This window comes from Dysidea avara, chromosome 6 (assembly GCF_963678975.1).
Source record: "Dysidea avara chromosome 6, odDysAvar1.4, whole genome shotgun sequence".
In the NCBI taxonomy this organism is placed as follows: domain Eukaryota; kingdom Metazoa; phylum Porifera; class Demospongiae; order Dictyoceratida; family Dysideidae; genus Dysidea; species Dysidea avara.
In genome coordinates this window covers 15,686,765-15,795,677 of record NC_089277.1, presented here as the reverse complement: position 1 = coordinate 15,795,677, position 108,913 = coordinate 15,686,765, and the positions used below count along the sequence as shown (strand labels likewise).

Below are 108,913 nucleotides of genomic sequence, written 5' to 3'. Positions count from 1 at the left end.
ATGTAAGGTGTCAGTAGTGTCAGCATATACCAGGATAAGCCTGTTTTATCATGTTAGTGTACACTGGAGTGGACAGCGTTAGACAATGAGCTACAATGGCTGACCTATAGAATACATGCAATATCCCATTTATATCCAGCTAGAGGGATATACTAACACACAGCTGCATACATGACCTGGGGGTTTACTACTTCTTGCAACACAAAAGTAAACTCTGTTACATGGCTTCCTTAATGACTGGAGGAGTTGTTTAGCTACTAGGATTGGTAACAGTAAATGATTATGTACAATTATTTATTTATTTTTATTTATTAAGGCTTTACAACACAAGTGCTGAAGGTCAAAGGAAAAAAAATCCATTTTAATAGTTACTAAGAGTGAACTATATATAGGCATTTTTTAACAAGTAAAAAATCATTTCCTCTGTCCAATGTAGAAATTTTAAATCCCTGACCACCAGGCCCCACACACTTGTTATTGGACAATGCTTGTAATTAATATTAAGATCAAGATACTCTAATAGAGCAGTTAAGATAGTCTAATAGAGCAGTCTACTAGAACGTAAGTCTTAGAGCTGCAACTTTCCTGGGGGAGGAGGGAGCATGCCATATTTCCACACTAGCTGTTCTTCAAACTCCTTTTTGTTGCACTATTTGGCTGCCCCCCACCCTGTCCTCCAGTGTCTAATCCCAAAAGTATAAAATGCAGAAGTTCTGTTAGTTATATTACAATTCTATAGAATTAATGGTTTATTTTTTGCTCAACCAGTATAGCTAGTCAATACAATCATAACATGATGTAACTGATTATTCACGTGTCTGTATGTGTAACACGTTTTGTTGACAGCTTACAGACTTAACATGCTCTGGACATTCCCAACAATACATTATGGCACTACATTGAGACACTTCAAGGCTCTCCATAAAGGTGCTTTTGTTATAGAGTTTGGCACGTGCACTTTACTTTTAGGGGGATCCCCAGAACTACCATACAGGTAGTGTAATGCCTCAACATAAATGGATAACAGACATGTTGCAACTGCATGTGTGGAAGATGCATGGAAGCTGATGTAATGTACTTACATAGGCCACCCATCGATACCATGGTGGCTAACTTTAATGGAAAATTATGACTGAAACGCATTGTTAGTGATGTTCACTTGAGAAATGTTGTAACGAATCTTATCTGCCTCATCCATATATTTTGCAGCATGTGATGTTTGTGTAGTGTTTCAGGCAATTTGGTTTCAGGACTATACACATATGCACTGTAGCTATAAGGTGTGCAACAGAGAAGCCATGTTTAATGTAACCTTATTAAGGTAGTCGGACACAGGCATCCTGCCCACAATCTTCTCAAACAGGTAACCACAAAATTTAAACAATCGAGATAGCTACTCTAATAGAGCAGTCAGTAATTATTATTATTATTATTATTATTAAAGCTTTACAGTGGCCAGCACTGAAGGTCTGACAGCAATATGTGCTGCAACCTAATTCTATTGACTCGGCATTGCCATTCAATCCGTTCTAGACCTTGCAGGAGATGACCATAGCTTTTTCTGCCCTATATTGTAAGAGGTTTTAACGACATTCCTCATAAGCGATTCCACACATTTCCACCTCTCCTGCTTCTTTGACAATCACGTGCATCTCTAACTCGATCTCTAATAATATTTTGGCAGCACATATCATTCGTTCGTAGGCCACTCGTCCTAGTTTAGCAACTCCCTTCAGAAACGTCTACCCTCAGAATTATAACTAGAAGTCATATCCTGTGTAGAGTTCTATTACCGTATGGGCGTGGCTTGCCGAGAAAGGAATTTTATAACAGAACTTAATGCGCACGTGATGCATCGCACGAGATCAGTAAACCGGCTCACACCCACGGACGTTTGTTTTCAAAATCTTTATGGGCGACGCTCCTTAACATGGATGACTCGGGCGGCTATGAATTCAAACAGATTGCCGAGTGGAACGAAGAGGATGTGGCTTGTTGGATGGCTGGTACGAACATACACGCACACTCTCACCTTGTAACACTTGTAGCGAGTCTACGTGATGTTTGCGTGGTTAACTACTCGTTATCAGCAAGTTTATTACTAGGGATATCATGAACTCGTGGTTTAATGTCGTGTTTTGCAAGGTTTAAAACCATAAAACATTACTGTCACTGCTGGTTCAGTAGGTTGATTAGTAAGAGATAGTTTGCTAATCTTTCCAAGACATTTGTGATAAGTTGTAGGCTAAGTGTGGAACCTGAGCCCAATGAATCATAATAGTGGCCCATTGAGTAAGACATCAATTTTTGTGTCGGCGTACACACATACATTTAGACACCTGCAATCAGGCCAATAGGTGGACCCGATGTGTTTAGAATACAGGAAATTTTGATGGTACGTATACAGGATTGTTTTCAGTTGTTTCGGTTTGTATACTCTCTCAACTCATTGTGAGTGATTATTACGTTATGTATACATTTGTCCTTGTACTATTTCAGCCTCATTTTCAGTCTCAACAATTTTAGTTACTCAATATTTATTTCAGTTCATGAATTACCTTCCTGTATTTAGTGTATTAGTTATTGTTATCACTAATGAACTGTATTAACGTATGATTTACTTGTTAGTGTATACAGCTGTGTACGTCAGTGTTCAGTATAAAAGTGTTCCTTAATCCCAGTCTATGGTCCCAGAGTTTAGCTGAATGTTTGAAATCAAAATGCTTCACTTTAACAAGATATATATTAGCCACATCAAAGATCTCACGGTCAGCTGGTGCTGTGCTAATTCAGCAAACACCATCTGGTGGACCAGAAGTGCTACCCATTCAAAATACTAGCTGACCAATCAGAATTGAGGAGTTGTATAATTGTGTGTGTTAGACTGCTTTTGCTAGGTCATGCCTCATTGGTGCCAGTGACATTTAGAGTAAAACAACTATACAATCCATTACCACTAATTTGCTGGTAGTGAGTGTTTTCCTACTTGTGTTACCATAGAGAAGGTAGACAAGCTTCTGTGGTGCAAGTTACAATTTGCTATATAGACATATACTGAAATTATGGAGAGGAATTGGGTTATGTAGTTGTTGTATTTAAACAGTAGTGTTCTGATTGGCCAGCCAGTATTTTGGCTGGTTTTTGCATTGCCTTGAAGTACAACTGGTCACATACCCAATGCACACTCCCATTTAGTTGCCAGCATGATAATAGAAATATACTTCAGGTCTCAAGAGAATGCTTGGCCTCAAATAGATGCATAACTTCTAACATTATGTACAGTACTATGCCAAATGTGAAATGAAATTAAAACATCCTCTTTTTTAATTTAATGTGTACAAAATATGCTAAGGATAGCACCAAGGGAGGTGCAGCACAGAAGTATGAGGTTGATACCAAGGGACTGGACAGGCTTAGTAATATGTCGGTGAAAGACTGGGTGGGGATTGCCTAAAGTTTCCCTCTGGTGGTCTATGTCCTATACAACAACCATTACAATCTGTATGTGTAACTGTTGTTAAATTGTTACTAGAAATGTAATCCATGTGTGGTCCAGCACACACTTATCTGTAGTTCCCTGCATGTCTCATGTGTTGCTGTTCATCAGGTCTTGGTGATGCTGTATCAGAACATGTCTCTCAGTTTCTTGCACACTGTATTTGTGGTGAAGATCTGTTAAAGTTGAACCGTCAGAAATTGGAATATTTAAAGGTACATAAATACGATGAATTGAACCACAAGTGTCTATAGAGTGAACCCTCATTGACAGGTAATTTTGGGACCAAAAATATTGAGGTGGTCTTGGGGTTGTGAAGTGCACCTTAGCTATGTTTGGGACCTCTTGATATGGTCACTATAATGAGGTGGTCTTATGAAAGAGGTGTCACTTTATCCCAGTTCACTAATGTACACACATTTACACATGTACAAATCCTTCAGGTAACACAGGTTGGTCACCAGGAATTGTTCCTTGAAGCTGTAGAGTTGTTATCAAGACTGGTAAGTGTCTTGTTACACAGTGTACCTCATGTACATGTTGCCTTATGTACAGCATACAATATATGTATCAAGTTACTAGTCATGTATTTACTTAGTACAACATTTGTCTCAGGCATGTGTACAGTATGTGTAGACTGTCTACTACTTTACTACATGACCTGATGATCAGGTTAATTAAAGACATATGGACAATGGTGTTTGTTGCCACATGTTCTATCATTACTATTAACTAGAAGAGCCTAACTGTCTTCTGTAAAGAGGCCATGCATCACTTGTCTAATACAGCCACCTTTCTAACAGTGTATGGCCAAAATGTAACCAAGACAAGTTACCTTATTAGGTCTTATATGGGACCAAAAATACAGTCTCTGTAATGTGTGTTTTGTGTTTAGAAGAAAAGGAAAACTACACTTATTGCACGTACTGTGTTACTCCTTACTATTGAACAATTAAACAGTAACTGGTGATGTATTAAGTTACATTTTACACAGTTTATAGAGTGACCAATTTGTAGTGGTAATAATTGTGTCCATTGAATGCCCTTAAGACTTCAGATCAACCTTATTGATTGTAGTGCATGACTCTGTGTGTGTGTGGTGTGTGTGTGTTTGTGTGTGTGTGTGTGTGTTGTTAATTTTGTAACTTGTAAACTTACAGTACGGCCTTATATTTTCCGGCTGTGGGTATATGCTCTCCTGGTTCCCAAACCATTTTGAGTGTCTGCATACATCATCAATGTCCAGACCCATATGTCTAAATGATTTCAATTAAATAAAAGAAAAATGAATAATATCACAGAAGTATAACCTAACTTGTATGACATATTTGTTGCTGTGCTACTTGAAGTGGGGTGTATCATATCTCTGAAAGTATTTTGTAGGACTTTACTGCATGCTATACAAATACTGGACTTGTATGCTGTGTACATAACAAGCATAGTCACAGAAATGTTCCATACTGATGTGTAGTTTGTGTAAGAAAACAATAGCAAGTCAGCTTATCATGAGAAAAGTGTTTGTGTGTTTACCTTCTAGTGGAGATTCCAGATTCACCAAATTACATAAATGATCACATAATATTAAATAAGGAAATTGATGATTAGTAAACAGATCAATTGTTAATTAAATTCCTAACAAGTTAGTTACCTGGTTGTTATAGAAGCACACAACGTCAGGTCATCTTTAAAATTACAATTTCTGCTGTAGAGATTTTATTTTGTTTGCTGGTAAACTACAGTATTGTGAATACACTCATGCACGCGTATGCGTACACACGCACACACACACAACGCACTGTAAATTTTAGAGTGTGACTTGCTGTTAGCAGGTTACCTACTGTATCAATTTTAAATCCCCAAGTATACAACTTACGTAGTAACCCACTGCCTAATAAAGACAAAAATTAGAAATGGTGACTGGCTAATGTGGTCAGACACCTGTCAGATGTGGTCACCAGTGTACGAAAAATTTGTGACTATAAATCATATAGTCGGCCACTTGTTGGCCTCATGAATGATGCCTGTACATGTGTTCATAGTGTACATGTATTATGTTATTTTCAATATTTATAGGATGCTAGTTTGAACAAACTGTCATTTGTTACGTTGGGTGCAGTTTTATCAAAGAAGTCATCTCAGTTGCTAAGACACCTGTCAGATGGTGACTGTACAGTGAATACTGTTCATTTGGAGACATCAGCAGCCATGATGTCAGCTGCTAAGGCTCTCATCTCTTCTCTTGATAGGTTAGTATTACACTGGAACCTGTTAATGTGGACAATTGAAAAATGGGACACCTGCGTAATTTTGGACCCTCTGTTAGCATGTTAACTGACTAGGATACAGGCTTTGGGGGGTCCCAAGGTCTACATAAGTAATACACAGGTTTCACTTATCGCAAAATATAAAAATATCAATAGTTGTTTATGATATAATTTAGTGTTGTTTAGTAAAGAAACCTGACTGGAGTATTGCTATATATTTTCAAATTCTACTATCAGTTTCCAGTTACTTATGAACATATTAGAATGAATGTTTTATTAGAATAGTTAGCCCAACTCTCTGTACAGGTCTTCAAGATGGATGAAAGTACCCTGTACATGCACTAAAAAAGAGACTTGATTTCTGTTTACTAAGTTGTAGTTTTAGAGAATCTCTCTAGAGGTCTCTTAGAAACCTCGTTGTCTCTAAAAGATCAAAGGATTTTATGAATACCATTTTCTAGTAAAATGTCGTTGTACATGTATTATTGTTTTGTCACACTGCTGGAACAACTGTTGATCAGATCACTGAGCTTTCCACTACCCTATTACCTTTACCAGCCAACTGCTATTTTTGGTGCAGCTCATGTATACAATTGTAACAGGCAGAAAAATAGCCTTAAAAGGCCATCTTGCAAAGCACATAGCTCTTGTGTGGCTTTGTGCTATTTAATACAAATGCTTTCCCATACGTATGAAAAGGCACTGACAGTCTTCAGTAATCTCCCGACTTTCATAAATGGTGAATTCTTAAACAGTATTTTGGCTGATACTGAAATAAAATACTTTGTTCTTTATATACACTTCCTGTGCTTGTGTTGCACAATCATATGACTGTGTATTTTTGCTTGCAGAAATCCTACTCCAATTATTGAAGATTATGATAGTTTCCGAAAAATGATTTTAATGAATTCGTTACAGATAACAGCAGCTCTTAGTGAGGTAGAGTTACTGGTAATATGGGACAGTACAGTTAACAATCATACATGTTTTAATAGGCAGCTGAGTATGATGCAAAGCAATTGACACAAATGGTATGTATAACTGCCATGGAACAAAGATGCACAAGTACATGCTATACTACACAACACACACACTACATTCCTCACAATACATTACACATGTATGCACACCTTGGAAGAGAGCCATCCAGTGGATGATGCTCTGGTTGAAGAATCCTCAGTTACACACAGGCACACACACACACACACACACACACACACACACACACACACACACACACACACACACACACACACACACACACACACACACACACACACACACACACACACACACACACACACACACACACACACACACACACACACACACACTAATGGTCACTCATATTATTCAGGTGATGACGATAGTCAAGGCTACCTCAGTATTGATATCACCAGATGTCCTTGGTGACTGTCAACCTCTGGAGCTCAATAAAATAGTTCTCATCCCTGATGATACTTATGGACTGGTAATTAAACTTGTCATCATGTGTGTCCTCTCATGTGTCTGAGTTCAGTGTGACATCTGACTAAATCATTTCTTATTCAGCTGTTTAAACAGCCTTCTACAGAAAGCTGACTCACATTCTTAGCTGTATGTCACTATGTTGGTGTTCAGTTATACCTGTGAAATGCTAATGATTTTTCCACTCATCTTTCACCATGATGTGTGTGTTGTTGAAATGGCATGTGTGTACGTACATACGTACATATGTGAGGTCTATGATGCAGTAGAGTATAATAAGGTCACCTGTCTAAATTAATTCCCTAATTTGTCGTTATAAAGTGATGTAGACATCACATCATGAAACTCTACTATAGGAGTAACTTTCACTATACTCTTGTGCAACTATTCACAAGTTTCCCTGTTATTGACTGTGTTACTGAAACGTTTTCACCTTTTGTGGAGCTCTACATATACAGTATGTGTAATTGTGAATATGACATAGTCAGCCATTAGTTGTCAATACACACTGTCAACAGCTGATGCATGCTATAATACTAGTGGCTGAATGGGTGTTTAGTCCATGATTTACCTGAAACAGATGCGTTGAGTTGTAGTCGTTACCATGTTATAACCATCATAGGGAATATCAATGGAGAAGACTGGACATGGTTTGTTGTTAATCACTAATATTCAACCAGGAGTGAGTTACTGTCTGTGATACATGTGTGCTGTAGTAATACATGGTGGTTAACGTTGTGTGATAAAACTGCCAGTCCCTGTGTATTTGAATTGTTCTTGAATTATAAAAGTTTTCCTCTCAAAAGTGGTTTACTATACATACCAATACATTAGCTGCAATTTCAAATGATAATCTATAAATTATCCTATTGGTTTTGTACAGGGTATGTGTATGTGTTTGCTGTCATAATTAACAGTGTGTGTGTTCCATAATTGTTTTAGAGTCCGGCTGATGTAAATGGTAAAATCCACATTGGAGATGAAGTGATACAAGTCAATGAACAGAATGTAGTATGTTACCTTTTGTATAGTAAAATATGTGTACATGTACAGTACACACTGTACATTGCTTAAAATGAACATGTACCCAGCTAGGTGTAACTGTCTTTAGGAAAGCTAGGGTCAGGGTCAGTGGCGCTGTCAGTTCACTAGAGCTCTTATCATTTTAAAATTCATTGTGTCGTTAACACCACCCGCCGTCATGTTTTGATTGACCGTTTCTATTGAAGTTAATATCAACCGTATGATTTGCTTGTTTTTCAGCTGGGTAGTTTTTGGCATAAACATGAGTCATAACATATTGTAGTAGTACATGTGTTTAGGCACCATTTTTATGCAGATTGGTTGGGAAATGTCTCATGTTATTGAGTGCCTGAAGTCTAGTGAGTTTCAAGTATGTCTCGTACTCAAGCCTGGAACTGATACAAACAATGTCTTAAAAGAAAATAACACAGAACCACCACCCAGATTATCCAATGGTAGTGTAACGACTTCCGAACATTCAACAACACAACCAGAAGACTACATTAACCCACTAACTATTCATGACCCCACTGAGAACCAAAACGGACAAAACAACAGAACAGTGAACTCACCATTATCTGACACCAGCAGTCTGAGTACAGATGGAGAAAGATCGACGCACACAAAGATTATGAAAGGACTACCAAAGAATTTCTTTATTCCACCACCACCAAAAGAATCATACGAGGAATTTATTCTTAATTCAGAGACTGATAGCGGTAAGGCTACACCTGATAGTGGAATGGTACAGTCAGCTACTGTGTCAACCGAAAACATGTCGGACTGGAGTGACAGTGCTGACAAGAGACAACAGCTAAGTGATGTGGATATGGAGCATGACTATGTTGAACCTCCTGAGATTGAACCTGTTGCTAAGGACCTGAGTGAAGAAAAGGTACAAAGTTGTGTGTATTAGTTGATGTATTGTATGAGCTTCACTTTTTGAAATGGCGGGAAGGCCTTGTGTTTCAGTTTGCAAATGTTTGTATACACATGTACCGTGTGAAAGTGTGCATGTATAGTTACCATTGATACCTATATATGTTTCTTTTGTAGAAACCTTCTCATAAACAGAAAATGCCCAGGTAAAAACTCATTGTGAATGTTGTATGTGTTTTACTAGAAGAACTTCCATTGTACTTAAGTACTTACATACAGTATGTGTGCACATAATATATTTATACATTTCCTCCGCCTTGTAGTATCAGTTACAAGACACAGATAGTTGGTGGAGTAGTTCATCGTATCCCTATCACTGCTGGTGCTAGTATTGACGTACGTGGTTGTGTGTACAGTCATGTAACAACATCTTTTTAAAGAGGACATCTCTAAATTAAAGATATCTCTGTAATAGGGGTTGCTTTTGGTCCCAACAGGGAAAACTACATGCATCTTTGTGTCTAGTAGTACAACTTTGCTCTTTATAAAGTCTTGATCTCAAAGTGTTATTAGAAAGATTTACAGTAGTATTAAAGTACTATATACATGTACTGTTCATCTACAGTATATTTGCCATGTGCACCACAGTTAGCAACATGCACACATGCTTGTGGTGTGCCTGGTTTCTTGAAATGCATACCATATAGTACCTGACCTTGCATACAGTAGTATTGTATTTATATTGACAGATTTATGATGACAGAGTACAAAGTAACCCACTTTGTAGAGTCATTTGTTTAATAAAGTCTGGAAATGTGACTATAGAGTAGACATACAGTGGTGTATCAGTACATCTTTTTATCTACTATAATTGCAGTAAAAATTCTTTAATTGAGCAGTCATTGCTGTTCATGTAGTTGGGTTTTCCCTATAAAGAAAATAGCCTTCCTCAATCAGTATTACAGACAACCTTTTCTTCACCACACAGCACATTAGTGTATCTTATTTTGATATGTACACTGTTAACCGTGTTGATATTTTGTGTAGGGTGAACCATCGTTAGGGCCAGGTACGTTGTGTGTGACAGTGTTGTGTGTGTGTTGTGTGTGTACGTACATCTGTGGGTATAGCTGTAAGTGTAAATCTCAACATACACACATGTACAGGGTGTACATATGTACACATACCTAATGTAATGACATGTGTTGATGGTGGAACCTCTTCTTATAGGACACCTCTGTAATAAGGACAAGATATTGTGGTCCCAGCTCATTTTTGCCTCTAAAAAAAGAAACCTCTATACATACTGTATATGGCAACCAAACATTGTAGTTCCATTGGGTCTGTTATATAAAGAGATAGGGAATCACAATGAGCATGTTTTATCTTGCCTACACACACACACACACACACACACACACACACACACACACACACACACACACACACACACACACACACACACACACACACACACACACACACACACACACACACACACACACACACACACACACAACACACACAACACACACATAATTTACTATACTGTATGATTGCAGAATCTGAGAAGATTTCACGTGGCAGCCTTAGAAACAAGGTAATTAAATATGTGTGTATAACATTCACATTGATTGTGGGAACTACAGTATTAGTTTAACATGTAAATACGATCAAGCTTGTCGTAGCTGGTCACACGATTACATCACCACTAAGAGGTCGTCACTAAGACAGGTCCTGCATACTGTCAAGGGACATAAATTATGTCGGTTTTATGGTGGGCCAGCTGAGGGTTTATTTTTGTCAGGTAAAAGTTGCTTGAAAGAAATAAACGCCCAGGCCGTAATTCGAGACAATACATTACTTAGAGTTGATCTGCAAATTTAATAGCACAAAATTTTCCACTCAAATTATGTAGTACATGCACATGCGGTTTCAAGGCTAAAGTATTTTTTAATGAGTACTTGAAACACAGGTACAGAACTACATAGTCTATGGTACTGTACCATGATCTATTTACATACTAACAGATTACTGTAGCTGCAGTAAATATTTCAAAGGGCAAAATCTGTTTTAATGCACGTAGTTTGTATATAATCAAGAGTTCATCCCTCTCTTTATTATGAACTCTTGATATAATTAATTAAGTATTGTGTTTATTTGTGTCTTCATGTAGAAAAAGCCGATGCAAAAATCGAAGCAATCAGGAGTGGGCTTGCTAGGAAGTATGTTTTGCTGTGTAGTAGTATATACACCATATAAGGCAAATATTTTGGAGGGGGGACCCCTTTTCACTTACTTTTGACTGCATTAATCCAGTTGATTCTGTTCAGTCCTCACTAGCAGAGCCACTTAACGGCATGGAATTTGTTCGACCTATATTTGTGGAAACTACTTTCCGCAATAAAAAAATATTTATGAACTACAAATCAATGGATAAGTTGCTAGCATTATAAGTATTCAATCCCCTCACTTGTGTGGTAGTAGTTGTACATAACTTTAAACAAAGCACAGTGGAGCATCTTGTTCATTAAGTTTAAGAGAAATTCTCAATGGCTTACTGAATCTCGCGGGATCATTTACTGTTAGAATTAGTTCACAAGTGTACGTTGCTTTGTTTTGTAAGTAGCTAGGTGGAAGCAGAGTTAAAGGCACACCGCTAGTTTTGTCTCTTGTTGTACTTGCTTGTTTATTTAGTCTCTTGTGGCAGACTTGTAAAGGTGTTGAGCAGTACATTGCCGACATGGTGTGATATTAAGCCAAGTAGGAAGTAGAATGTTGTTTGTCTGTTAGGTACCTTGGATACAGTAAATTGAATAAACAATAATGTAACTTCTTTCCACAATAAAATCACACTTTTATTCCACAATAAAATCACACTTTTATTAACGTGCTATATGAGGTGGTCTTATTAATGAGGTCATGAAGCTCTTTGTTTGGGACCTACTTGACATGGTCACTATGATGGGGTGGTCTTGTTAATGAAGTCATGAAGTACACCTTAGCTATGTTTGGGACCTACTTGACACGGTCACTATAATGAGGTCACTGAGTACATCTTAGAAACTTTTGTGTATGTTCTAATTGAGAGTATTTTCTTCCACTGTTCTTTTTGTTGAGTGTGCACAGATAGAGTTGTATCTGTTACTGGTCTGCAGTCTGCACATATTATTGAATGGCTCTGTTTGCATTTATGTATGTGTTTATCTGTGTGATTGGATTTTCCAAAATAGACCAAACGCAGTCCAAAATGTTACTGTGTTAGAAATATTTGTTTACACGGTACTGTTTGTAGCGGATGCATGGTATGTAGTCCTGTGATGAGGGTAATGTCCTGGTCCTCAGTAACCAATGAAAGTGACCTGTCTAAGGCAGTCACCTTCAAGCCAAAACTTCTTGACCTCAGTAGACAAGTAGATAAACTTCCCACTTGGAGAATTTAAAGCTCACCTTTTAGAGATATGGCCTTTCTAATAGGTGGGATTTCCATTACATTTCTAAACCATTTTCCTTTACGGATAAAGAATAAAATGTTCAAACAAGATATAAAACTGCAGTTACTGCAGTTTCACAGGGAAAAAACCCTGATTTTTTAGTGTTTTTCTCTCAGCAGAAGTGACCCATGCCCTTAGTAACAGTCATTCTATTCCAAGTGGTACTCCGTCACTACATGCACCAAAACTAGTTTTTGATCAGCTCACAATACAAAAAAAAAAACAGTGGCAAGAGTGACAAGACATTTTTTGCATTCAGCCATCCACATATACTCAAAAACTAGAAACTGGTGAAAACCTGCCTTAGTGCCTGTTACTGTATTTCTGTAGTATGGATTAAATGTTAATTTGATAATTTCTGGTGGTACTTTAGCATGAATACCATTGTGATATAACAACAATTGTTACTATAATATTCATAATAATAATTATAATAATATCACTTAGCTGACTTTAGGGCTCATGAATGTTCTTTCATTATACCAGTATGTCTAGTGTACAGGTCTTCTCTATATACTCTAAAATTGCTGGTCTAGTCTGTAAAAAATTGTGTGCTGAGCAAGAGATACATGTGTCTTGTTACAGCTTGTGAAATATTTGTCTTCTTGAGCCACAAGATTCTGCTTTAGTATGTAACTGACTTACATATTGTGTACATGGGTATGGTTATAACATGGCTGCTTGTGGGTTGTACAGCCTTAGGTCTATGGCCCTAAAACTACTGTGTTGTATAGAGTGGCGTATGTCAAATCAAAGATCATTTATTACATTAACTTTACAACGTAATTGACAATTGGGTTATCAAGTATGTTGTTTTTGGATAGTGGCATACCCTAACTAGGGCTGTAGCTGTGATAATCACTAAGCCCTGTTAAATAGCGCTCAATTTATCAGCCTAAGGGACAGGTTCTCAGTAACCAGTGAAAGTGTGAAAATCTAATGACACAGTTGAGTTATTATTGGTGTTTTAACTTAGTGTGGACATGCAGTACACTGACTGTAATTGTATACTACCCTTTTAAATACTCATATCTAAGTTTAGTGCGTAGTGTGTGGAAGGGGCTCGTTACTAACTTTTCTTGTCTGACTTTCCTGTAGCGAAATTCACAAAACGTCATGCAAAACAATAACCTTCGTGGACGACAGGCACTTGTCATGCGTCACAGTCTTTGCAGTGTTAGATCTATTGTGTGTATATATTGTATTTATCACATTCTATTAATGCATCTTGATCTTTGCTATATAAATTTTGAATTGACATATATATGAATTCTTTTTGTAATATCTACTGTTCAATCGTTATCATTCTATTGAATATACTTGCTATTCAGACGAACGGTTCGGCATAATTATTATTTCTAGGATATGTATTGTGGTTTATGACACTAGATAGATCTAACACTGCAGTACTGTGTGCGTATAATATTTTGAGGGGCTCTTTTTTTGTTGTTTTGTGTTCCATGCTGTACTATATATAAAAATTGTATGACCTACTAAATCACTGTGATTGTGTCCCTCAATGTATTATATGCATGCAGTACAGTTTACCATGCAGTGGTTGTAGTTTGGAAGTAGAAGCTAAGGCCAGTGCTATTTTAAGTTGGCACAAATTCACACTTGTGTTATTTCATGCTTTATACAGCCTTTTATGGTTGTGCCAGACAAACAATGGCTTGAAAAGCTGCCAAACTTATAATGGAAATGAACTACCTGCCTGTATGATATACCTGAGTCCAGAAAATAGTGGAATGCTGACACATGAGCTGACCTTACAAGATGGCTTTTTAGTGCAGTGAATTTATTTGGAGCGGCCTAACCATTGATTTTTGTGAGATTTTATATTTACCAATAGCCAATCATCCATAGTCTACACTTTATTGTTGTGAATTTGTTACGTGATCTGCATACAATAGCTACATGAAAATTTGATTAAACAAGTTGAGAAAGAATTAGGCAAATAGATTTTTTACAAACACTGAACAGGAGTAGCGCCCGCCCCCTTTGCATTGCAAATGACGGGCGCCACCAAACTAAGGGTAGAGCTCTGCCTCTGCTCAGAGCTTATGCGCGTATCAATGTTTTACCCCACTACTATGAGCACGGGGATAGGTGGGGATTTGAACACTTAAAAATTCTTATCCCCACTACCTGGGGCTACTTTTGTTGTCGAATCCCCCAGTAAAAGACCACGAAACACCCGGCTACGTGCCCTCGTAGCATCAAATACCCCACCACCTGGGGCACGGTTTGAGGTCAATTCCCCCACTAATCCCCACCTAGCCCCCACTTCTGCCCGTGCTCATAGAAGTGAGCAAAACATTGATAGGTGCATTACTGGTTGAAATCACGTGGTCAAGATACGATGTTTTCTTACACAACAGTCGAACGTTTAGTGTGCACGGCTCTTCTCACATAGTGCTGGCTACTTCTTAAGGTCACTGAAGACGCGCTGAACCAAAGTTTTAGAATATATATTACGTAAAGGGACGTGTCTGACTCAAGAAGATTCCTCGCAGGATTCAAACACCGTTGGGTAAGTTACCTCGTTGTATGTTTCGCAGCAAACAATGTAGTACAAAGTTACATAGCGTGTGGACCAGAAAACTACATTGTTACGGAAAACTTTCGGTGTCCACTATGACGCTGCAAAAATGAAGCCATACAAAGGTTATAATTGCCTTGATCGTCTATGGCACGCGTAGTAAATTACATTCAGATAGCCTTACAACTACACCGACTACATATGGCGTGTGGCCTTGTATGGTTATGTATTTGAAATTATTCCTAACTGATTGAGTTAATTATGCAGTAATGTAATTTATGTCTCTGTGTGTCCTGAAGATTAAAACTATAAAGGTTTCTCAATAAGTACAGCTGGTTTACAGCAGTACAAGCGTAGTATGTAAGTGTCTCCCGTGTGAACATAGTGCCAAGTTTTTAGATCACAACAGTTTTAAGAAGTACAACTAAACTATGTGTAAGTTTATGAAGCTATCATGTGTATAATAGGCACATGTGTATTTCTAAGTTTTTATGTGTGATAACAAATATCATGGGCTTGGCTATAATAGTCTACACCCAATATGCAAACACCACTAAATATGCAAGTATTCGGTGCATAAATAGGCTGTCCATTTGTTGTGGATATACAGTAGACGGTTTTGGCATTGAAGCACAAGATGTTTCGGAGAAGAATTCGTTCACTGACCTGTAAGGGATGCATGTGGTTTATGTATGCACTATGCTGTAATTTGTACTACATGTAGCAACTATGTGTTCATGTGTGCATGTACAGTTAGTAGTCTGGTACAGTACATCGCAGGCCCTATATCTGCAGGGGCTTATCGATTAGAAATTATAATCGCCCGCTGGAAAGGATTGTAAAGAGATTATAAGTGCCTGCCTCCTTTCCAGCGGGCACTTATTATCTCTGATCGATAAGCCCTAGTGGATAGGGTCTATGATTTATGAGACTATATAGCCAGGAAGTTAATCTCTGCATGCTGATGCAATACTTGTTGACAATAGGGTGGACATTTCTTTGACCTTTGTATCTCTTTAAATAAACTAAAGTTTTGTGTGGTCAGACGTATAAGCTATTGTAAGCAGATGAACAGTATAAATTTGATTCGCTGATTAGAAGTGAATTCTTTGTAGAACTGGACCATGTTGTTCATAATTTAACAAACTCCAGTATATAGCAAAAAGACATTGTATCTAGCTACTTATAGTGGCTGCATGACAGGACAAGTTTACCTATGCAAAAAAAAGCAATACTGCTTTCATGCAAGTGCTTACGTGTATGTTTAGTGCTATCAAGTATCTATAAGAAGGTGTGCCCTTGCACTGGACTATATCAGCCATATACATTAAGTTGCTGACAAGCTCTTTTTGAGGATTACTCTTATACGATAGAGTATTTAGTGCATGTTGCTGGAGGCTTGAGTTACCATTATCATTTTTTGTCAAGATTGTGCCAGTCTTACAGGTCCCTACAGTGAGGTACACTACAATAAAAAGTGTATTTGTGTGTATGTGATATGCTGTAGTACATTGAATGCACTCCTGTGGTGTAAGTGATGTGTAGGAGATGTAAGTTCACATTTGCCCCAATAGATAGCAAATGTGAGCTATCCTCTCCTACACATCACATACTCCACTGAAGTACATTTTATGCATATCACATTTAGAGCTCATCACATATGCACAAAAATATACATTTTATTGTAGTGATAGCAAATCCATGCCAGGTTGTATATACCTTTCATAAGCAGCCAAGTTACTGCATAATCCATATTTTGTGTGTCCTCTGGAAATTTATAGAGATGCAGTAATACTAATATGAAGGTGATTCTTGCATACCAGTACTTGAGTGCTTTTCAGCTTTTCCTCAAATTTTAATTGGATACCTTCAAAGATACTTTTAATTTCCTGAGTTAGGTGTCTGTTCTTTCTTCACAGATTTCATCCTGTTGCTCAAAGCCAGAATCTTGGCTTGGCTCTATAACTCACTGACTTGGAAGACTACAGTTATTTTTTAACCAGCTAGTGTCCTCTCTGTGTTTGTATTTGGTTACCTTGTACCCTCCCTTTTTTTGTATAAAATAGTATGAATTTTTAAAGGTATAATGCCATCTATTAATGTGTGATTGAGGTCATTAAGTTGGTAGATTATATATCATAGTATGCTATTTTTGCCTCCTTTTCTTTATTGGAAAATTGCACCCTGATCCTGTCTTCTCTTCAGTAGAGAATTCTTAGATCTAGACGTGCCTGGTCAGTCACCGTCAGGTGGATCACTCATTGTATTTTACAATAATATTGGAACTGTCCATTGTCACCTTTATTGGTGCAATATTTGTAGTATTAAGGAATATAATGAGTAATAATTGTATTCTATTATGGATTCAGAGATACATTAATTCATATTTCTATATACATACTAGCTACACCCTATACACAAACATATGTACCACGAGATGGAAATAACTCATAAAATAGACACGCATACTTGAGTTATTAACTATTGCTGATATGCATTGTCCATGTAAGGTGTGCCTTAGCAGTATGTAAAACAAAGCATGTCTTGTCATGATGTGACGTCTATGTAGCTGTCAAAACATGAAGCCTGTAGCGACAAGACATTTAGTGTGCGTCATCGCTTCTATTGTAGCACCTTACTGGTAGTAATTTTTGGTACCTTAAGTGGCCATCTTAACGGGCCTCATTGTACCAGTTTTGTGTAAACATAATCCTTGAAACACATGTCAAATATAGGATTATCTGAACTGAAAGTAAATGCAGTGCCAACAGTACTCTTACAATAGGAGGTATCAACACACCCTTACTAAATGTGTACTAATTAAATGTTCTGTGTTACATGTATTCTTTTTTTTTCTTTTTGTAGCGACAGATTTAGCAATGGTGAGTAAGTTTTGTTGTGTGTCATTGTACAAGTCTAGACAGAAGGATTCTGTAATTGAATTGAAGTCATTTGATATTTCTTTCTTTCATTTGAAAGGTATCGACGCACATGAAATATCAGCAGGTAGAATCTGCAGGACATATTGAAGAACGTAAGTATAGCTGTGTAAAGTGTGTGTGTATATACTACCTGTTTCTCACTGTCCATGCTGGGTATATAATGTGATTGTAAAAGCATATTTTTTTGTAATTTTATTGTAGCATCAAAGCAAGCAATGGTGGACCCTGGAGAGGTGTGTGTGTGTGTGTACACACGTGTGTGTGTGTGTGTGTACACACGTGTGTGAGTGTGTATGATGTGTACACATGTGCTTCCATGTCTGTGTACAATATAATATGGATCAATATTTTTACATCATAGCCAGTTCATGGTGCACCAAAGAAAGTACACAAAAAATCAGACCCAGGTATGTACATAGTGTACATGTGTATTATTCATTACATCACAAGTGGTTAGCATGGTCATACAATCAAACCCTAACCTATGTACTCTACCTCAGTCTAACATATGGTTGGTTCAAGCCAGTACCCCATATGGGATACTAGACAACCTATATACTAACACCACGTACTGTGCTTTTCATGCATCTCATCCTTATTGCCTGAGGTCACAGCTGTGTGGGAAGCAGTTCAAATTTGAAATTTCTGTAGCTACACTTCATACTGTACTGTATTAAATGTTTGTTGTTGTAATACAACATCATGTTAGTGTTTTAGAGCAAAACCATTTTTACATGTTATTTCAAAAACATTTTGTTCTATGAATGTACTCCGTAATGTTGTACTATTGTTACAGTACTGTTTGACGTAATAGTTTTGCTGTAAGTTGTGTAGTTTCTTTAACCACAAATATTTAGCTGTGAAGTTCCTATGATAACATAAGTATCATCCTACAACCACAAAAATTTTCAGCAAATTTTTTGACTGTCTGTAGTCAAGCCATGTTAATACACAAATTTTTCACATTCATTTAGCTCTGATGCAACCATGTTTTCAAATAAAAGATATTGACCATGAAGGATGGTTAACTAAGCAAGGTACAGTCAGGTTACCATAGCAACTGGCAGTGATGTTATTGTTACATAGGTGGTAGTGGGATTACTCCTAAGAACTGGAGAAAGAGATGGATGGTATTGAAGGAGAAGAAGCTATACTATTACAAGACTGCCTTTGTGAGTATCGAACAAAGCTAATGCGTATACACCAATTGTTGTACTATTATTATTCAGCCAGTGTTGTGTGCATATAGGGACGTATGTTGTCCTTAGTACTTTATAATGTCCATGCTGGCCTGTCATTAGGGGGGTTAGTTTGTTGCTGAAGAGTTTTGCTTGAATTTGTGACTTTTTCGTCAACACTTGTAGAGAAATAGCTCCCCCGTTGTTAAAAGTTTTTTATCATGTTTTCGTAACTGTACATACCTAGCTGTGTTTAGTAATAGTATTCATTCTTTATGGATGTATTTGCACAGGATGTATCTGCAATGGGAGTTATTGAGCTACCTGGATACACCATTGAAGACTGTTCAGCAGTTAGAAAGCCAAAGTGAGTGTACTTGTATAACCTGAGACCTCATTATGGTCTATAATGAGGTGGTCTTATTGTAAGGAGTGCCACTCCAAAAGCCACTGTACTGGTCAATGGGTACAGCAAATTTTAAATACCAAACAACATAGCCAAATTACTGTGATTAAGTGATTATAATTATAACATGATTATAACAAGATTATATTATAACATGATTATAGATAATATTAAGATTATATTATAACATGATTATAACAAGAATTGCCAAGGTAGAAGTTCAAAATGAAGTTTTGACTTATGTAGATCATAGTACAGGGGTTATTGGTGTAACACACACACAGAGATGGGCACTACACAATGACACACATACGTACAGTATATATAATTTTGATTGTAGGATAATATACCTTCTGTATGTGTATATGTGTTTTGTGCTAGCCATATGGACCTGCGTATTACACATACCTTTTAACACCTGCTATATCTTGTTATTTTACAGTGCATTTATGGCCACCAAGCCAGGCCAAAGAACTTACTATTTTTATGCCGACACATCTGAAGAAATGATCAGGTGAATATCACATGATGGATACCATATAGTAGAAAACTTAGGAGGTATAAAAGTGGTGAACTGTCCTTTTTTTCTGCCAAATTATATTTCCGGCTGTCATTATCTATACAAACAGTTTGCAAACAACCTGTATACTCTGAACTCCGTAATCTGACACAAAATTTAATGCCCTAGACTTGGAAATACATTGTATTCAACCTCTGTATGTAATCCGACTTAAACACATCTTTGAATGTAATGTTTAAGCTCAAATAATAGAAAATAGCTGCAATGCTTATTTATCTATGCACTCTTTCTTACTGTAATTTGTCAACATAATTCTAAATATAACATCAGATTAGAGAGGTGACTTGATAACCAACAACCTCACTAATCCAGCAAAATTTGTTGAGCATCGGATTAGAGAAGTTAGACTGTACCTAGTCTATTACTTAGTCACACATACTCTAATAGAACAACCATGCCAAACACCATATTTTTAGGTAAAACACTACTTTCAGTTTGTGCAGTCTTTCATTCATTTACAGTACTGTAAATATAGTTTCCATTTACTAATGCTGTATGCTATCTCATTGTGGTGTTTGTCAAAGGTGGATACAAGTGTTGAGAGAAGCTAGTGCAATGCCAAAAGGTGCAACGTTATCAGGTACATCACAGTAATGTGTGTGTGTGTGTGTGGTATAGTTACCTTAGTGTACTGTCCTCCCCAACAAATTTTAGATAGTTTATACACAAGTGTATATTTGACCTGTTAAGAGTTGGACATTTTGATAGGAAGCCTCAGATAGCCGACAAAAGTTGTACACATCCAACACATTTCACATAGTATTTTTTATCCATATTGAATCATTGTGTTACAAGTGCACCCTACGGTGCACTGTTAGCTAACATATTCAATACAATATACATTGTGTTCTTATTTTACTCTTGTTTATTGTTTTGATTTATTTTCCTTCATAGATCAAGATGCTGCATCGTCTTAATTGTTCATGATCACCGTCTTATCAAATGTTTATTGAAATGACATTTTTAACTTTTTGTTAAGAGATCTGTATAGTTTATAATGCACTGAACACTTTTGTAGTAAACTGTTGTTTTCTACTAACCTTACCTTATGCTTTTGAAAAGCTATAAATGTGTTTTGTAAAGAATTGAACTAAGCGGACACCTCTTTAGACCAAATTATAGTGACCATATCAAGTAGGTCCCAAACATAGTTAAAGTGTACTTCATGACCTCATTAATAAGACCACCTGATCATACTTGAGTAGGTCCCAAGGTATGAACCTCACAATTATGTTTTTTCTCGGTCTCACAGGTAACATGAGCATGGAAATGTATCACGTTCCAGAGACAAAATATAGTTGGACACACATTGTATGTATGACAGCATAGTTTCTAAATGTGTCCCAATGGGATCCATACAGGTCTGCACTTTAATAACAGCCAAAAGAAACATAGCTGATAACAGCTAGCTAGGTTACCGAGATTGTTTAAAGTTAATAGTGGAATGCCCTCTTGTACATATAAATACAAAAATGAAGAACATTATAAGCTTGCACATGCATTGTTAAATACTCCAATAGAACACACACACACACACAAACATACTATGCTGTTCTTTGCATAATATTAAGTCTCATAAATATAACAAACCTATAAGTTCCACACTAGAGTGGTTGTAGCTCATAAAAATGTACAGAATATGATAATTATGTACAAACAAACAATTCATGGAAAATGTACAAGTGGATGTCAAATTAGATTTGAAATTACATTGTCTCTTGATATATTTACACAATCACAGACGACTGCATCATTATATATTATATATCTGCTGACTCAGCATGTACTTCAGCATCGGTCAGTGTCAACACAACTTGCATTTCATCAGTGCTACTACTGGAAGGAACAGTGTCATTGTTAATAAAAACATCTTGATCATCAGTACTGGTCTCTGGATCTGGTGAGATGCAGACAGTGGTTGGGGGCTTATGGCCTTCCAATTTAAGACGTAATCTTCGAAGAGTATCAGGACTGCAAAGTGATATCCGCCTTTTCTGCCATACTTTGTCCCTGAAGTTTTGCAAAAGAATTTTAATAAACTATTATTGTGAATACAATGAACACTCATATTGGATTACCGATTACCTAACTTACTCTGATTGAATAAAAATGACTGAGACACAATTAGACTATCTATAAACATCCAAAAACCCAGCTAATAAACTACCAGCCCCTTTACGCAATGCCACTTTATTACAGTGACCATGTCAAGTAGGTAGTAATTATAATTAAGGATTTGAAGTGTGCTTCATGACCTTGTTAATAAGACCACATTATTTGCAGTGACTGTGTCAAGTAGGCCCCAAGCACAGCTAAGGTACGTATGAATCATTTAATAAAATTGCCTCATTGACCATCCCAAACAGAGTTATCAGGTGTACTTCATTACCTCACTAATAAGATCACTTCGTTATAGTGACCGTATCAAGTGTGTAGGAGTGGATTGAATAGGCTGTAGAACCCCTACTCCTTATCTAATTACTGAAACTTTGGCAGGGGAAACTTTGGTGAATTTGACGATTCACTACAAATTTGTCAAAGTTTAACCCATCAATTGCTCGTAGCGCCTGAGATTAGCATCTTCATAGCTACAGATTGCGCTTGAATTCGCCAAAGTTTATTTCACCAAATGCGATTTAGCTTGCTATTTGCCAAAGTTTAGCCCTGCCAAAGTTTCCCTCTATATGGTATTACACAAAAAAAATCCAAAGACAATACATATATTTGTATGCATGAGAACATCTCCTGCAAAACCTATACTTTGTAACTTCAATAATATTATTACACTGTTTCTGTGATTGGCTCCGTTAGTGTTGACTCGTGCATTACAAAACACAGCACACACTGCATATATTTGTATTCCCAAAACACGAATATTAACACAAACACAAGCGTATAAGAACTATACGATAACTTACGCTTTCATCTTGCTTAATCGTGAGCTGTGTAGTTTGATAAATTCATAGAGTACTGCTCCTAGTGCAACCAATGCAAAGAACACCGCACCAACAACTAAGAAGATCACTAGTGCTTCTCCTCTCTTAAGGTCCGACATAGTTCAGCAACTAGAGAAACAAAACTTGTAGTTTACAATGGCAAATCTTACGTTGATCAATAATACATTGATTGAGTTTTTGCACATTATAACAATATTTTAAGTTAACTATTTACATTACACATTGATGTGTAGATATGTGACTGGATACCGGTTAAAAAAACAAAACAGACATCCTGTGTTGTCAACACGGCAGTCACACGATTACTGAATATTGCTTGCAACACCATCACACACGTAGGAAAATAATGTTGTCATAGCTAGCGCTATATGACCATAAAATTCCAAACTATGATTCATTAAAAATATTAGTTTGTCAAAGGAGCAACATAACATATTAAATACTATGAATATTATACACCATAAAATTCATACCAGTAAGCATGATCTAAAGGTATAATGACTTCTTCAGCCACATATCAATATAATCATTCTTAAGTACAGTGAAACCCCAGTAATAAAGGTGACAAAAAAAAACACACCTCAATTATGAGGAAGTCTATTTTTTGAGGGGGGAATTAAAAAAGACAGTTAAGTGCAGTACATGATGCAAGCAGATAATTTACAAACAGAATATCACATGTAGCTATTATGTACAACTATGGCAGACATGAATTCCGTGATTTAACGGCTACAACATTATAGCTATATGGTTACATGCTAGAGAATACTGTGGCAGGAAACACCACAGCGACATGCAGTATGGGAATTAAGGAAACAACATGGAGGATGTACAATGGCAAAGCATTCGAGTATGTAATAAAATAATAAACAGTCATAGCTAACAATTCATAACGGGAACCATCTGCAGCTAGGTAAAACGGCTGCATGAAGCAGTTGTAAAATTACTTGATGCATGTAGTCAGTACAGTTATACAGAAGCTAAATAGTGTAGTGTGTGTTAGAGAGAGAACCATCGTTAGTAATATGATGATACATACAATACATATTAGTCCTCAGTCTCGTGCGACCACAGTCAGACCAAGCAAAATGAGATCTTGTGGGCACGGCAAGGAGTGTGTACATGTAAAAAAAAAAAAGGACTAACAACAACAGCAACAACAACAATTACAAGACAAAAAATTAAGTTAAGTGCTCAGTTGACCAATCAATACAATTCCTGGCCAAGAAAATCTTTTGCGAACATGTCATACATTAGCATTGTCGAGGATCATTCGGATGGAAGATTTGGTGGTTACACAAAGTTGTACAAAGTATTTCTGTGTAGCTAGAAGGAGTTATATATTTGAGCCTGTGCCAAACACGAAACTATTATTATATTGAATGGAAAAATGAATACAATTTCATAGTTTTCACTTTCAGTAGATGCTAGTAGTTTTATAAACCATTCTCTGACAACACAACATGTCATGCATTATTAATTAGCTACGTAGCAACATCATCTGAATAAAGGAGTTCCTCTTCAAGCTAGTAAGAGAGTAATACGTTTGCAGTATCAAGTAACAAAAAAGATGGCATGGCTGGCTTTATGAGACAGCGTATAAAAGTTATAATGATCTTGTGTTAGTGCCAACTATGCGTACACACTGTATTTCAATAGCGTACAGTAACTCAAGCAGTCAAACTCACCAATCCTGTATGATTACTCAAGAAACAGCAGCAGATTAGCGAACTGTTCGCGAGGATAAAGCGTCACTCCGCAATAAGCTCACGTGATGAAATTAATGATGTCATAAAGGTAAAAAACCCTCCGCATTAAAGTATGTACAGAATGCAGAAGCCAAAGGCACAAAGTTAAGTTTGGATATACCTTAACAACATTAGGGTAGCCAACTAGTTACACAATGACACGCAGCTCCTGACACATTAAAAATACAAAAGAGCTTTTATACTGGATAAAAACAAATTGAATGGATATAAAATTTCATTATACACTGCATTCAATAAGCAGTGCTCACAGGTACACACACAAAAATACTGACATGTAAAAAATTATTACAATTACGATAATAGTAAATAGTAGTGGTGACATCCGTGAATAATGACTGTAAAATTATTGAGAAATACTGGCTGGAGAATTCTGACCAGACTTATGAGGAACTGGTCTGCCATACACTGTATCCTTTGTCATCGGTAGAGCATGGCTCTTCTAGAGAAAAGGAAATAGTCAATAATTTATGCAGGCAATAGCAGATGCCATTGAAATTCATTGCTTATATGGCAAAGGCACAACAGAATTCATACTATAGTGGGAAGTCTTAGAGGTATAGAGTTTTCTGGCTGATCTGTTCATAGCTGAACTTTCTACTGGGTGATTTGTTTGCAGCTGAACTCTCTACATGGTGGTTTCTTTGTAGCTGAACTCTCTACAAGGTAACTTCTTCTAGCTGCATTGATCTCTCTACAGGATGCCTAATATGCCCTGATATTTTTACAGGGCATATTTGTTTGTAGCTGAGTTCTCTACAGGGTGATTTGTTTGCAGCTGAACTCTCTACATGGGAGTTTCATTGTAGCTGAACTCTCTACAATGTGACTTCTTCTAGCTGAACTCTCTACAGGGTGCATCAAATAAACAGTTGTATATATACCTGACACATAGTTAAGGTACCCAGAATATCTGACAAGCAGACAGGTCCCCAGGTATCTGTACCATACAAGTACAGTATACACTAATCAGACCACTGCGTAACAAGGTTACCTGTCTATACAATTCCCTAGTTCCTGTCATTTGTGTAGGAAGTGACCTCCATGCTTAATAAGGCAAGGCCCAGAGGTGACCGCATTAGACAGGTTTCACTATATTCTGCATGTTCCACTAGTTACGTAGAAAGATGTTACATTTATATATAACAAACATGCTGTGGTAATAATATAGAGGTTGTCCTCTTTCAGAGTTTAAAAGTATATGGAGCTAGAAGGCTAAAATATTTTGTCCTTATTAGCAAAAGTGAATATTACTCCTGTTATTAGTTTTGACTTAATGTGTATTAACTTGTTAACAAAATGCTTACAAAGTAGATTTCTTGTCGCTGGTCAAAGCTGTCTTAAAATACTGCAACAACAATGAAAGCCGGCCTTTGCATGGTATTATTACACACTAATGGAAGACTGAACAATACAACGAGTAACCGTCTAGTTACGTATATATTCACATATGCATTTGCACAAATTACCTTTTTTACTGTTGCTGCTGTAGAACTTCCATATTTGACACCACTTTGATTAGAAATACCTGACAAAAACAAGAAACTTCCTATAATGAAATTACCATGTTACCTTGCTATTAAAATACTATTATATATAGTATTTTGAAAAAATCCTGTTGAAAAGTTGGTACAATAGTCTGTTAATATTAACTAGAGTATCATTTGATAATGTAGACAAGTACTTTTGCTCTAGTCAAAACTGCACGAGTGGTCTTTGTGTTGGAATTTTGTAGAACATGTAAGCAAAACTACAGCTTACCACAGACCAATATGCACCAGGCGCTTACCGATTTCTCACCACTATTGTCGCTTAGTAACAGTGGCTCTTCATCACCAAAGCTCTTCAGAGCATGTGCTGTTTATACAAACTGTGTGCTGCACTACAGAACTAGTAATGGGTCGTAATGTCACCAAACCAATCACAGCCGGTGCTTATAATCAAAATGTCGATAAGCACCTGCCACGTATTAGTCTGGTAATGCAAGACTAGCTACACTCAAACATTTGATAGCTATTCAAGTATGCCAACTACAGATGCTACTACTTGCATGTATGTTTTTCTCACAAGGAGTGTAGGCAAGAGCTGATCTGAAGAATTCTGATTTGGTGCAGTAGTTGAACTTGGCATATAAGGGGGGATAGGTATTCAAAACAAGGAAGTATATATCACAAAGAAATGCACAATATAGATAGTACCAGATAGTATACATCAACCACAGGGAAAAGTTTGAGATTGCTTTACAAGATTAGAAGGCATACCACCAACTATACATACACAATAGCAGACATATGCCTGCATGGCATGCGGCTTGCAGTAAAGCAGTTTGCATTCACATGTTAAGTCCCAAAAGCGTATCCAGAAAACTTCAGTACATTTTGGATGCTCAACTGAGGGCATACAACTATAGCTATAGTCTGACTGCTCAATCCTATCTGACTGCTCTATTAGAGTATATTGATCTTGTGAAACAATCAATCACAAGCTTGATGTCTAAGGTGCCTTGTTCACCTCATACCTATATGTCAATCAAGTTTAGGTGTTTTAAAAGATAACTACTTGCCATATTCAATAGGTGAGGAGACAGTGGGTAATTGGAGGTACCGATATTTTAGGGAATCTATGGTAATAGCTTGTTGTACAGGCCATTGCTTCCTTTCTGAACTGTTTACAAGTAGGAGCAACTGAGTATGATACTTTTAATAATAAGTTAATTATTATTGGGCTGGAAGCATGTAACACATAGCAAATTATTAGAGAGAATGCATGCTATAATATTATGTAGTGTATGTGGTATTTATACACAGGTATAATTATATACATACCCTGTAACCTGTAATTCAGTTTATCTAGTGATTGCTGTATCCGTTGTTCATCTTTTGTTAAGAGCTTGCTTGAATCTGTAGACAAATGCAGTAAATATTAAAACAACAGATATAAGTGAGCGGATATCCGAAAAGTGGTCTTATAGTCTCTCCAATTGCATTCACTTGTCAATCCATAACTTGACTTGAGAGTATGGTAACAGCCTGAAATTTGGTCACTTTGTAGTCTTAACATAGCATTATTCCTGGATGTAATTTTAAGACAATAGGTTAAACACATGATGAGTTATGACTCGTCAAACTTGGAAATTTGGAAAGGCAATGTAAGACCCCTTTTCACAAGTCCGGTCACATATATTGTTACTACACTAACAAATGAAGTACTGTGTTAGGTAGGAACCTTTTAGTGGCCACTTTTTAAATACAACCTCATTGTACTTCATCGGACCACTTCATTGCTGAGGACAAAATGGTCCTGTAATTGGCCCTACTAATGAGGTCACAATGGTCCTCGAAATATTAAAGGCACACTAAATCCTGCATAAAGATGGGAGGGAGGGAGACATTACATGTGAGTAGTCACTTAAGGATTGTAACTGTATATACATCAAAGACATCTGTTTAGCTCTGTGGCTTACAAAAAAGCCCACGGTCACCTTTTAGCATTTTGGTTGTCAGAACTATAGCCACTCTTTTTTAGCCTCTAGACGATGATGCAACCAGTTCCATGGTGCACTTGCATGGCATTGGATAACATATAATTGTTCATTCCAACATAGTGCAATTGACTGTTAATATATGGCTGCTCTATTAGAGTAACTTGATCTAGAAGCTACATGTTGCACTGTTTCAGGAATATTTACTTACAAGGTGTATATATATATATATACTAAAATCTTAATAAGGTATACCCCACACAAGGATTAACTTTATGCACAAATATGCACAACCAAATAATTCAATACCTGAAGGTTTTGTTGTTTCTTTAGTACGTAATGATGAATTACTAAAAGTAATCTGTACAGGAGAAATACATCGTCTTGTTCCCTCAGGTTCATATCTCTGTATATGGTCTGCTCTTGTACTAGTCTGTTGTCTATATCTACTACCAGTGCCGCCCACTGACAAGTGTGTAACTGGACTATACCCTTTCTGTGCAACAAAACTACCATCTGTTCTGTTTCCTAAATGTCCACTGCTTTCTGAATAAGTCCTTTCTGTTGAATTCATTCCATTTCTTGTTTTCGCTACTGTACCAGCTCTAAAATAAGACTGGATTTCACTCCAGAGATCATTAATTTCTTCATCTGTTGGCATTTTACCGTGCAATCCAGAAGGTTCTACATCATCCCGATCACTGTCAAATGTTGAAAATGGGAGTGTGGTTGCACCCGTGTCGTATTTGAACACTGTGGAATCACCATAAGATGACGAATGTGCCTTATGGTACGGAGATCTGTAGGGTAAAGTTTTAGTCGGCTTTTGTAAAGTTGGGACTTGAGATAGATATGAAGGCTGCTTAGTAATATAAGTTTGAACTTCTGTTGTGGAAGGTTGATCTACAAAACGAACTCTTTTAACAGTTTCGTTTCTTTTATTGGTGTCGGCCAAGTTTTGGCAAACACCTCTCTGTGATCTGTGAGCACCCATTCTTGGCTTCTTCAGTATGCCAGGACGTTCAGCAACTTCTTGAATGGCATGTGCAGCAGAATCACAATTAGATATCAATGATAAAACACTGTTTTCAGTACCCAGCGTTACTTTCTGACCAACACGCTGAGCCACCTCGCTCCAAGCAACTTCAGCATTCTCTGTAACAGTCACTCTTTTCTCGAGGCTATCATCTAAATCAGTTCTTGATATATCTAGACTGTCAGATAAGTCTTTATCTCTGCCATATAGTTCATTATTTTCCAGTGTCTTCTGGAGTAGCGAACTATCACACTGCAACTCATTTAGTACCTCTTCGGCAACTGAGCCTTTCTTTAATTGTCTAAAATTTACATTGTCAAAACTGCCACTTCGACATACCCGCAGTGGACTACTAACTCTGAATGATCTAACAGGTGCTAGGGGTCTCTCACACTTGAACTTAGTATTAAGAATTTCAGTATCTGATAAACTACATCTCCTGTTTAACACAGTGCTTACAGAAGAAGTGTTTGATCCATCTCCCTTAAAAGCATTAGAATCATGACTACCATCTAATGATTTCTCCTCGGTATTGTTACTAGCTGAATCAGAAGACTTGCTTTCACTGGATGTACAAGGTTCTGATGCAGTTCTGAGTGACCTCAATAACTCATCCACGGTAGGTAATCCATTCTTGTTAAGATTTAATGTATTACTAACCTCTGCTTCATGTCCGTACACTACTCTTGGTGGAGGAGGAGTAGGATGTAGTGAAGTCACTATGGCTTGTATCTTTTGGTAAGCACTGGGGGTTGCTAAAAGCAAAGAAGAACATGTCAACCAAGCTTGAGGGCTATATCAATCAAGGTTGTGCATTTTTGTACCTTTAGTGGGATAAATTATTGGTTTTTTCTCTGGTGGTTTTGGTAAAGGTTTTCTGGCTACATTTCTAAACCGTAAAGTGGCTTCTTGTTGTCCCTTACGCCGCAATTCCAGTGCTTCCTTTCTCCTCTCAACTTCTGCTTTTGCAAATGCTTCTTTCTTATCTTCTAAAGCCCTATGTATACAAATAGTAACACACATGGATGCACACACTTCTCTAAATATCAATCTTCATCCCCACCCCATTGGAGGCCTAGCCAGGAGATGCTGAATAACCCATTTTTAAGCCTTTACTTAGGCAAGAGGGCCCAAGAAACTAGGGTGAATAGGCAAAGGGACCTGGTCTACAGAAGCAAGGCTTTCCTAAAGCATAATGTAAGTGCGAAAGATGTAACCCCTACTGTAGGCTTGAAAAGCCAAAGTAAGGGAATGCTGGTCCTGCCTGATCCCTACACACAATCAGGGATGGGAGTGTATGCTTCCAGGTGTGTTGCTGTATCCACTGTGAGGAGGTTGGTTACATGGGTACACACAAGTGCGCGCACAGGGGTATGCATGCATGCATGCACACGACACACGATAAGCAAGTACACACATCAAAATATTACAAAACAGATTCTGCATTTAAAGTACCTCCTTCGGCGCTCATTCTCTTTGGTTATGTGCCGAGTACGAACTTTATAATTCTCAGTTGTGCTCCTGTGTGACTCACTCAACACTCTTAGCTGTTCCCTTTGTATTTCCTGATACTGTCTAGTAATATTAGTCAAGGGGACACCTTACAATACATGACTGTACAATTAGGTATGTTCTTATAACTCCCAAGTATCCTACCAATATAACAAGATCAGTGTTTGTTTGATAACCAATTCAAAGTAAATAATGCTCTTTACTTCGTTCTAGTGGCTTACGTTTACGCTCCCACCCCTTACACGTACAACTCTAATTAATGATAATCATTATTGAAAGGATATGAATAAGCACCCTTAAGTACGGACATACTCCATCCGACCTTTCTTCAAACCTTTACTCAGAATTTGTAGGGGTAATTTGCAGCATCGAAATCGGTTTCTTTGTTTACATCTTTATCGCAGTATCCATAACAACGGGATCACGAGATACAATTTGTCACCTACGTAAAGTCGTCACTGTGATGTAGGCTGCTGTTGACTTGGTATGTGTTTGTATGTGGTTGTGTGTGTTGTATTACACTCTGTAAAAGTTTCAATTTCCTCTTACGCACACAACATCGTTTCGAAAATAAATTGTTTCAATTAATGCGCCCTAGATAGAAACTTCTCGTTGCAGTGAATAGCAAGGGGTTTTTATGAAAGCAGAATTACTTGCTGTGTGTTTAAGATTCCATTGGCAATCCTTATTTAGGGTGGAGCTTGGTTGTGTTGATATATTTGGTCAAGCACCATTGAGTATGCTACTGAGCTATGACCTGTGTATTGAAATTCCCAGTGTGCAAATAAACACACTATCTGTTGGTGATAATTGGGTCTTACAAGTTGTATTGTTAACTGACAGCTTTGTGAGTTATGGCTTGATTGATTGGTGTCTGGTAGTGTAGGTTTCCAGGGTACCAGTATTTTTACGTACAGCTGTGAAGGTCATATATTGTGTCCACTTTTTGTATTAGCTTGGAATGCTTAAGGTTTTATTAGTAGATACAATGTACACCTTTGTTGTTACTTTTGGTGTCAGAAATTATGGGGATTAGTACGAAGCAAGCTCTTTATTAGCTCTTGACTTTCCCTAGTGAAATAAAAGTAGAGCAAAAACATATTAATTTTTAAAGCTGGTATACCTACATTAAAGTAACAGTATAGTACAGTGCTGTACTGTACTGCTGTACTTAGGGAAGACTCTTGGGTTACTTCAAAACAAGTGTTTGTTATATGCTAGCGTTATGTGTCAGATTCAGGATAATGTGAAGAACGTAATAATTAGTAGTTTTCTTAAACAAATTTATTATTGTTGTAAACATAATAGTAATAATTCATTGGTGTGGTTGCATAAGATTTATAAATTTAAACTGGGACAAATAAGCAAATATGTTGCCTATGGAGATGAAATGGTAAATAATAAACACTGGTTAAAACCCAGAATGATCACCTATATATGAGGCATGTTAATTTGTTTAAACACATTGGCATGGGATGGTTTAGTTTATTTTTCCGTTGTTTATATACTTAGGGTCATGTGTTGATACATTAGGGACAGTTTTGTCAAAATTTTATCATCTGAGTAACTACTACGAGTATAACAAAAAAACGTAAATTTTATATTCAAGTAGGGATCATGGAAATAGAAGTATGATATAACTTTATACCTGTAGCTATACTAGTGGGCAATTAGTTTGTACTTTAGTCTTATGCAAGGAGGGAGTTGATAAAGGGATTCCAGGAATTTATGAGAAAACATACTAATATGCATACTCTTCATATCTGTATAATGCCCGAGTGTCCTGGTTATCATTGACAGGTATATACTGTTAAGGAATATCCTGACCGTAGCTATAACTTGTAGAGCAAATCATGACTTCCGACTGATTATTTTGCAATTTAACAATTTTAACATCAACTTTTCTTCAAGATTCCCCCAAACTTCAATTATTCTTCTGTAAAATTATTTTGCAGAAAATTTTAGACATTCAGTCTCTTCAAATGGGAAAATGTTTTTTGTGTATATGGGTTAGTACGTGGCTTCTGTGGAATCCCCTATAGTATAGCCATATAGGGGTTAAATATCCACTAGGGTGTAGATGACCTCCCTTGTTTCAGTGCTTTTTATTTCTAAAATCCCTACTTCCTTTTAAATTTAAATTTTAGATTTTTTGTTATATGTAGTTATTTGCTTACTTTTTGTATTAACGTTTATTACTGAACTGCTTAAATTGTGCACACCACAACAAAGGATAGAATGGTGCCAGACAGATTATAAAATTAATTGCGTGACTGAACGCGGCACCCCAACTATTGATTACTGAAGTACAACATGTTTCATTTTCAACAATGTCCACCTGTCATACAGTGTTACAAACAAAGAACAGTATGAGAGGGACCTCTGCACTCAATTCATTCAGTACAGAATTTACTGGTGATTCTCATGATACAGTAGAAACCATACCACACTACCTGTGAATTGAAACATACATGATAACAGAGAAAGAAACAGGACACAAAGGATGACAAATACATGAGTTTGTTAGGAGAAAATTTAGTTAGATAAAATATTTCATAGAGTTGGATAACTAATGCTGTCAAGAAGTAAAAATGAAGATGGTTTTGGGTTATATTGTTGTGTAGGAAAGTCCAAACTATGTCACACTGTCTGCTGAATCTCTACATAGTGTCACATGTCAGTGATGAATTTCCTTTCATTTTAGCCAATTTTGAGACCTGAATGGCCCTAAACTTGGCCTAATTCATCCCTACGCCTTCCTTTTCAATTTTGAATACCATCTTGCCAGCCTTCCAGGGCCCCCGCCTCCCACCCCTTTTGGAGGTCGCCTGATACAGTCAACCTCGGTTTAAAAACTATCTAAAATGGTGGTAAACTTAGTTGTTGGCTACTTGCACAGTGGATGCTGTGAGGTAAGGAATTGGTGTAGAACATGTGTAATTTGGTACACATAGCTTCAACCATTGGCAAGCTACAGCACACTAAATACCTAAAACTGGCGTTTCTCAATACTTTTAAATAGGCGATAAGACCAGTTTTCCCAGACTGGGTCACATATACATGCTAACATGCAGGCCTGTATCCCATACAAAGGGCCTACTTTATTCCACGGACTGGACTGGACTCGCGGACTGAGCTGTAAACAGCTTTTAAACAATAATCCAGGAATTATCCATCTCTTGCAACACTGGAGACACCACTATCGAACTACAACTGTGCTGCTGCTGGCTCTTCCTTACAAGTCATGACAGTAGCACATGCACTAATCAATTAGAATACACTTACGATACACGTGTATTCGCAGTGATAAAGTGTGACAGAGGCTATTGTTGTAACGTACATGTTTTCCTTTGTTGCTTCAGTACTTAACACTAGCGTTAGGGTTGTAGTGATGAGCCAGATTATTTGCATAGCCCATAACCTTGCCTGGTGGTGCCACCTAGCTACCTGCTAAGAGTAATTACTAGCTCATCACTACAGCTGTAACACTAGTGCTAAAGCAACAAAAGAAAACATCTACGCTACAAAAATAGCCTCTATCACACTGTATCACTGCTAGTACACATGTATCGCAAGTGTATTCTTATTAATTAGTGCATGCGCTAGTGTCATGACTTGTAAGGAAGAGCCAGCAACAGCACAGTTGTAGCTCGATAGTGGTGTCTCCAGTGTTGCAAGAGATGGATAATTCCTGAATAATTATTATTATTGTTTAAAAGCTGCTTCCAGCTCAGTCTGCGAGTCCAGTCCAGTCCGCGAGTCCAGTCCAGTCCGCGAGTCCAGTCCAGTCCACGAGTCCAGTCCACGAGTCCAGTCTGTGGAATAAAGTAGGCCCGTAAAAAGCTTGTTTCAACACAATATTCATGTAGCTTTGTGTCCTGGACAAAAAATTGAATTTGCTGACATGGGCGATAAGACCGGTTTTCCCAGACTGGGTCACATATAGTTCTAGTGGTATTGAAGAAAACCAAATGCAGCCACAAGCATACTTGCTGCTGAGTACAGATTTTTAATTGCCTGTTCAAATTCTTTGCACTTATAGATAATTATAGCTGCTTTTGTACTTTAGATATTATTTACGCTAGTTATTTTTGACGCAAATTAGTGAATGGTCCCCCTTCATTGCTTTCAGCTTTGTTCAAAAATGATAAGCTTCTGCAAGGTCTTGATTATGCTAACCACATCACTTTGTTTTGGGGTGCTGAATCTCTAATATGGTAGAAACAATATAGAATTGTGCTTTTTGCATACTTATATGTGAAGGGCTAAAGTACAAGTACGTTATAATGTTTAAACACTTGAAAGCACTTTAAATCAGGCTGTTGAAGTGTTTTAAAGACAAGTGCTCAAGTGCTTGTCCCCTTGCCTATCCATAGTTGAGTATAATTGATGGCTAGTATATCATTGTCCTTTAACAGCTATAATAGTAATATTACCTACGATGTTGGTTATATCATCTTCTTTATTTGTTGTTGTTGCCCTTGCTGTTTTGTAGTTGTATGAGTAATATTAGACAATATACCATTGTTGTATAGCTGATATTTTAGTGTATTCCTGTATGTCGGTTTTGAATAAAAGTTGGAGGAATAGTTGTACATATGAATATTATGCATTGTTTGAGTGCAATGTACGTATTAAAAGTGAAGTTTGGAGGCTCCTGATACATAGAGAGGTTGCATACAAAATGTGCATCACAAATGCTTAACAACTGTTACTTGCCAGCCATGCAGACGAAGGCTACAGTCATTCTGAATGGCTAAGTGCAGAACAGGGCATGTTCTCTAGGTTAGTCACTTGTATAAGCTAGGATAGTCACGGCCAAAAGTTGTAAAATTTTCCACTAATCTATCAAAAATTAGTAATGCGATTGTCTATATTAAACCTAGTTTTCAATATTTGTTTCCAACATTGCCCTATCATCTGACAGTGATACTCTTCAGTGACAAACCAATAGCATTCATCTCATTGAAACTTGCCCCCAAGTATGGCTGACTAGCAACAGTTGTTAAGCATTATTGATGTGATACAAGCTCTCTATTCTGACTATATAGTCATCTTATGTCTTTAAATAGTATGTCCCAAAATGTGCTTCATAAATTCATTATCATTAATAAGACCACCTCATTATAGTGACCGTGTCAAGTAGGTCCCAAACATAGCTTCATGACCTCATTAATAAGACCACCTCATTACAGTGACCATGTCCTATTCATAACAAAGGTGCACTTCATGTAATACCACTCATTTTTAAATCATATATTTTGGTCCTGTTGCCAAACTCCCCTGTTACTTACATGCCATTTTACCATCAAGTGGCCCAAATTTTTGTTAGCAAGTTGACCAGGGACATCATTGGAAGTTAATTGCTCTTTGATCACTTGCTAAATTTTATAGATTATCTTTTGTTAACTGTGCCACCAGTATATGGTAGCATGATGTAAATTATGAGACAACGGATCTGTATGCTGGTATGTATATATGCCATATAGTGGATTAGTATAGCTTATGAAATTTCACGAGAAATAAAATAATAGTGGCAGAATATTTAATGACATAAGGTGATCACTAAAATTAAAATATTTCTACTAATTTAAGATACACGCACAAAAGTGATGTGGCAACATTTGTAACAAGCTCCAACCATTTCTTTTCAACTAGCAGAGTGAAAATAAACCACACACATTTTACACGCAACTATTGCATCTTTTTTTTGTCTGCTGTCTTTTGTATCCGAGTCATATCCATTGTTTATCTAGCCTCCACGGGTTGGGAGAAAGCTTTATTAGAAAGCTGAACCGTTGCTAGCAAGCCTGCAGGTTAAATCGCAATAATTTTTGGGTCAAGTTGTGATATGATAGATCGGTTAGTTCTAGTTATGTATGTGTACCTTTTCTTATCCACGCTTTTTGCCTCAACTTCATTACAGAAAACAGCTTTGGTTGGGCAAACGTATCTTCCATAGTGCTTTGATATTGTTATTATGACGGTGCTGAAATTCATGCGAATTAAAGTGATTGGTCTCAAACGCTAAAATTTATGTCTCGTTATAAAAATCTGCTATATGGTTCAATGCCTGTGTTCTTTTATGGCAAGACTTTGCATTGCTAGAAATACCACTTGAAACTAGAGTTTAGTATTTGGCTGGGCAGTATCAATTTTAAGGGCTCCTTTTGTACTAAGTTTGGCAAAAGCTCTTCATCCTGTGTACGTGTTGTCATTGCATGGTCAATTCTGTGACCATCCTGCAATGTCTGTTTACATAACTTGAATATATACGTAATTCGTATTTCTTTTACGTATGTAGTACGATGCCATCTATCTCTCACACCTAGTGAAGTGTCCTGATTTCAGGGGTCTAAATCTAATTTCTAAAATGAAACCATGAACAACGATGAAAGTGTCCAGAATTCAGGGTGTCCTTTTTGATCTTGAGAATATTTGTTATTGACTTTAGGTGGGTTTTTTAGTTCCAGGTGTATATGTCATCCTGTGCTTGTTTAAATGTTTCTCCTAAGGTTTCAGATAATGCAATGACTTATGTGTGTTCAGTAAAGGTGGCTGCATGGGTGTACTGCTGTTTGTGTAACTGTACTATTCAAAGATTTCCTTCTTCGAGAGATGCACATGCATACTCCATTTTGTTGTAGACATTTCCATCATCTGGATTGGAGGTGTTAACTTCTGGATCTCTTCTTTAGTAACCACATTATAGTGACCATGTTAACTAGGTCCCAAACATAGCTAAGGTATACTTCATGACCTCATTAATAAGGCTGCCACCATGTCAAGTAGATCCCAAACATAGCTAATTTGTGCATGTACTGGATGATTAAGTTTTTTGGTAACCTTGTATTCTGCATGAAGCCTTTGTTAATGAGGTCTCAATGGCATACTGTTTAATGAGGTCTCAATAACATACTACACTACAGTGAGAGATCTTGTAGCATCTATGGAATGTCCATGCTGTACTAACAGCCACTAGTAAGATACAGTTTACCATCTGTATGGATGCATTGTTGCCTCAGAAACAATCCCACTGGCTTCACACAACCATTTGGGAATATTCAGGGTGCGGTGGTGTACTGCCCAATTGAGAGGCACTTGAACTGCACAAAGGAAGGAAAAGGAACAGTCATTGTAGGCATCTTTGAGAGTCATAAAATGTTTGAACATCATCTAATCATATCTCACTATATATGGTCAGCCCCACTTCTTGAAGTAAAATCTTCTATTGTCTTCACCATTAGTTTAATTCGGCACACAAAGGCAATGTTGGTATATTAAACCATGGGCTGTTTCTGATCTGAAATGGTAGCTGTTCTCCATTGAAGAAATATACAAAATGTACTTCATAAAGGCCGTGTTGTTTTCTTGCAGAATAGCAGACAATAGTATCCTCCTAGCGTGTACAACCAGATAAGGCTGGACATTTTATAGCCTAACTTATGCCAATGTTATTTTTTTTTCTAATTGAATAAAGAAACAATATAATGTATTAGTGGGATCATACCTACATGATTAGTCTAATGAAGTTATGTGCATAAAAACATGTACAGTCTATCTTCATCTGTATTGTACCAGTAGGTATAAACAGTGGACCTGGGGACCAGGGGACCCGTGAGGATCCAGCTTTTTTTGGAATTTTATACACTTCACAATATTCTACACTTGTACTAGGTACCTCTGCAAGTAGTCTTGCATGGCCAATCCGCTTTTTCTCGTCACAATGTCTCAAACGATGTTTATACGGGGTACCATATAACCTAATTATTTCGAGGAGGAAAATTTTTACTGATTTCACAGTTTTGGGTGTTATCATTGAAAATTTTACCCTTGGAATATTTAGACCTCCATAATTCTAGTCTAATACATTTTGGGAGTGTTTGCAAATGTTATTTTCAGCAACATTGCTCAACTTCGAAAAATTTGCCTCTCAAAATATTTAGGCTATTAGAATTATAAGCACTTTTGACAGTGTCTGAAGTTGACGGCATTAATTTTATAGTCCACTCACCTGCTGCACGATGAGCATACTAGTCTATTATATCGCCTAGCTAAAGTTTAGAAACATTGTGCAAACAATTATTCTAGCTAGCAAGTTTCTCGACAACCAGACCTAATACATCATGGTATAGTTGCACAATGTTTCTGTAGCTAGGCAACTTAATAGACTAGTATACTCATTGTGCAGCAGGCGAGTGGCCTACAAATGCAGTCAGCTTCAGACACTATTTCAGAGGCGCTTAATTGGTATAAACATCGTGTGGGACATCATAACGGTGGAAAAAGTTGACTGGCCATGCAAGACTACTTGCAGAGGTATCTAGTACAAATATACAATATTGTGAAGTGTATAAAATTCTGAAAAGAGCTGAATCCTCATGGGTCCCCTGGCCCCTGGTCCACTGTTAATACATACCTGTGTTGTACCTGTTGATGCTCAGGTCAGGAGAAATGTCAATCAAAAGTTGTGCAATTATGACAATATTTTGGATACATGGTGCTAAATTGTTGAAGTTTGATAAATAGTCTCCCCTGGGGCCTGCCATGGTCAGTTGGTCAACTGGGACTCTGTTGTCAACTGAGCGTACATGTAGTTCCATCTCCCTATGGTGCTGTGCTGTAATAAGAAATGCTTGCCTCCAGCGGTTTGATGGAAAGGTGAAGAATTCCCAGGTTTACCAATGGGTCGACAGGTTTCACTGAGATTACACGTGGAGTTTGTTTTCATAATCCTGTTGTGTTGTGTAAGCTAGCTATTGATCTGTAAGCTATGTAAGTGTTGGGAAGTTTTGTTGGCTTGAACCGTAAATTGAAATCAAATGTTTCTGGGAAAAGATATTTGGCAAGATTTAAGTAATTTTCTAAATGTGTCATATTTCCCTCCCCCAAATATTTCTAAATATGATATAGTACATGTAGTTCACACCTTGTAGACAATAATAAGTTGATGAATAGTGTTAGATTTTATTTCATACTATTTGTAACGAGTGTTATGTTTCTGCCAGAAAACATGTATCTCAAAATCTCATTTGAATGTGCAAACTGTGTACTGTATCTATCTGTCTTCCCAGAGCCTTACGTATAGACACCCCAATATGGTACATTACCTAAACAAGAAAAAATATACTGCGTTATCTGTATGTAGTTCTCGTGGCTGCAATACTGTGAGGAAAATAGTACCAATACTGGTTGCCATGTTTAGCGTACTAACACACATGGCAATGTGTCATATGGACATATCCAACTAGTCTAATTTTCACTATCTATAGACTTAATGTTTGCATACTTACTGCACGCTGAGTTTGTACAATTGAAATTTACTATATATAGAGCAATTGAATTAGCAATTGAAACCATTTTGCTCTTGTAGTGCTTGGCAATGCATTAATGGTAAAGGCATTATAGTTTTAAAGCTGGCTATTAACTTGTAAGATGACCATCAATTTCACTGGGATGATAAACAGACCCACTATATGTGACCAGTTGATCAGGTATATGATACTCACGAAGGTCATGTAACGACACACACTATTCACCCAATGAGCTTAGTGACTGAAATGGGATAATGAATACCCAATAGTGCCCTTCAAATATGTAACTCTATATGCCTTAGAAACATTCTTATTTGAAGAGATGACAAAGTTGCTTCCACACAGAGTTTATGAACAAACACCCATCCACTCCATGTACGTATTAGTTTCTTGTAAGTGGTACAATTGTGAAATTAGTGGGGTGTCCTGATTTCAAAGGTCTACATTCACCAATGTGTGTGTGCTTATGTGCGGAAAAGTGTCCTAATTATTATCAAGCAAGTTGTCCACAATTGTGGGTGTCCTTTTGCCAATGCAACTAACCTAAGATATTGGGTACTCCGATTGTATTTCAACTTTTGTTTAGAATTCTAGCAGGGAATTTGACAAACACATTCTTTCATTTCCTTTTGGCATACTCACCTTCTCAATACTGTATAGAGTTTGTAGAAAAGAAATTCACCAAGCTTGTTTATATTGTGATATCATCACTGCTAAAAAAGGTATTCTGCCTGCATGAATGTATGTCTTTGATGGAACACATTTCAGACAGACAGATTGTAATATACAATTTTATTGCTGTCTGCTAATCCACATGTTGTATCGATCTCCCCATGCAGTGGATGCCATATTAATTCACATGTACCAATCCAATTATTGTCTGTCTCCCAATTCACCTTCTTCAACATATAGCAATATTATACTACACCAAGAAACATCAGTGGGTTGGCGCTTGTTATATTACAGACATTTTGCAGGGTATCAATGGCTTCTTCACTGTGTCAACTAAAATGGATTTTGGTACTCGTGGCAACAATGTGAATTCATCCTCATCCAATTCCTGCCTAACCTTGTGAATTCACTGCTTGAAGTATACTTCTAGCCACTATCATTATGCTTTTCTTGACAACGTATCCTTTACTGTTAGTATAGCATGTGTATGTCAACTGATTGAGTGCCAAATGTTCCAATCACAGAGTGTAAAGTGTTTATTAATGAAACCTAACTAGTGTGACATCTTATGCCACACAGATTGCAGTCAGTGGTGTTAATAGAGATTAATTATGAGATCAGGCCTTTCATTGTTAGCTAATTCATTCAACTTAATTTGCAGCTGAGGGTGTAAATATTAGTGGAAGCCCTTAGGCTGGCGTTTGAGATCATCTCTAGGTGCTAATGAAATGATGTAGGGTATTATAATAAGTATCGTTGAGGGGCGTGTACAGGTTTTCAGATGGTAACCATATTTGCATGCATCATTATTTGCCGAGGTGTAATCCTAAGTGACGTGTAGACATGACCATTTGAAAGCAAATCTGTGTTTCCCCAAAACATGTGTAATTCTATGTAATATTGTACTATTCATTGTAGTGTAGTTCATGCACGTGTAGTTCATGCACATGTATTCCCTACTGGGCATTATAAATTCAATTGCATACTTCAGATGATGTCCCCATTTCCCCCAAGTTGGGCAACACCCTGTACAAACTGGAAGTCACACAATTTTAAGTTAACAAATTTTATTAATAGTTTTTTTTAAGTGGTATAGCCAATAATCTACATGCGCTGGTAGGCTTCTTCTCTCATGCCAACCATATGATGATGATGATGTGCATGGTGACTACACCTGGTTAGAAATTTTTAAGTCCCTTCTTGTATGAATTCTGTTACTGCTCAACTAAATTACGGTGTGGTTGAGTAGATAGTGTTGTATGAAGCCAGTGTTGTATGGTGGCTGCTCTGTATATGTGTACAGGTGTAACGTAAATATGTATCATTTTTCTTGTCAGGTGTTTTTGAGTAACAAGAGGAGACAAAGATGCCTCGTGGAAGACATGGCGGACGCCGTAGGGCTGGTGGCCATAGGCGGCACCACCACCACCATCATCACGGAATACGCCATCACCATCATCATGGAATACGCCATCACCATCACCATGGTATCCACCATCATCATCATGGTATTCACCATCGTCCTCATGTCTGGCATTTTCGGCCAAGGTTTGGAGCAAGGAGGCATCGGCACCGAGCTGGTGGGTGGCCGTTCAGGATTGTATTGTTCCAGAGAAGTAAGGCTCCAGTTGTCGCTCCTCCTCCCCCGACTGCTGTCATTACCAGTACTGGGGAGACCACACATGTCGGTCAACCTGCTGTAGCTACAGCAACACAGGGAACACCAATGATGGCAACTGTGCCTACAGCCCAACCGACCGTATATCCCGCTCAACCGACCGTATATCCCGCTCAACCTGGTTATCCTGCTCAGCCGGGCTACCCTGCTCAACCTGGTTATCCACCTCAGCAACCTGGTTACCCTCCTCAGCAACCTGGGTATCCACCTGTGAACCCAGAGACCCCATACCCTCCCATACCAACAGCTCCACCGCCTAACCAGTACCCGCCGATTCCTGACACAGCTGGGTCTTATCCTCCAACCCAACCTGTTCAACACGATGCGTCAGGTCAACCGATATCAACAGATCCTACTCAACAGGCTAATAACAATGAAGAGGACATGGAGGAGTGTTCATGTTACTGTTGTATTATATTGTAACCTATAGAGCTAACTGTTGACAAAATGTATATTTTTATATTGTATAATGTCTACTTTTAAAGATTATATGTTTTGTAATTATGTGGTATGATTATGTGTAGATATTTATGTAACTATGACAGCTTCAATCATACACAATGACAACAAATACATGCGATCACGCAGCACAACATAACGTGTTGTCCCATACAATACTGTAATCATCGATTGCAACATATCAGGAAGTAGAAGCCGTACAAATACGCCCAGTACAGACCACTCCATATATTTAAATAGGGCTGGCTTCATTAGAATTTATAATACTGTTTGTTAGCAACTGTGTAAAAGCGGTTGGGGTAAATAAGAGTGTATAGTTAGTTGGTTACTTGTTTTTAAGTTGCAAGGCGGTTGTACCATGTACGCGGAATTGGAGAAAAGTGCGCCCAAATTGTTGGACAGCTTTGTAAACTCGCTATCCTGGAAAGGAGAAGAAGGACGAGGATGGCTCGCGGTAGGAAACTCTCGCGGGGTAGTAGGAGTAACGTACACTGAATTGGCGGATTCTGAAAATGATTCGCTAAGCGATTCTGACTCGCAAGAACTGGAGAAACAGTGCATGCGAAGGAACTTCAACTTTACAGAGCATTCACAAGAGGTACGAAATTTATGGATTGTCTTTAACTATTTGGTGTTGGTTATTATTCCTTACCGCCTAGTTCTAATCTATAATTTGTATTTCAATTAATGACCACTTAATAGAACAGATTTTCCTACTGTGGGAAGATCTTATTACATTGTTTACATAACAATCTAACCTCATTGTAGATAACCTTGGTGAGGTGGAACAGAAGTTTAGACAAGATAGCCACTTGTGATGCAGCTGGCTCTGTCATAGTATGGAAAAACCATAATGGTAGATCAATTATGGAACTGGTTAATAATCGTGGTGTATCGATTGCTGACTTCCAGTGGAGCAGTGATGGTACTAGAGTTCTAATTTCTTACGTCGATGGTTACGTTCTCTTGGGGACAGCTTTTGGTCGCAGGTTGTGGGCAAGACAATTAAGTATCGGATCTTTTGTCACAAATCCAGCAAGCCAGTCGCACCAATCAAGACTGCTCAGTTCCACATGGTCCCCGGATGATACTAAAGTTGTTGTTGGGAGCAGTATTGGAGAACTGATTGAGTTAGATGTTGAAAATGGTGGCTCTCTTGTTTCCACCACTGAAGTTCTTCCAGGCATTGGCATCATAGGTCTTCAGTGGGTGAAGAGCCCTGTAGAAGACAAGTCAACAACTTCTTCATCCAACACCAGAGATCGGCTTTCACTGTACCTTCGCAATGGCAAAGTTGTTTTGATGTCTTCGTGTGGCGATCAGCAAGCAACAATAATCAGAACTGGGTTACTGGATGGACAGATGCATTGGAACGAAACTGGTTCCATTTTAGCAGTAGCTGGTTACAGAAAATCACAGGGAATTTCCACAGTTCGTTTCTTCAAGCCAACTGGACAGTTGTTATTCACCCTACCATTGAACACTAAGGTATTGTGGCAACGACCACATCATATTCCCAACCTTAACCATTTTGTTTATGTTGTCATGTTTAGGATCCCATTGGTGCCATGAGCTGGGCACATTCAGGAAAACATCTATTTGTGACTGCCAGGAATCAGCTGTACACGATAAACATACATCACAACATACCCACACTGCAATATCTCTGTCAGTCTATCATAGCTGTTAACCTCAAGGAGAAAGATGCAGCATTCGACCTTCAGCTGCCAACCAAAATGAAGTCCTGTATTGTTGATTCATACAGTCAGATTATCCAGGTATGTATGCATACAATCGTAATGCACTTATGGCCACTATGAATTACCTGCCAGTCACACTGTTGTGCTTTATGTTTCCTACTTAGTCTGGCACATATTGGGCTATCTATACACATTGAAGCCTTAGGCTTATCAACCATCATGTACCCAGATATGATTTCTGTTTTTCCTGTCTTGTTACCACATCACCATACTATCTAAGATACAGGTGTGCTTTCAGGTAGTATTACATGTTTTACTGGTATACAAATCAGTAAGGTATTAATGTACATCTTTTTGAGAGCACATACTGTTGTTAGGGTGTTTTTAGGTTGGTGGTAATTTTCTTTGTTTGGCCTAGGTTAACAGCTGTACTATAGGTTTATGCGCTAATAGTTCTGTTTTGAAGAGTTTTGTGGTTGTAAATATATTTTCTGTCTGCTGTTGACTTGGAATAGGAGAATAATGACACTTAGTTTTCTTGTTCAGTTAAATGATAAATTGTTAATATCTTGTACCTACCCTATATTTTCACTCTCATTGGTGCGAAGTCATGTTCACAATTACTCAATTAGATTCCTGTTTCATGTTGAAATACAGCCAATAAGATTCTGGGCAACTGCTTGTTAGTTTCTGTAAAGTTTTTAATGTTTTGGCTTGTATCTGGTTTCATCTGTGTTTTAACCTATTTAGGGACATGTTCCGGATTACCATGACTTGTTGAACTATGTGTCTCGTCCACCCCCGGCTGGACACCGAGTGTTTTGTACCGTGGCACCAAATCATGCCCCGTCTTCACCTGCAACACGGAACAGACATATCAACTCATATACACTCTACGTGGAACATTTAGGGTCGCTGTACCCCATTTTGACTGCTCACAAGAGTGGAAAAATTCGACAATGTTTTACACTTAGTTTACCTGGCGACGACTCTTTGAGTAATCCAAGTAATTCCTATGTTGTTATCAGCAATGGAGCAGACGGCTTGTCCGCTTCAGTAGAAGGAATTAACTCATCTCTGGAACTCGGAACAAGCCAGAGTTACGAAGACTCAACTACGATACCCATTGCTTTGGACTTATCTACATCTCTGCCAACAGACGGTTCCTTCAACCGGAACAGTTGCAAAGTAACTGAGACACTTTTTAGCACAACTGGAGATGATGGACAAATCTTGGCAGCAGTCACTTCTAATGTAATGGCCTCCAAATTTAAAATCCAAGGACTTTCTCAACACCTTCATTCAGATTTGGGGAGCATAGCAATCAAGACAAGTTTCCTACACATACAGCCACGCAAAGTAACTGTACTCTTACCCAGATCAGAACTGAATGATTCCGGGATTGATTCTGATTCAGGCAGCGACGATGAGTATGACAGTGTCTTCTCAGAAGTGCTTGATTACCCTATTGAACATCCTTTACAATCAGTTCAGTCAGAGTTTGACATCAGTAAGCATGCCATCACATCGGCAGCATCAAAGAGGATATCCTCCTCAGTAGAATCGCCAATTATTATCATGAGCAAAACACCAACATGGAACGAGCAGCATATGATCTATCAGCTTGATTTTGGTGGCCGTGTTACTGCCAAATCAGCAAAGAATTTTCAACTTGAAGTAGACAATAAACAGGTACGATAATAATATTGAAATGTTCACATACAATAGTACCACATGTGTATATATCATCGGCTTTCAGTTTGGTGTTACCAGATTGATTTACAGTTAAGTGTGGTTAGTGTAGCTTTAACTAGTTTCATTGGGATAAAATGACATCTATACTTAATCCAATATTCTTTCTTGGTACACAATTAATACAATAACAATAATATTGCTGTATTGTTTGACAACTATGCACCAAGTTATCGTTGAATTTACTTTGCCAAGCTTAGTTCAACCCAACTTACAAGATGGCATGTATTGTGAAGCCTTCTTTCTGGCTGTTGAATCCCAGTTGTTTCAGGGCATGAATATCTTTTGTGTATGTGTGTGTGGTTTGATTTGGTCAGCCATGAAGTATTGTAACATTAGAACCCAAATTGACCACAATGTAACCATATGCCACATTGCTTTATACTAAGGATTCCCTTGGTGTGCTTTATTTGAGAGAAACACGTTTTATAAATCTTTTATTTTTGACAGGTGCTTCAATTTGGAAGAATTGATAATGGAGCATTCATCCTTGATTTTCAAGCACCATTCTCACCCATCCAAGCTTTTGCAACTGCTCTGGCAAACTTGGTATAGCAGTGTATGAGTAAATAGTTGTATAAATAATTCCTTATTTCATATACGAAAAATCTTTTTTTTGAAATCATGTACACTTTCAGAAAATCACAGGTGGTCTTTTTTAAATTTGAACGTACGTACATAATTCGCACATTTAATGCATTTCATTTCACTATAATTTTTATACCATTTCATGCCATTGTTTTATTTTATAATCATTATATAGTTATTCACCCAACCAGACCACATGCGTAACTCTTGTAATCCATGTATGATTTTTGCTATTAAATTATGAACTTTCAAAGATGATGTGTACTTATACTATCGGATCAAACCTGTTTAGGTAGAAAAATTAACCAATACCCAATGAATTGTGACTTGTACAACTGTTTCTGTTTCAAGGTATATTATATTCTTTTAACAGGTTTGTATACAATGTAGCCTCTTTGAACAGGCATGCACTTGGGATGAAGAATTTTAGATTTGAAATCTTGCCCTTAATTTGGATAACCCTTTAAGGAGGAGTACCACTATACATACTGTCAGAAATCGCCCCTAACAATGCAGAGTACAAAAGGGTCCTTTAAGGAAACACCATTTACGACATGCATACCCACAATTGTTCCTATTGTTCACTAAAGAACATTAAGATTTCCCAGTAGCATTCCCTGTGATACACACAAAAAAATTGTTTAAAAAATACTATTATAATAATACTCGGAAACTGCAGCAGATTTTAAAAATCCAGATATATAAGTTTCTATAATGAGGGGAGAGTTGTTTGCTGTCATCCGAGTTGTCTCAGGGCCCATCGGTTGGATAACAATCTGAACACAATGTAATAGTTGAATGCCATGAGGACGATAATTGCGAGACACTGGTGCCAGTAGTGTGACCGGATCAGTACAATAACTTGAAACAAGATCACAGACGCTTCCAGAGACAGGAGCCATGTGTAAACATAGTTGGGAGAACTGAACAGTAGCTACAAAAAGAATGAAACATTTTATGGCAACAGACATTCTTTGAGTACATAAAATTGTAGACAGTCACAACTTAAATATACACACCAAAATACATTGACTTTTAAGTAGTGACTTATTAGATACAATAAGCATTCAATTAACTTGAGTTGTTGCCACTGCCTTGTGAAGGTTTTAGACCTTAAAGTAATAACGTTTCCTTGTAGATTAGCCATCAAACATGCTCATTTGTATGTCACAGATGCCTTACACCAACTAGAAACTCTTCATGGGTGGAAGCCTTTTGCTACAACATAACCATTGTCAGTTGTAATAATGAAAACTTGTTATTGCTATTTGTTGCTTATTGAGACTTCATCAATGCACACACCTATGGACTTTTTATTGCTTCTGTTCTGGGTATTAATGGTCCACAGGTAAACTCAAGTAGTTAGGTCACAAAGGAAGCTTTCTACACTCAGCTGTTCACCCTTGCACCAAGGGGCTGGCTATAAGGTTGTTTGTTATGATGACTGGTGTCATGGTAACGCCATCAAAACACACCAGTTATGTGATAATTACCACATCACTAGCAAACAAGACCAAATAGTGTTAAAAATACTGAAGCCTGATTAAATCAACCAGAATATGGCCACACACCTGTGACCATTTCAAGAGCTGCTGGGTGACCATATACCAGCTGGCTTACTTGCAGTTAACAGGTTTATTCTTATTCAATAAGATATATTACATTATTTGAGGTGATCTAATAATAAATTGCATCTTAAAACAGTGTTGATGGGTGGTATACTGCTGACAAATGTTGGCAGTGATGTCAGTTGAGCAGCATACCTAGGTAGTCAGTTCTGTAACAATGAACTTAAGTAGTCATAGCTGTCTATTAAACAAACTAAGTCATATGTGTGTATACAGGTCTATCCATTGGCTCTGTGAAAAGCCTCCATATTAAGGACAAAATATTTTGGTCTAGCCTAATAACCTCAGAATGAGAGTTACAGTGATGTGAACAGTGTGTTAATGGTCCCAAAGTATCTCTTACCATGTAAATCAACCTGGACATCTTGATAACCATTGGTTGGTCCAAAGGTGTCCATTAAACAAAGGCTTCACTGTACTATATTACTGTGTACCCATGCCTGTACATATTTGTACTCACAAAAGGACAACTTGTATGCCCAATAAAGCAAGTTACTGCTTTTGGCTGTCAAGTGGGATACATCTATTAAAGGATGAGCTCCACTTGTAGTAACTGTACATCATTGTAGCTAACAAGGGGTGTGAATTGGTACCAATTAATCACATGATTCAACTAGCTATTGTTGTTATAGGCAGCATCAATTAGGGCTGCCATCTTTGACTGTAAGCCTTCAGTTGATTATTCGTCATCCAAAGATCACTTAACCACAGTCTAGATTTTCTTGTAAGAAGTCCTGAGAATTGACATTAAGCTCAAGCACTATCTCAGATGTCATTTCCTCAGGTGTTCTTACTTGTTTTTATTTTGTGAAGCAAAAGTTTTAAATCACTATCATTTACTCTTGTTGGAAGGAACGTATTAAGAAAAGCTAGGCTACAAAGTGCTATTTATTTCCACAACCAAAAAGTCCCTTCAAACGAGCGTAATACACTAGGACCAATTCGTTGTTACTAGACCATCATCAAGTGGTCAGGTGTTTTTTATAAAGTGTCTACATTAACAGGTGCCCATTGTACATAGCAATAAAATGTGATTGAAAAACAATGTCAGGTTATGCAATGACACACCAACAGACGTAGGGTTTTCCACATACATGCAAAAGTTTATCAAAAATGGCTACTTTCATCTCATGAGTTATCACTACCCAAAGTAGTCATGACTCACTGGATAAGTGAGCTACAAAAGTTAATAAAAGAAGTGCCATCATTATCTGGCTACCTATACATAGGGGGCAAAATTTGCAACAAGAGAGTCAGTAACCCTACTAAATAATTTAATCTAGTGTTGTAAAGGTTACATAACACTCAGGGGGATACAGTCCCTATGTACATATCCCAACAAGTCTGTCCCACACTACCACTTCTTCTCACCAGCAGCGTTTTTCCAGGGAATGTGGCCCACATGTGAAGACTTGTGTCGCTGCTGACTAGACACACACACCATAAACAACACCCATTCTGTGGTGGCCTCTAATAGGCTAGCAGTCACAGCTAGCCAGCAACTTCCTGTAGCAGCAGTAAGGCTAACAGGAAATTATGGCTGCATCACAACTGGATTTCCTGTTATAGTCATCAGTAAAGTTGTCCTATAATGACTACAAAAGCAGCCATGTTGGTTAGGAAGTTAGTCCTGAAATGTATATGCCTTGATAAAAATCAGGTCCCATTTGTGTTAGTGTATACTGTACATGATCAAAATCAGGACACCCATCTAAAAAAAGGAGCCTGGGGCTTCCAGTTTTAGTCATCACATGCATAGAAAGACACTTTCTGTATCCAATGATCAAACTTAGACATCATAAGGGGACAGTAGCAAGCTAGTCACAAATTGATACAACATAAATGATAAATGGTACAAAATGACGGGCTCAATTTGTCACTTTAAAAGTTCATGCAATATACATGTAGAGGTGGACAATTTGATAAAGAGGCCCAAGTTTTGTAGAACAGTAACCAGGAGCTGTTAAATCAACCAAATTACACACACCATGTAGCCACCAAGGGAGAGAACAAGAAACAGTGAGTAGGGTTGCATTATGTAACACACTGGCGGTACTCTCTCCATTAGAAATTATGTTCAAGTGACAAAAATTTGAACACAATACCGACAGCAATTTTGAAAGTCTCACAGATAAAAAGTGGTATTCGCATGTTCGATTCATTCGGTGTTTATGGTATTTTAATGTTTTCATGCAGTCAACACAACACTTAACTCTTTCATTCAATTTGCCATGTTTACAAACCTGCTAACATGATTTGTTTAGTGCTAAGTGCCAAGTAAAGAGAATGTCCATAGCTTATTTGTTCAGATTCAAAATATTTAGTTACCAAACACAAATCTAACCTTACTAGTATGCAGGCCTTACAAAGAAACCCTCCAGGAAATAATGTCACTAGCAACAACAGAAACATTAAGGGACCAGCAAACATTGTCTTGTTTTCCAAAATCAACTGACAGCAAATACGAACTGTTAGAAGGTTGGGAACACAAATTACATAATACCTAAAGCTGGGGACTTATTCAGTGATTAGCCTAGTAGCACAAACAAACTCCTAGTAGGTGGCCATGCAAAGCAATCCCTGTCTGAATCTCAGTTGCTAGCAACATACTCACATCAAGGGAGGGCCTTGTATACATCACTACCTCTTGCCCACATAATCCCACAGAACAGGACACCATAACACACAGAATGGGTACTCATGCAAGACGTTGCGTACAAACTTTGAACATTCTCACCAATCCAGTCACACGCACAATCCACAGACCATGAAGGGACTGTTAAACACACAAATAGTTGATACTTGTGTAATATGCTACCCAATAGAATGCAACAATTGTCTATTCAAGAAGTAACGATGTAAATAGAGACTCAAAAATCAATACTGACCAGTAGGTATGGATATGAAAAATACACAGTCCCTGAACTTGAAATCACAGAGTGATGCCACAGGGCGCAGTGTTGGCAAAAAAGGATGACCAGACAAGCTACACTATTGTCCTAGTAAGTTAAATCCTATTGATAAGCATTTGCTTTACCCCCTGGTGAAATCACTGTCCACGATTTTGTTGTGGCAGGGTAACACAAAGGTACTACAAAGCCATGAATCACCACACTGTAGGAAAGATTGGTGGAGTCTCTCTTTAGCGAACTGCTCTTCTGTTTCAATAAGATGGACAAATATTTCTCCATATTTATTTAAAAGCTGTGGCTACTATTTGAGGGTGGCAATAATATATGTAACTGCACTCAGAAAATGCGGTTATTATTTGAAGGTAGTGCCTACATGAGGAAACATGGTACATTGAGCACTGCACATGGTCTACAGCTTGCTAATAATATGTAGCTAAATTCAAAATAACTCAATTACTAATTCCAGGAGCAACCAAGAGCAGCTAATATCCAATCATGCTTTAGTCCATGACAAATGATTGTACTATGGTTTCCTTATTCCTTATTAGGTTATTACAAAACAAAATGTCACTGTGGTTATATCTGTATGGAAGTTGTACCAGTGATTATCCTTTTAAAAGTAAACTTATATTGGACACAGAACCTATGGTCCTTTAAAGGGGTTCACAACATATGGTACAAATGGCCACTACGTTTAGCCAAACTTGGGCTTCAAACAAAGGATAAAGCGCTCGAAACTGATGAGCAGCATCCTGCAAGGCACTGATATTGTGACACATACTGGTTGCCATATGCTTCTGATTGTGGGGTTTAATTTTTCTTAACTGTATAATGTTGACAGTAGCACCTGTGTTTATTTCACACAGACAACATCACATGGGCCAATGCTTTGCTAGACACCATTGGCTACTAATACTGTTAAGACAATATGTATGTTATTGTTTCAAATCTAATACTGTCACCCGATGTTTAGTCTGTCACACTATCAACAGCTTGTACATGCACACACACATTATTCAAAACACTACACTTGAGGTTTATCAAACAGAGGCTACCATAGGCTATACCAGTAAGGGAACACCAAATTGTTTGTAAGTATACATGTGCACAATGTTTCTATTTTATGTACCAAGTTTAAGGAAAGTAGCCCCAGTCGTTTCAAGATACGTAAATACCTACATACACTGAAGTCTGCTTAATTTAGTAAGCCATTGTAATTTAGTAACATTCTACATGTACAAGTGTAACACAAATATGGCCAGCCTGACAACCTTAAAATAGACACACGACGACGTGACAATTTAAGATTCTACTGACCAATCATATTATATCAATCAAATTATTAAGCACTATTTACATATTAATTAGTGACATCGTCGCTGATGTCATCACAATTGGTCACAACTGGACTATCTCGTGAGAGATGAGTTTTAGGTTCAAGACAACTCCAATAAAACACACACACAATACACAACTTGGAAGCCACAGTAAAACTGAAGCTGTAAAAGTGTCACAGCTTACATAACACAAGTGGCAGTCTTCCTAAAAGACCTCCTCATCCATGGCAACAATATTCATATAAAAGAATAACATTTAACTGTTTAGAGAAGCAACAATTAAGCCACTCCTGCATTACCGTAACCAGATATTTGACAACCTTTGATTCCATAAATATACACATCTTTACAGATACAAGTACATGCAAACTTACATAAAATCCTTCATGCGACGAGTTGCCAGGTAATGCAACATTTTGTATATCTCCTTCAGCTTTGAAAGTGTCTCCATCCCATTTCACTATGTCCCCTGGTGACCATTTGATGCCTGGTGACCAGCTAATGATGGAGAATTACACATGGTAACATGGACCCAAGGACAAGAAGAGAAGGGTGTAGAATTTAATATGTTAGAATTCTATAAATGAAAGTTCTGTAGAAAATTTTAAGAGCTTTGAAAGCTGTTAATAAAAGTGACTGTTATATTAGAGTATCTGCATGATAGTTAGAAAAGAACCGTGGACACCTTGATGACCAGGGCACCTGTCCATCTGTAAAAGGTATATGGGATAAGCAGGAAAAAAATTTCCTTCCATCTTCCAGTGACACAGTTTCCACAGGATAAACATATTATGATGTAAAATAAATTATGATATGTCTTCATGTCATAGGCTAGGCCCCTCAGACTCACCATAATTTCTTCCCCTAAACAAACAATTCCCTCCAGACACAGCCAGTAATATTTCAACAAACAGCAACACAGAACCTATTTTTATAGGACTCTCTGACCTTGATCTGTAATTTATACTGTATATATAAATTGGTCCCGATTTAACTCTATACATTCAGAAGAGAGAATATCCTGACTGGTCCCAAATTGTTCATTACAGTTCAACAAGTTTACTAACTTGCTAGCTGGTCCTGAGCTTGTATATCTACTCCAGTTTCCAAGGTGTTGGGCACACTGATACAAGATGCCACAATAATGTGGCGGTAGAAAATGTGTCGATAAGATGACAAATGAGTTAGCCCATATGAAGAAGGCGTGCTCCACACACCACCATTTGTCGTAGAAAACACTTCCCTAAAATAGAGTAATATGATTGATCCATTTTCAAACACACTTTACGTACTTATCTCTGCAAAATTAATGTTGCTAGTAATGGTATGCAAAGGAGATTTAAGTGCTTGTGAATACCTCTGGAAAGACTTTCAAGACTAGAGACAGCCGCACACTCACAGGTGCATAACCGAGCCAATAGTGCAAAGGTACAGGTATATTTATGACACAAAAAAAATATTGAACTCTTATTTTTAATCAAAATTCCTTCCATGCTATCATGTAGGTTACACAATGCACATAGAGACATACATGTACTTCAAACGAAACAAGGGAATTTTTTGTTGAATCCAGCCCTTTATATACTATGCAAAATATTTTAGCAGTGAAATATATACACCACATGTTTCGTATAGGTAAGTTTGCAAATCTGCTATGGACATAATTATTACAAATCTTTTTTAGATATTTCCTCATAAAATTTAGTAAATAAAGCACATAAACTGCATATACACACACACCACACTCACGCACACCACACACACACACACAAACACTATGCACGCATGCACACACAAAACACAATCAAACTTACATCCACAAACTGCATGGGGATAAATCCAGTATAGTATGCACATAACAAAGAGTTAAACAATAACTGTTTCAGTCTGACCACCAGATCAGAAACAAGAGTGTCCACTTCACTACGAACTTCATGAGCAGTCGCTGACAACAGAATATAACTTAATTTCAAGTTTCCATTCTGTAACTCCTTGCTGTAGTCTACAGTATTACTATTCTCATTGCCAATGCTGCCATTAGGGGCAGTCTTTCTTCGGATCAGTGATACAGTCGTGTGGGAGTGATTGAGGTGGATGCGTACTGGACTTGGGTGGGTTTTTGATGGGGTCATCCATTCGTGCGGTTGAAGTTTTGTGGTCATTTGTAGATGATGTAAAAAATCTGCTGTGCTCTGGTACCGGTATCTGTATATCCGTGGGTCCATTGTGAATCCAAATAGTGACAAGTAAAGTAGCAACCTAAACAGCGTACATGTACAAGAAACAAGCTGGGTGTTAACTGGTCAGATATACACAAAAAACACCTTGAAATGAGCACCAAGACCTTGATAATAAGGGCACCCTATCCACAGTCCACTAACACATATACAATACCTCTGAAATCAGTGCACCTTATAATGACACTTCAACATTCCCACAGTGTCCAGAGTATTGGGCATCACTGTGCTCATTTTACTGTGAAACCTGAGTTGAGCCACTCACAGGCCAAGTGGCTGCATTAAGAAGAACACTGTGCAGATGGCCCATAGAAATCCATAAGTAATTGCTAGGTGGCATTTCACACAAAGAACTCACTCTAGTGCAAAACTGCACAAGTATTAATACATTAAACTGATTAACAATGTTTTATACCCATTCTAGCTGTGCAACATAAGAAACATGTGCAACATCAACATTCAGATGGCCATAGCTGGATATTAGACACCTAGCTGCTAGTATACAACATGGTCTAGATCACTCTATGAATAAGCCTGTCACCCACATATCTCTAACTAGACAGTATTCTGTTTCCATAGGATATCATATAACCACTAGGTTAACTTATCTTAGAGTTTCAATTTTCTTTCAAGGTCAATTATGGGTAAATAGGACATTTTAGTCTGTGTTATATGGATAAAAGGATTGCATGAAATACAGCCTGAGGGCATCATTAATCCATATCTTTTTAAATAAATGAATATTATTAGAGGCTTGAGAACATTGAACACAATGCCATATCATACGACAGGAAATTTTGATGGAAGGAATGGTTGAGGAATCCACACTTCATCATAAATAATAATGTTGATGTCATACACTTGTACTGATTGTATCCTCTACAATATCAATTTGATAATTTTTCCCATTACAACTAAAACTATTGTGGATTTTCAGCATTCTAGAGTTAAGGATTGAGTATTAGTGACATGTTTTATACTGAACCTTAAGCAGTTTCAATGATACACACACTGTATTACAGTACTGCAATGTGTATCACATTACACCAATCAAACTCCACAGTTTTCATGGTGTCAATTTCATGGTGACAAATACATCATGTGAGCTGGGTCAAATGATCTTAACAAGTATTCAAGTATTGTTTGTTCCAGCTCTAACTGAGACACTACGGCCATATAATAGGCCAACATTCATACTACTGCATGCTGATATGTAGCAAGTTTCTATCAACAGTTTGCCTTGTACATGTAATGACAAGATTCATGCACAATTTAAGGTATAGTAAATTCCTTACAAAAAGGGGTGATGTTTTATTAAAAAGAAACCTGCACTTTTGCTGCCTATTTTTTCCAACACACAAACTATCCCCCCAGACGCCGTAGACAGCATTCTGATTTCCAAAGCAACCACAGGACTTGGAAGACTTTCAACTGCATCATGTATGGGTTACAATAGTGGTACAATTGTTTGTGTTAAATCACCATGACAACACCACACATAAAATATGCCTGAGGGAATACAACAGTCCACCTATGCTTGCCAGGAGGCCACCCTCATTATTGAGGCCACAATTAAAATTGTCAGTCCATAACAATTTTTGGGTAGAACACTTTTAAAATTCACACAGTTTAAAACACCCAGAAAATACATCCAATGTTTCTATTAATTTTTTGAACAACCATAAAACCTCTTTGATATTATACTGTTAAACATGCACATCTCGTTATTTACTACAAATCTTACAAAATTTAATAAACATTACAGAATTACAATATTCCTTACGGGTAGAATAGAAACATGCAGTTGAAGAGAGAAGATTTCTGTATCAGCTGCATCAGTAGCCAGAACATGGCGACCAGGAGACAGAGGAATATGAAATATTTCACAAGTTGTGAGCCTCGTTGTAAAGTGCCCTTCTTCACCTTATCACCCCCACCACCACCTCCTCCAGGGTCTTCACTGTGATTGTACTTCTGTAGTGTCTACAAGTGTGTACAGTGAATTGTAGAATTATGTAATGCGGTATGGCTTATGTTGATTTGGAAAAGAGGACAACTAAATAATAGAGCTACTTGCAGATAAGGTCTCAACATAGCAAAAATTGAAAAGAAAGTCAACTAAGACATTTTAGCAAATTTTTCAGGTTCCAAATTCCACTATATGTACAATATTACAGTGTAGATTGGAATCTCTACTTCATTAACAAGATATTTTTCATTTAGGACAGGTACAAACCTCTGCAATAAGAACAAATAGCTTTGTCTTGACAAGCATAAGGAAATTTATATATTGGTCTATTAGATTGATTACTGATGGGCAGACAAGTATACTGATACGTCCAGGATAGTAGCCAAGAGTTAAGTTATAAAGTGATTAATGATTGATATAAAGCAGCAAAATTGTTCAATGGTGGGAGACTCGATTGTCACAAGCATACGGGCAATGGCACATATGAGGGACAATGTTACACATTGTATGTCATATATGCACAAGAAATCCTACACAGTGCACCATTTCTAATACCAGAACAAATTGTCAGTAGTGTTTATCAATTGCAATACACAGAAGGAACACAACACTACTGTTACAATGATGACACTGTACCCACTTCTTGGAATATTCCCCACGAGAGTCGTCGTGTCAACAGTAGAAATGTAAACAATACCAAATCATAATCCACAGCTTGGTAATTCTGGGAGGGGAAAAGCTTGAATGGATCAACACACAAATAAAACATGAATGACGAATAACATACACACAAAACATCTATACATTAAATACATTAAATACAATGCCCATTTTGGATGGACAAATGCACAACACGATTCACGATTCCTGCAAATATGTACGGATACAAAAACATCCATTTATTCATATGTACAGTAAATAGCTTACTAATCTATATTTGCAGTACCACACGTACATTACCAAGAATTAAACTTTTCTGTTTGAAAAATAGTAATAAAGTTGGATGCAATAATAGTCTTTCAAATAACTTCCTATCATTCAGCTTGAAAGACTGTTTTTTACCACCAAATACCTTTTAGCAACTATTGTAGTGTAAGTTTGTCTTTGTATCATTTCTTATGGATAAAAAATTTATATTTATAACATTACCATATAGAGTATATTACAGCCATACTTAAAGTATTTCACATGATAGATTAAAACAAATTAGAAAGTCACTTTATGTATACACTTTCAGAAATACACATACAGATGAATACCTTTTATTATGCAGTTACGGTAACACAAGATTACATTGTGACACCAAGCATAATACTATTTCACAAGAAATACAGCAATAGGGAGCAATTTGCATGTTTGCATTAATTTTGCAAGACAAATATCTGGATATTCCAACTAGCGCCCACCACACACAAAAACTATATACAACTATATCGTTACACTTACCAGCTTATAGATGTTGAGTTTTTGGTTGATCATACCGCAGGCAAGGCAGAAAAACAAAAACAGTTCAAAAGCGTTCTGAGAAACAAATAAATGACTCGATGGCGCCTTCACAGATGGGGCAGGAATCTCGCTAGATTTCTTCTTAGCATTTTGCATATTAGGAGAACCCTTCGATGTCATCTTAGCACACAATATACAAAATACTAAGCGGGTAGAATACACGGGCTCAGAGAGCTGAGACCATTTGTGTTTATCATCCGAGTATTATCTCCTCGATCGCACGTGATCTCGGACTTTCCCTGTTTGTGTATGCAAACCAATAATTGTCGACACGATTGAGAGTATTCACGAACTTCTGCATTTGTTGTTGGAGAAAAATGATTTGAAGGACTAGCCGTCTGGACATGTGTACAATTTATCTACGTACTGGTATGTTAATTGTGGTGACTCCAACTGTTTGGAGCATATGAAATGTTACAGGGGCACACGATTAAATGGCATTGGATGAAGCCCGTATTTGGTCATGTAGTGGAAAAGGTAGGGTGTACTACTCCAGTGTGAGCAACCCCGACTGGCAGTGTGTCTCAACTGACAAGACATTTATTACTACTGGATACTGTGGTGTAGTGTGTGCCATTGATGAAAAGGACGTACTTCACGTTAGAGCTGGAGTTAGTGACAGTAATCCACTGGGACAGAGTTGGGTGTCTTTACTTTGTGAATGCAAACACGTGTGTGTTGGTAGTACTAAGATAGTGAGGATTACCAGTGATAGCCAGATGTATGCTGCCAATCTACCTGGTATTGTTGATAAGAATATTTATCTAACTTGGTCTGTGGTGAATTTACAAGATAGTTTATCAGATTCTAATCTAATATCTGTGGACGTTCACGATAACTTATATATTGCAGACAAGTCGGGATATGTATATAAGTATATTGAAGATCATTCAGCAATAGACCAGTCATTTTGGAAACTCATCGTTACTGCTCCCAAAATACCACAAGGCCTGCTGAGTAGACTTAGATCATTTGCTTCGTTGGGTTTACTGTCAGGTGAAAATGATAGTAATGTGGATGCTTGTGGTTTTTATGTCAGTGAAAAACATTTATGGCTCACTAGAAGAAATTCTAGAGAAGTTTATCAAATGGAATATGATTCTTCTGAAGAACCAGTAAGTTCCTGGTGTCGTTTCAGACTAACTTATTCATGGACAATAACTTGTATATGTGGGTGTCAAGACTCTACAATATGGGCCATTACTAGTGAGGGGAAATTAGTGACCATAACTTGCAGTGGTAAAAAAGTTTCAGTCAAAGAATGTACAACTCCGTCGCTTTCTACTGAAGACCATTCTACATTTTGGTGGACCAGTGCCTCTGTTGGTTTTATACGACAATTTCCTTTATCACGTAGAATCAGTGTGCCTTCACCTGTCAATGCTAGCATTTCACGTGTTCCACCATCTTCCTTGTCACTCTATCCAATCCTGCCTGTTGAGGAAGAAGAAAGAATTGAACTAACTTCTAGTGGTAGCTTAAGGCAGATAAGAGAATGTTGTGATGATGGATCATGTGGGTACTGCTCTGGCCAAGAACTACATGTACAGGGTGTAGCTAACAATGTACTGTCCCCTGTACTATTAACATTGCAGAAGAGGGGATATCAGGTATCAAGCTCAACAGGTTCATCTGGTTCATCTGCAGGGGTTAAAAGAAAACATGATTTTATCCAAAATGGAGAAATGAATATTTCCAATGAAAGAATGATACTAAAAGCTAAACGTAGGAAGACTAGATCTCAATTACCCCGGCAAAAAATACTTCAAGATATCAAGTTCTCATTGTCAAAGAAGTTAATTAAAATTGATCAGGCTATTATGGTACGAGTGTTCATGTTGTGTGATAATTTTGTGTACCACTTTTGATGTGTAGGGATATGATCCTAACTTATTACGAGCATCAGATATCCCAACACATTCTAACAAAAAGGTAACAATGTGATTTTGTCTCATGTAGTGTAATTTTTATGTGGTTTGTGTATTATTTGTGCACGTGGACATACATGCATGCGCATACACATGTGTGACGCATGCATACATTACATCTGTACGTGTATGCGTGCATACGTATGGCGCATGCATACGTATGTGTGATGCATGCATACGTTATGTTTGTATGTGTGTCACTGCATACATTGTGTTATGTTGTGTGTACTGCTATGGCATACATGGGTAAAAAGAGTGTAGCTTTTAAATAGAATAGTCACTGTAGTGTTAGGTGTGTGGACCTGAACTCAAAGGGTATTGGTCAAGAAATGTCTGCAGTGGTGTTATTTCTATTTGCTTACTGTCAAAAACCAAACGTGTAACAAGCATGGCTAAGATTTTTAAAACTATTTTTTGTTATTCCTATGAGGTAAATCACATGAGAAATCAATTTGTGTTAGTGGCTATGAATAGTGACTGTGTACTCTAATAAAACAGTCACTTGTAAAATAGTGTTCAGATTACTAATTGTGAAAATAGAGATATGTACAGCTAATACTAGTACCGATCTACTTACACCTCAGTTGTTCCTATAAGTCCATAGTAGGTGCCATCACCTTTGCATAGTAGCCAGGGTGTAACTAATCACTGGATTGGACTACTGGACTGGAACACTGGACTGGAACACTGGACTGGAACACTGTACTGGTATATATATTTTTGTTTTTACACATGGTAAGGTTGGATTTGTTGAGTGTCGCTAGATAAGGCCTTTAGGGGACCTATGGCCTGCTGAGCTGAGCAGTGGAATAAGCAAAAACTCTTCTAAGGATTTCACTACTTATTATGTTCTACAGCACTTATACGATACTGCCCAAGTGCAATGTCACACTCTTCCACACACGTATTTTTCTCATTAAAAATATCTAATTAAGAGGGTGTGGCGGCTGTTTCGCTCCGAGACTCGTGAACGAAACAGCTGCCAATGCCCCTTAATAGCAATTTTTTTTTTATCTTGAGCAAAATTGCGTGTGCGGGCAAGTGCGCATACACTCCTTACTATTGTGCAGCACAGAATGTGATAACAATGATTATCCAAAACTCAACTTACCAATGATATCCATGAATAAAATAGCTTGTAAAATAGAGTGATGCAGACTATCTGAGACACAAACCATCTGACCTATAGGATTATCTATATATTTTACCTAACTTCCTTCCAATTATTACACAACTGCAGATTTTTTTTCTGCCATCATGATACAGTAGTACTTACATGTGCAAGCTCAGCTGGCCTATGCGACTAGTATATGTGAGTGAATTTATTAGAGTTGCATCATACAAGTTTACTGCTACAGCTGTATCTCCAATACTTAATCATTGGGTAACTATTGCTATCACATTCCTTGTAGCATAACGGCAAGGAGTATTAAGACTTATAAGTGGGGCAGAGCATATAAATAGTTATGAAATTGATGGAAGTTAGTTTATGCTTATTGCATTGCTCTATATTCATCATTTAGTAGTGAGCTGAAGGCCCTTAGCTAGCAAGATGTAATCTTAGCATAAGTAAAACATCGGTCCAGTAGTCCAGTCCAGTGTTCCAATATGGTAATCCAGTCCAGTGATTAGTTTCACCCTAGTACATGCTTTTCATTGCTATAAGTTGTAGTAGCCACACCTACCACCTTAATATCAAACGTAACTTTCAGTGACTGTTCTATTAGAGTATATTCTCTCCATGATCCTACACTTGTTTACTGTGGTTGTTATTCTGATTTCTTTCAAATCACAAAAGATTTGCATTCCATTGGTTATTCTATGTATACATCGAATTCCTATAAGCAGTTGCAGTTTACCCTGTAGCTGTGACAGAATATCTTTTTTTACTGCCATAACACACTTGGATTAATATCTCACTTAGTGCATCAATTCACCTTCATACACTAGGTGTGTGTTGTACGTACATGCGTGTGTGCTTGTGTGTGTGGAGCTGCCTAATATAACTACATGTGTATGGGGCCATATGTCCAGTTAGTTACGGACAGTGTCCCAATCAGTTAAGTGTCCTCATTTCAAGGGGTCTTGTAAGGTTCTATTTTTTTTTTTGCAGAGCAGTTAATTCTTCAAGGGACCATCTATACCTTTCATTGCATATTGTAATGTTTCTGTATGTTATTCCCCCTAGATACTTTCTTTTGAACTGGAAGAAGGATACTTATCAAGCATTCAAGAAACTACAGTTGGAGTAGAATGTGCAGAAGACATGGAGACTGGTGAACACAGTGCTGCACATTTATCAAATGAAGTTTTTCTACCACCTTCATTGCCTAGTACAAGAGTGTCTCTAAATGAACATTCAATGGAAAATTTATCAACTCCAGTCCAATCTTCTTCACACGATGATGATTCTATGGAGTCAGTAACAATTACAGGAGTCTCTGTACTGCCTAGTACAGAAAGATATCATGAGGTTTCTATGCCTGTCCCATCACCTGTTATAAGACCATCTCATCCAGAAAACACAATTGAAAATTTATCAACGCCGCCAGTCCAATCTTCTTCACATGATGAATCTATGGAGTCATTCACATTGGCTGGGTTACCTGAACGTCCTGTGCTTCTGCATCGTAAACACCCTGAACTGATGCTGAACCAGCAACAACAACAACAACTACCCCCAGCACCTCCACCACCCCCTATCGCTTCTCTTTCTCCTCCTGCTCTCAAACGTAAACCATCACAAGTTACTTATTCTAGTGAACAAGTTGTACATCCAGTTGAGGAGTCCTCTACTGAGAACATGTCTATGGTAGCTCTACCAACTCATCGACAAATCATTCATCAAGCAACAGCTTCATCAGATGACAGCACATCAGAGTAGTACCACGTTGTGCTCTTTATTTGCATGCATCATCATAGTAAAGAATTTGAACACTTATGTGTCTGTGTGTACATATTGTATAGTTTACTTATCTATGACTGTGATGTGTTGTGAAATTGTATATGTATGTGTGTATTTAATATGATGAACTTTGAGAAATTCCTTTTGTTAAATTTACAAATGTATAATCCCATTATTTATATGTTGCCCTTGAAATCTACACATTGAAGCAAAAATATGATAAAATTTTTGTGCAAAAATGGCCATGAAGGCCACATCTGTACATGTGATTGTACTATATGTCAAAATATGCCCTCCAGTGATGAAACAGCTTGGTTCCAGTGATGAAACAGCTTGGTTCCAGTGATCCTGCATGTCTTGCACACTGACAAATCTTTAATGTTAAAACACTTTCTCTAAGCATAATCTGGCCATTTTTTGTACAGAAATTTTGGCATTTCTGTCTAACTCCATAAGGCATCAATTTCCTCAAGGTACGTAAAAATCATGTTAATAGGTAATTCCATTCTGAAGTTATGATCACTTATTAGCTGCAAAATCCACAGGTCTTCCCTTGGATTTCTGATGCCAGCTTTTAAGGATCTTGAAATTGGCAGCGATAATTTCGTGACGATTAATCTCTTACACTGAGACTCCTCCCAATGGCCTCTCAACAGTAACTGAAGCGCTGCGAAATCTCAAGATTCCTCTTTCTCAGGTGAAGCCGACTATGACATCCTTAGGGCGTGGCTCATACGGAAAGGTTTTCGAAGTGGAATATGATGGAAAGGTTTGTGCTGGTAAAGAGATCCATGGCTGGATGGTTTCTGATGAATTTACTAGCAAGCGTGAGCAACAAAAAGTGAAAGAAGATTTCCTACGTGAATGCCACCTCTGGAGTAGACTACTTTACGTCATCCAAACGTCGTCCTTCAGATGACGAGTCCGCCTGTTATGTTAATGGAGAAGATGCAGGAGAGTGTAACATCACTGGTAGAAAAGCATGATGATATTCCTTTATTGGTGAAGCTGTCAATACTATACATGATGTTAGTCTTGGGTTGAGGTACTTTCATGGCCGCAGCCCTCCAATTGTTCATCGAGACCTCTCTCCTAACAGCATCCTGGTTACCCCTCATCTTGAGGCAAAGATCACAGATCTTGGTGTGGCAAAGACGATAATGACAGGAACTAGCAAGACAATGACACAGACTCTAGGAACTTTGGTGTTCATGGCCCCTGAGGCATTGGAAGAGAAGCCAGTATATGGACCACCATTAGACGTGTTCTCTTTTGGTGGAGTAATCCTCCACATCACAACCTAGTCTGGCGCCGCCCGCCCCTTCGCATAAAGTAAGGGTCTGGTGAAATACAGATACTAAATCATTTCTAGTGCCCAGATTCGGCGCTAGCCAATTAGTGCATGCCAATGACATTCACACAGAAATCGCCTTGGCAACACAATGCTTTTGTTCGAATTGAAGTGCAATCGTCTGACGTAACAAGCATTACGTGAGCTGTCTAATTGAATTCCTTTTGAAATGATTAGGTATTTGTATTTCACCAGACCCTTACTTTTTGCGAAGGGGCGGGCGGCGCCAGACTAATCACAACCCAACAGTGGCCAGACCCAAAAGGTATTAAACAAATTGATCCAATAACAAGGAAAAGAATAATGTTGTCTGAGGTTGAGCGACGTCAGCATTACCTAGACATGATGGCTGGAGGTGACACAGAGTTGAAACGATTGGTTGAATCTTGCTTGGAAGATGATCCTTTGATGAGACCTGTAATGTCAGACATCTCTGAACAGATCAAGAAGGTAACGGAAGCGTGCATCAAGAAGACTGATTATGATGGGATGGATCCCTTTACTTGGTTGGCTTCCATTAAACTGTCATCACAGTTACAGGTTTGTAGAAACTATACAGTGTAATATGATGTGTAAGTGTGATCATTTCCACAGCAACTGACCCTGGAATCTACCAAGACTGGCATACCTGACTTCTTCAGTAAATCAGTGAACATCAAGTGGAAGGGGGGAGCCCCTTTGCCAATAATGTACACAGCAGTGTTGTATAATAATGCAGTTTGTGTCAAAGGAGGCCGTACTGAGTCAAAATATACTGATCCATTGCAAGTTTTCATTTACCACCCTGACACTAATAAGTGGGGCATTCCTATCGAAACCACCACAACATGTTTCGCATTGGCTGTGCTTATGAACAAGCTGCTTATTTTGGGTGGAGTCAGTACTGAGGAGTTCAAGATCATTGACTAACAAAGTGCTTGTCCTAGATGGATGCCAATGGAAAAACTACACAGATATTCCAACTATAAGAGCTAATATTGGTGTTGGTAGCTATAAGATGATGATGATTGTAATGGACGATAAACTGAGATAAACTTTTTTGTGACACAACTGAAGTATTTGATGACACTACAGGTCAATGGTTTAACTGTAATGGTCTTCCTCATCCATGTGATTCGCTACAACTGGTTATACTAGGAGACACCTTGTATGTGTTGAATGGAGCTACCCAAGATGGGCCCTCCAACGATGTGTATGCTGCACCTCTAGACAATTTGTCCAGTCATCATTGACTTAACTGGCAACATATTGCAGACATTCCATGGACTAATTCAGCTGCTACTGGTTTATAAACAACAAGTACCTGTTAGTAATAGGTGGGTATGCAACTAGTGATACAGTTTGTGTGTTGAAGACCACTAAAGGTGGTATGGTAACCTCCGTATCATGGGAGTCCATCGGTTGTTTGCCAGTTGCGTTGAGTCATTCCAATATACTAAGTTGTCTTGCATGTAAAGCAGTGAAGGTTTTGTTCGTTCTTTACAACAAATTGAAGTCACTGGTAGGGAAGACGCACTAGGTCTGGCTGCATTCTTCATGTTTCAGTTACATGTTTTTGACTCCCAGTATTTACAGGCTTTAAGCCTTCTCACAGGTCCCTAGTGGGATAGCATTACCTCTCAGTCCTATATATGATTGAGAGTGCTGGTGTATGTACTGTAATTTATAGCATTACGAGCTAAATTTCAGGGGGTGTTTACATATAACACAATCTTGCATGATTCGTGCACATTTCAGTCCATGTCGTATGTACTACTAGTTAACAAATGCGATTCTAAGTGTGTTAGAAAATTTGTTCTTATGTACGTATATACATACGTATCACACATGAGTAACCAGTAAGTATGACATTGGGCAATTGTTTAGGTAATTTGTATGTGTACATACTCATCAGTCTCAAAACTGGACCCCCGGCACCATTTTATCAGTACTCAGTTCACAATCATGTACAGCTACGATGGCATGCAATAATGACATGGATAGTTTATTAACCAACTGGACTTTGGAGTAGAAGTACAATTACAATACATGAATTTTGCATTTTGTAGCGACATACAGCAGCAATTGCAAAACTTAGGTATTTCACTTAAGTCCATATGCTCCTTTTCTTTGACAGCATGCAGAATCACAAATCTAATGCAGTAGCATTGGAACCTGCCCTACATACAGAACCATCTCACATTAAACATTTTAATGCAGGAAGAGGGACCAAGCATTAAACACCAGCACTGCTCATGTAGCTATGTAGTGTACATGGTGATGTCACTTTTTAAAGAGCATGAGGTTTCCTTATGCCATCCTGCTTAATTAATGATACAAAACACTAAAGTTTACTGTTTGTGGTTTTGACAGGAATGTAGTTCAACTATTCAGTGGTGACTTGATCCCCAGCAACATATAGTCTAGGCATGCAAGCTGGGATCTGAGATATTCTCTGCATTCAATCTGCACTTAAACATTAATTTCTTGCTAGCAAATGGGTTTTGTTCTGTTAATACTATCCCGCTAGGGACCTGTGAGAAGGGTATTGAAGTGTGATAACAGCTATAGTATTTCCCTTTATCACAATAATTATTTTCTCATGGTTGTCTATTCAACCACATGAAAAAAATTTGACAGTATTTTAATGAATGACTGCTACATTAGAGTGTAATAGGTACCTGATAAGCCTCATTATTCAGTAACATCAAGCAACAGCCAATATAATTGACCAGAAATGCAGTTAGCTGAAGCAGAACCACAATAGGCAATATTGGTGCTGTAAGCTATTAAACAATGATGAATAATGGATGTGGATGTATTGACCAAATAATTTTTTTTTAGGAGAATGATTTATCTCTAATAGTAATGATCTTCCTCATCCATGCATGCAATTAAGGGCAATTTGTTCACTACTGTCAACTTAAGTGGCAATACTCCATGGCAATATTCAGCTGCTGCTGGATAACAAGCATACCTGGGCTTGCAGCTAAGTGATACAATTTGTGTGCTGAGACCAGTAAAGGTTCATAGGAGGGGTTGGTGGTAAGGATTCTGAAGAGAGCAAAGGCTGTTGGAGCCTATCACTAATCTTAGTGTATTGTATAGCTACATAAACGTAATACACAGTTTCCATAATTGATTTTCAGTACATTGCATATTGGTTAGTAAGCTAACAGTTTAATTGTAATTACAGGGAATGGAAAATAGGGAATGGGATGCTTTCTGTGCAACCTTACATCGCACATAATCTTCAATTTTTTGAGGTTAAGCTATGATGTGCTGTGGTATACTCTATCATGTCATTACCAGCAGTATACCTTTAGTTTCCCAACTTGACTTTTTTTCACTTGGCGTTTTTGGAATAATGCTGTGTGCACCCTTGACAGAAGCCTTTCTGTTACTTTGCTATTATGCCTTAGCTATAAGCAATTTAGTAATTGTATTAGCAGATTTGATTATGGTAGTATCAATGCTGTTTAGGATTTCTTTCATAAGTATAAGTGTCTATATATGTATTTTATTGTGTAGTTATGAGATAAGAGAAATATTGTACTTATAAATGCATGTAACCTGGCAGAGACAGCAACACTACAGGCACTTGCAAAAATGTAGGGCACATCAGTGCTGCTGCAACATAATACCATTCATTGTAACATCTTGAAATATCAACATTTCCCCCTCCTTCTGTGTTGTCAGCCTGGCAGGGTCCAGGAACACAACATAGTAACTGCAATATATATGCATGCACTTAGTATCCAATATAACATGCACAACATTATCTGAAAAAATTTAACACTTGAAAATTTTAAAGCCTGCTCCCCTACATCCTGCATGTGCAGTATAAAGTGTGTGGATATAACCATAACTATTTCAGTCATTTGCAAGACAGAATGTAGCTGATTGTCGTGTCTAATGAGTCTTGAAAAAATTTTAGTTATAATAAAAACAGGTGTTGGATAAAGTCTTGTTATTCATTAACATCAGACAATAGCCATCTTCTAGGACCAGAAATGCAGCCAAATCATGCCACAATACAGTAATGTCCTGTTAAAATTTGTGTACCATTCCATTGCTATAATTATTGCACTGATCAAGATTTATTCCTATGAACATGACCTGGAGAATATACATGGCCATTATCGTGACGTGGTCTAATTAGTGCTGGGAGTTCATCATAACATGGAGCATGTAGGATTTTAGATCCATCAGTATACACAAATGATACCTTCTCAAAGTACTCATTGTGTTGAAATACTTCTGTTATACTAATCATCCACCAACCGGCCAACCTTAAGAGTAGAGAAATTTAAAGATGACAACACCATACACAAATACCTAATTCACCCACAAAGATACCAGTCAGGTCACATCATTCATTGTAATCGTAGTATCCCTTACCATCAATAATGAATACTGATCTATAGCTCTAGTGTAAACAAACACCGTTTTCATGTACAACTAGCGTATACATCAAAGTACATGTAACTGGTCTCCGTATATGGCCAAAATTTCCTGATCTTATTATTGATAAGCAGGTGGCCATATTAGTCAGCTCAATTTGTACACAAATGACACATTTGTAATTTCTACAAAGTGGCCAGTTTATAGACAGGTGACCTTATGATATGATTAGAGCAGGTGTCACAGGTCAATTGTTATCATCTGTGTTATGTTATAACTGTCAAAACTTAAACACTGTAAACTAGTATCTATAGTAATGTCAAATTTATTGTTGTCACAGACTATACTGGATCAGAGTATAACAGTAAGCATTCATGTTGTGCGGTATTGTTAATATATCAGCTAGTGTAGAGACATCAAGCTGCTGAAATCCTAACAAAAAGATAAAGACGTATAAATGCAGACACTCTAATAAAAGTTTGATCATGATGGGATGGATCCTCTTCTTGGTTATAATTAGCTCCATTGAAGTGTCATCACAGTTACATCATGTATGTATATATATTTCAAGCTTGGCTGTGGTGTTAGTGTAATATTTTCTTGCCGACTTGTTCAGTGGATTAGTAAGCATTGAGTGCATGGGAGAAGAGATCCATGGTGGTGGAACACCCACCCCCTCATCTTTTGTTAGTAATGTTTACAATGGATGATTGAGATACTCTAAGAGCATTTAACCACTTTAATAGAACAGTCACTTTCCTTACTAGTTACTAAGGATGCAACTATAGTTGTGTTTATATTGTAACTTAGTTACAGAAGTAACTATAGTTACCCCAACTCTTGCTGTTTGCTGCTAGTGATACAATCTGTGTATCGAAGGCCATTAAAGGTTCCATCTCACGATATCCTTCACATCATGGGAATCCATATCATTTGCCAGCCAGCTACTATGGTAACCATGTTGTTATAATTGGAGGGGCTGATGGGAAGGATTCTGCAGAGAGCAATGCTATTGGAGCACATCAGTATAGCTAGCATTAATCCACACTTTTCATAATATTGCTGCAAGCTATTCCTTTGGAGGTGTAAAAGAAGTTAGAATAATAACTATGGAAGCACAAAAGCCAAACTTAAGCTATATGATTGAGATAATATAGCAATACTGTAATGTAATAGTGTCATACCTATACATATTAATAATGTGTATTGTACAGTGGAGCCTCCTCCCATATATGTCCATACTGCTATGCTTATGCTTGATATTATAGACTGGTACTGCCCTAAAATAAGCTAGTTATAGCCATCAAGCTAGATCTAATTGTACATGTGTATGCTAATACAGAAAGGACCATAATTATGTAGGTGCCATGATAAAGGCATCTCATTTAAGCAAGATCTTGTTAATTAGTCTCCATATATGCATATGCTAAATTTCAGACCTATGCAGTTTATACTACCATATTGAGTTACTATAACTATTTTTTGAACTGCTGTATACCAAGAAGAAAGATAGAGACTGGTGAATATATAGTACTGCATGCACTTTATTTTGTCACACCCAAGTTATGTAGCTACCACCTCCATTGCCTAGTACAAGTGCATCTCTTATTGAACACTCAACTGACAATTAATCAACTCCAACCCATTCTAGTTGCAGGGCTGCATGTGCCTATATATAGTACAGAAAGTTACACCGTAAATTCAGAAGCGTGAAGTTCATACTGATTGGATGAACATCACACTTCTGAATTTACAGTGTAGATCTTAGTACGTATAGCTATATCATAACCTATATATTCTAATAAGTTACATTTCCAGTTGCACTCACTCTATATACAGGCATATATGATCTATAATGTTTCATATTCATGGTGGGCTTCATCAGGTGACAGCATCATGATGTCCGTCAGTCTTAGCTGACTATTCTATATGTAGTTGGTTCTGTTATGGAATTTTTCCAAATCTGCCTACACCTATACATACAATGAAGTGCATTGGTCTGTTTAAAGGGCTTCATTCATCTACTTGAATGTGTAGTTAATATGTATGGCAATACTTAATTCAGGTACACAATTACCATTTTAATTCAATCTTGTATTGTTCAAATTTCAAAATTTTCCACTTTCAACATTATTATTTTAACATGCACCTATTCTTGGTTGTCTGTACCTACCCAAACTTTTCTATTAGCAAAATGCTTCAGAGAGCCATACCTATAATCTAAAGGCAGTATATAAAATATCTACAGGCAGAAAATATTAGGGATTTTATGTGGAAATGTCTCTAAATTGCAGTATTTTAGCATCAATTTTTCAAAATTTTCCTGGGGGGGGGGGGGGGGGGGGGGCATGCCCCCAGACCACCTAGTTCCAGCATGCGAAGCATGCTGGGAAGTGTGCTTTGCACACCTCTACCCAAGAGATTAGTACCTTGACTTAGCCCCCCCTTTTATAAATCCTAGATCCGCCCCTGACATAACCAACAGCTAGACTGCTCAAGGCTGATCACTGATTGGAAACACAGATACATGAGCACATAACCAACAGCTAGACCGCTCAAGGCTGATTGCTGGTTGGGAAACACAGATACATGAACACATAACCAACAGCTAGACCACTCAAGGCTGATGATCGCTGGCTGGGAAACACATTCATACAATACAAACACGTCTTGTGTACAAGACCATACAAGCATGAACAATAATATCATCATACATCATGGTCCATTATGTAGTTTTGGGCTCTTCATTTTCTCATTCCATTTTTTCTTCTTGGATTAGGCCACGTCTTATAATTTACAGTTGTGATGACCTAGAAGGAAACAATTCTGGCCAATACTAGTTCACTCTACAGAGTCTACTATTTATTTATTTATTTATTTGTACTGAGCAGTCAGCCCTGCTGGTATGCTCAGGAAAAAAAACAACAACAAAAAACAGTTCTAACTTAACATACAGTAAACCAATTGTTCGACTAATTACAAGCTACACATCAGACAGAACGACTATTTAATAAATGCTCACCATGTAATAAAGCAGACTTCCCAGAGTCGCGTAAATCATCTAGTTCAGTGTAAATCGTACAATTAGGCCTGGATGACTTCCGTACTTACAACCAATTCTTCCTTCGTGCTAGTCTGGCGCGGCCGCCCCTTCGCAAACAGGAAGGGTCTGGGGACTCTAGCATTGTGTACTTGTGCGAACTTAACAAAAACTGGTGCGTCCAATCAAATCGCTTGCCTGCTCATTTAGTGACGTAGATATCCGTTTTGCCTAACTTGATAGGCGGCAAACTATGGCTTCTGTTTTTCTTGCGTCCATTTTTTCGGTTTGTTTTTGGATGTTTTGCAGCATAATGGTGATGTAGGGTGATCTAGTGAAGATTTTGAAGAGCGTGAGAGATGAAGTCAAATTTGGACGATTTTGCTGCCTCCCTTGATGCATAGCTTAGAGCGAGGCGTGGAAGCCGTGGATGAAATAATAATTGACAACCACTGCTACCAAATGTTCAGGGACATCTTTTTCCATAGTTTTAGTTTATAAATTTTTTTTTTAAAGAAAGAAGAACCGGCCCAAGTTGGCACTCCCATCCACCACACTCTACTCTACGCTAAGATGTTCTATAAAATGGGTTTAGCCTTTTCCTACACCTACAGAGCTACTGAAACAGAACCTACAGAACAGAGAATAGAAAAAAAAAAAAGGAAATGGGGCTTAAACGGCCGTAAGACGCCCCTCCCCCAGTGCAAGGTCAACTGATGCTGGAACATGACCCTTAAAGGGATGACCAGAGGAGGAGCGAGAACCCCTTATGCACATGATGGCAGAGTGCAATAAGGAGAAGCCAAGACGGCAGTGAAGCCAGCTCATCACCCTACAGTACGGTGATTTCCACTTACAGGATAGGAGGAAGGCCAGGCGTTTGTAAGCCACAGTGGTGGAGGCACCCATGCCTCCAGAAGTTGAAAAAACAAGAGGACTAAAATTACCATGTTCCACCTCTCGCACTCTCTCCTCATACTGACGGCGCTTCGTATAAATGATGATTGTTGTGGCTGCAGAAGTGCTGGAAATGGCTAGAAAGTGCACCACAATTCTTTGATGCTGCAGAATATTTTGACGCTCGTCACCCAGATGGTGAGAAGTCTCAGATCTTTTCCAAACTAACAGCATAAGCAGACTATGCACCCAACCGTATCGAAACACTATGAGGAAGAGTTGGCTTCTCTTTCCCTGGGTAGTAGGACAGTTTGAATTCGAAACTTCGTATCTCTTTGTCTGTTTTTTCAAAGAAAGCAGCCCTGTCCCTGGCACCCAGCAAATCATTTACTTATTTCTGTGCGTACTTTTCAACTGCTACAACTCTGGATACGATTTGGCTAAGTAGCAAGTTTCATCCGGTCCTTAGTGTGGAGCACGAACTTTTAAAAATAAATTTTGCAGTTGGTAGTAGGGGCACGAAATTTTAGCACGAAATTTTAAAAATAAAACCTTGCACTGATAGAAGGTCAGGTGCCTTTCCCTTAATCCAATAAATTTTTTAGTCTTTCTTTTGGCTAGCACTTCAACATCTAGTGCTAGGGGTAGTGGCAAGGGGTGCTGGATGCCCCGGGAAAAAAATTAAAAAAAAATTTTTTTGCATCTTGCGAGATACTGAAAACAATATTTCTGTATTTTATTTTTATTTTGTTTAATTAGCAGAGCCCGCCTGGGGCATAAGTGCTAATGTACATTAAATTAAAAGTGATTGTATAATAATTGTTTCAAGCTGTCAATAGTTTGTTGGTTGATGATGTCTTGTGGTAGTCCATTCCATTCTGGTATTGTTCTTGGAAAAAATGAGTACTTATAATTGTCTATTGATGTATGATAGTGTAGGAATTTTTGTTCATGATTAGATCTTGTAATAGTGATAGGTGATAATGTTGGTAAGTAGCTGTTAGGTATTTCAGTTAGGTTGTGGATAATCTTGTATAATAGAGTTAATCTTGCACATTTTCTCCTTAATTGGAGTGGTGGCCATTCTAATGATGTTAGCATATCAGTTATACTATCTCGCATATTCCTTCTCCATGGTCGATTCAGGACAAATCTAGCTGCTCTATGTTGTATCATTTCTATTTTATTTATGTCCTTTAGGTGGTATGGGTCCCAAATTGCAGCAGCATATTCCAGCACAGGTAAGATAAATTGTTTATAGCTTAGTTCTTTAAGTGCACGTGAACAGTTTCTTAAGTTACGTTGTAAAGAACCGATTAGTCTGGTTGCCTTGTTGTATACATGGTTAACTTGTGGTCCCCAAGAAAGATGGTGATCTATTATTATTCCAAGGTAAGAATGCTGTTCAACAACTTTGAGGGGTTTTTTTGACATGTGATAAAGAAATGTTGTTTTATGGTGGTGTTTGGATAACTGAAGAATGCAACACTTGTCAACATTAAATTTCATTTGCCATGTTTTAGCCCAAGTATTTAGTGTATTTAAGTCTTGTTGTAATAGCTGATGATCGTTAGGAGAATTTATTGGTCGATAGATAAGACAGTCATCAGCAAATAAACTAACAGTGCTCTGAGTATTTGATATTAGATCATAGTAATATATAGTAGAAATAGTGTTGGTCCTAAAACTGTACCCTGAGGTACTCCAGAAGTGACTTTACATGGGGATGAGTATGTGCCCTCAATGACTACTTGCTGTGATCTGTTGTGTAGAAAAGATGTAATCCACTGAAGTGTTTTCCCTCGTATTCCATAATAGTCTAATTTCTTCACAAGCCTGGCATGTGGAACTTTATCAAATGCCTTTGAGAAGTCCACAATTCCAATGTCAACTTGTAACCTGTTATTTAATGCACGAGCAAAATCATCAATTGCTAGCAGGAGTTGTGATTCGCAAGAGCGTCTAGCTTTAAATCCGTACTGGTTGTTACACAATATACTATTTGTTTCCAGGTGTTTCATAATCTGACTGACTAAAATATGTTCTAACGTTTTGCAGACAATTGATGTTAAGACACCGGACGATAGTTAGATGGATCATATCTTTTGCCTTTTTTAAATAATGGAGTTACAAATGCAGACTTCCACTCCTGTGGTATATCGCCAGTAGTCAAAGATTGTTGAAATAGGTGTGTAAGCATTGGTGTTAACTGATATGCAAGTTCCTTAAGTATTCGAGCTGGAATGTTATCTGGCCCCCCTGCTTTGTGTGGATCTGTCTGAGATAAGAGAGCAAAGACACCAGGTTCTGTGATGGTTATCTCTTCTATGGGTGGATGAACTGATTCAGGTAATGTAGGTAAGGAAGTTTGATCTTCTACTGTAAACACTGATTGAAATGTACTATTGAGAATTTCAGCTTTACTGCTTGGTATAGTAACTATTCCATCAGGGGTTTGTAGTACACTAATTCCAGTGTGGTCACGGTTCGGAGATTTAATGAAGTTCCAAAAGGGTCTGTTTCCTTTCAGTTTACTTGAAGAATTAAGAATGTTGGTAAGGTAGTTGTTATGTTGTAGTCGGATGGATCGGCGTGCTTGTTTTTGAATCTTCTTAAATTGCTCCCAATCAGTTGCTGTCCTGGTTCGCTTTGCTTTATTGTAAAATCTCTGCTTTTTCCTTATTAGTCTTTTAAGGCAAGGTGTCATCCATGGAAGTTTTTTCTGGCTAGAAATATATTTCATTGGTATGTAGGTGTCAACAGCTTGTAAGAGGTTTCCACATATATAATTCAAGTTTTCTTCAACAGATCTCGAGTTAGTTTCATTTAGTTGTAAATAATCTGCAGAAATGCTGCTTACTTTGTCACGGAGAGAGACCCAGTCTGCTCTTTTAAAACAGTACATTTTCTTTCTAGGTTTGCTATTGCAAGGAATACAGTTTAACAGATCAACAATTACTGCATTATGATCACTTAAGCCAGAAACAGTTCTAGATTGGCAAACATAGCTAGGATGTTATATAAAACATAGGTCTAAAATATTTTCTTCTCTAGTAGGATCGGTAACTATTTACTCTAATAAAAAGTCTTGGGATAGCAAAATTAATGATTCTCTAAATGCTGCTGGCAAATAAGATTCAGTTAAACAACCAGAAGACCAATCAATTCCTGGGGAGTTAAAATCACCCCCAAGAATGAGTACTGCATCAGGAAACATTTGTTGAACTTGTTGTATACATTCAGACAGTTCTTCCCAAATTGATATTGGAGAATGAGGAGGACAGTAGAAGGATCCTAAATAGTGTTGTTTTAGTACAGCAAATTCATTTTAGTTTAGTTCTAGTTCTTGTACCCATAGTCCACTACAGTTTTAGTTAGTTTTAGTTCTAGTACCCCAATTCCACCAAAGTTTTAGTTCGTATTAGTTCTGGTACCCCATATTTCTGTAATTTTAGTTTGTATTTAGTTTCATTTTAGTTAGTGTTAGTTTTAGTGTTAGTTTTAGTGTTAGATATCTTCACCTATACTAACCTTGGTAGCACCCCCTAGACTTCCAGAAACTTTAGATTTGGTGTTTTGATAGATTTTTCAATTTTATTTCCCATTTTATATCAATGAGGAAAACCGTACCAAGAATCCAATTCTTCAATTAATACACGGAATTTGCTGTTATCTACTAAATTCAGTGGTACATTGTTAGCACCTATAAAGATTGTAAGATGAAATGTATAATAGCCTTATGTTTATTGTTATTAGGATTGTACAATTTAGATCCTAAACTACGTATTGGCAAGGAGAACTGTTTCAGTTATTAGGGTTGTACAATTTAGATCCTAAACTACGTATTGGCAAGGAGGACTGTTTCAGTTATTAGGGTTGTACAATTTAGATCCTAAACTATGTATTGGCAAGGAGGACTGTTTCAAATGGCTAGAAGAACCTCTCCCTTTGTCTTTTCAATTTCAGCTGTTTCAAAATATTTATAAGTGTCAGTATGGCATGTCTTCAAATGCTTCTTCAAGTTTATAGAATATTGTCCTTTAAATTCTTTATATACCACAAATCAAACCATCAGTACTTTTCACAGTACACACACTTTTGTCTTTGATCTTATCATGCCTGAAGTGGTTCCACACTCCACTTGACTTAGGCCTTCCACCTGGTTCAGCACAACTTCCACTTGCCATTGTGCACAAATGAACAAAAGCTCTATATAGCAGAATTAATGCTGAATAACAATGTTTTATAGTAGCATTTGCAGGCATCACCATCTTCAAAGAAAAGTGTTAAGTGGTTTATATAGTGCACAATACCTTTTTATGTAGGATTGCTTGAGAAACCTTTCAGTTAGTTCTAGTTCTTGAGCTAAAAGTTTTAATGGTTTTGGTTTAGTTCTAGTTTTTGAATCAAAAATTGAAAGAATTTTAGTTTAGTTTTAGAACTAAAATAGATCACAATTTTAGTTTAGTTCTAGTGTACTAGAACTAGAATTAAATTGCTGTACTAAAACTAGATTTAGTTCTAGTTCCTTAGAACTAAAACAACACTACGGATGGTTCTGTATATGTACTTGTGCCCACACTACTTCACATGGAGGATCTGTGAAGACAACAATCATGCCTCTGGTTTCATGGTGGATCAAGCAATGGGATACTACAATGAACATCCCACATGCAATAGTAGGGGAATTGATTTGTAGAAGTTGATTTTTTGGATTGCGGACCCTAATTAGGCCAAGTACAGTGAATTACTTCCGTACTTGCAGCCAATACTTCCTTCGTGCAGTAGTCCTGTGCAAGCTGAAACTTATTCATGTGAAACTTGCTGACACTCCATTTGATGACACTTCTTTTTCTTTATACAATTCACACTGCTTTGCTTTTCTGTTCCTGCGTGACCCAGTGCACTTGTAAACAGTCCATCACAGGCTCTACTCAACACACTCTTTTTCTAGTACAGCTAGTCATACCTGTAGTTACATGCATGTGTACAAAATCATTTACCATATATCATGAAATGGGGTAGCCGTGCTCGTGTGTTGATTGATATATGGTATTGCCCCATGATTAGAATAATTAACAGTAGTGTTGTTTTAGTACAGCAAATTCATTTTAGTTTAGTTCTAGTTCTAGTACCCCAATTCCAGTGTTGGGCAAGTTACTTTTTAAAAGTAACTAGTTACATATTACATATTACTTGCAACTGAACTATTTAGTTACAGTTACATATTACCCATAAAATAAAGTAACTGTAATAATATTACATATTATATTACTTTGTGCCCACAGCCTTAAGCTGTCACGTGTGAAACTACCACCTTATCACGTGACATGATTTCGTTGTTGGGCTATGTGCAAATCTTGGTTATAAGTAAGAAGCTGGTGAATAAGCTTCATTCAGTAGGCTTCAATACTTCGTTGTGGCTAGGCGTTACTCAGTGGATTACTAACGAGATTAGTAACTTTGTTACTTGTAGTAATAATATTACGTAATATTAGACTCGTTACAGTAACTATATTACTTAGGTAACGCGTTACATTTGTAAGTAAAGTAACTTGAGTTATATTACCTATTTTTATAGCGCATTTCGTTATATTACTTAGGTACCACAAAAGTAATAATATTACGTAACGCGTTACATAAGTAACGCGTTACTCCCAACACTGCCCAATTCTGCCATAGTTTTAGTTCTAGTATCCCAATTCTACCATAGTTTTAGCTAGTTTTAGTTCTAGTACCCCAATTCCACCAAAGTTTTAGTTAGTATTAGTTCTGGTACCCCATATTTCTGTAATTTTAGTTAGTATTAGTTTCATTTTAGTTAGTGTTAGTTTTAGTGTTAGATATCTTCACCTATACTAACCTTGGTAGCACCCCCTAGACTTCCAGAAACTTTAGATTTGGTGTTTTGATGTTCAGCACTATTTCCACTTACCATTGTGCACAAATGAACAAAAGCTCTAATAGAACTGAGCTTAAATAACCTAAAATTAATGCTGAATAGCAATGTTTCAGAGGAGCCGGTTGGACACAATACAAGCACTTCTGAAATTTATTTCTGTTTATTGCATAATTCTAATATATGACGAGGAGTAAGTGATAGAAGAAATGCTTAGCAATATCCCCACTACATGTTACCTTGTGCTTCTTAAGATGAACAGCAAATTCTTATTGCAAGGTGGGTGTGCGAGTTTCTAATTCTCTTTTCGATTCTCTGTAAGGCCAAACTAGCAGCATCCGCTCTTCTTTTTCAATACTCTGAGAGGCTTTGTTAGCATGCACATTGCTTTCTTCGACAATCATTGTGTTTAAATACATGTACATAGGGCGTCCCTATAGTATTACACATGGATTCCACCCAGCGAATGCTTACACATGTGATCCTGTAGATTTCAAGAGCAATTTACATGCCTGGAGTAGTGGAGTTGAATGGGGTTGACCGGCAGAATAGACTAAACTTGAAGTGCACTCTCGAATGGTACTTGTGAAAACTTTTGTGAATGCTTGGTTAAACTTTCAATACAAAATGTATGCACTCACATGTGCACGTCCAACCTCCTCTGACAATGTTTATGGTAGCATTTGCAGGCATTTGCAGGCATCACCATCTTCAAAGAAAAGTGTGAAGTGGTTATAGTGTACAATACCCTTTTATGTAGGATTGCTTGACAAACCTTTTAGTTAGTTCTAGTTCTTGAACTAAAAGTTTTAAAGGTTTTGGTTTAGTTCTAGTTTTTGAACCAAAACTTGAAAGAATTTTAGTTTAGTTCTATAGTGTACTAGAATTAAATTGCTGTACTAAAACTAGATTTAGTTCTAGTTCCTTAGAACTAAAACAACACTAATTAACAGTAACCAGTTTACAATCATTTAAAAGCAATCAATCTCCTGTGTCCTGGACTGCAGAAGTTAAGTTACAAGTCACCCATAAAAAGTTTAACTTAGTTACAAATCACTATAGAAGTTTGGCTAAGTTACAATTCACCCTGTAGAAGTCAACCTAAGTACACTATATAACAATTTACCTTGTAGAAGTTCAAACTAATTATAAGTTCTGCCTGTCTGTGAATGCTATCCCACTAGGGACCTGTGATAAGGTAAGTTGTAAGTCAACTGTAAAAAGTTCAACTAAGTTACCAAAGAGAGTTCAACTTCACTATGGTATAACAATGTTAATGTAATTGCATTAATCTATATTATCTATATTATCTTCTCTATATTATAAGAGTGAAAAGCCGTCTGTCTGTCTGTCTGCATTCCATTTGATGTCACGCATTGTACTCTCGAACCGCTGCGCGTTTGGAAGCGTCTTTGGCGTCACGGAAGCGCTGATTATTGAGCTCAACAATGACGCTTTCGAAAAGTTCGTGCGAGCTATCGTTAGTCGTCTAGGGGCCGTTGAAGGCAGGTGTGTAGACTAAAATTCGCTTGAATTCTTTCTATAAACCGCATGCAAACCGCAAGTAAACACCTATCTCAGTCCATTTGTACAAGTCTTTATAAGACAAAAATATTGCTGTAACAATGTGGTGAAGTAGATAGGTTAATGGTTTAGTGCCTGTCTTACGTGCGCGAGGTTGTGGGTTCGAGTCCAGCTGGTGTTAACCTTTTTTTCGTTTTGGGCACCTTTTCAGTACACCTTTTTTCGCACTGTACTGCATGTGTTTTTGCCAACTGTACACACGTGATATTTCTAATTCAAATTCAATTGATGTGCTGTGTAAGCATGCCCAAGCATGCCGCCTAAGCGAAAACGATCGTCTACTTTTTGTGCGTTTCAAGCAAAGAGACGCAAGCAGAACCAAAGATTGGATCCAGAGAAGAGACGGGAAGAAGCAGAACGACAAATACTGCGCCGCCAGGAGGCTTCAACTGGAGCTACCACCTCATCCAGTGCCAGGTGTGAACTGGACTCACAACAGAGACGACGACAACGTGACGCAGAAGCCCATCGTGTGGCCCGCCAGGACGAAGAAAGAAGATCACAGGAACGGATCCACGATGCAGCTGCCCGTCGACTTGCGCGTGCGGACCAGGCCAGAGAAGAACAGCAGCGTGATACAGCTGCCCGTAGACTTGCGCGTGCGGATCAGGCCACCAGAGAAGAAGAACAGCAGCGTGAAACAGCTGCCCGTCGACTTGCGCGTGAAGACCCAGTAACAAGGAGGGAGGAGCAACAACAAGATACAGCTTCCCATCGACAAGCTCGAGCTGATCCACTCTACAGAGCTCTGGAGCAGCAGGCTAACACAGCACGCAGACAACAGGTACGTGCAAGCACACACCCAAGCTTTAGGGGGCCTAACTATCAGCCACACAACTTCTTCAACACTACAGATGTAGGCACACTTAGTGTAGTCTCGCGTGGCCAGACCGCTTTTTTCCGTATATTGGGTGGGGAAAAAAGGGTCTGGTGCAACTCCAATAGCTGTTTACTTCTGAGCCGTCCCCACATTCCGGGGACGCTAATTGAATAACATTGGTCACAAAGGAGGTGCCATGACGTCAGTAAACTACGAAATATTCCTACACTCCTGCTCTGGTTGTGAGTCTTGTTACACGATGAGGATTAACTTTCAAGACGATATAAAAGAGACATCGGAGCTAATTAAGATTCGTTTAAAGGATAAACAGATCTCTAGTTAACTTACTGACGTCATGGCACCTCCTTTGTGACCAATGTTATTCAATTAGCGTCCCCGGAATGTGGGGACGGCTCAGAAGTAAACAGCTATTGGAGTTGCACCAGACCCTTTTTTCCCCACCCAGTATACGGAAAAAAGCGGTCTGGCCACGCGAGACTACACTTAGTGTAGAATGCACACACTGCGGCGCATTAAAATTTCCCCAGGAGACTGAATCCCTTTGTTGCTTGAAGGGTAATGTCCAGTTAGAGGCATTTCCACAGTCCCAGTCATTCTTGAGACACCTGTATGAAGGTACAAACACAGCAGGTAAACATTTTCTAGCTAGCATACGTAAGTATAATAGTGCATTTCAAATGACAAGCTTTGGCTGTAACGAGATAACTATGGCTGGCTTCAATCCTTCTTTTAGAGTACAGGGTCAAGTCTATCATCGTACAAAGTCAAGTCTATCATCGTATAGGTAGTTTAGTTCCATCAACAGGTGAGTCTCCTAAATTTTCCCAAATTTATTTTATCGACAACCAGCAAACTGAAGTAGCTACAAGATGTGGGATAGTTGATGGGTTAAGGCTTGACATAGTTAGGGGTATTACTGAGCTTTTGCATGACGATAATCACTATGTTCAACTTATTAAGGTAGCTAAAGAAATATTTGAGCAGCATGATGAGCCAGCAAATATTAGGGTAGTGATTAATGAGAACAAACGGCCTGTAGGAGGTACAATAGCCCGATGTGTGACGAGGTAGGAGTGCTAATGCCTAATGATAATTTAAATAATAGGGACATAGTTTTGCACTATAGGGATGGGTCTTTGCAGCACATTTCTGAACTTCATAGGGGGTATGATCCTTTACAGTATCCTTTACTCTTTTCTTATGGCACCAATGGATGGCACATCAACCTGAAATTGGCTAATGGTAGGAAATTGACAGCCATGGTGTATTACCGCTACCACATCATGGTCAGGCAGCAAGTGCCTGTATTGCTTAAGGGTAAAAGGCTTTTCCAGCAATTCCTGGTCGACGCCTACTGTAAGATTGAAACTGAACGCTTACAGTTTCTCAGGCGTGAGCAAAAGGCACTACGTGCTGATTGCTACCAGGATTTGCGGGATGCAATGGTAGATGGGGATGGTGACCCCAGGAATGTTGGTCGTAGGGTGATCCTACCGTCATCATTTACTGGTGGACCACGCTACATGCATGAGCGTCAGCAGGATGCAATGACCTACGTTAGGAAGTATGGCCACTCCGACCTCTTTATCACCATGACCACCAATCCCAATTGGCCAGAGACTAGGAACAATCTACTACCACGTCAAGAGCCTCTGGACCGTCCAGACTTAGTGGCCCGTGTGTTTAGGCTTAAGGTGAAGAAATTGTTAGAGATGCTTACAAAGGAGATGATTTTTGGGAAACCACAGGCTTGGCTCTACTCAACAGAATGGCAAAAGCGCGGTTTGCCACATTGCCATTTGCTGCAATGGCTTATTCCAGAGCACAAGATCACTCCAGATAAGATTGATGACGTCATCTGTGCTGAGATCCCTGATCCAATGGTTGATCCTGAGCTGCATCAGATCGTGATTTCCAACATGGTACATGGGCCCTGTGGGAGCATCAACCCTGACTCACCCTGCATGGAAGATGGCCGCTGCAGTAAGAGCTACCCAAAGCAGTTCAAGGCTGATACCCAACTACGTGCAGACAGTTACCCACTGTACAGGAGGAGGAGCCCTGAGGATGGTGGACAAGTGGCTACCATTAATGTGAGGGTGATGGAGTCTCGCGTTACTCAAGAGATTGACAACAGGTGGATTGTGCCTTACAAGAAACTTCTGCTCGGTTCTTTAAACTGTCACAGTAATGTCGAGCTTTGCGTGTCCATCAAATCCATCAAGTATGTACTGAAATACGTACACAAGGGTTGTGATCAGGCAACCTTTGCTCTGAGGTCTGATCAGGTGGATGAGGTCTCAGACTTCCAGAATGCACGCTACATCAGCAGCAGCGAGGCTGCCTGGAGAATACTGGAGTTCCCCATACATGAAAGGTTCCCTCCTGTTGAACAGCTTGCTGTTCACTTGGAGAATGGCCAACGAGTGTATTTCACTGAGGAGACTGCAAGAGAACGGGCTTCTGGTGACCCTCCGAAGACTACGTTGACAGAGTTCTTTGTCCTCTGTCAATCTGATGATTTCGCCAGGACTCTGTTGTATGAAGAAGTGCCTCAGTACTACACGTGGAGCAGGAAGACTTGGAACAGGAGAAAACAGGGAAAGGATGTCGCTGACCATCCTGGAGTTAAGGAGGCTCAGGTTATAGGCAGAGTCTACACCATCAGTCCACGTCAGGGAGAATGCTTCTACCTTCGATTGCTGCTTCATCATGTTAGGGGACCCCAGTCTTTTGCTGACTTGAGAACTGTTGTAGGTGACCTCTGTAGTTCCTTTAGGGATGCATGTTTGAGGTTAGGTCTTCTTGAGGATGATAATCAGTACCACTTGGCTATGGAAGAGGCATCAGTCAGCAACTCACCTGCAAGTCTTTGCACCCTGTTTGCAGTGATCCTTAATTGGTGTGAACCATCCAACCCTCTGGAGATTTACGAGAACCACAAGGAAGCAATGGCAGAGGACTTCTTGCACCAGCAACGTACTCAACATCGGGATGATGACTTGGAGTTCAATGATGACATCTTCAATGTGGCTCTCAATGACTTGCAGGAAAAAGTTATTTCCATGGGAGGTAGGGAACTGTCTGAGTATGGGCTACCCCAGCCTCAGGCAGTGGATAGCAATAGGTTTACACGTGTGTACCGTAGGGAGATTGACTATAATCCTGAAGAGCAACAGGCATACGTAAATCGTAATGTTCCATTGCTTACTGCTGACCAGCAAGATGTCTATGACACCTTTTGCTCCATGATAGATAGAGACAAGGGAGGCATGTTATTCTTGGATGCCCCTGGTGGAACTGGCAAAACTTTCTTGATCAATCTTATTCTAGCTAAACTTAGGTCTGTAGGTGGGTGACACAGCATTAGCTACTGCTTCTAGCGGAATAGCTGCTACTCTCTTGACTGGAGGACGTACCTTGCATAGCACCTTTAAGATCCCTTTGGACTTGCATGCATCGGACATCCCCATGTGCAACATCAAGAAAGGAACTGCACTATGTAGGGTGATCATAGAGGCTAAAGCCATAGTAGTCAACGAAGCCCCCATGACCAACAGAGGTGCTTTTGAAGCTTTGGACACCCTGAGGGATCTGACAGGGAATGATAATCCAATGGGAGGCAAGTGCATGCTACTGTGTGGTGACTTCAGGCAGATTCTACCTGTCATTCAAGGTGGCACTAGAGGTAACATTGTTGATGCTTGCCTCAAGCGATCTCATCTGTGGGACAGTGTGGTGGTTAAACAACTACACACTAACATGAGAGTGCACCTGTGTGGGGATGTGGCAGCTGGACAATTCGCTGAAGAACTATTGGCCATTGGAGATGGGAAGTTTCCTATTGACACTCTACCTGATGTTGTCCAGCTACCTGACACCATGGGAACCTTTGTGGATAGCAAGGAGGAACTGGTTTCCAGGGTGTATCCAGATTTGCTCTCTAACTTTAGGGACTTGGCTTGGCTTTCTGAATACTGCATTCTTGCTCCTCTTAACAAGACCACTCATTCCATCAACATGACTCTGGTGGAGCAGTTACCTGGTGACTGCTGTGACTACAGGTCCTTGGACACCATACCTGATGAATCTCAGGCTGTTCACTTTCCAACAGAATTCTTGAACTCTTTAGAGGTATCTGGACTACCTCAGCATCTTCTCTTACTTAAAGTAGGCGCTCCTATTATTATTCTACGCTCTCTAGATCCTCCAAGGGTTACTAATGGCACTTGGTGTGTAGTTACTAAACTGTCGGCTAACACAGTAGAGGCCAAGATTTCTCATGGTAGATATGCAGGACACGATATTATAATACCACGCATTCCTCTCATTCCGAGTAACTCGGTTTTGCCTTTTGAATTTAGACGGCTTCAATTTCCAATTGCACTTTGCTTTGCCATGACCATTAACAAAAGCCAGGGCCAAACTTTTAAGGCTGTAGGATTAGATTTGACGGACGAAAGCTTCACACACGGCATGCTTTATGTGGCACTATCTAGGGTAGGTTCAGCAGATAGATTGACACTTTTAGTTAGAGGGGATTGCAAAACACGTAATGTAGTCTATAGTGAGGTTTTTAGATAGGCAAACACATGCACTTTAGTTAGGTTTGTCTGCTGCTACTGCTGCTTTGTGATATTGTGGATCAGCACCTGTGGATGGTGGTAAGGAAGGTATTATGGTAAAAAATGTATCAGATGATTGCTTTGTATATTTATGTATGTGTGAAACTATTTATCTTTTCTATTCTTTTGTCTTTATGCATATCCTGGATGGTTTGCTCGGAGGAGGGATGACTGCAGCTACACAGTGAAATGACACGGTCCCGTGGCAGACTGTTCTTCACAACGTGGGGCACGTTGTGAAAATGGGAGCTATTTATAGACTTTGCAGCAATGATTTGAACTCTTTCTACACATGCATACAAAGCAGAGTGGAGCATTTTTCAGGTTTTCCTGTGCAGCAAAACAAAAGAAAAGGCTGGCAGGTTTTTCCATGAGCTGTCTTGGGCTGGATGACTCAAATTTTTTTTGTTTTCATTTATTATTATTTCTTGCTAGCCCCCACTCTGTGCCCATGCTGTTATTTTATAAAGCCGTTATATTTTGTCATAACAGAATCGTTGTAGTGCAGATTACAGTAATTCATGGTATGTTTGGTTGATGGTAGAATTTGAGCAACTTAAGTCACAAAATATTCCAATAAGAGTGCACTTCTCCACAATTATTGCATTCATGCAATCCTTACACCACATTGTTTCCTTAGTCTTTTATAAAGTATCTATAATAGTATATTACCAACTGTAATTTCATTTAATTTCCATGTCATTGTACATAGTGCCCTGCACGATAGGGCAGGTACTACAGCTAGTATAATATATATATTGGTGCATGCATATGTGAGTAAAGTAATAATATGTGTACATTGCATGTCAGATATATTTTTCAAGTTTTAAATCAAATAATTCCAATATTTCTTTCAAATCTTCATCAGTATAGCAACTCTCTGTTTTAAGTGTACAAAGGTAGAATTTAAATTTACTAATCTTGCGTGTGATTAGTTTGGCTAGCATCAACAGTGAAGTACACAAAGCTGCAAAGGATATTAGCACTATCACATGTTTTCTCCAATTTAGCCAACCCTGCTCTGCCAGTAAATTATTTGGTCGTTGAAAATCAACAATGTGCCTTTGCATTACTATCTTCAGACACACTTCAACAATTGCTATAAATATGTTCATGCACTTGATATTGGGATACTGTTGAGGATTGCATATTGAGTAGACACAACATCTAAAAATAGCAGTAGTGTAAAAATCAATTTTAGTGCAAAATGTTTCAGTATGATCATCTCCTGGTAGATCCTCTAATTTTAAAGGAGGATAACCTAACTCGCATATCAGTTCTGCTAATAATTTAAATATTTGAACTTCATGTTTGTGATAAGTATCATTTAACACTTTATGATGTCGTTTTGTACCTTGTTTCCTAGAAGTAGCTCTTTCTGTTCCAATTGGAGACATATGGACTGGTGATGTAACCTGGAGAAACTGATCATCACCAATGTCACTATCATCAGTGGTCTGCATATTTTGGAATTTATCTGTTATCGATTCCAAGACCGATGGACTGGCTTTCGTGTCGCGAATTGTATCATTCACTACTGCAGTATACAAACGGGAACTCCTAGTGTAGCGCTTATCTAATTCTTCTTGATTGGTAATTTTTGGCCGTATGCATATCTTTTTAACACATTGTTCCACTGCTTTTAGCCCAACTTCACTGAAATATTCTTTGCGACTAAGGGGTACTTTTGGCTGCCAGAACACTGATTTCAAAAGTACGTTCACCTTTGAAATTAGAAATCGTTTAAAATCATCAGGTAGTAATCCGAGGAAATTACCTTCAAATTCTTTGTAAGTAAGCTTGGACATTTCGTACTTTAACGATACGTCACTTCACCTCGAAAGGTTGCTCAAGATATGAGCCTTATCCGCAATTACGTCACAACTTAAAAATGGCGACAAGACTGGGGTTACTTTGTACACTGTGCCATTGGAAGGTGTAACGTTTCGAGATGTTCCCAGTGAAGAACGAAGGAGAAAAGTGTGGTAAGGCATCAATATCTTGATCTTTCTGGATCTCTATTCTCTGTATAGACACTATCCAAAACCACGCCGGACGCCATTGTTGAATGGGGCCAATTTCAATAATCACACTGTTAAAAGAAGTGCTATGGTAGCACCTATGGTAGGTGCTATTGAGCAGTCAAATTTTAAGCTTTTATATAGATGCCATGATAGCACCTCTCATAGATGTTACAATGACACCTTCTGTAAGTGCTACAGTGCTACCATAGCACCTTTGACAGGTATCAACACCATATTAAGGTTACGGGATAGTGAGCGACTGTCAAACAAAAATTTTATTACGTAATTAAGGCGGGCTTGGTGTTGTTGTGTTTTGTATCAGCTGGTAACAGGCTTAAATTGTTGGGAGAATAATAGCGTGCTGACTGGACAGTTACAAGGTACAAGAAAACACACGTAACAGTACAAGATAACATAGATACAACACACTTAGCAACTGGCGCACCTGTAAGCGCATGCGTAGTTTTGCTGACTAATGGCGATATTTTCCTGAACCAAAAATCAGGACTGTCAAACTAGTTGTTAACATTTTGTATAAACAGACTACTAGTCTGGCTTCTTGTCTAGGTCCTGACGGAGCCATTTGTTAGAAATAATGTTTCTAGTGCTTGTGATATCAATTTAAAAATTAATCTTGTGACCAGTGTCTTGCTTTAGGCCATATTGTAGTCATATTTCAGCAACTATACACATTATTCACAAATCCTCTTGTTAGTCCCTCACAAGTGATGTTCTTCAAACCTTAGAATTGTTAGTAAGTTCTCATGGTTCTTCATTGGTCTGATTTTTGGTTCACAGTTTTCACTGTTTGGCATGGGGACAACTTATGTTTCCGTAACAACATTTGAATTCCATGTCGATTTATGAGAAGTTAAGAATGCATAAATATTTGATAACAATGCATTAAGAAAAATCAAACCCCTAATCATGAAAAATGATGAATAGTGTACATGTGGGGTTTACAGCATCCCGTAACCTTAATAAAATACATCTGTACAATAGTTACAAACTGCATGCAGTTCAGTTATTAGGTTGCTCGGTTTTCTTTAACAAGCCTGCAAGTGCAAAAGGATAAATAATTGTTATATGCATGAATTTATTCACATACCATGTATGGTACGGTGCTTTATACAGCTTCGACCATTATGCAGGACTGGAAGGGGTGGAGTTATCACCAACCACACTTTACTTGTACATTTTCTACATTCCTCCTATCAATAGTTGCATTTACCAAGTACAAAACAGTTTGACCACAAAAACTTACAATAGTTTCTGTACAAGCTGGTTACTCCACCACCCATGAGTGACTTCAACATTGACTGGCATCTGCATGTTATTTGTTTCAAGCTGCTGTATGGCACAACATGTAGTAACAATAGATGTAAGCACAACAGCTTACCAAAATCTTTATAGACAGGTGAGATCTTCATGCAGTAAATCATGTTTCTTGAGAGTAACTATTATGGACATTTAAGGTTACGGGATAGTGAGCGACTGTCAAACAAAAATTTTATTACGTAATTAAGGCAGGCTTGGTGTTGTTGTGTTTTGTATCAGCTGGTAACAGGCTTAAATTGTTGGGAGAATAATAGCGTGCTGACTGGACAGTTACAAGGTACAAGAAAACACACGTAACAGTACAAGATAACATAGATACAACACACTTAGCAACTGGCACACCTGTAAGCGCATGGGTAGTTTTGCTGACTAATGGCGATATTTTCCTGAACCAAAAATCAGGACTGTCAAACTAGTTGTTAACATTTTGTATAAACAGACTACTAGTCTGGCTTCTTGTCTAGGTCCTGACGGAGCCATTTGTTAGAAATAATGTTTCTAGTGCTTGTGATATCAATTTAAACATTAATTTTGTGACTAGTGTCTTGCTTTAGGCCATATTGTAGTCATATTTCAGCAACTATACACATTATTCACAAATCCTCTTGTCAGTCCCTCACAAGTGATGTTCTTCAAACTTTAGAATTGTTCGTAAGTTCTCATGGTTCTTTATTGGTCTGATTTTTGGTTCACAGTTTTCACTGTTTGGCATGGGGACAACTCGTGTTTCCATAACAACATTTGAATTCCATGTCGATTTATGAGAAGTTAAGAATGCATAAATATTTGATAACAATACATTAAGAAAAATCAAACCCCTAATCATGAAAAATGATCGATAGTGTACATGTGGGGTTTACAGTATCCCGTAACCTTAAGTCAAACAAATATAATAGCTTTATACACACGTACCGTTTTGACATCATAAATATATTGGTATATAGCACAAAATCCAATTGTTCCTATCGTTCCTGCACAACTTCAAAATGGAGTTAGAATAATGTCACGTAGCCAGAATACACACTAGCAGGTAAAGGAATTCATATCGGTCACGTTGCAACTATGGGAAAACATAATATGATTAACTGAAACAAATACAATAAAACATACCTTATGATGTAGGTAACCTAAAATATCATATGTAGATACCTATAATAATGTAAACAATAAGTGTTAGAAAACAGGTCTCCAACTAACCTGTGTTACAGCTGTAGCTACACCTACTCCAACAAACTGATGGTTCTGAAATAACACACTAAACATAGCCTCAGAATACAACACTGATTTGCAAGCAACGAACCACCTGGTTAACATCTCAATAGCAAGTTACCAAGACTACATCACAACATGTATTCATCCTGAGTATGTAAATATGTAACGGGTAAAGTCCATTACATATAACAGAGAACTAACCCTCAGTAAAAAATCTTTCCAAAACAACCTTTGTAACCTACACAATATAGATAGGCTTATAAATATCAAATACATACGTAACCTAGAAATGATAATTCTCACCTAACTTGTATGTAATACATTCATTAGTACAACAGCAGGAGCTGCAGCTGAGGAGGCAACAGTGAAATCCTCTGAAATCATCCAACTATAGTCAAGATGGTATAATCTCGCTGACAACACAACAGAACACCATCAGTGCTACCTGATTAAATCTATATGCCAGCGATGGACTTCTACAAAACAGAAATAACACATAATATATAGGACATAACAATGCTAAGTAATAGTTAGACTTTGGATCTATGTACTTCATTAACAACAATCACTCAATGTTGTCATGGATTCTCAGGTGGTGATTTGTTGCATACACTTCTTCACTTCATGACCAACCTATAGTAGTTTATTGTAACAGCCACACAATGATAGTACTGGTGTTAGCCAGTCAGACAGTTCCAAGTATGGCAACTCTACAGCATACACCACACAGTCGGTGTCAAACAAAAATGTAAAAATCCTTCTCACAAAGGGTCTCGTGTACATAATCCCTAGGAGTGGAGCTGAACTTCAAAGGGGCAGACAACATACACACTTTAACTCTCTGGCCTGATATAGCATTTGTCTCATCTCCTTTTTCCTATATATGTAAATGCCTGAAGTAAGTGACAAACCATAGTATGGTGCGGCACTATAGAACAGCATTCTCATACCCCTGGCTCAGTGCTAGAAAAACAGGATTAGGCGTAAATTTACCATAATATATCTTTTTCATAAACATGTGCATGCTTTTCTAGACTGTTTCCGCTCGGTGTACAACTAGTACAGCAAGAGCCCAACATACTTAGGTTAGAAACTTGAACTCAGTGAGAAGCCGATGCCGGACATTGAAATTACATTTGTAATACAGTCAACTAATACCTCAGTACAATAGTTACATGATGTTATCGTCGTCCACTATGGAGTTTTCGACTTGGCGTGGCCAGCCACAAAACTTGACCGAGCACAGCGGCTCTGCTAGCTACGACTAGTGACGCACGGTATAAACGCCGCCTTATTACAACCCAGCTGTGTCTTATTCCTGTTTTTCTTCTTTATTTCCAGATAAGGCATTTTCCTTCGGCAAAGCACCACTTAAATGTTGTCACCATGGTAACTTACCGGCTACCCATTCCAAAAAAAAGAAATTATTTTTATCACGTGCGCTGTCTCACAGCTGCGAAGCGACAGAAGCGATATGTACCTCTCGTCCTCTTCTGTGCTAGTGTACCCGAATAATGAAGTAAAATCGGTAAGTTGGAATCGTTCCTTGCTGTATAGGCTAATTCTAATACGTGATTAGTGTAAATGTTTCCGGTTTTGTACTTACACGTGTTATTATTATTATTATCAAATTTACCACAATGGAAGGCATACACAAAAGCCAAAGCCTGTACAAGGTGTCAGCCACAAAAAAGAACACTACAACTACAAAAATATACAACAAACAAATAATTACAAAACTGCACAACAATACAAAAACATCAATTAACACACACATAATGGCATAATGAATGCCGGAAGGATTTTGGATTTGGATCATTGAGGATCAGTGGCGGATCCAGGATGGGGCATTTGGGGCAAATGCCCCCCCCCCCCCCTTCAAGAAATTGCATACAAGATCGAGATACTCTAATAGAGCAGTCAAGTACTCTAATAAAGCAGTCACAATGTTCATGAGGCAGTGTAGCTTACCTATGAAGCTACAAATAGGATTTTATTTTACATAACAGACGTGATATAGTTGGTAAGGATAACTAGCTATTATTGTTGTGACCTTTTTTTTTTTTTTTTTTTTTTTTTTGGTCTTCAACTGGTTTTCAGCAAGTTTTTTGGTCTTCAACTGTTTTTCAGAAAGGTGCCCCCCCTCTTTCGAAACTCTGGATCCGCCCCTGAGGATGGTTAATGGTACAGAATTCCACAGAAAGACAGTGTTAACAAAGAACGAATAACGACGAGAGTTGATGGTTGACTGTGGTGGGTTTATTGACAAGTGATGACTTCTAGTAGATGAAATTGAATTAAATTTACAGTGACAATTAAACTTGATGGTGTTTTGTACTAGTACTGAGTTGTGTTTGCAGTTGCTACGTCCACTTCATTACCTTATGTTAGTTTGTGACTGGGGTAAACGAAACGCTTTAATTGATGATTGATTGATTGATTCAGCCACTTCCTCAAAGGGCGGGCAGTCATTTTCATTAAAGTATTGAAGGAAGTACCCAAAATCACAGCAACAGCAGGCTATCTGTCGCACAAGGATTATCAAAAGACTCCTTAAGGGTTATTTTACCGGCATCCGAAGCAGGAAGAAATGCATTGCTTAGATGCCTAGTTTCTCTAAACATCGAAATACTAGCACGCATGATCAAATATAGCAGTAATGAATTTAAAGGCAGCAGAGTGGAATAGTGATGTGGGCGAGTAATGAGAAACTTGTATCCTGATTTCACTGTATTGAGTAATCTAAATCTAGGTACATTACAAATGAGACTGTCCTGATTACCAATTGTACCACTGTTGTGGTGGAAACATTTGCCACACCCACAGCAGAAGGCTGTACGTCTGTTTCGGTGGAGGAGGTTGACCAACACAGAACTTGCTGTGTCAATAGACCAGGTGTGTCTGATCCAAACCATTTGGTCTCCTAGATACCAGCTACAGAAATCTCAGTATACCAGGCATCCGGTTCTTGGCAATACCAAAAAGCACTTCAATATACAAAAAGGCCAGCTAGTATTGGTCAGTGTATTTGCTTTTGCCTCTGGATCTTGTTGATCATCATTACTGCATTGTTCATGCCTGTTATGTAAATGTTTGTACTGAAGTGTAGCTATGTATGTATGTATGTATGTATGTATGTATGTATGTATGTATGTATGTATGTATGTATGTATGTATGTATGTATGTATGTATGTATGTATGTATGTATGTATGTATGTATGTATGTACGTATGTATAACCAATAGTTCATAATATATATAATCTAAGGAGAGTGTTCTACTCTCATATATCCCTGTAGAAGGGTGTATCGTGAAGTTATGATGTAACGACATGATGTTGTAGTTTGTGATGTATGGGCAGCCACAAAAGTGCAAGAATCGTTAGTACCATTTTGCACTTGTAACACTCAGGAAACAAAAAATGCCTACAAATATTAACCCATGAAGGAATGATTGTAGTTCAGTGAGAAACTCTTGGAGCTGGAGTTAGTTTAGGTTGCTAACGACGTTGTTCGGCACGCATTCAATCAATAATATTATTATGACATAGCACTTCCAAATTCTCCCATTTCTCTCCTTTTAATGATGTCATTAGTTGAACATGGGTATGTGAGAGTAGGATATATTCTCCTCGGTATATATAAATTATTATGAACTTGGTATAAGTAACCCTGATTATACAAGTACACAAAAAAATTTGGAATTTTCAACTACAGTAGGGACCATAGCACATTGATAAAAGTACTGAAACAAGTTGGAGTAGTCCATGATATTAAATCACTGTAATACAATAAGAAGTGTTATATCCCTACTGTGCATTTCCGTTATGGTATCTTGAGCACAGTAGGGATATAACACTTCTTATTGTATTACAGTGATTTAATATCATGGACTACTCCAACTTGTTTCAGTACTTTTTATCAATGTGCTATGGTCCCTACTGTAGATGAAAATTCCAAATTTTTTCATGTACTTGTTTGTTAACTTTTTTTGTAAATAATTTTATTATAGCTGGTGGCCCCACGCATACCGCATCTGAAAAGGCACTGCGTGCCCCAGCTATATCAATTATCGTGTGAAAAGTGAAGTTACCATTACGCTTCGTTGTCAGCTATGTTCAACCCGTTACACACAGTGAAAACTAATGGAATTGTATTAAAGTACAGATAGTTCCAAATGGCTTGTGCCGCACGTTGGTTCAATTCAACACTTTTTCCAGAAGATTTTTAGTGTTAACAAACAAGAAGTCACATAGTTTGTGTACCTGTTTCGGGTATTTCTAAGCGTCCTCCAGACAATTGCTGGAAATATGGCAAAGCTAAGTGATTCGAGTGTGGCTTAGTGTAGCAATTACTGTACAGTTCTTTGTTTTATACAGACGAACTTACAGCTCACGGAACAAGAGCCAAATCCCGTCCTGTAATAATAGAGCATAGTGACGAAGGTAGCAACATAACTAATGACATGATGCAACCAGCAAATTAATTACTTCCAGTACAACGAGGAGTGCCAGTACATGAAACGGAGCTTCCAATCCCGTGTTATTAGTATAGTATCTATGGTAGTAGCATAGTATTTTTGTGGCATGGCATCTAAATACATTGAAACCTCTCTACCTCTGTAATCCAGAATAGCTTTATATAATCTGACATTGTTTGTATACCAAAAAGACTTTTCTATGTAATATACACTACCTCAATGACATCCTTGCTAATCCAACACAATTTTTTATCCTGACGAGTATTGGATTATAGAGGTTTTGCTGTATGCTCCGAAATAGCACTGCACACCCGGCTTCCTTGGTGTTCCATTCATCTTTGCTGACAGCGAAAGGTGTAGATTTGGTGGTAGCAAAAATACACAATAGTAATGCAATAGCAATGCACACAAAACTATCCACTGTAGAACAAGCTAAGTGGTTACGCTTCAATATACAGTTGCTATAAGTTCTTTCTGCTAACTTGTTCATACCAGCTGTTCACACAAGTGACTGTCTGAATTTATTAGATACGAAGTAACAAGAATTTTCAAGTAGTGTTTGACTTTAGAAGTTATTTTAAACACGTTTGGTGATGGATGGCTAACAGTCACGTAGGTTAGACAAAGTAGATTACTGCAGAATAGATTTCTTGGGGATGGAATGTTTTGTCACTAATAAATTCCAGCAGTTACTTAATTGTGTGTGACAGCTGGTATAAGCAAGTATAGCAGAGAAAACTTTCAGTTTTGTAGCGATTATGTATTGAAGTGTGTTAAAAAGTAGCTGATTTGCTCTAGAATTGATACTTTGTGTGCATTCTATTTAATGATCACCCCAAGGCATTGTCAGCAGGGTTGCTATGAAGTAAGGAGTGTATAGTGCTATAGAAGGCATAAAAATTTAGAATATAATTTTCAATTAATCCATTATTCCACCGTTTTGTTATTCCGTATTCCAGATTGTGTCTCCCACCTTGTTTTCTGATATACTCCATGCCTTCAGGCATAATAACGTGTTCAAAATCTACAATGAATATGCATTCCTAGTTTCCTACTGTGTGAAGATGTAATAGGACACATTAAATTATGTCACGTGAGCATCATTGTTACCATGGTGTTTGGGATGGCATTAGTATTATTATGAAAGATCCATGCAGTGACTTTTAGGAAAAGGCTACAGCAGAAGCTGCCATGGAAAAGATAATTAATTTGAGTGTATTGTAAAAAAGAGTCTAACACCCTGTTCACACTACCTTCTAACCTTGTATTTGTAGTTTTGTAGCAATTGTATATTGAAGTGTATTAGAAAGTAGCTTAGTTAACTTGTTCTAGAGTTGGTATTTTGTGTTCATTCTATTTAATGATCAACACCAATGTGTTATTCTGCTATCGCGATTGTGTTGTAAGCAGGGTTGCTATGAAGTAAGGTACTATGTACTTGAGGATTTATAAATTCCATACATTGTGTCTGTAACTGCTTTGGACTCCATTAATGCTACACTACCACTTCCAATGCTGTTTCTGCTGTAGCATTGGTAGAAGTGGCTGCATCTTTCGTGATAATACTAGTGCCATGGCAACCATGCATGGTTACAGGGCTGTGCTGGCTTTTTAGTGACTGATATGCAGCAGTAACAACACAGAAAATGTTTGTCCAACTATATGAGTCCATCCACCTGTGCACCACTGATTTGCATGAAGCCAGGTCCTTTATAAGGATAGAAACTGCTAATCAAGCAGCCACACCACCCAGAAAAGATGTCTGTTAAAACCAGCCTCGAGTAGTTTGAGTACAGTAGATCCTCAGTTATCCGAACCTCATTTATCTGTATCCTTGTTTATGTGAAATTGGAAATGACTGTTTTATTAGAGTATTTTAAGTGCAAGCTAGTGAATGTTTTATTAGAGTACAGCAAATGTGTGGACTTCAGTTATCTAAACAATTCATACTTTTACCATTGCTTGAGACACATTGGGGTTTGGATAACCCGAGGAATGCTGTGGGTCAAAACCAATAGAATGGTAGTGTATCTATCCACTGGTGGTGTTCGTTTGATTTACCTGATGTAGGATTTGTAAATCACATATGGACAATATAAATTGTCATCTCATATTATACAACATTTGATGCTAAATGAATACTTTCTTAATGTTTTACAATTCTAGCTGTTCCATGGCACTAATAGCCTGCAATGCACTTCCTGTAAAGGATGTAGTGGTTGGCAGTTTAAATAATATAGCTTCAATAAATGCTTTTATTGTATATATGTACATTCTTCATTGTTTCAATGATGGTATCAATCAATCAATGCTGCATTCTATAGTGAAGTTGTAGCTTAACAATGACAAAATATTAAACCCATATAGGAAAAATGGCGCTGAAGGGAAAATTACTCAAAATTTCTAACAATTACATAAGTGGATCAACTCATATAAAGCACTAAAACTATTCTAAACATCTGACAGGTGACAAACTGCTTTCAACTACGTACAAACTTACTCCAGGGCCTTATTGGTACAATCTAATGCTTTGCAAATTTGAGCAGCAGAAAAGTTTGAAACCACTAACCATATCAAAACGTTTGTAAAATTTACCATACATTATATTTGTACAGCTTCTGGCATGGTTGCGGTTGTAACAATAACAACACCATCTTTGAAACATGACACCATAACTTCCGCGTACTATGGTTTACGGAGGTGGAATACGGCTCATTGTGATCCTTAATGAATGATGATGATTCTGGTACATAAGAGTTGGTGCTGGGCTCTTAATTGTTATCAAGAACTTAGGTAAAGTTTTTAAATGATGACAATGTGGTAACCTCAGAAACACTGGATGATAATTTTTTTCTATATAAGAGCCCCTTGATAAAAGATCTCTTTTTACCATAGTTGGTAAACACTCTGGGGACAAAGAGTCAATTGATGTTGCGGCTAACGTGACCTGTTTTGTCCTTTGAAAATTGAAAAATATTATGTAAATAAGGAGGAGAAATCTGACATAAAGACTTGAAAATCTGGGAAAAAAGGGAGCCTTGTACAGCAAAATTACGTGTTGAGGTGCATTGTAAAAAACAACACGTTTTGTGTGTTAAGTATCTTTGTAACCCAACCACTAGGTATGGGTGGCTTAACAGTAGGCTTCAATAAGGGGGATGGTTAAAACCTGGACTGGACCAAGGGTCAATTCTCCAGGAATACAAGATTAGCCATTTTCTAAGTATTTACAGCTATTTATATCCTCTATAGCACTTATACACTACTCACCTTGCAGCAACTCTGCCAAGAATGCAATTGCGATGGTTGAGCAACACGAAGTAGAACAATCTAACAAAGTTAAAACACTTTCTAATGTGTTTTACTAGACAATCGCTGCAAAGTTACGTGTTCTTCCTGCTGTACAGGTAGTTGCATAGAACAATGAGTGGCTGCCCGAATTTATTAGAGTCGTGCTATTCACTCTAGATATCCATCTTGAAATAATTCAAGTATTGCCTATCTTGCTTAACTCCATGCATTAAGTTTGAGATATATCCCTGATAAAAATTATTGCCTGTTATCAGCCTTAATTCTGCAAACCTGTCAATGCTGTAATGTCACTAGCCTGTCACAGCACTGTATTCTAGATTACACTGTTGTACCATTCCTGGGGTAGGCCTGTCTGGCAGGATTGCTACAGGATGGTAATAGTATTGTGGCAGGCCTTTAATTTCAATTTACAGGCCTGTCACAGTCCAAGACCAGGGTATTCTGAAAAAATAATGTACAATAGGCCTGGAACAGTGCGACTCTAATAAATTCGGGCAACCACTCATTGTACAGCAGGAAGAACAGGTATAGCTTTGTAGCGATTGTGCAGTAAAACACATTAGAAAGTGTTTTAACTTTGTTAGATTATTCTACAGTGGATACTTCGTGTTGCTCAACCATTGCAATTGCATTCTTGGCAGAGTTGCTGCAATGTGAGTAGTGTATAAGTGCTATAGAGGATATAAATAGCTGTAAAATGGCTAATCTTGTATTCCTGGAGAATTGACCTTTGGTCCGGGTTTAACCATCCCCTTCAATAAGTCACTAACAGCCCGTTTACACTACAGTTCGATTCATGTGAGATTGATCCAGCTCGATCCGGGATCGGTTGTTGAGCTGCACAACCGCTACTTTAGTAATTTCTCATACCCATACTCTGTTTATAACAGGTGAGTGCGAAGCCGGTAAGTGGATCGAACCAGACCCACATCCCTAGCAGGTCCAACTCAGATTGGTTCGGTACGGTTCGGTTTGATTCGTTACGTGTTTACATTAAGCTAGAAACCGCTCTGATTCGAAACAGTTTGAAACAGAGGGCTAGTGTAAACGGGCTGTAACTTTAACTAATATGGTTGAGGTTATCAAGTTGAAATTTCAAGGTTTGCCCATCCAAATAATAATTTTTAAACCAGGCATGTGCCTGGTTTACTGAAATTGTTTTCTGAAAAGTGTGTGTGTTTGTATGGATGTATGTATGTATATTTGTTTGTCTTTCCACACCCATGTGAGTAAAGCTTTGTTTGCTAAAAACAGCCTTTATGTGATAAATAAGGGCCATATAGAGCTTGTATTAAACTTCTGGGCAGGTAAGCTTTGGTTTAAGACAATTAATACGTGCAGTTTTATAAGGACGCAGTAAAGGCCTTTCCCATGGACTTTACGGATGTCAAAAGCTATAAAACAACACAGCTGGCCTCCTAGGCTACTGGGTATAACAAATTCCTTCGAGTTGAAAAAGGGGTATGCCCATACATATGGGAAAGAAGATGTAGAGCAGTTTTGAGGCTTTGCCTGGAGAATTTATGTTAGAAATTGTTATAGACGAAATATAAAACAGTTAAGAAGATACTTCTGTACATTATTAGTGGGTTAAAGCATTTTGTTCGAGGTACACCTCCTTAGCAATGTAATTGCAGAATTACAAAATATTTCATAAAGTACTAAATACAAATTACAATGATTCAATTGTGTATGTAGCAGCAAAGTAAAACCCAATATAGATATTAGTTTAGCACACTGCTAATTAGGCTTGTTTGCTGCATTTTTTGAATTAGAAGAGGGGACGGCCTTAACCCTCCATATTTGGGGTGCCCTCAGGACAAAGAGAGCTTTTAAGTCTTTCTTTTCTGTTGGTGGCATTTGTGGGGTTGTAGAATGGGTTTTCCCTAAACTACCTTGTTCTGGTTCTTTGTTCATCGGTTGTACTGGGGTGGGGATGTTGTCCATGAATTCATCGATGTTAATATCATTGAAATTGTCTTCTTCATTGGTTGGGTTGGTGTTGTCAATGTCAAGTTGTCGTAGGATTCCTCATAGGACGATGTTGAGGTAGTATTGGCCATTCTATGTGTGTGCATGCATATGTGTGTGTGTGAGGAGAGAGGGAGAGAGAAAAAGAAAGGAGATAATCACAGTGTGAATGAGATTAAACTGGTAGTGTCAATAGTCCACCACCAGTGTTGGTACCTTTCATCAGTTCAAGGGCTTTCTTTTGTTGTATAGTATGCTGTAGAGATTGTCATTATATTGTACTGTATATGAAGAACTTGGCTTTTCCAGCCAAAAATATCACCCTGAAACCCTTTATGATAGCTGGCAGCATTGGTTAGGCACAGCAAAGCCCAAAAATGTCTTCAGACCAACTCTAAACCTTTCTACTACAGCTGTACGTACTAGGGCTGAAACAAATACCTGTATTATCCGGATATCTGGATGATAGTTTACTATCCGGATAGTAATTTGAAGCCAACTGGGTAGCTTCTTATTATTTAAAGCATTTTATCTGTTGTTTGCGAGTGACCATGCCCATCGCTAATGACGAAGCGAAGTGGCATATGCTGCTATATAAGTTGTAGCAGAAGAGTTTTCGCCTGTTCTTTACTACTGGAAAAAGTACTGTAACAGCTGCTAGCTAGATCTTGTTTCCATGTTTTCTCCAGCTACCAATCTTGTTACTGCAAAGCAACACTGCAAGATTACCACAAATTATTTGTTCTCATAATGAATTCTAGTACTAGTGAAACAAGGATGTTTATAATAACCTAAATGTTTGTAGCCACTATCTGTAGGATATCTGGAAAGGTTCTGTTTAGGATATCCAGATAGTAAAAGTTGCTATCCGTCCATTTCAGCCTTAATACGTACATTTTACCACCGCTTCTGAGGTGCAAGATGTAGAATTTCTAGGTGAATATACTTGTGACTTGCTTCTTATCATGTCAAAACATACGAACATACATACTTTATACCAGAAGAGAACCAGATGTGTTTACACAGGAATGTACATTGTCATCATCATGTAATATCTTGATGTCACATCTCCCCCCTTCAACTCTGTTCAATAAGGTGAATGATCTGGGGGATGAATAACAGTTCCTGGAACTTGTTGTCCTCTCATCTCTACCTTCTGTGCACTGTACACTGTATCCAAGTACTTCTCATTTCTCATGTTCAAGGGCTCATCCATTGTTAGTTTTTGTGGTAGATAAGCACTGGGTGCTTAGATGGCCTCTTCTGGTGCAGCGGAAACAAACAGCATCTTTGGCTGGGCAAGAGTGGTAAGGATGTGACCCCTTTCCCACATCTTCTACATCGTGGTCGATACACAGTTGTGGTAGGAAAAAAATAAAATAGCAAAACAAAACAAAGAACATGTGCACTCCTCTTTATTGAGTAAACAGCATGAAATGCATAAAATTAGTAATAGTTTGTTTACTTATTCAGAAATTTAATTTGAAATGCATATGTGGCAACTGGTTTACTGAAATTGAAATTGCATTTCACGGGATAATTAGCAATGAAAATGCAGTGAAAATTGTCAATGAAATTTTTGACATTTCACATGTTTTTCATTGGCATAGTGTTTTCAACTGCAATAACATCCTACCTTGAGAAGGTTTGGCAACAAAGTGTAGGCTGATCCGTCAGATTGTTTTGTTGGGCCCTCCTGGCCAACTTATTGGCTTTGATAGGGAGTTGGAATTGGAAGAAGTAACTATACAAATAGCTAAATTACTACAGCTTGGGGGAGAATGAGTGAGAGGGGGCCCTCTTTCACTATACCCAGCCACCTCATGGAAAAGTGAAAGAGCACTCACACTCACTAGACCGGAACAACAAAGAAAAGGGAATTTCTGTCCCACCTGAAGGGGTTCTTAGCCCTAAACCAGCTTCTAATAGTGCCAATAAGCCAGCTTACCCCTCGTCGCCTCCTGTAGCTACTGATGCCCGAGTAGCTAATGACACATAATATTTTTAACCTTGTGGAGAGAGGGAGGGGAAACTCTCACTCTGACACGAGGTCAATGTGACTCTGATAGTGTGTGTAATACAAGCCCACGCTTGTTCTAATAAATGCCCTACCACCTCTTCACTTATTAACCTTGTTAAACAATAACAAACTTCAAATGTAATGTCTCATGTTGCAACAACAAACTGTAATAATAAAACTGATTATCAAACAGTACGATAGTACTGTTTAAGTAGGGATCTGGGTGGATTTGGCGCGCGCCTCAAATTTCAATCCCTCAAAAATCATCCTAGAAATATCTCACGCAGCAAATAAACCTTTTACTAAAGAGTCTTCAAGTTTCTAACTTTATTTCTAGCGTTATATATCAGGAAACGACTAGAAAAGTGCTGGAATTTTATTTCTAAAAAATCGCTAAAACAGAAATTTTCGTCTGCCTGCCAGCCTGCCAGCCAGCCTGACCACATTCGCAAGGCTACAGGCCAAACGAAGCAGCGAAGGATCACCATTCTTTGCCACAATATTTAACTCGCTGCTGGGATGTGCCTTTTCGGGTTCCGACGAGTGTCTGCCTTCTGCGCTTTGCCTTTCCTTTTATCTTCAATTATGGATCGTCTTCTTTTCCAGTCACGGAGGCGTTAATAATTCATATCGACACTTTCCTTAGAGCAGCCGTATTCGGACGCCACAAAACTAATAACGGATTCTGTACTGTAAGGGCAAGTAGATGCCTGTATAGCAACACTTGCAAAGCGATCAAACAGCCTAGCGAAGTAAGCGCAATAATAACACACTGCCACGCCCTTATCAATCAAAGCGCGCGCTCGTACTTAACGATCAGTGGACCACACCCATTATTAATGGTCCAGCTGTAACTAATTGTAGAAAACAGGAGATAGAAACCCTGCATGCCTTTCAATTTAGCAATTGAGCAGCTTGCATAAAGCAAGCAGCAAGATCGAGATACTCTAATAGAGCAGTCAGTGCCAAAGATCAATAATAGCTATATACCTATACCAAAAAAAGTTAACAAACTAGTGAATTAAAAAAATTGTTAATTTAGAAATGGAAGTAGGGATCAAGCGATAAAAACTACTGAAACAAGTGATTTGAATGATGGCAACTATTACAACATAGCTTTGTGGGGAAATTCCTACTTTGGCATTGAACATATATGGTGAGGTGGTGAGATGCCAATGTAAGGATTTCCCCACAAAGCTATGTTGTAATAGTTGCCATCATTCAAATCACTTGTTTCAGTAGTTTTTATCGCTTGATATCCCTACTTCCATTTCTAAATTAACAATTTTTTAAATTCACTAGTAATAACTTTAATAATGTCTTGTTACAATAACAAACTTTGTCTCATAGTTCTCTTGCTCACAAAAACAAAAAAACAAAAAACTATTTAAGTTCAAGTAATTCTCTCATGCCAACTAAGGCAGCTGGACTCTGGGCTGTTACAATTGGTAATCAATGATGTGGTACATCATGTGACATACTACACGTAGGTCTGAGGTGCATCAAGTTGAATTCTATCATTGAATCAATGACCTCTTTACCAAACTTTTCACACAAAAGTCGATAAGTAAGAAACCCTTCAGACTCGACCATCATGCCAACAACTTTCAAAAATACTTCCCTTGTCCACTTGGGTGGTCCAATTTCCCTCGACAAGTCCTTGGATTCAGGATATAAACCCATCATAAGTCTTCTCGTCGCTTGTCGAACCATTGAAAATTCTGTAACATCGGTGGTGATCAGTCCCTCTCCATCCTCTGCAAGCCACTGCTGCATAAATGCCTCCATCAAAAAGATGCTCCCACCACACACACTATAAGCTTTCTGAAAAGTGGGTTTAGCAATTTTGTGGAATAAACGATTATTAACTTGTAACAGCTCATTGAAGTACCGCTGAGCTTCCATCTTGTCAAGATGTCCAAGAACATAGGTGTTGTACATAGAAAACTCTATATACTTTTCTACCCACAACGTGAAAAAAACTATCACTAGAGGCTAATACAACATGGAAGCACCTAGTTTCTTTAGTCTGCAAAATTAGCCATTCAAAAAGACTCTCTAGTGCTGCCAAACCACTGGGGTCTCTCAGAAGTGTTCTGAGTCGATTTGCCTCATCTATAAATAGTATCGGCTCCTGCTTTCCTCTTAGAACAGTCCTCTTTGGCAATGCATTGGTAACACGCTCCAAAAGATGCTTCAACTTGTCAATGTACTGCTACCTTTGTCGCTATTTGCCGAGCAAAAGCCTGACCAACTAACACATTTGAAGGTGATCACAGTGTTGCATCATAACTTCACAGTATGGGTTTATACAGGCTATACTGAAGTAGGATACTCTCCCCCCCCCATAATATTATGAACTCTTGGTGCTATCTGTGATAGTAACAACATTCAAAATTCTCTGTGAAATCCTAGGAATTTTGACACAAGTAGCCCGTGCCAAGTGCTGGATAACTGTAACTATACGGAAACTTGCTGTCAGAGGTCAGCATTACGACTGCCTAGGCGAGATACTGTAAGCACAAATTGCTAGTTGACATTACATGATATCACGTGGTGCTAGATGGTATGTACAGTACCAGGTTGTTAACAGTACATCGCTAATAGGTACAGTACCGCCCAAATACATGTTACCCTGAAAATCTCAGGGTCATTGCCGAGGGGTAGGTAACGACCTGAAATTTCATGGATTACCTCTGAAATTATTTCTGAAAGATGAAATATGGCCTGAAATTCTGATTATTTCACTCTGTTTTGAAAGGTGAATCGATAAAATTAATATAACAACAAATGCTAAAAATTCTGGATGAAATTTTGCTTAACTTACGAAAGTTTGTGGAGAATTATGACTTGAAATATTCTTGAAAGATGAACACTGAAGTATTTCTGAAAGATGAAATATAGACCCTCATCTTGAAAGTTTGTAGATGATTTTGACTCCTTATAGAGTAGTAGAACATCTATAGTACCATAAGTAAATAGTATATACTCAGGTTCAACTGTAGATAATTATGGAAATATTATTACATATTGTCTATCGTATTATGCTACTCAGAGTGTGCATGAGGGCCCGGTCCTATCTGAAAGTAGATGTACTTGTACTCCTGGTTCATCTACCCTCATGATGTGATGGAAAGGCTACACTGCAGGAGATAAGACTGTGATCTTTCCCCTGGGACTGGCTTACATCAATGAGATGTCTTATCTTTTTTATTATGACACAGGTGAGCCTATACATGTGTGGTACAATATATAGTGTAGATTACACTTGCACACATGTATGTGCATACTGTATGCTACACAATACACACATGCACAGAAGTTACGAAGGCTTCGTCTGCCATGCAAGCATCATCATGCCTACCCTTGAACCAGCACTACGACACCTATGCACTACTCAGTTGCTTAGTTAAATCTGCTTAGGGCAGAAGTAATAACCAGCAGGACGTGTCTCAAAAGTAAAGGTGTGGGCACCCAAACACTTTCACCCACTGTGTGAGATCTTAACAGTTGGCATTTGCTTGCCCAGCTGGGTGCCAGTTTATACCAGGTCCTTATTTATCAACTCGAGCTCAGTAGACTGGAGCAATGCGGGTACACTTGCTCAAGGAAAAGGCATCACCGATTGGGCATTGAACCTGGAATTCTATTACTGTTATCATTGGCCTGTGTTCTACATTCAGTGTTTTCTGCATTCCTATTTAGTTCCTTTTAATTTAATTGGTAAATCAAATGACCATTTCAATAATCACTGTGGAGAAAAATACATTCAATAATGGCCAGTGTTGCAACATTCAGTCCAGTCCATTCCCTACTCTGGGAATTGGATGGGTGATGCAGACTGTTGGGTGTGTGTGTTCAAAGTCATACTTTATGTACTGGAGTAAAGTGTTGTTTTTCTCATGCAGATTTCTTGTTAGTGGTTTGTTCACTAGTGATGATCCCTCCTATTACCTCATGAAATTAAGGACAATCACCATTGGGCAGTCAGCACTCACCAGTAGGTCGGCACTCAAAGACAGTCACCTTCAGTCAGCACTCAAGGATAATCACTGGTCAGTTAGCACTCAACAGAACTTTCATGGCTTCAAGTATGTCTTGCTAATGGTAAGTCATAAGAGTTATTGATAAATAATATGTATGTAGTTTGAGGTTTTGAAACAGAATGTGCATTTGCACCAGTTCGCAATGCAAAATATGCAGTTCAATTAAAATGTTATAAGGGATAGGTTTTATTATTTATTAACATCTCAGCCTAACCTATGTACACATGCATGTTGCTAGCTACCATGATGGCATATGTATTGTTCGTATACTTATCTGACATTTCAGTTTTCTACCTTGGACTTAATTATAAATGCTCAGGTTTCCCCCCAGCAAATAGAGTGTAAAGTGCTTCCAAATTAATTACATTATTTGAACCACATCAAAACAATTTTGAGAAAATTAATGTTTCATCCTTCTCTATCACTCTCTAGGGAAGACCCTGGATGCTTATGAATAAGTTTTTGATTGGTCATATTTTAGCCAGGAAAAATATACGGAACTAATTGCTGATAGATATGGTTATGGTTTAGGTCAACTATAGTCCAAGTCAGGTGCTTTTACTTGGAAAATATTGGAGTCCCCTATTAGCTACCATTTTACATCTGACAGGTTCTACCATAACTACTACATACACATGTATGTATGTGGCATATAACGTCTTCCTATTTCTCGATAGATATTCCACAGCTCCTACCACAATCCTGATTCAGTGGATCATGCCACGCCTACTAACACGTAGACTTAGTAATGTTGTTGACTGTGCTACCATTGCCGTTGATCCACTGTTCCGCTGTCGTCATCTGGATTTTGTCTAGCCATTCCAATAATATTATGTACATTTTGATGTGATCCTCTATAACAGGAGAGGTCACATGTTACTCCAACTCAACGAGTCCTGATTCTTACAGTAGCTTCCTACATGGTACAAGGTGTGCCCCCTGAGTTCCAGGTACAGGAAATTGTTTCTGTAGTCAATGTTACTTTTATTGATTTTAGTGAGGACTTTGGCAACATAATACAAGAAAAAAGTTGTTTACTATTGTCAGTGGTTGCAGTGATGGACAATGTGCCCTGGAAATGATGGTATTGCTATTAGCAACTGAGTGTGTGTCTGCAAGTTTCTGGTGCGCAACATGATATACTGTAGTGAGTCAGTTATTTTATTATCCATGTAGACTTGATTGTGTTACCAAAATTGTGTCTCAAGGTACGTAAAATGGTATAGTGTTAGTGAGATGTTATTATTATTATACATAATATAGGATTGATTGTTGCTAGTGGCAACAGAACAGTGGCAGGCTAGGTGCGCATGTGTATTCGACTAATTGTTCCTCCTGTGTTCCAGGTATGTGGAGTTGTGGCCTATTATTCAGCAGTGATGTTATTATGCGCTAGGTTAAAAGAGACAGTGTTTGTGTGGACTGTAACTGTACTACTTAGCATTTTGATGTGTGTGTGTTTTTAACTTATTGCTTGAATGGTTTGATTACTTGTAGAATCATTTTTATGTGCTTATTGTGATTGTTGCTTTAACGGGATTGTTAAAATTATTATTGAATTCATCACAATACATATAATGGCAACATTGTTTCATAGATGTTCAAATATGGTTACAAGCTTGGGTAATAAGATGTTCTAAATTGTGGTGTGCATACCTGTAAGCTGTCACATAAGCTGATTAGTTTTCACTAAATGTATATAATGTGCCCTATACATTTAGTGCAGCACTGTGGAGAGACTGGATAGCTATTATACCAACATACAATTTTATTATTTGCAGCTCATGTGCCCACATGACCTATCCTCTTACCAGTTATGGTAGCAGTAGGAGGTTAACATGGCAACACAAAATCTAGTCATAGTCAGGCGTGTGGTCTCAAACTCAGTAGTATTACTATATAGGTTTTGAGAGATAATACTTGCAGGTATGTACTATTATTCATGGTGAACAATGGTGTTGCTAATGGCAACACAAGGTGTGTTGCTATGGTTACTATCATATTGTTGCTAGGACTTTTGCCCTATGCCTGTCTTCCTGAGTACTTTACTTGGCAGTGTAGAACAGCCTTACACACAGTGACACAGCAGCAGCAGCAGCATTGACTAACCAAAATTAAATTTTCTCTCCAGTTGTACATGTACATAGGATTCTACATACACCTAGCAATATACCTTTGTAAATTGTAACCATTTTAGTACACGCTTAGCAAGCTTGTTATATACTTGCTGTACAAACAATTTTGATGTTTCTGCTTTTACTATAATTTGTAGACCTGTAGTTC

At 38.1% G+C, this 108,913-nt stretch overlaps 10 protein-coding genes and 3 long non-coding RNA genes across 21 annotated transcripts; 9 read left to right on the top strand and 4 right to left on the bottom strand.

The window, feature by feature from the left end:
- The first annotated feature begins 1,856 nt into the window (after window positions 1-1,856).
- On the top strand, window positions 1,857-21,361 carry LOC136258957 (connector enhancer of kinase suppressor of ras 2-like). The gene is made up of 25 exons (XM_066052351.1): window positions 1,857-2,006; window positions 3,608-3,711; window positions 3,940-3,999; window positions 5,570-5,742; window positions 6,612-6,699; window positions 6,756-6,791; window positions 7,118-7,231; window positions 7,850-7,909; window positions 8,170-8,238; window positions 8,567-9,145; window positions 9,307-9,335; window positions 9,453-9,525; window positions 10,177-10,198; window positions 10,692-10,729; window positions 11,306-11,354; window positions 18,031-18,047; window positions 18,145-18,199; window positions 18,309-18,340; window positions 18,469-18,514; window positions 19,082-19,144; window positions 19,194-19,279; window positions 19,579-19,652; window positions 20,134-20,205; window positions 20,796-20,851; window positions 21,166-21,361. The coding sequence occupies exons 1-25, from the start codon at window positions 1,931-1,933 to the stop codon at window positions 21,186-21,188; spliced, it is 2,094 nt and encodes a 697-aa protein (XP_065908423.1). The 5' UTR covers window positions 1,857-1,930; the 3' UTR covers window positions 21,189-21,361.
- Window positions 21,362-21,891: 530 nt separating this feature from the next.
- Window positions 21,892-25,017, bottom strand: LOC136258956 (uncharacterized). 2 transcript variants are annotated; one of them, XM_066052349.1, is made up of 3 exons: window positions 24,917-25,017; window positions 23,190-23,336; window positions 21,892-22,281 (listed from the first exon to the last, which is right to left on the bottom strand). In XM_066052349.1, the coding sequence occupies exons 2-3, from the start codon at window positions 23,324-23,326 to the stop codon at window positions 22,032-22,034; spliced, it is 387 nt and encodes a 128-aa protein (XP_065908421.1). In that variant the 5' UTR covers window positions 23,327-23,336; window positions 24,917-25,017; the 3' UTR covers window positions 21,892-22,031. The 2 variants fall into 2 exon arrangements, with proteins under 2 accessions (XP_065908421.1, XP_065908420.1); XM_066052348.1 differs by having other exon boundaries at window positions 24,893-25,016.
- A 136-nt stretch (window positions 25,018-25,153) lies between these two features.
- LOC136259288 (uncharacterized) lies at window positions 25,154-39,626 on the bottom strand. The gene is made up of 7 exons (XM_066052778.1): window positions 39,443-39,626; window positions 30,967-31,111; window positions 30,336-30,508; window positions 28,785-30,266; window positions 27,820-27,894; window positions 26,464-26,522; window positions 25,154-25,436 (listed from the first exon to the last, which is right to left on the bottom strand). Exons 1-7 carry the CDS (start codon window positions 39,624-39,626, stop codon window positions 25,341-25,343), a joined length of 2,214 nt encoding a protein of 737 aa, XP_065908850.1. The 3' UTR covers window positions 25,154-25,340.
- On the top strand, window positions 31,381-43,248 carry LOC136258955 (E3 ubiquitin-protein ligase Hakai-like). Its single transcript, XM_066052347.1, has 2 exons — window positions 31,381-31,507; window positions 42,347-43,248. Exon 2 carries the CDS (start codon window positions 42,376-42,378, stop codon window positions 43,108-43,110), a length of 735 nt encoding a protein of 244 aa, XP_065908419.1. The 5' UTR covers window positions 31,381-31,507; window positions 42,347-42,375; the 3' UTR covers window positions 43,111-43,248.
- Window positions 43,249-43,390: 142 nt separating this feature from the next.
- LOC136258954 (tubby-related protein 4-like) lies at window positions 43,391-47,444 on the top strand. Its single transcript, XM_066052346.1, has 5 exons — window positions 43,391-43,744; window positions 43,915-44,634; window positions 44,700-44,924; window positions 45,597-46,538; window positions 47,049-47,444. Exons 1-5 carry the CDS (start codon window positions 43,505-43,507, stop codon window positions 47,151-47,153), a joined length of 2,232 nt encoding a protein of 743 aa, XP_065908418.1. The 5' UTR covers window positions 43,391-43,504; the 3' UTR covers window positions 47,154-47,444.
- A 378-nt stretch (window positions 47,445-47,822) lies between these two features.
- On the bottom strand, window positions 47,823-59,037 carry LOC136257476 (transmembrane protein 39A-like). The gene is made up of 7 exons (XM_066050697.1): window positions 58,716-59,037; window positions 57,910-57,993; window positions 57,084-57,283; window positions 54,878-55,322; window positions 54,131-54,306; window positions 53,438-53,561; window positions 47,823-48,120 (listed from the first exon to the last, which is right to left on the bottom strand). Exons 1-7 carry the CDS (start codon window positions 58,893-58,895, stop codon window positions 47,923-47,925), a joined length of 1,407 nt encoding a protein of 468 aa, XP_065906769.1. The 5' UTR covers window positions 58,896-59,037; the 3' UTR covers window positions 47,823-47,922.
- Window positions 58,970-63,768, top strand: LOC136257475 (uncharacterized). The gene is made up of 4 exons (XM_066050696.1): window positions 58,970-59,144; window positions 59,196-60,598; window positions 60,651-60,707; window positions 62,892-63,768. Exons 2-4 carry the CDS (start codon window positions 59,210-59,212, stop codon window positions 63,585-63,587), a joined length of 2,142 nt encoding a protein of 713 aa, XP_065906768.1. The 5' UTR covers window positions 58,970-59,144; window positions 59,196-59,209; the 3' UTR covers window positions 63,588-63,768.
- Window positions 63,769-64,130: 362 nt separating this feature from the next.
- Window positions 64,131-68,318, top strand: LOC136259287 (ankyrin repeat and protein kinase domain-containing protein 1-like). The gene is made up of 4 exons (XM_066052777.1): window positions 64,131-64,513; window positions 64,617-64,908; window positions 65,202-65,499; window positions 65,554-68,318. Exons 1-4 carry the CDS (start codon window positions 64,318-64,320, stop codon window positions 65,866-65,868), a joined length of 1,101 nt encoding a protein of 366 aa, XP_065908849.1. The 5' UTR covers window positions 64,131-64,317; the 3' UTR covers window positions 65,869-68,318.
- Window positions 68,319-81,015: 12,697 nt separating this feature from the next.
- LOC136259286 (uncharacterized) lies at window positions 81,016-84,962 on the top strand. Its single transcript, XM_066052775.1, has 2 exons — window positions 81,016-81,435; window positions 82,920-84,962. Exons 1-2 carry the CDS (start codon window positions 81,016-81,018, stop codon window positions 84,960-84,962), a joined length of 2,463 nt encoding a protein of 820 aa, XP_065908847.1.
- Window positions 84,963-85,074: 112 nt separating this feature from the next.
- Window positions 85,075-86,978, top strand: LOC136259285 (uncharacterized). The gene is made up of 2 exons (XM_066052774.1): window positions 85,075-85,888; window positions 86,956-86,978. The coding sequence occupies exons 1-2, from the start codon at window positions 85,075-85,077 to the stop codon at window positions 86,976-86,978; spliced, it is 837 nt and encodes a 278-aa protein (XP_065908846.1).
- A 1,505-nt stretch (window positions 86,979-88,483) lies between these two features.
- Window positions 88,484-91,383, top strand: LOC136257398 (uncharacterized). The gene is made up of 2 exons (XR_010701969.1): window positions 88,484-89,867; window positions 91,133-91,383. It is a non-coding gene; the product is annotated as an uncharacterized lncRNA (long non-coding RNA).
- Window positions 89,113-92,197, bottom strand: LOC136257397 (uncharacterized). Of its 6 annotated transcripts, none has more exons than XR_010701967.1 (12): window positions 91,961-92,197; window positions 91,248-91,278; window positions 91,106-91,190; window positions 91,004-91,040; window positions 90,891-90,948; window positions 90,788-90,845; window positions 90,701-90,739; window positions 90,503-90,650; window positions 89,652-89,709; window positions 89,517-89,602; window positions 89,361-89,463; window positions 89,113-89,307 (listed from the first exon to the last, which is right to left on the bottom strand). It is a non-coding gene; the product is annotated as an uncharacterized lncRNA (long non-coding RNA). The 6 variants fall into 6 exon arrangements; XR_010701968.1 differs by having other exon boundaries at window positions 90,788-90,832; XR_010701963.1 differs by having other exon boundaries at window positions 90,788-90,948.
- An 18-nt stretch (window positions 92,198-92,215) lies between these two features.
- LOC136257396 (uncharacterized) lies at window positions 92,216-108,162 on the top strand. 3 transcript variants are annotated; one of them, XR_010701962.1, is made up of 7 exons: window positions 92,216-92,330; window positions 106,493-106,691; window positions 107,308-107,580; window positions 107,628-107,755; window positions 107,807-107,838; window positions 107,894-107,976; window positions 108,027-108,162. It is a non-coding gene; the product is annotated as an uncharacterized lncRNA (long non-coding RNA). The 3 variants fall into 3 exon arrangements; XR_010701961.1 differs by adding an exon at window positions 105,640-105,808 and having other exon boundaries at window positions 92,230-92,330; window positions 107,894-108,162; XR_010701960.1 differs by having other exon boundaries at window positions 107,894-108,162.
- Window positions 108,163-108,913: the final 751 nt, after the last annotated feature.

Coding starts and splice junctions, on each gene's coding strand:
- LOC136258957 (XM_066052351.1), top strand. CDS start 1,931: ATGGATGACTCGGGCGGCTATGAATTCAAACAGATTGCCGAGTGGAAC. Junction 2,007..3,607: donor TGTGGCTTGTTGGATGGCTG/GTACGAACATAC, acceptor GCTGTTCATCAG/GTCTTGGTGATGCTGTATCA. Junction 5,743..6,611: donor CTCATCTCTTCTCTTGATAG/GTTAGTATTACA, acceptor TTTTGCTTGCAG/AAATCCTACTCCAATTATTG.
- LOC136258956 (XM_066052349.1), bottom strand. CDS start 23,326: ATGTCGGACCTTAAGAGAGGAGAAGCACTAGTGATCTTCTTAGTTGTT. Junction 22,282..23,189: donor CGATTAAGCAAGATGAAAGC/GTAAGTTATCGT, acceptor GCAAAACTTCAG/GGACAAAGTATGGCAGAAAA.
- LOC136259288 (XM_066052778.1), bottom strand. CDS start 39,626: ATGGAACTACATGTACGCTCAGTTGACAACAGAGTCCCAGTTGACCAA. Junction 31,112..39,442: donor CATCAACAGGTACAACACAG/GTATGTATTAAC, acceptor ATGTATTGTAAG/GTGTCCCCTTGACTAATATT. Junction 30,509..30,966: donor GAGAATGAGCGCCGAAGGAG/GTACTTTAAATG, acceptor TTGTATACATAG/GGCTTTAGAAGATAAGAAAG.
- LOC136258955 (XM_066052347.1), top strand. CDS start 42,376: ATGCCTCGTGGAAGACATGGCGGACGCCGTAGGGCTGGTGGCCATAGG.
- LOC136258954 (XM_066052346.1), top strand. CDS start 43,505: ATGTACGCGGAATTGGAGAAAAGTGCGCCCAAATTGTTGGACAGCTTT. Junction 44,635..44,699: donor CCCTACCATTGAACACTAAG/GTATTGTGGCAA, acceptor TGTCATGTTTAG/GATCCCATTGGTGCCATGAG. Junction 44,925..45,596: donor CATACAGTCAGATTATCCAG/GTATGTATGCAT, acceptor TAACCTATTTAG/GGACATGTTCCGGATTACCA.
- LOC136257476 (XM_066050697.1), bottom strand. CDS start 58,895: ATGACATCGAAGGGTTCTCCTAATATGCAAAATGCTAAGAAGAAATCT. Junction 57,994..58,715: donor AACTCAACATCTATAAGCTG/GTAAGTGTAACG, acceptor TTCCCCTCCCAG/AATTACCAAGCTGTGGATTA. Junction 57,284..57,909: donor CGTGGGGAATATTCCAAGAA/GTGGGTACAGTG, acceptor ACACACTTGTAG/ACACTACAGAAGTACAATCA.
- LOC136257475 (XM_066050696.1), top strand. CDS start 59,210: ATGGCATTGGATGAAGCCCGTATTTGGTCATGTAGTGGAAAAGGTAGG. Junction 60,599..60,650: donor AAATTGATCAGGCTATTATG/GTACGAGTGTTC, acceptor TTTGATGTGTAG/GGATATGATCCTAACTTATT. Junction 60,708..62,891: donor CAACACATTCTAACAAAAAG/GTAACAATGTGA, acceptor TATTCCCCCTAG/ATACTTTCTTTTGAACTGGA.
- LOC136259287 (XM_066052777.1), top strand. CDS start 64,318: ATGACATCCTTAGGGCGTGGCTCATACGGAAAGGTTTTCGAAGTGGAA. Junction 64,909..65,201: donor GTAATCCTCCACATCACAAC/CTAGTCTGGCGC, acceptor ACTAATCACAAC/CCAACAGTGGCCAGACCCAA. Junction 65,500..65,553: donor AACTGTCATCACAGTTACAG/GTTTGTAGAAAC, acceptor TCATTTCCACAG/CAACTGACCCTGGAATCTAC.
- LOC136259286 (XM_066052775.1), top strand. CDS start 81,016: ATGCCGCCTAAGCGAAAACGATCGTCTACTTTTTGTGCGTTTCAAGCA. Junction 81,436..82,919: donor GACTTGCGCGTGAAGACCCA/GTAACAAGGAGG, acceptor GTATTGCTTAAG/GGTAAAAGGCTTTTCCAGCA.
- LOC136259285 (XM_066052774.1), top strand. CDS start 85,075: ATGTGCAACATCAAGAAAGGAACTGCACTATGTAGGGTGATCATAGAG. Junction 85,889..86,955: donor AGAGGCCAAGATTTCTCATG/GTAGATATGCAG, acceptor CCTGCACGATAG/GGCAGGTACTACAGCTAGTA.